General features: G+C 43.7%; 2 protein-coding genes across 5 annotated transcripts; both read left to right on the top strand.

Moving 5' to 3' along the window:
• The first annotated feature begins 15,741 nt into the window (after nucleotides 1-15,741).
• LOC129837920 (thrombospondin type-1 domain-containing protein 7A-like) lies at nucleotides 15,742-124,772 on the top strand. 4 transcript variants are annotated; one of them, XM_055904449.1, is made up of 28 exons: nucleotides 15,742-16,528; nucleotides 59,110-59,941; nucleotides 63,813-64,067; nucleotides 65,049-65,230; nucleotides 75,563-75,631; nucleotides 79,549-79,704; nucleotides 80,398-80,601; nucleotides 85,169-85,363; nucleotides 92,371-92,629; nucleotides 96,791-96,906; nucleotides 99,543-99,678; nucleotides 99,934-100,037; nucleotides 101,392-101,586; nucleotides 102,006-102,272; nucleotides 106,886-107,065; nucleotides 107,948-108,086; nucleotides 108,319-108,472; nucleotides 109,900-110,041; nucleotides 113,033-113,148; nucleotides 113,817-113,934; nucleotides 116,353-116,498; nucleotides 117,200-117,374; nucleotides 118,217-118,390; nucleotides 119,490-119,585; nucleotides 119,720-119,805; nucleotides 120,165-120,378; nucleotides 121,011-121,098; nucleotides 122,859-124,772. In XM_055904449.1, the coding sequence occupies exons 1-28, from the start codon at nucleotides 16,369-16,371 to the stop codon at nucleotides 122,947-122,949; spliced, it is 5,049 nt and encodes a 1,682-aa protein (XP_055760424.1). In that variant the 5' UTR covers nucleotides 15,742-16,368; the 3' UTR covers nucleotides 122,950-124,772. The 4 variants fall into 4 exon arrangements, with proteins under 4 accessions (XP_055760424.1, XP_055760423.1, XP_055760425.1 ...); XM_055904448.1 differs by having other exon boundaries at nucleotides 80,398-80,616; XM_055904450.1 differs by lacking the exon at nucleotides 75,563-75,631 and having other exon boundaries at nucleotides 15,743-16,528; nucleotides 80,398-80,616.
• Nucleotides 124,773-125,155: 383 nt separating this feature from the next.
• On the top strand, nucleotides 125,156-134,539 carry LOC129837921 (neurexophilin-1-like). Its single transcript, XM_055904453.1, has 2 exons — nucleotides 125,156-125,793; nucleotides 130,587-134,539. The coding sequence occupies exons 1-2, from the start codon at nucleotides 125,719-125,721 to the stop codon at nucleotides 131,346-131,348; spliced, it is 837 nt and encodes a 278-aa protein (XP_055760428.1). The 5' UTR covers nucleotides 125,156-125,718; the 3' UTR covers nucleotides 131,349-134,539.
• The last annotated feature ends 206 nt before the right edge of the window (nucleotides 134,540-134,745 follow it).

Genomic DNA, 134,745 nt, shown 5'->3' with positions numbered 1-134,745 from the left:
TGAGCTCTCTAGGAAAATAAGTATGGAAAGTGCTTTTTACTCTCAATAGAACCATTTGCTTTCATGTGCTCATCTTTTTTTGTACAGTTTGCAAGATCAGATATGTCAAACACAATTGTAATGTATGATCTGGTAGTTACAGTGCAACTAATTCCAATTAATTATCATTCTGTTATGCGGAGTGGAACAGGGTAACCGAAGAGCAGACTCAGACGAGGAGACTGGGATGAAGTAATCAAGGTATTTATTGAAACACAGGGGGAGATGGACTGCAGGTCAGGGGCAGCTTGGGCGGGTTGCTGGAAACCAGGTGAGGAGGCTGAGGCTTGAGCGAGAGGGGTTGAGACAGGGTAAGCAGGTCCGGAGGGGAATCCAAGGGAGTAGTAGAGTGGGGAATCAAGGACAGAGTAGCAGGATGACGAGATGTGGGACTGGAGAGAGTGATCAGTCAGAGCGGGCAGAACTGTAGCGGAGAGGACAACAGCGTCAGGCAAGGAAAACAGGATATGAATAGTAACAAACAGCTAGACCCATAGACTGACTGAGCAGAGATTACGAACTGGCAGCATGGAAGTGGCAGGGCTGAGTATTTGTAGAGGTCTTGATTATGGAACAAGTTGCAGCTGGTGGGGATCTGCTCTGACTCCAGCACACCTGTCTCCGCCCACACAATCACACACACAGAGGGAGAGGGAGAGGGAGAGGGAGAGGGAGAGGGAGAGGGAGAGGGAGAGGGAGAGGGAGAGGGAGAGGGAGAGGGAGAGGGAGAGAGTATTGGGGGAGTGGCAGCAGGTCAAGGAGACACAGGATGAGCAGTAGAGGGCATTGCAGGAGCAATGTGACACATTCATTGACAAAATACATATTTGTAACTTTGATTAATTAATAGATTCATTTTGATTAGTTAAAAAATGGATGTGACTCGACTGCCATTGATTAGTCGAGTAGTATATTATGTAATTGATTGTTTGACCCCAGCCTTTATTGAGGACATTGATGGAGTCACATCAAAGAGTTGAAAGTCTAGTCGAACAGTCCATTCATTAATGTGGAGCTATTTTGAAGTAGCAGCCGCAGCCTTTATGAAAAAATTCTGCCCAGCATACTGTGTGTGTGTTGTGACGCTAGCCTCTCATCAGACTAATTGGTTTGGCCCATGGTCAGTAGAGTAGGACAGCTGAGAGTGGTCGAGGCAGATGAGGTAAGCTCTTAATCTCCTGAAGTCCTTCCTTGCCTCACTGGGAGGACACGGCTGTGACTCTAGTGCACTCCAAGGTGCAGCATCTCACTCACACACATCGCACAGTCTGAAACAATTCTCTGCAGGAGGGGTGTGTATGTGTGTGTGAGGTTGTGTTTGAGTGTGAGGGAGATGTGAGACAGAGAGAGAGAGTGTGAGTGGGTGTGTATGTGCATAATGCATAGTGTGTTTGTGTGTTAGACTGTGTGCAAACAAATGAATACAGTATCTGTGTGCACACACGTGTGTATCTGCTTGTATGTTCAGTGCTCATGTATACTTTATATGTGTGGTTGCTTGTGTGCATACTTCATTTCTTTACCTTTTGGCATGCCAGGATCTCTGCTAGTGTGCCAGAGGACTTGTAAAGAAGAAGGACTGCCGTGACCTGACCCCAGAGTTCATCTCATTAAGCCATTAGGCCACCTGGACCATCGTGGCACGTTCATTTAAGCCAATGAGGACTGTTTAGGGTGGATTACGCCATACATTTATCAGAATAGGATCAACAACGCAGCTTTCCTTACATCCAAAGGAAAGTGACGTAGTGGCATTGTAATTGTCTCCAACCCTAATCAGGTTTCCGCTCATTGTAGCAACTGGTAAGCTAATGTCAGACCTCAGTTCAAATAGTATTTTAAGGAATTGAAAAGACACACCTGGCAGGCTAAAGCAAAAGGTAAAAGATTTCAAATAGTATTTCAACCCAGTTGGTCAGCTAGCATGGAGGATGAGAGGTGTATTTCCATCTCTCTCTCTCTGGCGGCATGGTGTTGATATGAATCATCTGGATCCATTGAAGGGATCTATGGTTTCTATTAACCTTGATGTGTAGACTTGGGTGTGAAATGGTCCCTGGCGAATGTAGTGGTGCGGTGGTTTATTTCACCACACAGTCTCTGACAGCTTGATCCAGCAGAGATGTATAGGGAATATTTCACAGCATTTAATCAATTCCCACAACATTGCAGACAAGAGATCAAAAATGTTTTTTGTTTGCAGCTGAGCAATATGGTATTTCTCCCATTTGAGGAGGAATTGTTGTGTAGCGTGGATCAGTTAGACTCAAAATGAATTTATTTTGGTTTTTGAACATGTCAAATAGACTCCTAGAGCTAGACTTAACCATTTCACCCACTTCAATTGTGTGTGTTTATTACGGTGTAGTGTTCTAGTAGTTCAATATGTACTCATATAGAGTACAACTGTACATTTTAAGCATGTGGCCACAAAGAACATATCTGAAATATAGACCAAGTAGTTCTAGAGATTGATTGGGGAGATTTTTACAGTATGTGCTGTACAAAGGCTGCTTGACAATACTTATGGAAATAAGTCATTTTCTCCCAAGAACTGTACAGTACATGTACTTAGGCCCAAATGGGAACATACTGTATTATAAAGGCAAAGATAATACTATCTTTGATCAGAGGGAAATAAAAAATGTCCCAGAGGAGTACTTGAACATGCATACTTTGTAATTCGCATGATTTGAGTTTGTTTGCATGTGTGTTTGTGTATTTTGACTCTTGACAATTCATGGCGTAGTCTTTTTCATAATCTCCCTTCTCCCTGCTGTGAGTCAGACACTTGAGCCCTGGTTGTGGGGCCTCGTAGGCTGGCAGCCCTGTTTGACTTTGGCACTGTTGTCATCGTCCTTTGCTTTATGACTCATAGTCATCCCACAGTGAATACGCCCCTACAGGAAGACTGAGGTTGCCATGTATGATACTGGGGGTTGCAATGTAGTACTGTATGTTAGGGTGAAGTATAGAATTTTAATGATGTTTGCTTTTCTTAGCAGGTGTGTTGGCTCGTATATGTATTTATGAATGTGAGTGTCACGTTCTGACCTTTATTTCCTTTGTTTTGTCTTTATTTAGTATGGTCAGGGTGTGAGTTTGGGTGGGCAGTCTATGTTTATATTTCTATGTTTTCCTATTTCTGTGTTTGGCCTGATATGGTTCTCAATCAGAGGCAGGTGTTTTGTGTTGTCTCTGATTGGGAACCATATTTAGGTAGCCTGTTTTGTGTTGGGTTTTGTGGGTGGTTGTCTTCAGTCTTCGTGTGTCTGCACCAGACAGAACTGTTTCGGTTTTCACATTTGTTGTTTTTTGTATTTTGAGTGTTCACTTTGATTAAACAAGATGAACAATTACCACGATGCACATTGGTCCTCCGATCCTTCTAATTTCTCCTCCTCAGACGAGGAGGAAGACGAAAGCCGTTACAGTGAGTGTATGGGTAGGCTATGTGGTTTTGAGCGGTGAGTTTATTTGAACGACCCAGCAGGGGGCCATTTCCTATACGGCATGCTGTATATAAATCCCAAATGTGTTTTTGATACAGTACCTCTGTCCTGATATTTAATGCAGAAACCCTGCCTCTCTATATGCTGTTTGGGAGACACTAGTCTTGCTGATGCACCCGGTGTCACTGATGAAATAAAAGTGCTATGAGATTACTGTGATGACCTTGCTCTCAATCCCTTTATGGAGCTCTAATCAATGAAGCAGAATACAGCAGGACTGGAGCACTGGGACAGGGACGGGGATTGGAGCTGGCTGCCTGTCTTTCTCAATGAAGCTGTTTTCACCCTGACGGGATGTGAGAGGTATGAACCATTTGGCAAAGCGTTTATGCACGGTTTTGTTGAAGGGTTAGCCATATTGGTTCTTCAGGTATACCTTATATTCCCTTCAAAATGTATTTCTCCAGACTGCAAACCAAACAAGGATTCAAACACGTGTTGTCCGTGTTCTATCAAAGATAATATGTTGTGGGTTTATGCAACAAGAAATCCTGTTCAAATGTGAAAACGAATGTTCAAAACCCTTTACATGCACATGTATGACTCTTGTAGTTTGGTATTTCTGCTTGTACAGTAGGAGTGTTGTTGTTCTTCGCCTCCTGATTAATTTGCAGCCGGAAGTGGTCATTTATTATTCATTAGGAGGCATGCACTAAGGATTTTCTTTGATTCTATGGATGCTGAGAGTTCGCTTAATCCATGTTAATAATCCTAATGAATTTCCGCTGGTGGTTGGTTTCCCTGTTGATATAATATTATAGGGGAGAATGATCCTCTGGTTTGTCGTAACATTATGTAACGGATGTGAAATGGCTAGCTAGTTAGCGGGTACGCGCTAGTAGCATTTCAATCAGTTACGTCACTTGCTCTGAGACTTTAAGTAGGGTTGCCCCTTGCTCTGCAAGGGCTGTGGCCTTTGTGGAGCGATGGGTAACGATACTTTGTGGGCGACAGTTGTTGATGTGTGCAGAGGGTCCCTGGTTCGCGCCCGTGTCGGGGCGAGGGGACGACGTAAAGTTATACTGTTACATTGGTGCCGTGACCCGGATCACTGGTTGCTGCGGAAAAGGAGGAGGTTGAAAGGGGGGTGAGTGTAACGGATGTGAAATGGCTAGCTAGTTAGCGGGTACGCGCTAGTAGCATTTCAATCAGTTACGTCACTTGCTCTGAGACGTTAAGTAGGGTTGCCCCTTGCTCTGCAAGGGCCGCGGCTTTTGTGGAGCGATGGGTAACGCTGCTTCGTGGGTGACTGTTGTTGATGTGTGCAGAGGGTCCCTGGTTCGCGCCCGTGTCGGGGCGAGGGGACGACGTAAAGTTATACTGTTACAATTATAGCAATCAATAAAGTGGTTGTAAAAGGTAAACAATGTAAAAGGTAAACAAAGTTTCTGCAGAAATAGAAATGTATACAGTATGTGTGTAGCTTGCTTGGCCTCGTTGGAGTTTTTCTGTTCTCTGTCCTGGGCCTTGCCTATGTGTTATGTCCAAGGTAGTACAAGATAATGACTATGATTATGATACACTTACTGTGATATGATATGTTTGGTTTGGTCTGTCAGTCACAGCTGATTGTGGCTGTTATTCTTAACTTGACTAGAGCTTCAAACCAATGTTGTTCAGAACATTTGTGCTGATCATCATTGGACAATCCCCTTGATTGGCTGCTGCATGTGACATAAAGTTGAATTCAATGCAACAAAGTTGCACGGACTTTGTTGCATTGAATTAAGTTGAGTGGAGGTTGCGACATGTATCACCAGTAGGGTTGAATCCCGGTTACCGAGATTTACAGAGATTTACCACCCAAATCCACTCCCTTATCCCAGGATAAATAACTGTGAGAAACCGGTAAATTATAATAAATTATTTATATGAACAGCATGACTGTCACGACTTCTGCCGAAGTCGTTGCCTCTCCTTGTCCGGGCGGTGTTCGGCGGTCGACTTCACCGGCCTTCTAGCCATCATCGATCCATTTTTCATTTTCCATTGGTTTTGTCTTGTCTTCCCACACACACCTGTTGTCAATCCCATTCATTACCTGTTGTGTATTTAACCCTCTGTTTCCCTTCATGTGTTTGTCAGAGATTGTTTTATGTCAAGTGTTGTTTATTGGTGTATAGGTGCGCGACGGGTCCTCGTACCCATTTTTATTTGATGTATGTATATTTCTCGTGTTTGGAGCATGTCATGTGGACATTTATTAAAAGTCTCCATTTACACTTCGTTTAACTCTCCTGCGCCTGACTTCCCTGCCACCTATACACACGACGTTGACAGAATCTCTGACCTTAAAAATGAAGTCAGCAGGAGGAGGCATTTCGCTAATGGAGGTAGAGGAACGCGTCATGGAACAAGCGGAGGAGATTGACAGTCTGAGCGCTGCCATGGATCGCATTGTCCAGAATATGGACCGCTGGGAGAGACAGGGAGCTTTTCCAGCACCTCCACCACCACCTGGAATTCCTTTGAACGCTTTTCCTCCTCCGGAACAGAACAGGATCCATTTATCCCTACCCACGGGATACAATGGAGATACTGCCAGCTGCCAGGGTTTTCTCCTAAAACTGAACTTGTATCTGGCCACGGTCTCTCCAGTACCATCAGACCGTGAGAAAAGCTCCGCCCTCGTCTCATGCCTCACCGGGAAAGCCCTGGAGTGGGCCAACGCTGTGTGTGGAGAGGATAAGGCGTTGGACCATTTTGAGGAGTTCATCTGCCATTTCCGGAAGGTATTCGACCACCCATCCGAAGGCAGAGCAGCAGGTGAGCTCCTCTATCATCTGAGGCAGGGGACGAGGAGTGCTCAGGAGTTCGCTTTAGAGTTTAGGACTTTGGCTGCCGGCGCTGGATGGAGCGACAGGGCCCTGATCGACCACTACCGTTGTAGTCTACGCGAGGACGTCCGTCGGGAGCTGGCCTGTAGAGACACCACCCTCAACTTCGACCAGCTGGTGGATATGTCCATCAGGCTGGACAACATGCTGGCTACTCGGGGTCGTCTAGATCGGGGTCTGGTTGTTCCATCCTCCCGCACTCTCTCTCCTGAACCTATGGAATTGGGAGGGATGGTGCGCAGGGAGACCGGAGGGGGTACCCGCTCGAGCACCATCTATGATCGCAGAGATCACACTGCTGATCGGTGCCGGGTTGGTTCCTCTGGGAATAGAGAAGGCAGGCAGGGCACTCTGGCATCACCCCAGGTGAGTAGGCACCATACTCATCCAGAGCCCTCTGCTGCACTTATGTTTGTCTCTGTTACTTTTCCGGATTTTTCCCTGCATTCCCAGTATAAGGCGCTAGTAGATTCAGGCGCGGCTGGGAATTTCATTAATAAAAATTTAGCTCATAGTTTAGGGATTCCTATTGTTTCTGTGGATATGCCTTTCCCTATTCATGCCTTAGATAGTCGACCAATAGGGTCAGGGTTTATCAGGGAGGTCACCGCACCTTTGTCTATGATAACGCAGGAGGGTCACAAGGAGAAGATTAGTCTTTTCCTTATTGATTCCCCTGCGTATTCTGTGGTGCTAGGCCTACCCTGGTTAACTACTCATAACCCCACTGTTTCTTGGCCACAGAGGGCTCTCACGGGGTGGTCGCGAGAGTGCTCAGGTAGGTGTGTAGGGGTTTCCGTTGGTGCGACTACGGTGGAAAGTCCAGACCAGGTTTCCACCGTGCGCATTCCCCCAGAATATGCCGATTTGGCACTCGCCTTCTGTAAAAAGAAGGTGACTCAATTACCACCCCATCGACAGGGGGATTGTGCGATAGATCTCCTGGTAGACGCTGCATATCCCAGGAGTCACGTGTATCCTCTGTCGCAAGCGGAGACAGTGGCTATGGATAATTATATATCTGAATCCCTGCGTCAGGGGTTCATTCAGCCATCCATTTCACCCGCCTCTTCGAGTTTCTTTTTTGTGAAGAAGAAGGATGGAGGTTTACACCCGTGCATTGATTATCGAGATCTCAATAAAATCACGGTAAAATATAGTTACCCGCTACCTTTGATCAATACAGTAATGGAGTCAATGCGCGGGGCCCGCTTCTTCACAAAATTGGATCTCAGGAGTGCGTACAATCTGGTGCGTATTAGGAGGGGTGATGAGTGGAAGACGGCATTTAGCACCACCTCAGGTCATTATGAGTACCTGGTCATGCCATATGGGTTGATGAATGCTCCATCAGTCTTCCAATCATTTGTAGATGAGATCTTCAGGGACCTGCACGGGCAGGGTGTAGTGGTGTATATCGATGATATTTTGATATACTCCGCTGCACGCGCCGAGCATGTGTCCCTGGTGCGCAGGGTGCTTGGTCGCCTGTTGGAGCATGATCTATATGTCAAGGCTGAGAAATGCTTGTTCTTCCAACAATCCATCTCCTTCCTAGGGCATCAGATTTCCACTTCAGGAGTGGAAATGGAGAGCGACCGCATTACAGTCGTGCGTAATTGGCCGACTCCAACCACGGTAAAGGAGGTGCAGCGTTTTTTACGGTTTGCCAATTACTACCGGAGATTTATCCGGAGTTTTGGTCAGGTTACAGCTCCCATTACCTCACTGCTAAAGGGGGGACCGGTGCGCTTGCAGTGGTCGGCCCAGGCGAATAGGGCTTTTGGACAAATGAAGGCTCTGTTTACCTCGGCGCCTGTGTTGGCTCATCCGGATCCCTCTTTGCCATTCATAGTAGAGGTGGACGCATCCGAAGCTGGGATAGGAGCAGTGCTCTCTCAGCGTTCGGGTGTGCCACTGAAGCTTCGCCCCTGTGCTTTCTTTTCGAAGAAGCTCAGCCCGGCGGAGCGAAACTATGATGTGGGGGACCGAGAGCTGTTAGCTGTCGTAAAAGCCTTGAAGGTGTGGAGGCATTGGCTTGAGGGGGCTAATCACCCTTTTCTCATCTGGACTGACCACCGCAATCTGGAGTACATCCGGCAGGCGAAGAGACTAAATCCTCGCCAGGCAAGGTGGGCCATGTTTTTCACTTGTTTTGTGTTTACGCTTACTTACAGACCAGGCTCCCAGAACGTCAAGGCAGACGCATTGTCTCGGCTGTATGACACAGAGGAGCGGCCCATGGATCCCACTCCCATACTCCCAGAGTCGTGTTTGGTGGCGCCAGTAGTGTGGGAGCTGGACGCGGACATTGAGCGGGCGTCACGTGCAGAGCCCTCTCCTCCTGAGTGTCCAGCTGGTCGTCTGTACGTTCCGTCTGCTGTCCGCGACCGATTGATTTATTGGGCTCACACATCAACCTCCTCTGGTCATCCTGGGATAGGTCGGACGATGCGCTGTCTTGATGGGAGGTACTGGTGGCCCACTTTAGCTAAGGACGTGAGGATTTATGTTTCCTCCTGTTCGGTGTGCGCCCAGTGCAAGGCTCCTAGACACCTGCCTAGAGGTAAGCTTCTACCTTTACCCGTTCCTCAACGGCCGTGGTCGCACCTGTCAGTGGATTTTTTGACTGATCTTCCACCTTCACAGGGTTACACCACGATCCTGGTCGTTGTGGATCGGTTCTCTAAGTCCTGTTGTCTTCTCCCTTTGCCCGGTCTCCCTACGGCCTTACAAACTGCGGAGGCCCTGTTTACACATGTTTTCCGGCACTATGGGGTGCCTGAGGATATAGTGTCTGATCGGGGTCCCCAGTTCACGTCAAGGGTCTGGAAGGCGTTTATGGAACGTCTGGGGATCTCGGTTAGTCTTACCTCAGGTTTTCACCCCGAGAGTAATGGGCAGGTGGAGAGAGTTAACCAGGATGTGGGCAGGTTTCTGCGGTCCTATTGCCAGTACCGGCCGGGGGAGTGGGCGAAGTTCGTGCCCTGGGCAGAGATGGCCCAGAACTCGCTACGTCACTCCTCCACTAACCTTACCCCTTTTCAATGTGTATTAGGGTATCAGCCGGTTCTGGCTCCTTGGCATCAGAGTCAGACCGAAGCTCCTGCGGTGGACAATTGGTTTCGGCACGCTGAGGAAACCTGGGAAGCAGCCCACGTCCACCTTCAGCGTGCCATAAGGCGCCAGAAAATTGGCGCAGACCGTCGCCGCAGTGAGGCCCCGGTGTTCGTACCAGGGGACAGGGTCTGGCTCTCGACCCGAAACCTGCCCCTCCGCCTGCTCTGCCGGAAGCTGTGTCCGCGGTTTGTGGGGCCGTGTAAAGTCCTGAGGAGAGTGAACGAGGTATGTTATAGGTTACAACTACCCACTAATTACCGTATTAACCCCTCGTTCCATGTGTCTCTCCTCAGGCCGGTGGTGGCTGGCCCGCTCCAGGAGGCTGAAGTGCGTGAAGTTCCTCCGCCTCCTCTAGACATCGAGGGGGTCCCGGCGTACTCTGTTCGATCCATTTTGGATTCGAGACGTCGGGCGAGGGGCCTTCAGTACCTCGTGGACTGGGAGGGGTACGGGCCGGAGGAGAGATGCTGGGTTCCGGTGGAGGACGTTTTAGATCCTTCCATGTTAAAAGCCTCCATCCGGATCGCCCTGCACCTCGCCCTCCGGGTCGTCCCCGAGGCCGGTGTCGACGCGCGGCTGGAGCCGCGCGTCAGGGGGGGGTAATGTCACGACTTCTGCCGAAGTCGTTGCCTCTCCTTGTCCGGGCGGTGTTCGGCGGTCGACTTCACCGGCCTTCTAGCCATCATCGATCCATTTTTCATTTTCCATTGGTTTTGTCTTGTCTTCCCACACACACCTGTTGTCAATCCCATTCATTACCTGTTGTGTATTTAACCCTCTGTTTCCCTTCATGTGTTTGTCAGAGATTGTTTTATGTCAAGTGTTGTTTATTGGTGTATAGGTGCGCGACGGGTCCTCGTACCCATTTTTATTTGATGTATGTATATTTCTCGTGTTTGGAGCATGTCATGTGGACATTTATTAAAAGTCTCCATTTACACTTTGTTTAACTCTCCTGCGCCTGACTTCCCTGCCCCCTATACACACGACGTTGACAATGACATGGAATGGAACTGTTCATTTATATGTGTCTAAATCTGGATTCTCTGCGGCCTTCTTGTCACGTTCGTTATAGCGATGAGACCAAAGCGCAGCGTGATTTGAATGCATCTTCTTTTAATAAAGAAAGAACACGGAATTAATGTCACGAATCCCGCTTCCTGAGTCTGTTTTTGCCTGTGTTCTGTCCTGGAGTGTTTTTTTCCAGTGTCCTGGAACGCACCCTGTCTGGTTGCCGGGCGACGTAGCTAGTTGGAGGATCTCTGAGTACCCGCACCTGTATCCCATCAGCTATCTGCACACCTGGTCCTGATCATCACCCCTCCACTTCATAAGCGCTGACCTGACATCCATTCCCTGCCGGATCGTTAGCCATGAACAGTATGTTGTGCCAGTGTATCAGCCTCCAGTTTGATAGAGTTTGTTTTGTTGTTTTGTACGTCTTGCTTGCCTTGAACTCAACTCCGTTTTTTCTGTCTACAGTCATTCACCCGGAACACTCATCCCATCCCTACCTGGGTGTCGGTGACTTCAGTTACTTCCTTGGATCTGCCTATTCAATCCCATCAACTCACCTCCGCTGCCCGCTCCGGCCCCCTTGCGTATTAAACTATGTTTAATATAAAGAATGTATAATAGTAATTCGTAGACAATAGACCTATAAATACATTTATCCAGCTTGTGTGTAATATTTAGTCAAAGGGTGGATTGATAGTCACTATCTTAAACATATAAATTCTTCTAAGAGCGGGAACCCTCACCACCGACCCGGGACTAGAGGACGCCACTGGACTGATGGTTGAGTCTGGAGTGAGTGGCGCCTCTGGACTGACGGGCGGCTTTGGCGCCTCTGGACTGGAGGGAGACTCTGGCAGATCCGGACTGGAGGGAGACTCTGGCAGATCCGGACTGGAGGGAGACTCTGGCAGATCTGGACTGGAGGGAGACTCTGGCAGATCCGGACGGCTCGGGCGGCTCCTGACTTCTGGTGCTGCCCGATATCACGCTGCTTGGTCCTTGGTTGGTGGGTGATTCTGTCACGTTCGTTATAGCGATGAGACCAAAGCGCAGCGTGATTTGAATGCATCTTCTTTTAATAAAGAAAGAACACGGAATGAACTATACAAAAACAACAAAACGAACATGAAGCTATATAATCATAGTGCTGACACAAGCAACTAAACATAGACATAGAGATAATCACCCACCAAATACTCAAGGAATATGGCTTCCTAAATATGGTTCCCAATCAGAGACAACAGCTGCCTCTAATTGAGAACCAATCTAGGCAACCATAGACATACAAAACCCCCTAGACTGGTGACAACCCCATAAACATACAAAAACCCTAGACAGGACAAAAACATATAATCACCCATGTCACACCCTGACCTAACCAAAATAATAAAGAAAACAAAAAATACTAAGGTCAGGGCGTGACATTTCTTTCTGTTCACTGCAGCATTAATCATCAATGTCCAGGGTGGGAACCGACAGCCCATCTCAGTATGTAGACCTGTCATCTCATCATGGTAACTTTGTTTATTGTGTTAGGTAGACCTACATTTGCTGCTGCATAGCCTATGCTACAGTAACATAAAGACCAAATGCGCATCTAATTCACACATCTCCATCTGGCTTTTGTGGGTCACCTTATTTGTTAATTGTAAAGATGACCAAGAACCATATGGTCACTCTGACAGAGCTCCAGAGTTCCTCTGTGGAGATGGGAGAACCTTTCAGAAGGACAACCATCTCTGCAGCACTCAGGCCTTTATGGTAGAGTGTCCAGACGGAAGCCACTCCTCAGTAAAAGGCACATGACAGCGCACTTGGAGTTAGCCAAAAGGTACCAAAAGGACTCTCAGACCATAAGAAACAAGATTCTCTGGTCTGATGAAACCAAGATTGAACTCTGTTGAACTTTGTTCTGAATGCCAAGCGTCACGTCTGGAGGAAACCTGGCACCGTCCCTATGGTGAAGCATGGGGGTGGCAGCATCATGCTGTGGGGATGTTTTTCAGCAGTAGGGACTGGGAGACTAGTCAGGATCAAGGGAAAGATGAACTGAGCTAAGTACAGAGAGTTCCTTAATGAAAACCTGCTTCAGAGCGCTCAGGACCTCAGACTGGGGTGAAGGTTCACCTTCCAACAGGACAAAGACCCTAAGCACACAGCCAAGACAATGCAGGAGAGGCTTCAAGACAAGTCTCTGAATGTCCTTGACTGGTCCAGCCAGAGCCCGAACTTGAACCCAATCATATATTTCTGGAGAGACCTGAAAATAGCTTTGCAGTGATGCTCCCCATCCAACCTGACAGAGCTTCAGAGGATCTACAAAGAAGAATGGGAGAAACTCCCCAAATACAGGTGTGACAAGCTTGTAGCATCATACCCAATAAGACTCTAGGGTGTAATCACTGCCTAAGGTGCTTCAACAAAGTACTGACTAAAGGGTCTGAATACTTATAAAAATGTAATATTTCAGTTTTTTATTTTTAACACATTTGCCAAATTTTCTAAAAACCTGTTTTTGAGCCGTCATTATGTGGTATTGTGTGTAGATTGATGGGGGGGCGACGACGACTAGTTAATCCATTTTAGAATAAGGCTGTAACAAAATGTGGAAAAAGTCAAGGGGTCTGAAGACTTTCCGAATGCACTGTATATTCAGACCCCTTGACTTTTTCCACATTTTGTTACGTTACAGCCTTATTCTAAAACTGATTTTTTTTAAATATTCTAATCAAAACAGGTTTTTCAAAATGTTTGTATTAGGGGAAATATTCTGACAAATTAAAATCTATTTAGCTAGTCTTTGTAGGCAGCATGTACTGCAACAGAATCACATGTTCTCTCCTTGCTTCATCATGCTTTGAACGAGGTGCGTATTTCCTGTCTATATAATACAATACAGTACAGTTCACACTCAAAAAGATTAGCCTACCTCTAGATTGTTTCATTTATTTACCCAAGACAGCATAGCTAGGCCTATATCTACGGGCTTTTGTGTGTTTCTGTCGTGCGTAATGCATATAGCTTATGTATTGGATAACAGAAAAATAATTTTGTATTTTTTGGGCTTGGGTTCATTAAATGTCTTTAATGTAGACATCATAAAATGTATTTAATCAGGCTCAGGTTGCATCAGGCTTGAATTTTTGATCAATGCTCGAATCAAATCCAGACATTGGCCTATTTATATGCTTTAAAATGCTTTTGAATGACTCTTGCGGGAAATATTGGGTTACCCGGGAGAAAAGTGATTTATTATGTAACATTTGTAAAATACCGGGAAAATATTCAACCCTGATCACCAGTCGAAGTGTGAACAAAGTGTAGATTCCATTACTCCATTATAAGAGTCCATTAGCTGATCCCTGAATCGATTTCTTTGCTGTAATGAACGCCCTCTTGGATATCTGGCCCAGTATAATGTTGGCATAAAGATGAAGGGATTGGTTGGATTTGTATTTCACACACACACACACACACACACACACACCCACACACACACACACACACACACACACACACACACACACACACACACACACACACACACACACACACACACACACACACACACACACACACACACACACACACACACACACACACACACACACACAGTCAGAGACAATGTGACTGCCATGAAAAAGTGCTACTAGGTGATTACCCTGTTCCCTCATTAATCATGCATTATCATTTGTCCAGGAACCAAAGGCATAGAAAAACATCTACTGAAAAATGTGAAAACAATAGCAGAATGGTGTATGGTGTATCCAATGGAAACTATCAAGTCAAGACAGGGTTAAATACAAATCTTTTGTTTTATGAATTCAGCAGCATTATGAATGTACCCACTGTGTCTCATCCGTTTTCGACACTTTGGTTTTTAGGTTTTTAGGTTGTGCTTGGTGAACTGAAAAGAAACTGTCCCCTTAGGACTCAGCCAAAACAATAAAAAAACACTAGATGTCATGGTTACAGGTAATGTTTCTGATAAATGGTCACGTGTCTACATTTCACCCAGAAAATATTGACATTTTGACATTTGCTTAAATTGGAATGGGCAGTGATAAGGACAAATTCGAACAAAATGCTGTTCTGTAAAACATTGAGGTTATACTTTATGTTCACTTTTTGTGCCCTTTGTGTGTCCTTAATGGCCTCTCTCGACTAATCCCAGATGAGTTGTAAATGCGTGTCTTTAGTGTTTCCTAAACTTTTTATGTTGTGACCCACCTGTTCTTACAACTTTTCTTGTGACAAAACCATGTTTACCAGGAACCAAGCTGGGCACGACCATTCTATTGACCCACCAATCGGTAAACGTTGGTCTACCAAGTGTTTTTTCCAGTATGGCAGCCTTCAATCTGTGAAAATGTAGCTTACGCTGGCATACCCTCTGAAGTGGTTTTCCTCACTAAGCTAACGCCTGTTCTAAAGCTAGCTAAAGAAAACTGGCTAAGCAAACCACGTGTCTGCAGGTCAGAAAGGAGTAGGGTCTTAGCCTGGGCTCCTGGCCAGGGAACATGCTACATGTTCTCTGACTACAGGGGAAGGAGAGGAGAGCTGAGGCAAGGGATATCTAGTTGCTTGCTTCTCCCCCCTACTTATATCCCTATCTCTCTCTCTCTCTCTCTCTCCGTCTGACATTCAGTCTGTATGACTACGTCATTGGAGCGTCACTAGAATATTTCGGCACTTAACGATTGTGAAGTTGCTTTGTCAAGTCTGTGTCACGCTTTTCAGTCTCAAAATAGAATGAAACGCCAACACACTAACCCAATAGATTATGTGCAAAGAGCCTGGAAATGATATTATGCACACCGTGGTATTATTCTGTTCTATTCTGTTTTGAAGCACTGCAGTGCTATCTATAAGGCTAATACTCTACAACAGAGAGTTACTCACCAATCTATATCTGCTTGATTTTGCTGATCGGTTTTACAAATCTCTCCTCTCTCTCACACACAGTCTACACCCCCGTGCGCGCGCACACACACACACACACACACACACACACACACACACACACACACACACACACACACACACACACACACACACACACACACACACACACACACACACACACACACACACACACACACACACACACACACACACACACACACACACACACACACATACACACTTTCCCTATTTCTCCCCATCTCCCCCATCTCTATCTCTTCCCGCCCTGCGCTGCACTGTCTCTGAACCTGGAAGCTGTGCTTGTAATAGCTCCTCTGCTCATTTTAAACGTTGGTCTCCAGCTGTCCTCCCAGTGCTGCTAGCGAGGAGTGGAACAGAAGACTCGTCGGTCCCTGTGCCCTCGGCAAGAGAGGGACAGTGTGTGTAAAAAAGAGAGGGAGCTGGAGCATGGAGAGACAGAAAGAGAGAGAGTGAGTGAAAGAGAGCGAGCAAGAAAGAGATAGAGAGAGCGTGTGAGAGATGGGAAAGGAGGGAGGGGAGGAGGTACCACTGCAGACGCACAGCCACTGTCACAGCTCCACAGCCAGAGGACAGAGGCAGAAACGGCAGCACCAGAGAGCATGGAGGAGCAAGACTCTATCATTCCTCTGGACCTCTACCCTCTCTCACTGACAACCTTCCTCTGGGAATACCCTGTAAAGAGTGGAGTAGAGAAGAGAAGAGGAGGGAGATAGAGGACAAGAGGAGTAATCTCTCGATCTACCCTTCAGGAGAGGAAGCACCAGTCCCTTACTCTAGTGGGACAAATCACACACTATTCTTTTTTTTTGCCTGTCAGACCTGTGTACGTCTTGGGCTATCTTCCCCTGCGGTGACCTTTTCGACTGTGTGGACTTACATTGACCCTGGAGAGGACCATGGGGCTGGGGTGGAGGTGGAAGGGTGCAGGAGGGTCCCCCAGTATAAGGACAGGGGGCAGCACATTCCTCTGGGTGACAGTACTACTGCTCTGTGGTACCTGGAGGGCTAACACACAGATGGTAGAGGACACCAAGTCTGTGTACTTCTGGGAAACAGGTACTGGACTCCTACTGTACTATGAGAGACTTAGAAACAGATTGGTTGTTTTGTACTGTTTGACTTTAATGGCAATCAGAATAGAACATCTGCAGTATTGAAGTCTAAGCAGAATATTGTGTTTCAAGGAGCATGTTTTCAATAGTCAATGGTGACTATGTATTCAGTATTGAAAAAGCTTGTGGACAAGACACTCAGCTTGGGCACGATATTTTCTGTTCGCATTTCCTCTGTGAACCTTTTGAAAATTAGAGCAGGTCTCAAGGTCCTTAAACCCCCCGTCATCGCATTACCTAATTTTCCCTGTCCCTTGCACTAGTCTCACAAGCTGATAGTTTGCACATTGTAACTGAAGTCTAGAAGTCTTGAATAGCAAGCTATCATGGGAGAATGAGGCAGAGAACGCTAACAGAGAAATCCACCAGAAGTCTATTAGTAAGTGCATTGAATTTGCCACCTAAAGCTGGCGTGATCCATTCTGACTGGATTACTTACATTTCTGTCTCTTAGATGAATTGGTAGTTGAGGTGTGTGGTTGCACCATATCTTGATGATTGTACATGTGTCGGAGCACAATAGTAGACAAAAAATGGGGATTTGATTGCAAACATGAGATGAAATGGGATGGGTGGTTGCAGAGTGTTTTCTGATCACCTCTGATATGAACAAGTGCAATGCATTAGTAATGTACAGCTCCTCTAACATAATTAGAAGACCTGAGCCAGGAATAATCATGCCCAGGGAGACTTGACGCACTTACGAGTGCTTTTAAAAAATATATGGGAAAATCTCCTTGGCCCTCAAGGTGAGGTTAACCCTTCGCTTGCTCACCTCCCCCACCACCTCCCTCCCCCTCATAGGACTAGATGAGGGCAAAATAACCCTCCCCTTCCCAACCCACTGGACAGCTCAGCGCCAGTCCTGAATCGAAGGAATGTCGTTGTGTCTCGCGCTTTCTGCATCTTTAAAGAGGATGTAGCTGAGTAAGGAGATTAAAAGACTAGGGATTTGCTCAAGAAAGACGTTCCAGGGAGCAGCCGTGCCCTAAGAAATGGAGCGTCAGGGGCTAGATCGCTCCCACTGTAGATCATTATGATTACACCACTTCTCCCACGCCACTACACCCCTCTCTCCCACGCTACACACACACACCTGCACAAACACAAGAAAGCAAACACACATATACACACACACACATTCCTCATACTGCCTATAGCTACATGGCTTTAGGTCTGTGCTATGATATGTAACCCTCTGTGAGGAGGTTTTCTGTTCTTTCTAACTAAAGGAAGACTATTGATTTTAGGATAGAAGTTTTTATTTGTTTTAGAATAAAAAAAACATGTATTTTTTATTTTTCTTCTTTGTTTTGGCGACGCCACAGAGCTTGGAGATAACCTACAGTAGAGACATTTATTTCTGTGCTTTCAAGTATTTTTATCAAAATGTGTCCTGTGTGGCTCAGTTGTTGGAGCATGGAGCTTGCAAGGCCAGGGTTGTGGGTTAAGTTCCCACGAGGGGACCAGTACGATGAAGTATGAAAAATGTATGCACTCTACTGTAAGTCGCTCTGAATAAGAGTGTTTTCTAAATGACTAAAATGTGGTATCATTGCATTTGCATACCACTTTTTGTGCATTTCAGCTCTTTTCATAGAATATGATTATGTTTGTGCACATTTCAGAGAGAGCAGTCAGTGGAGGGAATATTCTGGTGACAAATGCTGCTGTGATATTTTCATAATGATGAGTTTCTGAAATACAGCTCTGTCTTCAAACTATAGGGAATTGGCTCACGTTGCTTTTATTGGCTTCATGAAAATATGATCTATGTTTTGAGGTGCAGTGAATTCAGGGATATTTCCCTCTGGAGGGTTCTATTTAAATGACAAAAGCGAAAACAGGCCCTGGCTGCCACAGTCTTGATAATGATGTTCTTGAAGAAGATGAGGATGATGACGACAATGATGATGAGGTGAAGGAGGAGGAGAACCCTGTTGAGAATAAGGTTGATGAAGGCAGTTATGATGATGAAGATGATGATGATGATTATATTGATGATTATATTGATGTGGACGATACTGAGGAGATTGTGAAGGAGTAGGAGGATGATATGGTAAAGTATAGTAGTGTTATGAGCCTTGAAGAGATTCTTGGAGGGTTTAAGGCTCTCTATCACACAGTTATTTATATTCTCTATCTCTCACTTACACACACACACACACACACACACACACACACACACACACACACAGTCACACAGTCACACAGTCACACACACATACAGTTACACTGTGGGTGGAATTCCTCTTGCAGTTAGGTGCTGTGTGCGCTTCATTAGTTTCCCTTAGTGGAGTGGCAGTACTGCTGTAGTCTGTAGGGCGGAGCTGTCATGATTGCACCAGCATGCGTGCCCATCAGAGGCCAAGGCAATTATCAGTGTGTGTACAGTGTGACTGTGTGTCCCGTTCAAGGCCAGAGATCAACCTGGAGTACACAACAAATGAGGCTTTGGTACTACGCTACCCCACTCCTTGAACTCTCACTCTGACACCATGGGATTTAAATGAGGATACACCAACTGTCCTGACTTGTACTGGTATGACACCATCAAACCAACAGTGTTTGGTGGGACTCTTCCAATGTGAAGAGGTATCTTCATATGTGACATCTTATAAAATATTCACCAATATAATTTGAATACCACCAAGCAACTTGTAATGACGTAGAAATGCAGTTGGCAAATGTCCTGCTGTGTTGTAGGGAAGCATGAATACATTACAAAGGGCTCCTGAGTGGCTCAGCGGTATAAGGCACAGCATCTCAGTGCAAGAGGCATCACTACAGACCCTGGTTCAATTCTGGGCTGTATTACAAACAGCCGTGCGCCGCCCGTCCCATAGGGTGGCGCAGAATTGACCCAGCGTAGTCTGGGTTAGGGGAGGGTTTGGCCAGGGTAGGCTGTCATTGTAAATAAGAATTTGTTCTTAACTGACTTGCCTAGTTAAATAATGGTTGAAAAAAAGATTTAAAAAAAAACATTGACAGTGACAATGACAGTAGAGATGTTCGTGTGTGTGGTTCAGAACCATTCTCTGTGTTACAGCACAACCCAGCAGGAGAGCCTGATGCATCTCCAACGTTCCCCTTTGCAATTATCCAGGTCCTAATCTGCCATTGGGAAACAGATGATCCATTATTCAGATTACGTAGGCATCGTCCCTGACTTCTGATCTTCCCAATCCCCTTTTACCAGACTGGCTCTCTCTCTCTCTGGCCTACTCATGGTTTACATCACTTTTTCCTCCCCTAGATCTGTTAGCCACCTGAAACGTGCATTGTTATCGCTAATTCTGATAATTGCTCTTAACTGCTTTCAGCCAACACCTGTCAGGGCTCCAGTCAAGACTAACGTCCATTTGAGACATTATCTTATAAAGTCCTTATAGAGTCATTCACAATGCTTTAAACTTCTTCGGGATCGGTGTCCCTTCCACAGGATGGTTGAGCTAACGTAGGCTAATGCGATTAGCATGAGGTTGTAAGTAACAAGAACATTTCCCAGGACATAGACATATCTGATATTGGCAGAAAGCTTAAATTCTTGTTAATCTAACTGCACTGTCCAATTTACAGTAGCTATTACAGTGAAATAATACCATGCTATTGTTTAAGGAGAGTGCACAATTTTGAAAATGGAAAGTTATTAATTAACAAATTAGGCACATTTGGGCAGTCGTGATACAACATTTTGAACAGAAATACAATGGTTCATCGAATCAGTCTAAAACTTTGCACATACACTGCTGTCATCTAGTGGCCAAAATCTAAATTGCACCTGGGCTGGAATAATACATTATGGCCTTTCTGTTGCATTTCAAAGATGATGGTACAAAAAATATGCAAAAGAACGGTAGGTTTTTTCTTTGTATTATCTTTTACCACATCTATTGTGTTATATTCTCCTACACTCCTTTCACAATTCCACAAACCTCAAAGTGTTTCCTTTCAAATGGAACCATGAATATGCATATCCGTGCTTCAGGGCCTGAGCTACAGGCAGTTAGATTTGGGTATGTCATTTTAGGCGAAAATTGAAAAAAAAGGACGGATCATTTTAACAGGTATAATAGACTACTGAGATGGTATTCAATAAATACGTTGTTACATCTAACATGTCCAAGCAGAAATTCAATGTATTTGGATAATCCAGTGACTGACATGAATTTTGGGTTGACATTTAGGCTATTTTTGTTATATTTTACTGTCAAAATTGGGCTTGTTCAATAGAGATTAATTTGCCTTCCTCTGTACGTACACTAATATTATATACAGTTGAAGTTGGAAGTTTACATACACCTCATCCAAATACATTTAAACTCAGTTTTTCACAATTCCTGACATTTAATCTTAGTTAAAATTCCATGTCTTAGGTCAGTTAGGATCACCACTTTATTTTAAGAATGTGAAATGTCAGAATAATAGTAGAGAGAATGATATATTTCACCTTTTATTTCTTTCATCACATTCCCAGTGGGTCAGAAGTTTACATACACAAGATTAGTATTTGGTAACATTGCCTTTAAATTGTTTAACTTGGGTCAAACGTTTCGGGTAGCCTTCCACAAGCATCCCACAATAAGTTGGGTAAATTTTGGCCCATTCCTCCTGACAGAGCTGGTGTAACCGAGTCAGGTTTGTAGGCCTCCTTGCTCGCACACACTTTTTCAGTTCTGCCCACAAATGTTCTATTGGATTGAGGTCAGCGCTTTGTGATGGCCACTCCAATACCTTGACTTTGTTGTCCTTAAGCCATTTTGCCACAACTTTGGAAGTATGCTTGGGGTCATTGTCCGTTTGGAAGACCCATTTGTGACCAAGCTTTAACTTCCTGACTGATGTCTTGAGATGTTGCTTCAACATATCCACATAATTTTCCTGCCTCATGATGCCATCTATTTTGTGAAGTGCACCAGTCCCTCCTGCAGCAAAGCACACCCACAACATGATGCTGCCACCCTCGTGTTTCACGGTTAGGATGGTGTTCTTCGGCTTGCAAGCCTCCCCCTTTTTCCTCCAAACATAACGATGGTCATTATGGCCAAACAGTTCTATTTTTATTTCATCAGACCAGAGGACATTTCTCCCAAAAATATGATCTTTGTCCCCATGTGCAGTTGCAAACCGTAGTCTGGCTTTTTTATGGCGGTTTTGGAGCAGTGGCTTCTTCCTTGCTGAGCGGCATTTCAGGTTATGCCAATATAGGACTCGTTTTACTGTGGATATAGATACTTTTGTACCCGTTTCCTCTAGCATCTTCACAAGGTCCTTTGCTGTTGTTCTGACATCAGTCAGCAAGTTAACCAAGGGAATTCTCTTTGATTATAATCACAGCCGTATATATTCCCCCCCAAGCAGACACATCGATGGCCCTGAACAAACTTTATTTGACTCTATGTAAACTGGAAACCACATATCCTGAGGCTGCATTCATTGTAGCTGGGGATTTTAACAAGGCTAATCTGAAAACAAGACTCCCTAAATTCTATCAGCATATCGATTGTGCTACCAGGGCTGGTAAAACCCTGGATCATTGTTATTCTAACTTCCGCGACGCATATAAGGCCCTCCCCCACCCTCCTTTCGGAAAAGCTGACCACAACTCCATTTTGTTGTTCCCAGCCTACAGACAGAAACTAAAACAAGAAGCTCCCGCGCTCAGGTCTGTTCAACGCTGGTCCGACCAATCTGATTCCAAGCTTCAAGACTGCTTCAATCACGTGGATTGGGATATGTTCCGCATTGCATCCAACAACAACATAGACGAATACCCTGATTCGGTGAGCGAGTTCATTAGAAAGTGCATCGGCGACATAATACCCACAGCAATGATTAAAACATTCCCAAACAAGAAACCATGGATTGATGGCAGCATTCGCGCAAAACTGAAAGCGCGAACCACTGCTTTTAACCAGGGCAAGGTGACCGGAAACATTGCCGAATACAAACAGTGTAGCTATTCCCTCAGAAAGGCAATCGAACAAGCTAAATGTCAGTATAAAGAAAAAGTAGAGTCGCAATTCAATGGCTCAGACACAATAGGTATGTGGCAGGGTCTACAGTCAATCACGGATTACAAAAAGAAAACCAGCCCCGTCGCGTACCAGGATGTCTTGCTCCCAGACAGACTAAATATTTTTTTTGCTCGCTTTGAGGACAATACAGTGCCACTGACATGGCCTGCTACCAAAACCTGCGGGCTCTCCTTCACTGCAGCCGAGGTGAGTAAAACATTTAAACATGTTAACCCTCGCAAGGCTGCAGGCCCAGACAGCATTCCCAGCCGCGTCCTCAGAGCATGCGCAGACCAGCTGGCTGGTGTGTTTACGGACATATTCAATCAATCCTTATCCCAGTCTGCTGTTCCCACATGCTTCAAGAGGGCCACCATTGTTCCTGTTCCCAAGAAAGCTAAAGTAACTGAGCTAAACAACTACCACCCCGTAGCACTCACTTCCGTCATCATGAAGTGCTTTGAGAGACTAGTCAAGGACCATATCACCTCCACCCTACCTGACACCCTAGACCCACTCCAATTTGCTTACCACCCCAATAGGTCCACAGACTACGCAATCGCAACCACACTGCACACTGCCCTAACTCATCTGAACAAGAGAAATACCTATGTGAGAATGCTGTTCATCGACTACAGCTCAGCATTTAACACCATAGTACCCTCCAAACTCGTCATCAAGCTCGAGACCCTGGGTCTCGACCCCGCCATGTGCAACTGGGTACTGGACTTCCTGACGGGCCGCCCCCAAGTGGTGAGGGTAGGTAACAACGTCTCCTCCCCGCTGATCCTCAACACTGGGGCCCCACAAGGGTGCGTTCTGAGCCCTCTCCTGTACTCCCTGTTCACCATGACTGCGTGGCCATGAACGCCTCCAACTCAATCATCAAGTTTGCGGATGACACTACAGTGGTAGGCTTGATTACCAACAACGACGAGACGGCCTCAGGGAGGAGTTGAGGGCCCTCGGAGTGTGGTGTCAGGAAAATAACCTCACACTCAACGTCAATAAAACAAAGGAGATGATTGTGGACTTCAAGAAACAGCAGAGGGAGCACCCCCCTATACACATCGACGGGACAGTAGTGGAGAGGGTAGTAAGTTTTAAGTTCCTCGGCGTACACATCACGGACAAACTGAATTGGTCCACCCACACAGACAGCGTTGTGAAGAAGGCGCAGCAGCGCCTATTCAACCTCAGGAGGCTGAAGAAATTCGGCTTGTCAACAAAAGCACTCACAAACTTCTACAGATGCACAATCGAGAGCATCCTGTCGGGCTGTATCACCGCCTGGTACGGCAACTGCTCCGCCCACAACCGTAAGGCTCTCCAGAGGGTAGTGAGGTCTGCACAACGCATCACCGGGGGCAAACTACCTGCCCTCCAGGACACCTACACCACCCGATGTCACAGGAAGGCCATAAAGATCATCAAGGACAACAACCACCCGAGCCACTGCCTGTTCACCCCGCTATCATCCAGAAGGCGAGGTCAGTACAGGTGCATCAAAGCAGGGACCGAGAGACTGAAAAACAGCTTCTATCTCAAGGCCATCAGACTGTTAAACAGCCACCACTAATATTGAGTGGCTGCTGCCAACATACTGATTCAACTCCAGCCACTTTAATAATGGAAATTGATGGAAATTGATGTAAAAATGTATCACTAGCCTGTCACGATCGTGTGGCGGATTGACGGACCAAAACGCAGCATTTGGAAAATAAGCCATCTTCTTTTATTTTTAAAGATGACAAAAAATAAACACGAAACACTTAATACAAACTATACAAAACAACAAACGACCGTGAAGCTAAATAACGTTGTGCACATACACACACAGGCTACAAACGTTCTACATAGACAATTACCCACAACCAATGAGAGCCTATGGCTACCCTAAATAAGGCTCCCAATCAGAGACAACCGAAATCAGCTGTCTCTAATTGGGAACTCATTCAGGTAACCATAGACTCTCCTAGACAACTAAACATACATAGACAACACTAGACACATGTACTCCACACAAACCCATATACTATACCCAACAACCCCTTTACCATAAAAAACACCCAAACCCAACAAAACACAAAAATTCCCCATGTCACACCCTGACCTAACTAAAATAATAAAGAAAACAAAGAATACTAAGGCCAGGGCGTGACATAACCCCCCCCTTAAGGTGCGAACTCCGGGCGCACCATTACACAGTCTAGGGGAGGGTCTGGGTGGGCTTCCATCCATGGTGGCGGCTCCGGCTCTGGTCGTGGTCCCCACGTCACCACAGTCCCTAACCGCCTCCTTAGCTTCCTCCAGATGACCCCCCTCCACATTAACCACACTGCATTAAGGGGCAGTTCCGGACTAAGGGGCAGTACCAGGGTAAGGGGCAGTACCAGGGTAAGGGGCAGCACCAGGGTAAGGGGCAGTACCAGGGTAAGGGGCAGCACCAGGGTAAGGGGCAGCACCAGGGTAAGGGGCAGCACCAGGGTAAGGGGCAGCACCAGGGTAAGGGGCAGCACCAGGGTAAGGGGCAGCTCCGGACTGAGGAATGGCAGCTCCGGACTGAGGAATGGCAGCTCCGGACTGAGGGACTGCAGCTCCGGACTGAGGGACGGCCCATGGCTGGCTGACGGATCTGGCTGCTCATGGCTGGCTGACGGATCTGGCTGCTCATGGCTAGCTGACGGATCTGGCTGCTCATGGCTAGCTGACGGATCTGGCTGCTCATGGCTGGCTGACGGATCTGGCTGCTCATGGCTGGCTGACGGATCTGGCTGCTCATGGCTGGCTGACGGATCTGGCTGCTCATGGCTGGCTGACGGATCTGGCTGCTCATGGCTGGCTGACGGATCTGGCTGCTCATGGCTGGCTGACGGATCTGGCTGCTCATGGCTAGCTGACGGATCTGGCTGCTCATGGCTGGCTGACGGATCTGGCTGCTCATGGCTGGCTGACGGATCTGGCTGCTCATGGCTAGCTGACGGATCTGGCTGCTCATGGCTAGCTGACGGATCTGGCTGCTCATGGCTAGCTGACGGATCTGGCTGCTCATGGCTAGCTGACGGATCTGGCTGCTCATGGCTAGCTGACGGATCTGGCTGCTCATGGCTAGCTGACGGATCTGGCTGCTCATGGCTAGCTGACGGATCTGGCTGCTCATGGCTAGCTGACGGATCTGGCTGCTCATGGCTAGCTGACGGATCTGGCTGCTCATGGCTAGCTGACGGATCTGGCTGCTCATGGCTAGCTGACGGATCTGGCTGCTCATGGCTAGCTGACGGATCTGGCTGCTCATGGCTAGCTGACGGATCTGGCTGCTCATGGCTGGCTGACGGATCTGGCTGCTCATGGCTGGCTGACTGATCTGGCTGCTCCTGTCTGATTGGCGGCTCTGGCAGATCCTGTCTGGTTGGCGGCTCTGGCAGATCCTGTCTGGTTGGCGGCTCTGGCAGATCCTGTCTGGTTGGCGGCTCTGGCAGATCCTGTCTGGTTGGCGGCTCTGGCAGATCCTGTCTGGTTGGCGGCTCTGGCAGATCCTGTCTGGTTGGCGGCTCTGGCAGATCCTGTCTGACGGACGGCTCTAGCGGCTCCTGTCTGGCTGGCGGCTCTAGCGGCTCCTGTCTGGCGGACGGCTCTAGCGGCTCCTGTCTGGCGGACGGCTCAGTAGGCTCATGGCAGACGGGCGGCTTTGCAGGCTCATGGCAGACGGGCGGCTTTGCAGGCTCATTGCAGACGGATGGCTCAGATGGCGCTGGGAAGACGGATGGCTCAGATGGCGCTGGGGAGACGGATGGCTCAGATGGCGCTGGGGAGACGGATGGCTCAGATGGTGCTGGGGAGATGGATGGCTCAGATGGCGCTTGGCAGACGAGCAGTTCAGTCATCGCTGTGCAGACGGCAGACTCCTGCCGGCTGAGGCGCATTGTAGGCCTGGTGCGTGGTGCCGGGACTGGTGGCACCGGGCTGGGGACACGCATCTCAGGGCTAGTGCGGGGAGCAGCAACAGGACGCACAGGACTCTGGGGACACACAGGAGGCTTGGTGCGTGGTTTAGGCACTGGTGGTAAAGGGCTGGAGACACGCACCATATAGCTAGTGCGTGGAGGAGGCACTGGTGGTACTGGGTTGGGGCGGGGAGGTGGCGCCGGAAATACCGGACCGTGCAGGCGTACTGGCTCCCTTGAGCGCCAAGCCTGCCCAACCTTACCTGGTTGTATGCTCCCCGTCGCCTGACCAGTGCGGGGAGGTGGAATAACCCGCACCGGCCTATGTAGGCGAACCGGGGACACCATGCGTAAGGCTGGTGCCATGTACGCCGGTCCGAGGAGACGCACTGGTGACCAGATGCGTTGGGCCGGCTTCATGACATACGGCTCAACGCTCAGTCTAGCCCGGCCGATACGTGGAGCTGGAATGTACCGAACCGGGCTATGCACGTGTACAGGAGACACCGTGCGCTCTACTGCGTAACACGGTGTCTGCCCGTACTCTCGCTCTCCACGGTAAGTACAGAGAGTAGGCGCAGGTTTCCTACCTGACTTCGCCACACTCCCTTTAAGGCCCCCCCCAAGAAATTTTTGGGTTGTACTCACGGGCTTCCAGCCTTGTCTCCGTGCTGCCTCCTCATATCGCCTCCTCTCGGCTTTAGCTGCCTCCAGCTCTTCACGAGGAAGGCGATATTCTCCAGGTTGTGCCCACGGCCCCTTACCATCCAGTATCTCCTCCCATGTCCATGAATCCTGTGTAGGTAGGTCCTGTTGCCGCTTTCCATGCCGCTTGGTCCTATAATGGTGAGTAATTCTGTCACGATCGTGTGGCGGATTGACGGACCAAAACGCAGCATTTGGAAAATAAGCCACCTTCTTTTATTTTTAAAGATGACAAAAAATAAACACGAAACACTTAATACAAACTATACAAAACAACAAACGACCGTGAAGCTAAATAACGTTGTGCACATACACACACAGGCTACAAACGTTCTACATAGACAATTACCCACAACCAATGAGAGCCTATGGCTACCCTAAATAAGGCTCCCAATCAGAGACAACCGAAATCAGCTGTCTCTAATTGGGAACTCATTCAGGTAACCATAGACTCTCCTAGACAACTAAACATACATAGACAACACTAGACACATGTACTCCACACAAACCCATATACTATACCCAACAACCCCTTTACCATAAAAAACACCCAAACCCAACAAAACACAAAAATTCCCCATGTCACACCCTGACCTAACTAAAATAATAAAGAAAACAAAGAATACTAAGGCCAGGGCGTGACATAGCCACATTAAACAATGCCACTTAATATAATGTTTACATACCCTACATTACTCATCTCATATGTATATGTATATACTGTACTCTATACCATCTACTGCATCTTGCCTATGCCGCTCTTTACCATCACTCATTCATATCTCTTTATCTTTATCCCTTTACACTTGTGTGTATAAGGTAGTAGTTGTGGAATTGTTAGGTTAGATTACTCGTTGGTTATTACTGCATTGTCAGAACTAGAAGCACAAGCATTTCGCTACACTCGCATTAACATCTGCTAACCATGTGTATGTGACAATTTTTTTTTTGATTTGATTTGATTTGCACTTTTCACACCAAAGTGCGTTCATCGCTAGGAGACTGAACGCGTCTCCTTCCTGAGCGGTATGACGGCTTGTGTGGTCCCATGGTGTTTATACTTGTGTACCTTGTTTGTACAGATGAACGTGGTACCTTCAGGCGTTTAGAAATTGCTCCCAAGGATGAACCAAACCTGTGGAGGGCCACAATGTTTTTCCTGAGGTCTTGGCTGATTTCTTTTGATTTTCCCATGATGTCAAGCAGAGGCACTCAGTTTTTAGGTAGGCCTTGAAATACATCCACAGATACACCTCCAATTGACTCAAATGATGTCAATTAGCCTATCAGAAGCTTCTAAGCCATGACATAATTTTCTGGAATTTTCCAAGCTGTTTAAAGGCACAGTCAACTTAGTGTATGTAAACTTCTGACTCACTGGAATTGTGATACAGTTAATTATACGTGAAATAATCTGTCTGTAAACAATTGTTGGAAAAATGACTTGTGTCGTGCACAAAGTAGATGTCCTAACCGACTTGCCAAAACTATAGTTTGTTAGCCAAAGATTTGTGGAGTGGTTGAAAAACGAGTTTTAATGACTCCAACCTAAGTGTATGTAAACTTCCGACTTCAACTGTATAGGCCAAATTAAATTGGTGCTAATTCACCACCTGAAGAAGTGGAAACTCAAAACACATTAGCTACACTGAGTGTAGAAAACATTAGGAACACCTGCTCTTTCCATGACATAGACTGACCAGTGTGCTTTAAGCTCAGTAATGATCGTTGAGAAATAAAAAGCTGAGACCCTCTCTTTAATATGGAAAACAAATTGCTTGCAAAGTTTTTGTTTTTCCCCCGCAATTGCATTTTGAAATGTCATACAAGCACAAGGGGGAGAGAGAGTGTGAGAGGCTCGCTCATTACAGCAGTCGGCCCCAGCGAAACAGGCAGGCCCAGCTGCAGGGCAAACACGTTTATTACAGTAATTATGTAATTTAATGTTGAACAAATTCCTGGTTTTATCCACCTAACAAAATAGGATATTTTGATTGCGGTGACCAGCTAGAATGTGCATCTCGCACCAGGCCTACAGACGCCACACCGTTGGCCCGCCTCCCAACCACTTGTGCCAATATGGGTGTTTCTAGGAAGGAAATGTAGATGTAGATGACCCCTTGCAACTCAAAAGACAATTGAACCAAGTAGCCCACTACTCCACCTCTAGTGTTGTGGACATACTGTAGCTACTGTATGTGTAACCATGATGCTGGACTGATGTCATCCCTCAATGAGATGGGCCAGTGTGAAGAGCACTGACAGGCCATTGTTACTGAATACATTTCCACCTAACGATGGCTCCAGCAGTGAGGGATGTCACCCGACCTAGCTGTTAGTGGCTCTCCCTGTCCCAACCACCTGCTATGACAACATACACTATATATACAAAAGTATGTGGACACCCATTCAAATCAGTGGATTTGGCTATTTCAGCCACACCCGTTGCTGGCAGATATATAATATCGAGCACACCGCCATGCAATCTCCAAAGACCAACATTGGCAGTAGAATGGCCGTACTGAAGAGCTCAGTGACTTTCAACGTGGCATCATCATAGGATGTCACCTTTCCAACAAGACAGTTAGTCAAATATCTGCCCCGGTCAGCTGTAAGTGCTGTTATTGTGAAGTGAAAACATCTAGGAGCAACAACGGCTCAGCCGCGAAGTGGTTGGCCACACAAGCTCACAGATCTGGATCGCCGAGTGCTGAAGCGCATAGAGCGAAAAATCGTCTGTCCTCGGGTTGCAACACTCACTACTAAGATTCAAACTGTCTCTGGAAGCAACGTCAGCACAAGAACTGTTCATCGGGAGCTTCATGAAGTGGGTTTCCATTGCCGAGCAGCCGCACACAGGCCTAAGATCACCATGCGGAATGCCAAGCGTCGGCTGGAGTGCTGTAAAGCTCGCCGCCATTGGACTCCGGAGCAGTGGAACGCGTTCTCTGGAGTGATGAATCACACTTCACCATCTGGCAGTCCGAAAGACGAATCTGGGTTTGGCGGATGCCAGGAGAACGCTACATGCTTGAATGCATAGTGCCAACTGTAAAGTTTGGTGGAGGATGAGTAATGGTCTGAGGCTGTTTTTCATGGTTCGGGCTAGGCCCATTAGTTCCAGTGAAGATAAATCAACAGTACAGCATACAATGACATTCTAGACGATTCTGTGCTTCCAACTTTGTGGCAACAGTTTGGGGAAGGCACCCATGCACAAAGCGAGGTCCATACAGAAATATTTTGTCGAGATCGGTGTGGAAGAACTTGACTGGTCTGTACAGAGCCCTGAACACAATCCCATTGAACACCTTTGGGATGAATTGGAACACCAACTGCGAGCCAGGTCTAATCACCTAACATCAGTGCCCGACCTCACTAATGCTCTTGTGGCTGACTGGAAGCAAGTCCCCGCAGCAATGTTCCAACATGTAGTGGAAAGCCTTCCCAGAAGAGTGGAGGCTGTTTAGCAGCAAAGGGGGTATCAACTCCATAATAATGCCCATGATTTTGGAATGAGGTGTTCAATAAGCAGGTGTCCATATACTTTTGGTCATGTAGTGTTGTACGCACCAGAGTGAACAGCCTGTCTGGAAAGCATATGAGGGAAAAGGTCAGAAGCTCAATACCATAACCTAAGGTCATTATCATGGTCAAACAAGCACAGCATGTCCCACTCTCCCAGACTCCCACTAGACCAGGGTAATTCAAACCCGGGCCAAGATCCATAGAGCGACTGGTGTTCTTCCTTCCTCTCTATTCAGGATCTGACTCAGACCTTGGACTCCAGGAGAGTGGACTATCTGGCCAAATCAATTAAGAAAACAATCAATGAACTACCAGGAAAAAAACAGCAGTACTGAAAAAACATTAAGGCCTGGTTTTTAATAGCCTTGTGCTATCACCTGAATGTACAGTGTTAGAGATCGACAAGTCTAGTTGATAGGTAATCGACTAGCTGGACTGTTCCCCAGACTCCACACGTAGGGATTTGTACAATGCTTAACAAGGCTATTGAACTTGACATTGGTGTCTGTCTTTATTCCTTTATCCAACCTATCATACTGAAACATGGTATCAGAAGTGGCTCGGAAAACACACGTTTGTTAATTTTGTAGCTAAGTACAGTATAGGCGCAGTTACGTTCCATATGCGAACACACGCCGTTTCCTACTCACAACACTGATCAACTCGTTGTTAGCTGGCTAGCTAGCACCACTACCTACCTCCACGACTGAAGGCAAAGACATCTCCTATTCCATTGCTATGGCAGCGAACATTCCGCCACCAAATCACATGGTTCTCACAGGGGATTGGAATACTAATTGGGACAACTTCAGGGATGAATTCGAGGACTATGCGCTGGCGACCGGTCTACATGAGAAACCCAACGAGGTACAAGCGGCAACTCTGAGGAGTTTAATGGGCAGCGAATGCAGGCATATCTACCGGCACAATCTCACCCTCACGGCACGACAACAGTGTGATGCAAAGGCTATATTGGATGCATTGGAGAATTACTTCAAACCCGCCAGAAACGTCATTTACGAGCGGTTCGTTTTCGGAAGCTGCAAACAGGAAGAGGGTGAGTCAGTACACAACTTTGTAACCCGTTTGAGAGAGAAATCCGCCACTTGTGAATACGGGGGATTGAAAGATGAATCGATTCGTGACAAAATAGTACTGGGAATTGCAAATGAGAATACGCGCCGGCGTCTACTGAGAGAGAGAGGCTTAACATTAGTAACTGCCATCGAAATGTGCCGCACTGCTGAAGTCACTGACATGAGAATGAGAGCAATGGAAACGGAAACCAACGCTCCGACGTTGATACTGTTCACGCTGTTGCTAGGCAGACATTCAGACAAAACTAATCGAGGCAGAGTAATTCACCACGAACGGTGACCACAGAGAGCCCCGTAGCATGTAAATACTGTGGGAATACACACACACGTGGCAAAGAGCACTGCCCTGCCTACGGAAAACCATGCAGAGCTTGTGGAACTAATAATCACTTTGCAAAAGTGTGTCTCAAAAGCAAAAGAAGGGTGAGTGAGGGCAAGATTCACTGTGTTGATGATGTTACTCAATGTTCAGAGCTGAACAGTGAAAGTGACATTTACATGCATGAATCCATTGGGGCTGTACACTCAAGAGGGAAGAAATGGTTTGTGACACTACGATTACACAACAAGCAACAACAATGTCAACTGGATTCGGGTGCTACATGCAACGTAATGAGCTACAAAGACAAAATCAATCTGGCACCTGACACACATCTATTGCCCAGCGATACTAGACTAAAGCTGTACTCAGGAGAACTAATGAGCTCTATGGGCACCTTTGAGACCGAATGTGTTATTCGGGGACGTAAACACAAGCTGGAGTTTGAGGTTGTGAAAACCAGTCAAAATCCTCTCCTCTCAGGCTCTACATGCGAACGCCTGGGACTGATGCAATTCACTGTACCAAATGACCTGCACATTGTGGATCATGTCCAGCATGGACCCCTGTCCAAAGAACAACTACTCAGCAGATATGACGATGTATTCAACATGCCCGTTGAATCAGTGCCTGGGGAGGTACACTTTGAAGTGGATGAGAGCATCACTCCAGTCCAGTGTGCTCCTCGCAATGTGCCCATTGCAATGAAAGTGGCTGTGAAGGCCCAGCTGGACAAGTATGAGGCCGATGGCCACATGACATCTGTGACTGAACCAACTGACTGGATTAGCAATATGGTCATAGTGAAAAAAACAGAGAAGCTGAGGGTCTGCATCGACCCAAAGCATCTGAACCAAGCACTGAAACGATCCCACTACATCATGCCGACACTAGAGGATGTCCTCTATAAGCTTCCCAATGCCAGGATTTTCACCTTGGTGGATGCCCGAGATGCATTCCTTCAATGCAAGCTGGACAAAGAAAGCAGCTTCATGACTACCTTCTAGACCCCCTGGGGTCGGAATTGCTGGCTCAAGCTCCCGTTTGGTGGCGCCTGAGGTATACCAACGCAAGCAGCACGAGTTACTGGCTGGGCTCAAGGGCATTGAACCCATCGCCGATGATATCCTGATCGTAGGCTGTGGTGAAACAGACGAAGAAGCAGAACGCGACCACGATGTGAAGCTCCTGGCACTGATGGCGCGCTGCCGATCAGTTACGCTTCGTCTTGGCCTGAAGAAGCTGCAGTTCAAGGTGAAAGACGTCCACTTCCATGGCCACATTCTCTCGGCAAAAGGCCTGAAGCCGGACCCAGACAAGGTCCAAGCGATCCTCGACATGCCAAACCCGTCTGATGCAAAAGGAGTACAGCGTCTCATCGGCTTTGCAAACTATCTTGCAAAGTTCATGCCACACCTATCAGCAGTCTGTGAGCCTCTGCGCCGGTTGCTGGACAAAGACACACCATGGCACTGGCTACCCAAGCACGAGGCCGCAGTGCAGGAGATTAAATCTCTGGCTTCATACATGCCAGTGTTGCGCTACTACGACGTCACGAAGCCTGTCACAATCCAGAGCGACTCTAGCCAAAGGGGACTTGGATGCTGCCTTATGCAGGAAGGCCAGCCCGTTGCGTTTTCCTCGAGAGCGCTCACCCCCACCGAACAAAACTATGCACAAATTGAGAAAGAGTGCCTCAGCACAGCATCGTCTTCTCCTGCCAGCGATTCCATCACTCACTACATCACTACTCCATCACTACTATGGTCGAGAGCTGGTCACCGCTGAAACTGACCACAAACCACTCATTTCCATATTCAGTAAACCTCTCCTCAACGCACCCAAGAGGCTTCAAAGCATGCTCCTGACTCTGCAAAACTACAGCCTGAAGGTCATTTACAAGCCAGGACCAGAGATGTACATCAGCGACACACTGAGCAGGGCAACAGCACAATGTACAGGTAGAGGCACTGCCTATCAGCGGCAGGCCATCTGTTCGCTACAGCAGGAACAACAAGATGTTCAACAGATCAATCAGGCAGACTACTTAAACGTCACAGATCACCGCCTAGCCCAGATCAGGCAACATACTGACAAGGACGAACACCTACAGTCACTGAAGTCCATGGCTCTCGCAGGTTGGCCATATCTGAAAGAGGAGACACCTTTCACAGTGAGAGAATACTGGACCTTTCGAGATGAGATCAGTGTGCAAAATGGCGTCTTGTTCAGAGGTCAGAAGGTCATTATTCCCAAATCACTACGTCCAGAGATGCTTACCCGCATACACTCCAGTCACGTTGGAGGTGACGCATGCTACCGCCAGGCTCGTGAAACATTATACTGGCCAAACATCCATGCAGAAATTAAAGACTTTGTCAGCAAATGTACCACATGCAACGAGTACGCTCATGAACAGCAAAAGGAAACCATGATGTCACACGAACTGCCCACAAGGGCCTGGCAAATCATCTGCATGGACTTATTCAGCCGCAGACAAAAGGACTATCTTCTCATCGTTGATCATTACTCTGACTTTTGGGAAATTGAACTGCTCCCTGACTTGTCTGCAGAGACGGTCATAAAGCGCTGCAAGGCGCAGTTTGCAAGCCAAGGTCAGCCTGACAAGGTAATCACGGACAATGGCCCACAATTCACTGCACAGTTCAAGCGTTTCGCCTCAGAATGGGAGTTTGACCACGTGACCTCCTCTCCAAGACACCCAAAAGCAAATGGCAAGGCAGAATCAGCTGTCAAGATTGCAAAAAACCTATTAAGCAGGGCCTTGCGCGACAGCAACGACCCATGGAAAGCGATCTTACAGTGGAGGAACACACCCACCGAAAACATGGACAGGAGCCCAGCACAACGCCTTCTGTCCAGACGTCTGAAGACTACTATCCCCATAGCTAACAAGCTACTTGAGCCCTGCGTCATGGTTGGCGTCACGGACAAACTGCGTCACAGAAAGCAGCTCGCTAAGTGCTTCTACGACCGGACTGCTCGAGACCTACCAGAGCTGGAGGTGGGTGAAACGATAAGGATGAAACCGCTGCTGGGAGACCACACAGGACTTTGGAGGCTGGGCACATGCCTACAGAGAGTTGCACCACGTTCTTACCTGGTGGATGTTGGTGGCTCCCTCTATCGTCGCAATCGGGTGGATCTGCGCGTAGCAGAGCAGACAAACCAGAACATGCCATACACTCACCTAGATGAGCTGGATCACAGTCCAGGCCTAAGGGTAAGGGGGGCAGAATTGAGACATGAGCCAACTGAAGGTGAGGATTCTACCCCACCAAACTCTCCAGCTCGTGGCCCTAATCCTACACCTGTCAGAGCCAATACTTACTCACGGGTGGGTCGGCTGTGCAAGCCACCGGACAGGCTTACTCTGTAAGCAAGAGACTTAACTTGTTGTCTGTTAATTAAAAAAATAAAAATAAAAAAAAGGAAGATGACAACTAAAGTAAAAAGAAAATGTCATGCTTTTCAATTGTTATGACTTGACTGTTAAGAACTCAATGTTATGCCGTTATGTTTGCACTTTCTATTGAAAAGGATGATGTTACGGAGTCTAGTTGATAGGTAATCGACTAGCTGGACTGTTCCCCAGACTCCACGCGTAGGGATTTGTACAATGCTTAACAAGGCTATTGAACTTGACATTGGTGTCTGTCTTTATTCCTTTATCCAACCTATCATACTGAAACACACATCTAGCTGCCTCAGTAAGAGATGCTGTCTGGAGATATGGCCATGGGGGATATCTCTGGCAACATCCCAATTGAATGAATCCTTATGGAGCCCAGCTTCATTTTATTGAGTGCATTTTAATATGACCCAAGTTGACCCTCATTACCATAGTACCTGAGGGCATACCAGCTTCTGAAATATAATTGGCTGGCCTCTCTTTAAGACCCATAGCAACATGCTGCATATTTAGTCCATGAATAAATGAAGGTGATTTCTTTGGGAGTTGGAGATCATGGCATGCAAGTGTTTTCTTGTATATTCCATTTTTCAGTTTGGCTCTAATGGGCGATAACTGAAGCAGTAGCGTGTGACCGGTCTCATATCCAGATTGGAAACTGAGCAGTCAGCAGCACTGCAGCCCACGGTGTATTCATATTTCTGGAGAGCGGCAACAACAGCGATACAACTTACACACAGCGTCAGCAGATTTCTGCCTTGGAAAGGGAGGGTGAAACATTTCAAAGAAGATTTGCGTTTCGTATCAAGATGAACGGTTTGGGGTTGGTTTCAAGTTTTGCCCCTGTTGTAACATCTGTAACAGCACCTTTGAACTCTACAGATATTTCATCACATAGAAACTTGTTTGATGATAGAGATTCATAGAGAACTGCACTGACATCTCATGTTATCAAAATCTCTTCTTTTGACCCACATTGGGGTTGTAGTGGAGGGTGAAATGTTATTTTTCACGTATATGTTGCATAAGCAGATTAAGCTGTATCCTTGTCGCCCAAAAAGGGTACTTTGTGAAAACGGCCCATTCATCCTAAAGTTGTCCAGTCCCACGTAGACACAGCAGTGTGCAGGCCAGGAAGCACAAGAGTTTGTTTAAAGGTATGAAATGACGTTGCCACGAGCAGCACCACAGAGATTGAGATGAGCAAGATGCAAGACTTCGCTCTCACACGGTCACACACAGTATCTCTGCGCATGTGCACGGGTTTGCTTCAGTGGCCACGGACCCAAAACAACGGAGAAGTTGAGCCTCGCGCTTCAGCGCTCTTAGTTGTTGCGGAAATAGACCGACTATGTTATGTACTTTCTGCATCTACGTCATATCGCTGAGTCTACCTTTAATCTGAATGGCAGAGTTTACACTAAGAACTGAGCATTACTGATATAGCGATGCAGGCTGGATTACAGATTACACTTTATCCCCAAAACTTTATTTATAGCGATTAAAGAGGATTTGCACATTTACACCATATTCTGCAATATTCCAACAGCTCACAACATATGATATTTAGACGGCAGCTAGGTCATACATGTATTTAGCGTGTATTTACTGGTATTTATTACTTTGTATATACTAGTGTTTGTGTGGTGAGTGGTAATATTAGGGGATAAGTTGTGGGATATTATAGAATTCTGATGAAAGTTTATCCCTTGACTGCTGTTTAAACTCGATCGCTTTAAAGGGATGAGTATATGACTGAATAAACCGACCTACACTGTCCTATTAATCACCTCAAGTGCCCCATGAAAGACCAGGACAGGAGACAGATGACGAGGGGGACACATTGTGCGGGGACATAGGGTCGTGTCCTCCCAGTGCCTTGACTGACAACTACTTCAGCCATACTGGGTCAAAGCAGAAACATGGTGAACTCTTCTCATTCAGTCAGCGGATACGTTGGGGAAACATGCTATTTAGACTCTGAGAGTGGCATTCAAAACAGACTGTCATGTCCCGTGGGAAGCAATACGGCAGCTTCAGTGGGTTGAGAGGAAATGGGCTCTCTGAGAGGGAGCAGTGACATTTACTTTAGTGAGACGAGTCTCTAGTCCACACACCTCTGCTCTGCTGATGGTAATAAAGGCATACGATGGAGAAGTGGAGAAATATCCGTCCATCCACTCATCCATCCATCCTTCCATTCATCACTCCATCCACCCATCCCTCAGTCCTGCTCAGTTGTATTACTTCAGGATGAGCACGACTAGTGTGTTCATTGTATTGGAATGTGGTGGGAAATGTAGTTTTAGTTCTGTGGTGGGTTCATTGACTGCATCATACCGCATCATAGGCCCAACGATGTACCGTATTTGATTACGTTTTTACACATTTGTATGAGTTTCGGTTTTACTTATCTTATTTGTATCATATTACCAATGGCGTGATGGAAATGTAATTGAAATATATTCTCTGCTAGGCTGTAGCATGCAATGAATATACAAAGTAATGAAGGCCTACTATATTGCGCAAGATACATTTTGCTTTCATTATCTCAGTGATCCCAGGGTGAATTAATATACTGCTCCGTGTAATCATGTGTAAATACAGATTGATTTAATCTATGGTAGTGGAATCAAATGCTCAAGCCTCCTGGGTCAGACAGTGCATGAGAATGAAGGACAATCTCTGCTTCCACCTGACGGGCCAATATCTGAGAACGGAATCTGATGATGATATGGTTACCAGTGAGAACCACAGGCATGTATTACACATGTTTTATACAATAATTGTACAGTATCTAGTACTGAAGTGTTGCTTTGCATATTGATTATAAGTGTTGAGGTAGGATGCTGAACGGTCCATCAAGTGGTTAGCTGACAACAACTGTCAGTTCTCAAGTGCTACAGTAGCTCTAACCGGACCATAGCTAGCAGATCCCTGATGCTTGAAAACACTCTGCAATATACAGTTTAACCCGGTTGGGCCTGTGTTTAGCCACTCGTTAACCTTGTCTTGGTGATACTGGGACATGACTCCCTGGCCATCTAGCCCTTTTAAGATGGTGTTTGTACAGGAAGAGCTGTTGGTATCTGAGATCTGAGGCTTGTAGTGTCCTTCCCCACAGTACTACCATCTTTAATGTCAATTTCACACAGGCATGGGCTAATCACTTATGGAAATCCCCTGGATTAGAGCGAGGGCAGCAGATGGCCCCAGGCAGAGGAAAGCCATGGCGGGGCAGGGCAGGGCGCACGGGGCCTGGTCAACACACAGGGCTGTTCTGGCTCCCTTGCTAGCTACTGTAGATACCTCCTCTGGATTCTCCACTCGTTCACTCTAATTCTCTGGTATCCATTAATTTATAAATCTACAGTGTCTATTCCGAATGGCTGATTCCTTGCTCTTTCTTTATGTTCTTCTCCTCTGTAATCCCTCCATCCATCTATCCATCCATCCATCTATCCATCCATCTATCCATCCATCTATCCATCCATCCATCCATTCGTCCATCCATTCATTTATCTGTCAATGTGTTCAGGAGCTGGCAGCCTTGCCTCTCCACCTCCTCTTCCACCTCTTCCTCTCCTTTCCCTCTATTAATCCATCCATCCTTTCTCTCTGTTTCCTGGCTCACGTGGGTGTTTGGGTGTGGGGCCAGGACTCACGCATGGCACTTCACACCAGGTCTCTGGCATTCGCTCACAGACATGCTCTACCATCCTGTACGTGCACGTACACACACATTGACACACGTGCACTAGCAACTCCACATTCACACCTATAGAGAGATGCATTCACTGGCTTTTGCGCCTCTAACCCTTTGGTAATAGCTCATGCATGGGTTGCAGGAATGCAGGAAGAGTATTCCTGTAGATCACACCTCCACTTATAGCTCACTACAAACATGTAATAGATTCAGGGTTAGGGATCTGCTGTTTTCTGTTCTCTCCCTCTATTCTCTCCCTCTTTTCTCTCCCTCTGTTTTTCTCTGACATTTCAAGAACATTGTTACAGTAACTTGGTGCAACTAGATATTTATGGATTTCTTTAAATGTTTTACACTTAAAGTTGTGTGAATGATAAGAGTGTCATGAACAGAGGCTTAGGGCTTGACCATCATTTAAAACAATTATTCCAGTGTGTTGAAGGGGAACTATCTGTGGGATTAATATGAACTGCAATTATATATCAGATAATAATTTTCAATTATTTTGGTGTATTTCTTTGCTCTTATTTTTCATATTAGAGAAAGTATAATGTTGTGATTACACAGTTTAAGCAGCAACATAATTGTTTGCTTCTCTCAGTCCTCCAATCAAAACACTCACTGTGCTATCAGAAAATCTGCAAATTAAACTTTGTCATCTTTTGGCGGTTTGGATACTCAAAACCTGCTAGACTCAGAAATCCCAGATTTACACACATTACGCACAAAAACCAGTGAAACCACAAAAATGTGCTATTGTCACAATAGAAAACCTTTATTAGAAGGTATTTCTTGTTGATTCATCCTTTGTGTTGTCCCTACACATGCCTCTGTGAGAAGTCATGCAGCCAACCTGCAGCCAGGCATCACAGGCCAAAGTAATTCATCATGGCACATTTGACCTCTCTAGAATCTTTTAGGAAATCCTCTTGAATGTGCCACAGGATTTTCTCACTATACCCTCTTCTGTCATGTAAGCTGTTTGTCTCACTTGTCTATTGTAAATGACAAGTTGTTATTTTGGATATCTGATGTGATTGTTTTGTCCCTTCTACAATGATACAAGTGGCTATTACTGTCAATAATAACTTGGACAATGACTAATTTGTAAATAACATCGACTATGACTAATACCCAGGAGGAACACAGGATGATGATGTTCAGGAGAGACCAAGATAACGAGGGATGACATGAGTTGGTGCTGACCTCTGTGATGACATTTGCCTCGTTTATTTGAACTACAAATCTTGCGTCTTTCACCATGCCTCTGTCTATGCCTTCATCTGGGCTCGAAAGTAAGACAGCCCGAGCCCTCTGTACCTGAAACCTCCCTCCGGTTCTATATGTCATAATAATCGTAATCAAGAGCTGGCTCTATGAATCCACACTCAGTCCTCCCACTCCATTCCCATCTCTCCCTGTCTTCATCTCTCTGGTTGGTGGGTCTATGGAGGACGGCTAGGCTGAGCGGCTGGGCTTTAATGAAGATTGTGTTTTTTCCCAGAGAGGGGCCGGCGGGATTACACAGCTGTCACAGCTGTCAGTCATTCCTCCACTTCTTCTGGAGCTGCTAGAAAGCTGTAGCCATGGCAACAGTGATATGATGACTGCTTTATGTGAGGACGTAAACCCTTCGCACCTGTACTTGTTCAATTCTGGCTCCCTGTTGTAGAGTGGTAGTGCAGACCCAAAGTTTAGACTGCTTCATGGCAAGATAGAGAGTCGAGGGCTTGACTATAAGGTTCTATCTGTTAAAAGACGATTCTGAGATAATTGGCTTTAATGTTCCGAGCCCTCATTGACTTGAATGGTGTTTTCTACTTAACAACATGAATTGGAGTACTTATAATACACTATATAGGTAGAGAACATTGTCAATAAATACATTTTGACAAAAATGCTGATAGTCCCAAGCTCTTGTAGTTTAACTTTTTTCAAATCTGTTATTTAGCAGAAAGTAAGAGCTCAACCGCAGTAGAAGATTAAGTATCATGAGCAAGATTATTTCAAATAAGCTGTAGTAACAATAACAGTGCAAAACAATCAACACAGCAACAACAAAAAAATACTTAAAAGGGAAGGACTGTTTCTTCTCTGCCCTTCTTTAATTTAACAGAACACAGACAGGTTTGTATGTGTGCGCATGTGTGCCTGCGTGCGTGCATGAGTGTGTGCATGAATTTGTGTGTGTGCGAGTGTACGTGCGACCGCGTTGGATTATATATGTGTGTAAAATCTAGGTCAGTCCTGCTGCTGTTGTACCCCACTGGTGAACCCTCTGGTGAGACCATTGCAGATCTGAAGGGGCGGAGGGATGTGTGGATATGTGTGCTTATCTGTGTACAGTGTGTGGTTGTTGCATGTGGACACATCCTTTCATCTATCCCCCACCGCCGACACCATTAAAAATAGACGTTTTCCACTGATAACACATCTAAATCAGTGTAAGAAGGCACTGGATCAGCACTACACCGCTCTGGCACTCCATTAAAGAAAATCTGGTTCAGATGAAATCTAACCCTGGCCAATGGCAATTTTCAGAGGATTAATATCATTGAAATCCTCTCTTCCATGCTCAGGGCATCTCTGGTTGACTGCCCGGACCCTAGTGTGAAGCACTTTGGCCCAAGGACCCCACTACATCTGGTATTTACATGATCACAGACTGGAGAGTAGACACCATGTGGGGGAGAGAGAAGACGGGGTGGAGAGACAGGGTGGGAGTGGAGAGAGATGGAGGGAAGGAAACAAGAGAGAGGTGGAGGAAAAAGGAGAGATACAGTATGCAGAGAAACACTGTAAAAAATGGATCAACCTACAAAAAAGACTTCCTGGTTACAGGTAAATAACTTAGCTTTTCTCAACTGAAAATACTACATTTGTTGAAATCAAATACTGTATGTGATTCAATGGCAACTGTTTTATTTTATTATTACCAAAGTACATCTCAAGTTGCACCCTATTTCTTTCAACACTCTATCCAATTGGATTACAAGCAATTAAATAAATTCACTTTAAAACAAGAAAATAAGTTTGTTAAAAAATATAAATAAAGTTTACATCTTCTCCACACAAGACTGCCACATTTAGGTGCAATAAGATCATAAACAAACATCTTCGTTATCTTTTGTATCACATGCACTTACACAATTCTCATTACAGATGCTGACAAGGTACATGGTATGTTTGAATGAACAATACAATATACTAGATTAACTGGAATTACCTTTACTCTCACGGTGGGGCAAAAAGAACAAACTGAAAGCCACGCCCCCAATATGCCACGCCTCAAACTGATTCTGTTAGACTGCCGTCGCTACATTGTCCCACTGCTGTTAGAACCTTTAATCAATTTTAAAAATCACATTAATCTGTCGAATTAGTTATTTGATTTCAGGCAAATTGAATAGAATGGGTTGAACGAACTAAAGCATAATTTTCAAATCATTCCAATCAACTTCATATGAACAGCAGCGTTGTGACATTTTTCACAGTGAAGAAAGATGGACAAAGCTGTTGCTAAAGAGGAAAGCCGGGAGAGAGCTAGGATTTTTTTTAAATATATATATATATTTTTTTTTATTTTATAAAATTTTTTAAAAATGTTTTCTTTTTTTTAGGTATTTTCTTAAAACTGCATTGTTGGTTAAGGGCTTGTAAGTAAGCATTTCACTGTGAGGTCTACTACACCTGTTGTATTCGGTGCATGTGACAAATAAAATGTGATTTGAGTTGAAGGAGAGAGACAGAAAGAGAATAAGTAGTGGAGAGAGAAGAGAGAAAGGCTATCCCCAGTGGCATCAATTCCCTTCAACTGAGCCACTATCTCTGTGAAGTGAATTGGTTATCATCAAAGGCTTAAGTCTATTACATGGGAACAGCCTGTATTAACCTTTAAGGGTGCATGACATTATAATACTCAGTTGTCTGAGTGGATTTCACATGCCCCTCATGTACGATCTCTCTCGTCTGGGGTACCTTTGTTTTTAGAGGAAAAACGAGAAAAGAGAGAAAAAGTTGCAGACAGAGGGAGAGAGAACGATAGAAGGAGAGAGAAGGAGAGAGTCAAGGAGAAAGATGGAGAGACTTCAGAGAGATAGAGAAATGAGAGTGACAGACATTGAGATAGAGAGAGAAGATAGTAAGAGAACGAGGGAGAAAGAAGAACAGAGAAGTAGCTACAGAAGACCGTTGTGAAAATAGATGCAGACCTTCAGGATGGAATAATGTGGCGAGGGGAATAATATGACTTCTTAAGTCCAGGCTGCTGCCAAATCCGAAGATTGATTAAGTCAGAGATTCTCTTTTTATTACCTCAGTGGCTGGGTATTGCTACACGACTTTGGCAATCAAAAGTGATGTGCGCTGTTCAACTTCAGACGGCATTTATTTCCATCCATCAAAATAAATGTATTCTCAAATGTAGCTTATATCCCAATGTGTTTCGGCCTTGTTGTGAAAACCAGGTGACTTACTTTACCAGTCCATCTTATTTTCCTATTTCTTTTGTATTTGTATTTTAAAATGTACATAAAACAAATCTCTAAACTCAAACTACTTTTCCATATTATAGCAAAATACACTTGTAGCAACTTCAACATCCAGCCCACTATCTCTCTTATCGTTTCTAGAAAATTGCATGACTTTACGTTCCTCAAATCCTATATCAAAGTGCTACCACGGGAGAATCATTCTCCTCTCATCCTTCCATTTCCCCAAACTTCTCCCATCTCTCTTTGAGACGTGGGGGGTATGGTAGTATGGCAGAGTAGTGTTGGATTCACAGGAAATGCAGTGTTAAAGAACATGGACCTTGGCTGGTACTGGGTTTCTTTGATCTGTCCACCTACTGGGGTCTCTTTGAACACTTCTCTTTGGATTAAAGTCATCTGACCCTGGAAAGGCGAAGCTAAGGATCACGGCTACAAAGTAAGAGACTGTCTTTACCAGATGACTCCCTCAGACTCTCTTTTACAGAGCTCGACTTCGGCCCATCAGAAAATGCCTTGACTTTAGTTGTATCCACTCAGTCGCTCAAATTTCAATCCGATCTATTGGATTGTCTTGTAGTTGTTACATTTCTGAGCTCCAAAACGATCTTATGTCCTTCATTCGTATACTCGCACAAATAAATCATGAAGTAGGGCAGGGATCATCAACTAATGTAGATTAAAAAAATGATTGAGTGGATGGTCAGGGGGCCGGAACATATTTACAAATGATTTGTAGACTGCAAGCCCAAACAGATATAATATTTGACTAAAACATAATAATTTCAAACCTTGCTTACATTTGCATACGATCACATATCTCATTATTATGCGTAAAATATTTTGGAACAGATTTAGAAAATGTAAATCACTTGGAGCTGTTTTGGTGTTGTTTTTACAGTCTTTTATGTCCAACAATAAAAAAAAGATTTACGTTTCATTAATTGTTTTGCTCAGAAAACGTAATAAAATAAAAATACAATAATTTGGTCCGTGGGCCGCCAGTTGTGGAACCCTGGACTAGGCTAGTACAACATGTTTTGGGAGGAAATAAATCCCATGTAGCCTTAAACATCTGGCTTGCAACAAATTTACCCTACAATATTCCCAAATCACACTCACAGTTGTCACACTGAATGTCTTCAGTGTCACTCAGAAACACACACACAAACACACATACACACAATCCCCCCCAAACACACACACACACTTACTGGAGGCAGAAATGCTTCCGTCGTCATATTTGCTCTCCCCCTCTTCTCCACCCATGCCCCCTAACACTAACAGATGGAACCATGAGGCAGCATGTAGAGGGGGATCTGTGTCTGTATGTCTGTCAGTCTGTCTGGGTACAGTACCACCATGCCCATGCTGTTGTTGCTCCCTACTATGTGTGCCACCAGCCTGCCTACCTGGCAGCGCTCCATCCCCTCTGCCCTCCTGTCCCATTCTCTGTTGATTACCACTGTAATGGATTCGCCACTCTCTCACCACCCATCCTAAAGCCCTGCCGCCGCGACGTGATTAAACCTTCAACTGTGGACAGTTCCAGATGTTGTGACAGGGAAAGGTGTCTACTGTATGTTTGACGAGATGAGTCCCGGGGTTCCTGGCTGCGTTTGGAAAATGTATTGCCCTTGGGGTTCGTGTTCTATCCCAGATACAGGAAAGCTATTTGTTTATGTGTGTATAGTCTGATTGTGTTAACTCGCATGGAATCTAAATAGGTTGTTTGCGGGTTGTCACTGCGCTGAGAAATACTGTGAGTGGATGGAGGAAGAGGGATTTGTATGTAAGTAGGATGATGATGACGTTTCAAGCTGCAGATGCAAAGCAGACGTTCGCTTCTCCCTTGATTGTTTCCGTTGATAAGCAACTATGGACATGTGGGCACATGTCTGAATGGGTGTGTTTCTGTGTGTGTGTGTGTGTGTGTGTGTGTGTGTGTGTGTGTGTGTGTGTGTGTGTGTGTGTGTGTGTGTGTGTGTGTGTGTGTGTGTGTGTGTGTGTGTGTGTGTGTGTTCAGAGTGTATGTGTGTTCTAAGACAGAAGCCCTCCCCTCTCTCCCCTCTCCTCTCATGTTTACCTCGCTCAGCACAGCGGTGGAATCAAAGAGCAGAAACACAGAGGTTTGCTCATTCATCTCCTGGCCTGCAGATTGAGGGTGGCAGCCTTTATTGCACCCGACCCCTGGTGTGATCACAGCGAAGAGTATGTGTCCCCTCCGACGAGTGTGGCCTCAGGCCTCCCGCTCCACAATGAAACACCAGCAAAAGCTGCAGTCTCTACCTGCAAAGACATCACCAAAGAGAGAGCCGAGAATGGAGCATCTTGTTCTACTGTGACTCATTGAAGGTGGTGTGTTCTAATGTGTGGAGCTGGAACAGATGTGAGGAACTGTGGGTGGTTTATTTGTGGCTAATGAGTTTCTCTCTCATGTAGCTTTCCGTTGCTTCATAGAGGATTCAGTGCTCGGATAAATATCAGGAATGCATGGAATATGGAAGATGCTCATGGTCTATAAATACAACCCAACATATGTTTCTTTTATATCTAATCTGGATCTCATTCAAAAGGTTAGCTGTAAAGACGTTCTCAAATCATTTTCAAAGTAACGTTAATTCAGATGTGTTTTTCATGTTGTAAGTTTGTGGTCCAGGTGCTGGACACTAGAGGTTTAGCCATGTGGATTTACTGGCAAGCAGGCACATTCCTCATACAGTTTCATCACTCCTATGGATCACTAAACATCCTTCTAGTAGATTGGCTCATGTGTTGGTGTATGCTGATTTATGCTACTGTTCTGGTGTACAAACAGACCCCCCCCCCCCCCCCCCCCCCCCCCCGCCGCAATTTGGTACATTTTCCTGGAACTAATGAATTCTTTGGGGATCTCTTATAGCACCTCCTTCTCTCTCAAGCTATATGATTGTGCAATATTTACTGGCCACAGGCCAATCTTTCAGGGGGCCCTTGATTTGTACAGTTTAGCATCAATTATTGATATTGATTCCTTACATTGGCTCTTTGAAAATACAGGGTAGAGAGCTGCACAGCTGGCAGGGGCAAACAGAGTGTATGAACTCCAAATGGTATTGCATGCATACACCAATGCAGTGTATGTAAAATATGTGTGGCTTTTGTCAAGCTTGTATCTTTCGAAACTGACACATTGATATCAATCTGACACATTTATTCAATCTGTTCACACTGCTACCATCTAGAAGGCGACGACAGTACAGGTGCATCTATGCTGGTATGGAGAGACTGAAAAACAGCTTCTATCTCCAGGCCATCAGACTGTTAAATTGTCACCATTAGCCAGCCTTTGACCAGTACCCTGTTCTGAACTTTAGTCACTGTCACTAACCAGCTACCATTCAATACTCAACCCTGTGCCTTAGAGACTGCTGCCCTATGTACATAGTCATTGAACACTGGTCACTTGAATAATATTTAAATACTGTTTTAACACACTTCGTATGTACAATGAGTGTACAAAACATTAAGAATACCTGCTTTTTCCATGACATTGACTGACCAGGTGAATCCAGGTGGAAGCTATGGATTATTGATGTCATTTGTTAAAACAACTTCAATCAGTGTAGATGAAGGGGAGGAGTCAGGTTAAAGAAGGATTTTTAAGTCTTGAGACAATTGAGACATGGATTGAGTATGATTACAGATTATTTTGAGCCCAATAAAAATGAATGGTAAATACTGTATTGTGTCATTTTGGAGACACCTTTATTGTAAACACTTCTACATTAATGTAGATGCTACCATGATTTTGGATAATGCTGAATTAATTAAATGAATCATGAATAATGATATGAGAAAGTTACAGACGCACAAATATCATACCCCCCCAAAATGCAAACCTCCCTGCTATTGTAATGGTGAGAGGTTACCATGTCTTGACGGATATGATATTTGTGCATCTGTAACTTTCTCACTCATCATTATTCACGATTCATTCAGGACTATCCGTAATCATGGTAGCATCCACATAGATATATTTTGAAACATTCTATTCTTATTTACAATAAAAGTGACTCCAAAATGACACAATACATTATTTACCATTAATTTCTATTGGGCACAAAATAATCTGAAACACAACCAATACAAACAGCAAATCCAACAAGTTTGTAGAGTCACAAGCTTGATGTAATCATTATGTGCTAGGAATATGGGACCAAATACTAAACGTTTGACCACTTTAATACACGTACAGTATAAGTGAATTTGTCCCCATACTTTTGGTCCCCTAAAATTGGGGGACTACAGTATGTACAAAAAGTGCTGTAATTTCTAAACCGCTCAGCCTGTATGGATCAAATACCCTCAAATTCAAGCTGACAGTCTGCACTTTAACCTCATAGTCATTGTATAATTTCAAATCCAAAGTGCTGGAGTACAGAGCCAAAACACAAAAACACTGTCACTGCCCCAATACTTTTGGAGCTCACTGTATATTTATATTTATATATTTATTAATTCCTTTATTTTTATTTTTTGTTGTACCTTGTATTGTTTTGTATTGTTAGGTATTACTGCACTGTGGAGCTAGGAACATAAGCATTTCGCTGCACCAGCAATAATATCTGCAAAATTTGTGTACCCGACCAATAAAATTGTATTCTATTTAATATGGGACATACAGTACGGCTATACTGGTAAATAAGCATATGGACAAAATCAGCCATTGGTGTGCAATGTTTGAAAACCAAAACCTTTGAGAACATCTAATTTGAGACCTTTACACCAAAGAGAAGCGAGAAATGACGAGATCCGTGTCTGTTCCGTGACCACCATTAATATCCTAGCAACCGTGTCCCAGAGGTGCCATAATCTCCCCATCTGGCCAATTAACAGAGGGAGGAACTGTCAGGTGAACATGGAGGGGGAAATGAGGGGGATTGGAGCATTAGCACTGTGGATGGAAATACTTGAGATTGGTATCACAGTTCTCTCCCCGCCAGTTGACACGGGGGCTATTTCTGTGGCTCCAGGTTAACACTTTTCTCCCTGCTCTTTTCTGCCTCATGATTTCATTAGGTGCAACGCCACTCGTCACTTCGGTGTAGCGCGGATACCAACTGGGCTCGTGTTCCTGTAATAGCAAGATGAGGATGGAAAAGACTATAAAATTGCATTTAGTGAGCTTAACCCTGGTGTGTAATTAAACCAAGAGATGAAGCAGAAACTTTACGTGATGAATACATTATTTTCGTGAGAACAGAGTACAGTTCTTTCTGACGAAGTTGATGTTTCTTGTAGAGAATGATGTTCTCTTTCGTCTTCCACTCATGGCAGGATGATTAGGCAATGTGCTGCTGGATCAAGTTCACTGTCGTGAAAAACACCTTAATCTCTTTTAAATCATTTGACAGTTTCCAGCAGTTCTTTGGAGAGTATGCTATAATGTCAATGCAGTACACCCAATACATATTTTCTCTCTATTTTATCCTTAAAGATGCCATAGCCTTCAACAGCATTCATGTTCACTGGCATAGCATGCAGTAGAGTCCCTGATTCATAATTCAAAGCATTTGTTCTTAGTTACAGAGTTGACATTGAGATGATTACCTCATCCTCCGCTCGCTGTATTTGTTCTTTCCTCCGCATCTATGCAGGAAATATCACTTCATGCAGAAAATATTATCTAAAGCAACATGTACATACACAGTATGCTCATGCAACACGTAGGCACATGAGCACTGTGAAGAAGATATTCTGGTTTTATCATACTATTTGTATGTATTATAAGTATTTGTTCAAATCAAGTTATATATTTAAGAGCATGTTGTGTTTTGTGTATGTATTTAGTCATTCACAAACCTTCAACAGTTCCAAGTTAACTTATCCACCATCTGAACCTCTACAGCAAATTGACACAGTTGATTTGACCCTGGTAATAAGTTCACCTGCCATTTTACCTGTGCCCAAATGTTGGTCAGGGGATGTCTTTTAAAAACCATTTCAATCACAGTGTTTTCGGGATTGGAGGATAAGTGTTCATTTGGAAAGAATTGGACTCAACAAGTGATTGACCAATCCAGGCAAGCAACACATTGAAACCTTTTGAGTCAAATGCCCAGCCAGATCAATACCTACAGAATGAACAGAACATTTAATACAAGCATGCAGAAATATTGACAAAGAAATCAGAGGACGATAAACCTATCATCACTGCTTTGCCCTTTCACTATATGCTTCTCTTGTAAACATAATATAACATTATTTCCCAACATCCTAACAAGACCTCACAGTGGACTTGCAGTCAGTGTCGCTGTCAATTTGAGAACTGAGATCTCAGTAAATGTCTCAACACTTTGCTGAGAGACTGCAGCGAAACCTCCCCCAACCTCACTGTCATGCGCTCTGAAACCGTTCCCTCAACCTCACCGTCATGCACTCTGAAACCGTTTCCCTCAACCTCACCGTCATGCTCTCTGAAACCGTTCCCTCAACCTCACCGTCATGCGCTCTGAAACCGTTCCCTCAACTTCACCGTCATGCGCTCTGAAACCGTTCCCCCAACCTCACCGTCATGCGCTCTGAAACCGTTCCCCCAACCTCACCATCATGCTCTCTGAAACCGTTCCCCCAACCTCACCATCATGCTCTCTGAAACCGTTCACCCAACCTCACCGTCATGCGCTCTGAAATTGTTCCCTCAACCTCACCGTCATGCGCTCTGAAACCGTTCCCCCAACCTCACCGTCATGCTCTCTGAAACCGTTCCCTCAACCTCACCGTCATGCGCTCTGAAACCGTTCCCCCAACCTCACCGTCATGCGCTCTGAAACCGTTCCCCCAACCTCACCGTCATGCTCTCTGAAACCGTTCCCTCAACCTCACCGTCATGAGCTCTGAAACCGTTCCCTCAACCTTACCGTCATGCTCTCTGAAACCGTTCCCCCAACCTCACCGTCATGTGCTCTGAAACCGTTCCCTCAACCTCACCGTCATGCTCTCTGAAACCGTTCCCCCAACCTCACCATCATGCTCTCTGAAACCGTTCACCCAACCTCACCGTCATGCGCTCTGAAACCGTTCCCTCAACCTCACCGTCATGCGCTCTGAAACCGTTCCCCCAACCTCACCGTCATGAGCTCTGAAACCGTTCCCTCAACCTCACCGTCATGCGCTCTGAAACCGTTCCCCCAACCTCACCGTCATGCGCTCTGAAACCGTTCCCTCAACCTCACCGTCATGCGCTCTGAAACCGTTCACCCAACCTCACCGTCATGCTCTCTGAAACCGTTCCCTCAACCTCACCGTCATGCGCTCTGAAACCGTTCCCCCAACCTCACCGTCATGCGCTCTGAAACCGTTCCCCCAACCTCACAGTCATGCGCTCTGAAACCGTTCCCTCAACCTCACCGTCATGAGCTCTGAAACCGTTCCCTCAACCTCACCGTCATGCGCTCTGAAACCGTTCCCCCAACCTCACCGTCATGTGCTCTGAAACCGTTCCCTCAACCTCACCGTCATGCGCTCTGAAACCGTTCCCCCAACCTCACCGTCATGCGCTCTGAAACCGTTCCCCCAACCACACCGTCATGCGCTCTGAAATCGTTCCCTCAACCTCACCGTCATGAGCTCTGGAAACCGTTCCCTTAACCTCACCGTCATGCGCTCTGAAACCGTTCCCCCAACCTCACCGTCGTGTGCTCTGAAACCGTTCCCTCAACCTCACCGTCATGCTCTCTGAAACCGTTCCCCCAACCTCACCGTCATGCTCTCTGAAACCGTTCACCCAACCTCACCGTCATGCGCTCTGAAACCGTTCCCTCAACCTCACCGTCATGCGCTCTGAAACCGTTCCCCCAACCTCACCGTCATGCTCTCTGAAACCGTTCCCTCAACCTCACCGTCATGCGCTCTGAAACCGTTCCCCCAACCTCACCGTCATGCGCTCTGAAACCGTTCCCCCAACCTCACCGTCATGCGCTCTGAAACCGTTCCCTCAACCTCACCGTCATGAGCTCTGAAACCGTTCCCTCAACCTCACGTCATGCGCTCTGAAACCGTTCCCCCAACCTCACCGTCATGTGCTCTGAAACCGTTCCCTCAACCTCACCGTCATGCGCTCTGAAACCGTTCCCCCAACCTCACCGTCATGCGCTCTGAAACCGTTCCCCCAACCACACCGTCATGCGCTCTGAAACCGTTCCCCCAACCTCACCGTCATGTACTCTGAAACCGTTCCCCCAAAAAGCAATAGAACTGGATCACCCAAGGGACCACTAGCTACGTCTACCCGACCCTTGCTGTTAGAATCAAGAAATGAAAAAGGTAGAATTAGTTTGCCTGGAGAAAGAACAGGTGTGGGGGTAAACTACTCTCTTTGGCACACACTTCCTGCACTCAAAGGCCTTTGCATCTGTTGTCTGGCATGTTGTCTCTGTATTGTAAATGATAGGTCCTCTGGCTTTAGATGGTTCAAGTGAATGATGGTGAATTATAGCATGACACGTTTCTATTCTTGATGTCAGGGCTTACATGCCATGTAAATACAGTATGTACAGTGCTACATAATCTGACATTCAGATTTGGTATTCACACAGACACATTCTAATGAGGGCTTAGTATTGCATTTAAGTGGAATCAATGTTAATTTGTTTTGATTTGGAGACATGATACAAAAGAAAGTTAATGTCTTTCACCCCGAAGGTGTATTTATATTGCTGTTTACATCGTACATCTCACAGCTGATATGAAACTAAAGAAAACATGAAAAGAGTTGACAGAAAGCTGTGTGTCGACCTAAGTGTGAGTGCAGTCTGTCTGTTTTGGCCCAACGTGTGTGTGTGTGTGTGTGTGTGTGTGTGTGTGTGTGTGTGTGTGTGTGTGTGTGTGTGTGTGTGTGTGTGTGTGTGTGTGTGTGTGTGTGTGTGTGTGTGTGTGTGTGTGTGTGTGTGTGCACTGTGCTAGGCTTGGCTGGGGTATCCACTCTCTACCAACACCTCCCACACTCCTACTCAGTCCAAAAGAATAGTGCTGCTGAATCACAATCCAAGAGGGATCCCCATAGGCCCAGGAAAGAGAGTCCACACCTCGTGTTCCAAGTTTAGGCACTAGTGTCCTAGAAGTGTTATTTTCCCATCCTGCACTAATTAGAAGTACAATCATCCCAGCTGTGGAGTTTAATTATCAGCCCAACACGACAATTTCTCAACATTTCTGTTATATTATATAGCCATTAATTGATTAGAAACATGTTCCATCTACTAACATCAATCTTAGATCCTTCTCAATCGTAACAGGTCACATGATGATTTTGTGGATCACATGACATTGTCGTGAATTGAGGACCGCTCAGCCTATTCCTGTCCTTGTCTTTTCTCCTGTCCTGATCCAAACAAAGATCTTGTTTACACTAACATGTCAACATCTCTCTCTGATCAGGATCCATGTTAGCAACTCTAAGCTTTGTCTAATCTATGATTAGTGCCCAGGGTGAAAAAGGCACGCTGGCCATTGACTGGTCAAAACGACCTTTGAAGAGCAGTGTTTAGTCTGGAGTATAGTACTGTAAACGTTCCCACCACCTTTACAGATGGTTTGTCCCCTTTGAAGTTACCTGTCATATGATCAACAAATGTAACTTAGTTGATATGAACTACCAACCTTTGCTGGGATCATAGAGAATTACCTCTAAGTGTTATTGAGAATTACTAGTATTTTGTCTTCAGAGCTTTGTAATGGGAGAATTATAAGATTATAGGATTAATGTCATTTCTAAACGGTGACTTCCTAATTGTATTGTTCTCTACACGTACGCTGTGTTGTAGCAGACAAAGCATACGTCACACACGCTTAGTAATAGTTTCCGGCCCACCCAAAAAAATGATTTGTCTTTTCACTTTCTATTTCTACTTTCATCCATGACCTGCTGTGGACTGTCAGCTATAACATGACCATTTTAAACCTTCATGTTGCTCTTAATTGGGCTGCATTTGGCTGCCTTTTAGAACATGTGTGTTAGTTTGGCAGACACCTCCCCAGTGCCAGTTGCAAATCCTTATTCTATGGAGTTTCCCAGTGTTGTGTTACTTTACTATTGAATTGAGATGTAGAGAATGATGCATCGTAGGCAGCAGTAATCTAATCTTAAACAGAGGCGCTCCAGAGGGTGGGAGATCTCACCGTGTGATTGGACCATTTATCTCAATAAAGTGGCAGGTACATTATCAGATCTCTGGCCCTGGAGCAACAGTCACACACACGTGCAGGCAATCACACGGCACATGCAGACTCGCCCGCTTGTGCATGCACCCACACGTCCGCACACATGCACACACGTGCACACATACAACACAAACACACTGTACTGGCACACACATTCATGCCAAGAGCACTTTTAACCCCAAAATTGATACGAAATTGACTAACAACAATAGCAGACACAAACAGCGAAGAGTTGGTCACATAAAGCATTAGCGTAACATTAGACAGGTGTTATTCTGTATATGCCTGTATGGACTGTATATGCCCCCAGGTTTTATAGCAATAACAGCGACAGTATGATTTTCCCTGCTAAAGGAGAAATGGAAACAAGATGCCCCTTTTCATGGTATCCGTGCAGGCTTCCTAGCAACACATGCAACTGTTTTCACAACCCAGCTCACTTCATGTAAAGTGCAACTCTTCCTCGCAGACTAATGGCTGGCTTTTTTTAAAGGCAGATTGTAGAATGAAACCCCTCTCTCACCCCTCATCCTCTACCACACCAAGGAAGTCTTCCATGGAAGTGCCTCTTTAGATTGGAGTCAACAATGTGCTCCTAACTGGCATCATATTAATATTTAACTGCAGTGCCAAGCACCAAGGGGCACATTCTCTCTCTGTGGTTTGTCTTATCCTTACTCAAAACTCTCAGTTTTGCTGGCATCATTTCGGGGGCTTTGTTTTTGTATTGCAGTGGCTTTCAAATGTTTTACATGGATTAGGATATCTAACTAAAACCTGCAACGATGCTATTTCATTATTTTCTGGATTATATTTCATATTTCAGTGGTTTACATTTTGTGTTTTGGTATAAATAAAGATGACTTTTCTACATACCTTCTTTTTTTTTACAACTCGTTTAATCTCGTAAAGTGATCACCATATAGGCTACATTGCAGCACATGTGATTATTTGTATCCCAGTTCAATAAGCGCTTGTGTTGATGGAAGTCCAAAATATACATCAAAATCCATTCCATTCTATTCCTTTGCATAATGGAAGTCTATTCCGCTGTGAAATGTGTTCATTATGTCCTCCCGCCATTGATCCTTTCTATAATTATTGTTTAAGAAAAACACTGCAATCTGTTCCCAGATGAAGAGACAGAATCAGTTAGAATTTGTGGAAGTAATCAATCAAAATGTCCAACCTCTGAACTTCAAATGTCAACATGACAATTTTATGAATGGTAGATTGTTGATTTGGTCCAATTACTGTGTCAGACCACATTACAATAGATCATAAGCGTGTTATCTGAAAACAGCTCTCTCCCTTTCATTGAAATATGATTCAGTGGCTTGTGACTAATTGCGGTAGGATTTACTGTTGGTTATCTGGTTTACCTTTCCTGTGTTCTCATAAAGCATGCCTGTCAGAGCTGCATGATGGGCATGTTGAATATCACTGCAAAGCAGGAGGGACACTCCCATCCCTATCCCATTATTTAAAGGCCACTGACTGCCTTTCCCACCACATTCTGCCTCAAACTGGGGCAAGAGAACATTTGGGCAACAACATAAACTCCCACAACACACATAAGAGATCCATGTGAAATGATGAGGTGTATTGATCGTGTTCTTACTGTTACTGACAGCTTGAACATATTTCCTGACAGATTTCTAAGTGGAGCATGGCCCATTGCGTTTGACCTTTTGAAATTTGTCTGCTGTTGAATGCATTGACAATTGGATTTTGACAGACACACATGAATGGGTGGTTTGTGCAGAATGCCAAAAATATCTTGTCACTGCAGGAGTGACAAATGAGTCTGTCTCCTACAAGCTGCAGTGCAGTATTCCACCTTCGGTTTGGTATTGATCACTGAAATTAATGATTTAATTAGCTGAATCCAAAGAGATGACTAGCAGATGGTAACCATGACACGTGTTCATGAAGATGGCATGGCATCAATAATGACACGGAGTCTGCACAATGTTTCCTATTTGTGAAAAATATAATTAAATGGAAGAAACTGTTTAACATTGTGTGGGTTAAATCGAAGGTCTGCCTCAGAGTTACGTGCGGTGCTGTATGTTGTGCTTGATGAATCAAAATCATCAAAGCCCTTTAAACCATGGAAGCGTCATTGTGGTATTCCAGCTAATGACATTCAGGTCAATTGTGAGAGGAAGAGCTTTAGTCAATGGATTGTAGCTTAGAGAAACATGGCCAAGGGCACAGATCACACTGAACATAGGGTTGGTAATTATCCATGAATGTTAAGCAGCTCAAAGTTTTTCAGCAGACATTAAGTGGTAGCCTCTGGTCTCTTCCTTCTCCTCAGACATATTTTTCTCTTTTTCATTATAACCCAATTTGGTGTTGTTTATTTGTTTTTAAAGGTCAATGTTCATTTGAAAGTGAAATGAAATGTCTGACCATACTTTAGTAACTTAAGAACTTATGATGCATTCTCTTCAAATGCAGACTTCTGTACTACCCCTTAGGACTATGTGGAGATTGTCTCTTCATCCTTTGTCTTTCCATGGTCTCTCTGAAGGGATACATAGTTTGGCCTTGTGTAATGCTCATCCGATTGTTTGCAAGCTTTTTGGCTAGATTGTTTGTAGGCCTTTTAGCTAACTAATTTCTCTACTGGGTTTAACAGGGGCTCAACTTGGCATGTTTAATATGTTGACGTTCATCTCTGCCAAGGGTTACGTGCAATTGTATTTAAGAAGGCTTTTTGTATTCCATTTCACTCTGTGCTGCAACTGAACTTTACTCGGAGTTGGGTATGGTAGTTTGGGGATACAAGGCCCTTGGCTCTTTCATTTTACAGTTATTTTTTATAGCTTTGGCCATCTGAGATGTGATAGCACTTTATTTTAAGTGGTTTTCCTAAAGCAACCTAATCTGCTCATAATAACACCTGTCCAACCTGGTCCTGACATTCTGTAGAATGACAGACATTTTGAGTGCTCTATGAGACACCTAAACCAGAAGTAACGACAGGAATTTCTTGGCAATAGGACCACCACTATAGTATCTGTCACAGCAAGGACAGCTCAAAATAATCCCTGACCTTGGCAGTAAGTAGTTCCTGTCTTAGAAGGATAAATAACAAGCAAACACAACCAAGTGAACAGCTCTGTGTGACTCCATCCTTAGTGAGGATGACCCTGTGGGAGCCAAAACATGTCTGTTCATTAATGATCACATGGGGACAGAGAGATCCGACTGACTCTCCACAGTGGGGATGTTACACTTCTTACTCCAGCATAATCTGCTGCTTAGAGTTGGGAGTATGTGCACTTGAGCCTATGGGAGACCTGTTAAGGCCCTTGGACATGATTTAAAAATGTTAACTAGGATCACAAAAGAAAGAAAAATCTCCCCTGAGTTATATATTCAAGCAATAAGGCCCGAGAGGGTGTGGTATGTGGCCAATGTATCACGGCTAAGGGCTGTTCTTAAACACGACGCAAAGCGGAGTGCCTGGATACAGCCCTTAGCTATGGTACATTGGCCATATACCACAAAGCCCCAGAGGTGCCTTATTGCTATTACAAACTGGTTACTAATGCAATTAGAGCAGTAAAAATAGATGTTTAGTCATACCTGTGGTAATAGGTCTGATATACCGCGGCAAATCATTTTGCTAGGGTTTCATTTACTCAGGAAAACAGAACATGGGGATAAGCCTTGGGAATGCTTCAGATAGTTCAGCCCCTGCCTCTTTTGTGCCGAATACCCCAGACACCCCATTTCATAAGGCTACTAAATGAACCCCAATCTGATCGGTGGCTAACGGATGCCCAGACATCCCCTGAATCACAACTATATATGATACATGTGTAGTCTGACAGCAGGGCATTGATCTTGTGTTGATATAGGGGGAAATAAAACAGCCATGTGTGATGTGCCTTGAGGCCTCTGTCGACATGCTGATACGCTGTTTCAAGCCAGTTCCTGCCTGCGAGATCAGCAGCTGAGCGAGGAGATGAGTCCACTAATAGACTGTCATCTGAGGCATTTGGGTCTGATAATTGCAGGAAATGTTTCAGCCTGTTTCAGGCAGACTAGGGTTCTTCGTCCTCCACAGGGGGGGAATCAGTTTAGGGGTGCAATGTGGGTAAACACAAGGCACCCTCACCCGGATACCACTCAGCTCGAGACCATCATCTAACACAATCAATTCAAATCAAGTCAAATGACATTTTATTTGACACATACACATGGTTAGCAGATGTTAATGTGAGTGTAACAAAATGCTTGTGCTTCTAGTTCTGACGGTGCAGTAATATCTAACAAGTAATCGAACAATTCCCCAACAACTACCTAATACACACAAATCTAAAGAGGTGAATGAGAATATGTACATGTAAGTATTGCAATAGATGGTATAAAATACAGTATATACATGTGATATGAGTAATGTAAGATATGTTAACATTATTAAAGTGGCATTATTTAGAGTGCATTGTATAAAGTGACTAGTGATCCATTTATTAAAGTGACCAGTGATTGGGGTTGGTCTGAGATGAAGCTGTACATTAGTCTCCTCTTCTTTCTCGGTTGTCCTGTGCTATCACTAGCATGTGGATAACAGCGTCAGAGCACAACATTGTCAGGATTAGGTTGAGCTGAATGACTCAATGAACAGCACGACTATTACGCCGCAGCTTTTTTACTGTGATGAGGTTTGGCGTGGGGGGAAAAGTTAGAGAAAGCTCTTGTGTAACGGCTGCAATGGAGACTTCATTCAGAGTAATAATGTGGAGCGGAAAGGGGAGCTATAGTAGAATAGATGATGTACACATTTTTTTGTGCATGAATTGTCAATGTGCTATGTACCTCTGTCGGCGAGTATGAAGGCGTGGTCCGGGTTCTCTATGACATTACTGGTCTCCATCGATCCGTCCACTGCGCCTGTGGATGATATTTGTATGGTTTGCTTTTTCTAAATGATTCATAAACTACCGCCCCTAAAATAATCAATTTCCCATCAATTGATATACTGTATAGTGTAAACTGTATCCACTTTACCATTTGATGCAAAAAAAGAAGGTGATTTTAACCCTGTCTGTGTTTTGTTCCCAAGGGCCATGGGGCAGATGTATGGGCAGTGACTGTGGCCCAGGTGGCAGCCAGAGTCGGGCTGTGTGGTGTGCCCACGTGGATGGCTGGACCACCCTCCACACCAACTGTGACCAGTCCCAGCGGCCTACCAACCAGCAGAACTGCTTCCGTGTATGCGACTGGCACAAGGACCTTTACGACTGGAAACTGGGTGCCTGGAACCAGTGTGTGTCCGTGTCAGCAAGGACCTTTGGGGGCATGCGGCCATACGTATGCAATGGGGGTGAGGAGGGCATTCAGACTCGGGAGGTGGGCTGCATACTAAGGTCAGACGAGTCTCCCGGAGACGACAACATCTGTGAGTACTTTGAGCCCAAGCCTCGACTAGAGCAGGCCTGCCTCATCCCCTGCCCTCATGACTGTGTAGTGTCTGAGTTCACCCGCTGGACATCCTGCTCAAAAACCTGTGGAACCGGCCTAAAGAACCGGGTGCGCAGTGTCCTGGTGCCTCCGCTCTTCGGGGGTTTCGCCTGCCCCAACCTGACTGAGTTCCAGACCTGTAAGCCAGGGCCTTGTAAGGGGCCTGAGGGGGTGTACAGCCTCAGGGTGGGGCCCTGGATGCCCTGTTCTCTCCCCATTTCCCGGCCGGTGCGGCAGGCCAAGCGTAGGAAGGGTAAAGGGGGGGCCAGGGAGAGGCCTGGGGTCAAAGACCCTGATACTAGGGAGCTGATCCAGAAGAAACGGACCAGGAACCGGCTCAACAGGCAGGAGAGCCCCTTCTGGGACATCCAGGTGGGATACCAGAGTCGCACGGTGTCCTGTGCACACAGGAACGGGAGCACGGTGGGACTCAGGTAAGTGGCTCAGCATCAGTATTTCAGGATCTGGGTTAATACTTATGCCTTAGTTTGTGTCTGTGTGCTGGTTGTCATTTAAAATTGTACTTTTAGTCTAAATGGGCAAACCATGATATTTCATTGGTCAAAGGAAACCATGTGTTTTTGTCCTTTCAGAACTGTAATTCTGTGAGTCATCATATTGAGTTATCTCTTGGCTTGTCCTTAAATAACACGCAATCTTAAAATAGGCACAAACCAGCCACATGTCTAAACAGGCCTTTGCAAGGGGTTGTTTTTATCTTCTGCAGAACTGTAAGTACAGTATTACGTTGTGAGGTGATGTACTGTACTGATGTACAGTGGATGACAGGTAGGGGAATGGTTATTTGTCTCTGCTTTGCTGTCAAAGCAATGGAGCACTCCCACCTTCTGATGTCTACTTTATTCACTGGTGCTCATTCCGTGACAGGGATTAAATCTTAGCCAGCACTTTGTAAAGCACTTTGAAAAGTCTTCTGTGATCTTTGACTGTAAAAGAGCAGGATGAGTTGCACAATGCAATTTCAAATCAAAAAGCTTGATTATTAAGAGCAATTTCAGTTCAACTTAAAAAAGAACAGTCATTTGTTTTTAAATGCTACTGACCAAATACTTTTTATAAAAATCTTTCACATTAGGAATATGGTTCAGGTTATCAATGATTCAGGTTCTTCACATACTATATAATTTTTACGCTATACAGTAGACAAGACTGCACGTGTGCCTTTCAAGTAAAATGACATTTCCTTGGGCCCTGTCTTGGCTTGAAGCTCTTTCTTTCACGTTGAATGATGTCTTTGTTTTATGCTGAGTGACAATAACTTCAAATGTCAGCACGGTACAGTCCCTCTCATCTTAGAATCCATGAGGTCTTTCATCTCTAGCAAGGAGAGCTACAGTCTCCGTTATATAGCCTTACATCCACATTATGTATGTGTCACATGCTACAGATTTGATCAATTATGTACTAAATATATTCATTAATGCGCTGTTGGTGCCAATTTCTCAGCAGTGGCTGGGATCAAATATTTCAAAAGAACCGTGAAAACAAATCTTACGCCCTTAGGAAGGTAAATATTAATCTTTGACTTGTTTATTTCTGGTCCTGAAATATTCATTGTTGTTTTTGTCACTTCAGAAAAGTGGAACAAACTTCCCAGCAAACCAACATTGTTTCTGTGAAAGTTCCCAGAACATTCGTTAGGTTGTGGCAATGTGTTCATAACACAAAAACTGTCCAGTTGCGATGATGATAAAACATTTGCCTGATGTTGCAATAACTTTCCCAGAACGTTGCCCTTATATTTTGTTGCAGCAGTTTGTTATAAAAACTTTACTGGTACATTGTGTTATTACATTACCTGGAAACCTAATGAGAACATTTGGGGGAATGTTCTGTGATGGTTGTTACAGATGTTGTGCACAACATTTTCGTGAATGTTAAGAGAACATTCCAAGGATATTTCCTTTAAAACATTTTTTGAATAAAGTAAAAACGTTCTTATCAAAAAAAATTTGGGGGTGTTTTTGGGATGTTATCATCCTAAATTTAGATAAAACCCTAACTAGAACTTAATGAGAATCTTAGCTAATGTTCTGGGAATGTTCCCGGTTTGCTGGGTTCTCTCTGAAGCGATATCCAATGATCTAGGCAGTCGTCCTCCGAACATCATGCTGACTTCATTTCCCATTTTGTTTGATGTACATCTGTCATCGTTGGGCCACAGCTTTCTCTTGACTCATTAGACTTTGTTTTAGCCTGGTTGTAGAAATAGTGGCTGTCGTTACATGTAATCATATGAAAACAGCATGCATGTGTTGGCTATTTACTGTAGGTTCCAGCTTACATGTTGGCCTCTGAAGTTTCCATTTACCATCAGAAGCACTTCTAGAAAGTATCACTTTACATCTTTAAGTTCATATTTGAGTCTCCCATATTTGAGTCTCCCATATTTGAGTCTCCCATATTTGAGTCTTCCATATTTGAGTCTTCCATATTTGAGTCTCCCATATTTGAGTCTCTCATATATTACCATGCTTATGTTTCTCTTCACTGGCCTCACTGGCCTTCCAACCATTCCACTCTGTTTTCTAAACTGTGTTTTCATCAAGGTGCTAAAAAAGATGGTTAAAGGTTTTCTCCCAGGGTTTCACATTCCCTGACCTACAGCTGGTTTTGTAGGCTTCAATTGTACATGTTTCTTAGCCAAAGCCTTGTGTAATGAGCACGTTTGGGTTCAATGTGGATATTCTTCAGAAACCAAACTCTGCTTTGTGGAATTTCATGGCATTTCTTGTTGTTTGTCGTATAACCTTTATTGGTTTTAAAACGAGAGTTTGAGTGTTTTTGAAATATTATTACTCTCTTATTTCAAGTGAAATTGTTTGTCTGTCCCTGTTCTGTCTGACTGACAGAGATTTTTTAAAAGTATGAATACTTTTAAGACTTCAAAACCCCTACAACAATGCAGAATATAATAAAAAGTTGACACAACAAAAACATCAAATACTGAAAGAGATTGAGATGCCGTGAAAAGGGTCAATGGACGCTTTAAGGCTGTGTGAAGTTGTGTGAAGTTTCATCGGAGTCAGGACGCAAGCCATTATCCTCACTGTGTCACAAAACCTTTGTTTTAATTCCTGAATGTTGTTCACTGAGAAAGAAACTCTACCAGCGTGCCTTGCTGGCAGCACAGCGGATCTTCGTCTGACGTCACACCTGCAGGCCCACCACATCAAAGAATTCAAAGGTATCTTAATCTGTGGAGACAGAGTGGTTAAACACACAACTCAGGCTCTTTTTCAAGCGTTTGTCAAACCAGTTTCACTCGTTTCTAGCAGAAATGTGAGAAGCTAGAGGTGAGGTGTGGCATCGGCGTCGTCTAAATGAGAGGTTTCTAAATGAAGCAGAGCTGTAATTAGCAGTAAAAGCTCGTCAGCCGCAGCGCCTCAGGGAAAGGCAATGCACGCAACAGAGCAAGGAACAGAAAATGGTCGGCATTCATTCCTAATCATTTAAAGGAGCTTAAAGAGGCAGCGTTTATTCATTAGCTCTAATTGCAAGTTGAATGATTAACTGAGTGATTGCTTTTGGTGATTGATCAGTTGTGGTTACTACTCTGACGCTTTTGAGGCACTACCCTTCAGAATTGATGTAGATATGAACCTAGTATAAGTAACTTTATGTATTGTATTGTATTACATGTACAAAACCCCTCTTCTCATGGTCCTTTGAGCCGGATTTGAACCAGCAACCATTTCACATCCTAAATGTGGGGGCTGTTGTACAAACCCTTTCCATCTCTTTTTTCTGCATTGTTTATTAAGTTGTGATGATTCTGAGTGAAGGGTTGAGTACTAGGGTTCAATGCCAGTCAGTTCCTTAAGGACTCTTAAATACAGCTTATTACAACATTCTTAGTATAATGTACATTCTACTATAGTACAAGTATTAGTACGTTATAGTATATGATAGTATTAGTATCATGTACTTACATCCAGCTCATTGATGAATGACCCCTGGCTTCCCATTGTCTTCCGACAGGTGGTGGCGTCACCCAACACAACAGTCTATCTGACGTAAAACAATGCTTCCTTGATGAATGACACACTGCAATAGACAGGACGAAAACTAACATTCCACCAACATACGCCAAATTCTACCTCAAAATGTCCCTCAACTGTCTTTGAAACCCACTGACCACTTGTTCTAGGACCACCAACACACACAGGGCTCCCTCAGGACCAGCTTTCACATCAACTGTCGCAAACTGCAGGCAGCTCCCAGACTGATCTCAGATTACTGACCTTGCCACTCCTCTGCTCTCGCCTCACCTCTGTGTTCCAGTCGGTGTCTGCCCAGGGACCTCCCTCTGACGATCCAGTCCTGCATCCTCGCTAAGGACTGTAAGCTGAGCGAGTGGGCAGACTGGGGCCCCTGCTCCAAGGCCTGTCTAGACCCAGACCCTGAGTCCCCCCGGGGCCAACGCTCCAGGACCAGACGCGTGCACCAGTTCTCCGTGGGGGAGGGGGAGGACTGTCCGCCGCTGGAGGAGACGGAGCCATGTGACCCCCAGGGGGATGGAGTACTGCCCTGCGCCACGTGAGTGTCACTTAGTGTCATGAGGATGTGTGGCTGTATGTGTGGAAGTTATAGTTTTACACTAAATATATGGTAAGAAAGATACGGAACATTTATGGTAGGCCTAGAGCTTGAACGTGGGTTGTCAATGTTGTATTAGTGGAATTAAAAATTATGAAATGTCGTGTCCAAATGTAATGTATTACACAGTAGTACCAGTGTGTCGAAAGATACTACCGTACATAGTTCAGGAACCTGATAGGCCTCCAGGAAGTTTTCAACAAATTGGAACCACTTAGTGCACTAACATCCCAAAGTCTACTGGATTCTCACTGACAGAGGTGATACATTCATCCTGTTGATTTCCCATTAGCTACTTCATCTAGCTAATGCGCTCTCCTGGGTGGCCCTTATGAGTTTGTTTGTGTGGGCCTGTGTCTGTGGTGGAGGAGAGAGCATATGGAGAAAGATTGGTGCAAGTGTTTGAGCTTTTGCCAGACACAGACTCCAGTCAAGTGGAGTCTATGACAATATTGTCTATCCTGTAACCTGCCACGCAAACACACACACACACACAGATCATATCCCGTCTTTACACAACCATTCACACAACACTTGAGCTTTCCTGTTCCGATTCTGCGAAATACTTCAAAACCACACCATCTATAAAACTATCAGTCGTGACATAGCCTTTAAAATGTATTATTTTTATGACTAAAATGTATCTTTTCATATTACTCATGTGTTACATGGATTGGAAGCAATTAGCCAAACATGGAGCTGATAGCTATTGAAGTTGTAGTGGAACGATAAGGATTAGTATAATTCAAGTTTGGCAGCTGCAGCCTCAGATGCAGGTAGAACAGATCAACACACAAGTCACAAATGTGTTTTTATAGCACAGACATGTCAGGGATTTGATTAGCTAAAGAAACATCAGTCAGATTTTAAATGTGTTTCGACAGCAAAACACCCACACACCCATCTCTGTCACCGTCACAGTTACACCTGGAGGACTACAGAGTGGAGGGACTGTAGGGTGGATTCATTGCTAAGCCAACAGGACCGTCGGCGTAGCAACCAGACTGGCCTGTGTGGGGGAGGCCTCCAGAATCGAGAGGTGTACTGTGTCCAGGCCAACGCCGAACTACTGACCTACCTCAACAACCTCAACGACAAAGATGGTAATGAGGCTTTTCTATATATAACACTTTTCCATAACAAAGTCTTTCCTATATATAAGGGACTGGTCAAAGGTGTCCTAAAAAAATATGCACCCCCCCTCCCCAACGTAAAAATATTTTCACATGACCCTCCCCTTGTACATTAAAATAAATGGAACACCCTTCCCCCTCATAGAATTAACTCTAAATCACGTTTACGACCCTGTGTTTATAAACGTGGATATCGACTTCAGCATACTTTTGTTTCACAGTCGAGGGGCCAAAAAGTCAGGGGTTCGCCGACTACCCCAGACGAGCCATAATTATAATTATATAAAAAGAGTTTACCACCAACAGGTTTCTGTGCCAATGCACCACACAATCAATAAACAAAGCATACCGACTTCTGGCACTTCCATATCATGGTTTGTGTTTTTAACACCACAATAAATAGACTATATGTCAATCTTGACAAACAGAAAATACTTCCCTCCCTACCTTGTAGGCCTACCCAGTATAGAAGGCTTGACAATCTCTGAATGACATTAAACTTTTTAGTCTTTTGTAACAGATGACTCTTTCAGTTTGGATTGATTGGTTGATTTTATTTGTCAGTAAAAAATATATACATATATACACAAAGATTTTTTAAATAAGTCTGGGACTTATTTCCATTGTGGTCCCTATTTTCTACATAAATATATATACTTACATTACAGAGATAGAGACAAATTACAGAGATACAGACACATTACAGAGATAGTGTCACGTTCCTGACCTGTTTTCTGTTGTTTGGTATGTGTTTAATTGGTCAGGGCGTGAGTTTGGGTGGGTAGTCTATGTTATGTGTTTTCTATGTTGGTTTAATGGGTTGCCTGGTATGGATCTCAATTAGAGGCAGGTGTTTGGCGTTTCCTCTGATTGAGAGCCATATTAAGGTAGGTTGTTCTCACTGTTTGTTTGTGGGTGATTGTTCCTGTGTCTGTGTAATCCACATGGGACTGTTTCGTTTGTTCGTTCGTTTTAGGTAGTCTGTTCCTGTTCTTGCGTCCTTCGTCTATATGTAAGTTTGTTTGTTTCCGGTCTGTTGCCTTCGTTTATTGTTTTGTAGTTTGTTCTAGTGTTTTGTCAGTGTTTCGTCTGTTTTAAATAAATCGTTATGTATTCATCACCCGCTGCGCCTTGGTCCGTTCATACACCACCAGACGAACGTTACAGATAGAGACAAATTACAGAGATACAGACACATTACAGAGATAGAGACAAATTACAGAGATACAGACACATTACAGAGATAGAGACAAATTACAGAGATACAGACACATTACAGAGATAGAGACAAAAAAATGCTCAACTTCCAGATGAGTATGAGGGAGGAGTTTAAGTACAATTCGTACCAGCTTGTTTGGCTGGTAGAGTATTCTTAAGATGTTTAGGGCTGCTGGTGAACCGTGAGGTGCAGGCATAATCAAAGCCACACGGGACTAGCGCACTAGCTAGGTTTCCATCCAATTGGCGACAGATCTTGTAAAGGCTGTCTCTCTCCTCATCCTCGGACGAGGAGAGAAGGATCATCAGACCAAAATGCAGCAGTAGGGAAATAAGCCATCTTTTTATTTACAACGACGATGATGGCAACACGAAAAACAAAACACTTACAAATTTACAAAACAAGAAAACGACGTCAACGAAACCTGAACATAAACTTACATAACTACACGTAAACTCACGGACAGGAAACAGACGACATCGAAACGAAAACGAACAGCCAAACAGTCCCGTATGGTACATACATTCGACGACACAGGAGACAATCACCCACAAACAAACAGTGAGAACGCCCTACCTAAATATGACTCTTAATTAGAGGAAAACGCAAACCACCTGCCTCTAATCAAGAGCCATACCAGGCAACCCAAAACCAACATAGAAACAGATAACATAGACTGCCCACCCAAAACACATGCCCTGACCATAAACACATAAAAAACAACATAAAACAGGTCAGGACCGTTACAGAACCCCCCCCTCAAGGTGCGAACGCCGGGCGCACCAGCACAAAGTCCAGGGGAGGGTCTGGGTGGGCAGTTGACCACGGTGGTGGCTCCGGCTCAGGACGCTGTCCCCACACCACCATAGTCACTCCCCGCTTCTGTCTTCCCCTCCCAATGACCACCCTAAAACTCACATCCCCTAAATAAACGGCCAGCACCAGGAGACGGGGCAGCACCGGGACAAGGGGCAGCACCGGGACAAGGGGCAGCACCGGGACAAGGGGCAGCACCGGGACAAGGGGCAGCACCGGGATAAGGGGCAGCACCAGGATAAAGACCAGCACCGGGAAAAGGGGCAGCACCGAGACAAGGGGCAGCACCGGGATAAGGGGCAGCACCGGGACAAGGGGCAGCACCGGGACAAGGGGCAACACCGGGACAAGGGGCAGGTCCCGGCTGATATACTCTGGCAGATCCTGGCTGAGGGACTCTGGCAGGTCTATGCAGGCTGACGGCTCTCGACGCTCATGGCAGGCTGACGGCTCTCGACGCTCATGGCAGGCTGACGGCTCTCGACGCTCATGGCAGGCTGACGGCTCTCGACGCTCATGGCTCTCTGACGGCTCTGGCTGCTCATGGCTCTCTGACGGCTCTGGCTGCTCATGGCTCTCTGACGGCTCTGGCTGCTCATGGCTCTCTGACGGCTCTGGCTGCTCATGGCTCTCTGACGGCTCTGGCTGCTCATGGCTCTCTGACGGCTCTGGCTGCTCATGGCTCGCTGGCGGCTCTGGCAGATCCTGTCTGGTTGGCGGCTCTGGCAGATCCTGTCTGGCGGGCGGCTCTGGCAGATCCTGTCTGGCGGGCGGCTCTGGCAGATCCTGTCTGGCGGGCGGCTCTGGCAGATCCTGTCTGGCGGGCGGCTCTAGCGGCTCCTGTCTGGCTGACGGCTCTAGCGGCTCCTGTCTGGCGGATGGCTCTGTAGGCTCATGGCAGACGGGCGGCTTTGCAGGCTCATGGCAGACGGGCGGCTTTGCAGGCTCCTGGCAGACGGATGACTCAGACGGCGCTGGGGAGACGGATGGCTCAGATGGCGCTGGGGAGACGGATGGCTCAGATGGCGCTGGGGAGACGGATGGCTCAGATGGCGCTGGTGAGACAGATGGCTCTGGCCGGATACGGCGCACTGTAGACCTGGTGCGTGGTGCCGGAACTGGAGGCACCGGGCTAAGGATAAGCACCTTCCTACTAGTGCGGGAAGCAGGGACAGGGCACACTGTACTCTCAAAGCCCACTCTGTAACTGATGCGAGGCACCGGCACTGGTGACACCGGGCTGAGGACAAGCACATCAGGATTAGTAGGGGGAGAAGATACAGTGTGTACAGGGCTCTGGAGACGCACAGGTGGCTTAGTGCGTGGTGCCGGAACTGGAGGCACCGGGCTAGATACACGCACTACAGAGAGAGTGCGTGGAGGAGGAACTGGGCTCAGGAGACGCACTGGTAGCCTAGTGCGTAGTGTAGGCACTGTAGGTACTAGGCTGGGGCGGGGAGGTGGCGCCGGAAATACCGGACTGTGGAGGCGTACTGGCACTCTTGAGCATTGAGCCTGCCCAACCTTACCTGGTTGAATGCTCCCGGTTGCCCAACCAGTGCGGGGAGGTGGAATAACCCGCACCGGCCTATGTAGGCGAACCGGGGAAACCATGCGTAAGGCAGGTGCCATGTATGCCGGCCCGAGGAGACGCACTGGAGACCAGACGCGTTGAGCCGGCCTCATGACACCTGGCTCAATACCCAATCTAGCCCTGCCAGTGCGGGGAGGTGGAATAACCCGCACTGGGCTATGCACTCGTACAGGAGACACCGTGCGCTCTACTGCGTAACACGGCGCCTGCCCGTACTCCCGCTCTCCACGGTAAGCCTGAGAAGTGGGCGCAGGTCTCCTACCTGCCCTTGGCCCACTACCTCTTAGCCCCCCCCCAAGAAATTTTTGGGAGTTACTTACGGGCTTTTTGGGCTTCCGTGCCAGACGCGTTCCCTCATAGCTCCGGTTCCTCTCTCCGGTAGCCTCTGCTCTCCTCAGTGCCTCCAGCTGCTGGGCTTTAGCTGCCTCCCTCTCTTCCTGAGAGCGACGATTCTCTCCTGCCTTAGCCCAGGGACCTTCTCCATTCAATATCTGCTCCCAAGTCCAGAAGTCCTTGTTGCCCTGTCCCTTACTCCGTTTAGTTTTCCCTTGCCGCTTGGTCTTAGCGTGGTGGGTGATTCTGTAAAGGCTGTCTCTCTCCTCATCCTCGGACGAGGAGAGGAGAGAAGGATCATCAGACCAAAATGCAGCAGTAGGGAAATAAGCCATCTTTTTATTTACAACGACGATGATGGCAACACGAAAAACAAAACACTTACAAATTTACAAAACAAGAAAACGACGTCAACGAAACCTGAACATAAACTTACATAACTACACGTAAACTCACGGACAGGAAACAGACGACATCGAAACGAAAACGAACAGCCAAACAGTCCCGTATGGTACATACATTCGACGACACAGGAGACAATCACCCACAAACAAACAGTGAGAACGCCCTACCTAAATATGACTCTTAATTAGAGGAAAACGCAAACCACCTGCCTCTAATCAAGAGCCATACCAGGCAACCCAAAACCAACATAGAAACAGATAACATAGACTGCCCACCCAAAACACATGCCCTGACCATAAACACATAAAAAACAACATAAAACAGGTCAGGACCGTTACAGATCTTCTAAAATCTTCAGAAAAACAATATGCCATTTGAGAGTTTTCTTTAGGAAACAACATGACAGGGAAGATGTTAATTTACCAGACATCCATATGCATTCAGATCCGACCTGGCGTGTCTAGCTCCATCAATAGACGAGGAATATTGGCCAAATGAGCCACATTTACCTGTCCTTAAACAACCTATAGCAAATTACAAAAACACTATTCCTTGTGTTTCGATGTGTAGCATATGCAAAACTTTATAGCCTATTTTTTATTGGTTTATAGGCTACTTTCCTAAAACAATAATTGTCCACCTCACAGTTCAGCTATCAGAAATTTGAGCACTACATGTATCAGGGCTTAGATGTCCACTGTATGATATTAACATTTTAATAAATATATATAGCCTATATAAAGGAAGAGAAGCTTAGACCTAACCCTAGAGCGATAGAGAGAGATATGCCGGTGACATGCTATGACACCGACAAGCATTTCTTTATGTGAGATGGCTACTGCGTCTGCTATACAGATATAGAATGTAGAAGTAGAATTAGTTCATTTTCAATCAGAATATTTTGTATAAAGATAAGCATTATATTGTTAGATTATAGAAGTAACTCTGGTAGGCCTGAAACAAGTCTTCCTCACCTCAAGTTCAACTGTCAAGAGTCCAATTGGAGCGCCGGGGCGCGCTGCCTTCATATCATAGGCCTGCAGTAGCTAAAGCTTAATAATAGCCACGCCATAACAAATGTTTCTAAATTGTATTAGGGTAATATCAAAAGTAAGTCAAGTCATTGTTTATAGGGAAAATACAAGCAGAAGAGAAAATGTAAATCATGGAAAAAACGCAGTGCCCTTCCCTGTGCCCAATAAAAAAACACACAACCCTCCCCTATTTCGGACCACACCTTCCCCAAGTAAATTTCGATCTTTCCCTACCACTTTCCTATAACAAAGTCTTTCCTATGTAAAACTGTCTCAACACCAAAATACTGATGCATATCTGATGGCGTTATGTTCATTAACCATCCAACCATCTCATGTGTAATGATCAACATCAAAGAAGACTATGCTATAACGTGACAAATTTTGCCCCACCTCTGATATTGTTGCATGTCTCAAGTCTGTAAAGGTTGTACGAAACAGTCCCAAACATTTCACAACAAAGAAAAAAATGGTTACATGTTGGCACACCAAACTATTTCAGCATCATTGTCTCGTGTCTAACAAATTCAGTAACACATATTGTCATGTACAGTATTCACAGTTCCATACCTTGTGTCCATTCTGACATTTCCTAACAACAGCAGTATCTGAATAACACCATTAAAATCCCGCTTTGTGGTCTACAATTAGTGTAGCCATTACAGAATTACCGTAGCAACTCTTGAACACTGCATACTACAGCGAGAGGCAACAAGGGAAGTGGAGCTCCTTTCATAACATAACCTGATTTGTGCATCGTCAACTGTCCTGGTGTGACTCTTAAGCCTTAGAGAAGTGAGAACACTCCGGCTTCGACACTCAGACCTGTCAAGCCCAGTTTAAGTAAATGCTGCGCTGGTAATTATATTAGCAAGGATTCTAAAACTAAGCACCACCAGTGGAGATGGTGTGAGAAAAACACAAAGCATTTCCATTACGCAAGAAGCACAATTAGCTAGTATATCAAATAAAATAAAATGTTATTGGTCACATACACATGGTTAGCAGATGTTAATGTGAGTGTAGCGAAAGGCTTGTGCTTCTAGTTCCGACCATGCAGTAATATCTAACAAGTAATCTAACAATTTCACAACAACTACCTTATACACACAAGTGTAAAGGAATGAATAAGAATATGTACATATAAATATATGGATGAGCGATGGCCGAACGGCATAGGCAAGATGCAGTGGATGGTATAGAGATGGTACAGTATATACATATGAGATGAGTAATGTAGGGTATGTAAACATAACGTGGCATAGTTTAAAGTGGCTAGTGATACATGTATTACATAAAGATGGCAAGATGCAGTAGATGGTATAGAGAACAGTATATTCATATGAGATGAGTAATGTAGGGTATGTAAACATTATATAAAGTGGCATAGTTTAAAGTGGCTAGTGATACATGTATTACATAAAGATGGCAAGATGCAGTAGATGGTATAGAGAACAGTATATACATATGAGATGCGTAATGTAGGGTATGTAAACATTATATAAAGTGGCATTGTTTAAAGTGACTCGTGATACATTTAGTACATCACATTTTTAATTATTAAGTGGCTAGAGATTTGAGTCAGTATGTTGGCAGCAGCCACTCAATATATATCAGGAGATGTTCCTGTCGTTGGAACGGTAATTGTTGGTGAAGTGATAATTATATTCTGACAATATTTTTTGTGCACAGGAGAAAGTGCTAATTTGAGCTTGAAGGGGGCAATCTGCAGTTCAAACAACAACAAAGTGTTAACCCCGCCACTGATTTGGTAAACAGCTGAGGGATGGGGCTGGAGAAATGTAATCATTTTCAAATTCGATGCAAGGACTACTATAGCTTTAGTTTCAACCATGTTTTGAGGCTATACAGTGTATTTTTACAATTACAGTGTTTACAAACATTGGAGTAAAACAGGTTTATATTTTCGGTTCGGATGGGGTAAACAGTTCGAGGCATTTTTAAGTTCTATTCTTCAAGGATCAATGTGTTTATATCATTCATTTAAAAGTTTTTAAAAACTGTGTAGAAATCACATATTGCCCCTTTAAGTATGATGAAGATAGACGTATCTCTCCTGTTGTGACCGATACACCACAAGACACAAGTATACACACAAACTCTGTGTGTCATGTCATACACAGTACACACAGCTGTAACGGCAGCCTTCCTCCTCTTCGTCTGAAGAGGAGGTGTAGCAGGGATCGGACCAAGACGCAGCGTATTCCGTGTTCAACATGATTTAATCAACAAGACGAAAACTGTGAACACTTACAACAATATAAATGTGGCAAACCGATACAGCCCTATCTGGTGCAGAGAAAACACAGAGACAGGAAACAACCACCCACAAACCCCAACACAAAACAAGCCACCTATATATGATTCCCAATCAGAGACAACACAAAACATCTGCCTCTGATTGAGAACCATATTAGGCCAAACATAGAAACAGACAAACTAGACACACAACATAGAATGCCCACCCAGCTCACGTCCTGACCAACACTAAAACAAGCAAAACACACAAGAACTATGGTCAGAACGTGACAACAGCAGTGTTATCTACAGTGCCTTCAGAAGTATATTTACACCTCTTGGCTTTTTTCACATTTTGTTGGGTTACAATGTGGAATTAAAATGTATTTAATTGTCATTTTTTGTCATCTATCTCCATGAAATACTCTAATGTCAAAGTGGAAGAAGAATTATATATATATTTTTAAATGTAATGGAAAATAAAGCACTAATATGTCTTAATTAGATAAGTATTCAACCCACTGAGTCAATACATGATAGAATCACCTTTGGCAGCAATTACAGCTGTGAGTCTTTCTGAGCAAGTAGCTAAGAGCTTTGCACACCTGGATTGTACAATATTTGCCCGTTAGTCTTTGAAAAATTATTCAAGCTCTGTCAAGTTGGTTGTTGATCATTGCTAAACAGCCATTGTTAAGTGTTGCCATAGATTTTCGAGCGGATTTAAGTCAAAACTGTAACTGTAGGTCACTCAAGAACATTCAATGTTGTCTTGGTAAGCAACTCCAGTGTATATTTGGCCTTGTGTTTTAAGTAGTTGTCCAGCTGATAGATGACTTTGTCTCCCAGTGTCTGTTGGACAGCAGACTGAACTGAACTGACCGTTTTCCTGTAGGATTTTTTGTTTATTTTTAGCCCCAAAAAAACTCCCTAGTCTTTGCCTATGCCAAGTATACCCAGAACATGATACACCCATCACCATACTTGAAAATATGAAGAGTGGTACTCAGTGATTTGTTGTGTTGGATTTGACCCAAACATAACGCTTTGTATTCAGGACAAAAAGTTATTACTTTAGTGTCTTATTGGAAACCGGATGCATGTTTATTGGAAAATGTTTATTCTGTACAGGCTTCCTTATTTTCACTCTCATTTATGTTAGTAGTTTGGAATAACTACAATGTTGTTGATACCTCCTCAGTTATTTCCTATCACAGCTATTAAACTCTTTAACTGTTTTAAAATCCCCATTGGCCTCATGGTGAAATCCCAACAGACTCCCTAAGAAATCCCTAAGCGGTTTCCTTCCTCGCCGGCAACCGAGTTTGGAAAGGTGCCTGTATCTTTGTAGAGACTGGGTGTATTGATTTATCATCCAAAGTGTAATTAACTGCACCATGCTCATACTCAATGTCTACTTTCTTTTACCCATCTACCAATAGGTGCCCTTCTTTGTGAAATATTGGACAACCTCCCTTGTCTTTGTGGTTGAAATTCACTGCTCAACTGAGGGACCTTACAGATAATTGTATGTATGGAGAACAGAAATGAGACAGTCATTCAAAAATCATGTTAAGCACTATTATTGCAGTCCATGCATTTTATTATGTGACTTGTTAAGTAAACTTTTACTCCTGAACTTATTTAGGCTTTCCGTAACAAAAGGGTTGGAGACTTATTGCCTCAAGACATTTCAGCTTTTTATTTTTAACGAATATATTAACATTTCTAATAAACATAATTCCACTTTGACATTATGGGGTATGTGTGTGGAGCAGTGACACAAATTCTCAAATGAATCAATATTAAATTCAGGCTGTCACACAACAACATCTGGAAAAAGTCAAGGGGTGTGAATAGTTTCTGAGTAAATGCTTGCCTCTACTACTGTCGTATGTCTTTACGTCACTACCGCAATTTGGGCTTCTTTGCATTGACAACAGTCTCTCTCTCTCTTTCTATCTCTCTTCTAACCATAGATACTGAAACCACATCTTTTCCTCCTGCATGTTGAAACACACGTTGCTTTGGTATGCAGTTAAAGACTGCCTGACTTTAAAGGAGAATGTACTAATGATTTTGATTAAATGTATGTGTATGTTTGTGTTCCCACATGTGTCTGTGTGTGTGTGGGGGAGTTAGAAGGGAGAGTGTTCTTATCTTCCTGGCGCAGGATTCCTCTTCCTCCCCATCAGGGGGGTAATCTCCCCAGCTGGCACATAGATAGAGGCAGACACAGGCAGACAGTGCCTCAGTGAAGTCTGCAGCAACCACCACTGCATGCATAAACTAAATCACCACGCTCCTAGAAGAACACATCCTTAAACACAGGTCCAGGATCACCTTACCCTCCCTAAATCCAAACCTTAACCATTCTAGAGGGGAAAATCCAAAACTGACTGTTGATCAGTTTCTAGGGGTAACTAGACTGATCTTATTAGAGCACCTTCAATCTACATTTTTTAAGATCGACAAGTGTATCCCTGCAGCGCTTCCCATCCTTATTCTTTCTACAAGCCTCATACTCATATTGGAAAACCGCTAGACTCCTGTAACAGCACTTAACGTATGCCTCAACTTCCAAAACCCTCTCCCTTTCCAGTGACAGTGTTGCTTATAGTTGTATCTCCCTGTGCCTGCAGAGGGTCAGACCTCAAACCAGCAGAAGCCTAGTGTTCCCCCTCTTCTATCCATCAGCTTTGAAGTTACAGGTAGGTGCTTTAGACCAATCCGAACCTCCCCTCTCTGCCTTGTAGGTGCTTTAGACCAATCCGAACCTCCTCTCTCTGCCTTGTAGGTGCTTTAGACCAATCCGAACCTCCTCTCTCTGCCTTGTAGGTGCTTTAGACCAATCCGAACCTCCCCTCTCTGCCTTGTAGGTGCTTTAGACCAATCCGAACCTCCTCTCTCTGCCTTGTAGGTGCTTTAGACCAATCCGAACCTCTCCTCTGCCTTGTAGGTGCTTTAGACCAATCCGAACCTCGCCTCTCTGCCTTGTAGGTGCTTTATACCAATCCGAACCTCCTCTCTCTGCCTTGTAGGTGCTTTAGACCAATCCGAACCTCGCCTCTCTGCCTTGTAGGTGCTTTATACCAATCCGAACCTCCTCTCTCTGCCTTGTAGGTGCTTTAGACCAATCCGAACCTCCTCTCTCTGTATTCTTCTCCTCCTTGCTGTTTCTCTGTTCTACTTTTTTCCTTTCCATTCCTAATAATGTTTCTCAATTGAAGTATGTACTGTTAGCATGCATTTCTGTTTTGATGGATGATACTATGACAGTGTTTTGATAGGTTGGTCTCTCCGCAGATTTTGCGTCTCAAGTAGTGTCGTTTTCTGAAACACCAAGTTTGAGCATAAACGGTTTCAAGAAGTGGTACGGAAAAAGGACAACAAAGTATTTGCCTGGCACATCGGGACAAGTTTTTAAGCTTTTGTGGGAATGGTGAAATAACTCAGTGTTGTTTTTCCAAATGGAATATGCAAAGCATCTGTAAGATGTTTTCCCCCTGTTTTTCTGCTCTGGCACACAATAAGCAGCACTCACATTAGTTGCGGTAGGGACATTTGTTATTGTAGCTTCAATACAATGCAGGAAATACAAGCACATTGTATAAGTCGTGTAATGAAGATACTGGGTTTTTCTTTATCACAAACACCACTAATCTATTGGTCGACAATTTCTATTCAGAATGGATTGATGTACTTAGATTTAAGTCTGTTCTGCACACTAATAATACAAGGATTATCAGGCTTACCAAATGCAGTATTTGACCATTTGTAAGGGAATAATTCCTTTTGCCTATCAATTTCAAAGCTGTGCTTTATACGCTCGGTATAATTATTTTTCAGCTCTCTTGACTTGATAAGACTCGAAGCACTGAATGTATTGTTGGAGCTGTCAGACTTAGGGAGAGAGACGTGTGAGGACATCTTGATCTTCACATCCGGCTTAGTGAGAAAGTGTGTTTGTGTACGAGTGTAATTGATTGAAAGTGTTGCAACCGTTGATGCAATGTTTGGATCATAGATTGAGTGTCTGTACGTCTGTTTGGATCATAGATTGAGTGTCTGTACGTCTGTTTGGATCATAGATCGAGTGTCTGTACGTGTGTTTGGATCATAGATTGAGTGTCTGTACGTGTTTGGATCATAGATTGAGTGTCTGTACGTGTGTTTGGATCATAGATTGAGTGTCTGTACGTGTGTTTGGATCATAGATTGAGTGTCTGTACGTCTGTTTGGATCATAGATTGAGTGTCTGTACGTGTGTTTGGATCAAAGATTGAGTGTCTGTACGTGTGTTTGGATCATAGATTGAGTGTCTGTACGTCTGTTTGGATCATAGATTGAGTGTCTGTACGTGTGTTTGGATCAAAGATTGAGTGTCTGTACGTGTGTTTGGATCATAGATTGAGTGTCTGTACGTGTGTTTGGATCATAGATTGAGTGTCTGTACGTGTGTGTGCACATATACAGGTGTGTGCAAGTGTGTGCGTACGTGCATTTGTGCATGTGTGTGTGTGTGTGTACGTCTGTTCGTGTCCACATGTGTGCCCACGCGCCTCTGAACATTGGATCTGTGCGTGTGTGTGTTCATATGCTGTGGCTGAGGGGTGTAAATTTGACAGTGTAGCCAACGGTAGTGGATTTTGCTTTGGACAATCTGTTAGGAGATCAAGAGCCTTTGTTGCATCAACCAGAACAACCAGCACTGTGCTTTGTTCCAAAACAGCTTTGATGTGACAGACACACAAAACCACTCACCAACTTTCCACTCCAACTTCTCAAACAAACCCATTTATTCAAGTGCATTTAAGAAACATCCAGAAAATGGCGTCTCACAGTCGGCTTCACTTATCCTCCTGCCGAGAAAAACAATCTCTCTTTTGTTCCTTTGCGTGAAGAGAAGTTCCTCTGCGGGAATATATGCATCGTGTACACAGCTTCTAAATCTGAAGCGCGACAACAGGGGAATCATAGCACCGGATTATTCTTCATAGAATATGTATGAGAGGAGACACTGCAGCTCTTTCACACCTTCGGTACAGCCTTCATGTGTCTTCAGTGAGAGCGGTGGGCCTGTTTCAAGTGTTAGATTGTGCTGAAAGGTTCATCAGAGTTCATTTATCACCCTGAAATGCTAACAGTATGCTAACAGTGGGGCGAAAAACAAAGGGAAATGACAGCACTTCACAGACTGTAGACCTTTACTGTGGGTTTCATGTGCTCTCTTCTAGGACCTTGTTTTTTATTTTACCTTTATTTTACTTGGCAAGTTAGTTAAGAATTTTATTTTATTTTCAATGACAGCCTAGGAACAGTGGGTTAACTGCTTTGTTCAGGGGCAGAACAACAGATTTTTACCTCATCAACTCAGGGATTTGATCTTGCAACCTTTTGATTACTAGTTCAACGCTCTAACCACTAGGCTACAGGCGTGCATTGAAGTAAAAACCAACGTTTTTTTCCATTTTGCATTTTCCTCTGCATTATCATAACCAAGAACACTAGTAAACATTCTGCATAAAGACAAGTACGGGATGAGATCAAATGGAAAATATACTCAGTCGATTCCAAGAAAATACTTAAATACCACTGCTGTATCTAATCTAACAGTTCATCTGTTTCTCAGTATATTTGTTCATCTATTTCTCTGTATTTGTCTGGGTATATCGTAATATTTCAGAATATATCAGTATATGTATGACTATGTTAGTATGACTATGTTAGTATGTACAATCCCCTAAGTATTTGTTTGGACAGTGAAGCTAAAACGTTTAGTTTGGCTCTATACTCCAGTATTTTGTATTTGAGATCAAATGTTTCATACAGAATGTCACCTTTTGTTTGAGGGTTTTTTCATACATATCTGTTTTACTGTTAAGAAATAAAAAATACTTTATGTATCTAGTCTCCCCATTTGAAGGTGTCAAGTAGTCGGACAAATTCACTTATACAGTATGTGTATTAAAGTTGATAAATGAAAGCAATATTTCTAGCATACAATGATTACATCAAGCTTTTGCAGTTTGTTTTGGTTGTGTTTCAAATTCTGTTGTGCCCAATAGAAATGAATGGTAAATAATGGTAAATAATGTATCTTTATTTTTAACTCTGCATTGTTGGAAAAGGCCCCGTTATTCTATTGTTAGTCTACACCTGTTGTTTATGAAGCATTTGACAATTTTGATTTGATTTGATTTAATGTGTACCATGATTACAGATAATCATGAACGAATCATGAACAATGATGAGTGAGAAAGTTAGAGGCATAAATAACACCCCCCCCCCCCCAAATGCTAATGGTGAGAGGTTAGCATGTCTTGGGGGTATGATATTTGTGCCTTCTGTAACTTTGTCACTCAAATGGGGAGACTACATACATCAAGTGCTTTAATTTCTAAACAGACTTGTATGAAATACCCTTAAATTAAAGGTAACACTCTGTTCTGTCTCCTCATGAAACATTTGATCTTTTTAATGAAATTGAAAAAGTAATGTTTGAGCTTTACTGTCAAAATAAATACATAAGGGAATGTACATATACAGTATTTTGGAATATATCAGTATATTTCTGACCATACTGTAAGTATATTTGTATGCCTGTCCCTTATATCCATGTCCCTAGCATCCCGTCCTGTGGACAGCAAGCTGTGTGGGGGTCCCATCCCCAACACGTCACAGCTGTGTCACATCCCCTGTCCCATCGAGTGTGAAGTGTCCCCATGGGGGGCCTGGGGACCCTGCACCTATGAGAACTGTGACGTCCAAGAAGGGAAGAAAGGTGTGTGGATAAGGCTTGGAGTGGGACTACTGTATGCCGATCACACTTTATTTGGATAGTCCCATATAGATGATCAACAGATGGTCACACTATCAACAAACAATCAAATGCTTGCTAAGGTTAGGGTTAGGTTTAGAATAAAGGTTACGTAAGAGTTAAGTTTAGGGTTGGGATAATGGTTAAGGTTAGGGCTAGGGTTAGGCTTAGTGGATAGTTCATTGAAATGCTGTTGACAGTTATTGAACATCTACTGAACACCTATAAACCATTTATAAACATGGCACTGTTTCAGAAGGTTATACAGTAATTAACAGTGAATATATAGTAGTTGGTGTTATTGTAGCCATTGTAAAGTCCTCTTAAACAAACATATTCTGGCATAAATGTAGTATCTAACATCTGTGAGTGGTTCAACACCCACATGATAATTACACGCTGGCTCTTCGCAATGAAATCCTCTCGATTGTATCATTGTATGGTCAATTTGATCACAGTATGTGTTAAAGTGCAAACAATTAACTAGGCAATTACTTGCTTGCACTTGTACACTAATCCCAGTCTTATCATAGTAACATATCTTATTATTCCATTTCGAGAGAGCTGTTGAAGAGATCAATTCCAAAGGAGAATTTTTTTTTTTCATTCTACATTTTTCATATTAAATTGAATTATATGTCTTTTTCCATTCGGCAGGTTTTAAACTGAGGAAACGGGAGATGAGCAATGAGCCAACAGGTGGACCAGGGAACTGCCCTCACCTGGTGGAGGCTGTCCCATGTGACGAACCCAGATGCTGGGACTGGCGCCTGGTCAGACTGGATGAGTGTATCCCCGACGGGGAGCTGCCGTGTGGCTCCGGGACACAGATACCTCAGGTCCAGTGTGTCAACAGCACCGGTGAGGAAAATCATGGTAATAACTAATTATCGGCTAAAGATTATTTCAATTGGATTTTTCCTTCGTTAATTCCGTTAAACTCAGTCTCCATAATCGTTGCTGTGTGATTGTAGATTAAGCTCTGTGATTGCAGTCTATAGGTTTATTGATTTGGTTACCGCACATTACAGTCCTTTATTTTCAGTGGAGGTTTGCTTGACTAATTCATGTATAACACAGCCAACAGGCAAAACTGACTGAAATGACGTCGTTACAACCAGAAAATGGTTGAAATGTTGTCATTAAGACGTTATTTCAACCAGTTATGCCTGCTAAGCTAGCATAGTACAATAAAACTCTACTATAGTATTCTGACTTATTATTATGCTCAGAATCCACCACATTGTTAGCTCAGCTCCCTGATCCCCCCCCAAGAGTAGCTCACCACTTCCAGATTAACTATTTACATCTGTGATGAATAAAGGTGTCCGCATGCTTCCCAGCCGAAACAGTTCGGAAAAGTTTGTGCATACAGTGCGTTCGGAGAGTATTCAGACCCCTTGACTTTTTCCACATTTTGTTACGTTACAACCTTATTATCAAATTGATCAAATAAAAAGGTGTCCTCATTGATCTACAACAATACCCCATAATGACAAAGCGAAGTTTGCAAATTTCTTAAAAATAAAAAACAGAAATAACTTATTTACATAAGTATTCAGACCCTTTGCTATGAGACTCGAATTCGAACTCAATTGCATCCTGTTTCCATTGATCATCCATGAGATGTTTTTACAACTTGATTGGAGTCCACTTGTGGAAAATTCAATTGATTGGACATGATTTGGAAAGGCACACACCTGTCTATATAAAGGTCCCACAGTTGACAGTGCATGTCAGACCAAAAACCAAGCCATGAGGTTGAAGGAATTGTCCGCAGAGCTCCGAGACAGGATTGTGTCGGGGCACAGATCTGGATCTGGGGAAGGGTACCAAAAGATTTCTGCAGCGTTGAAGGTCCCCAAGAACACAGTTGCACACAGAACACAGTTGCCTCCTTCAATCATTCTTAAATGGAAGAAGTTTGGAACCACCAAGACTCTTCCTAGAGCTGGCCACCCAGCCAAACTGAGCAATCGAGGGAGAAAGGCCTTTGTGAGGGAGGTGACCAAGAGCTTTAGAGTTCCTCTGTGGAGATGGGAGAAACTTCCAGAAGGACAACCATCTCTGCAGCACCCCACCAATCAGGCCTTTAAGGTAGAGTGGCCAAATGGAAGCTACTCCTCAGTAAAAGGCACATAACACCCCGCTTGGAGTTTGCCAAAAGGCTCCTAAAGACACGCAAACCATGAGAAACAAGATTCTCTGCATGATGAAACCAAGATTCAACTCTTTGGTCTGAATGCCATGTCTGGAGGGACCTGAAAATAGCTGTGCAGCAACGCTCCCCATCCACCAGACAGAGCTCGAGATCTGCAGAGAAGAATGCGAGAAACTCCCCAAATACAGGTGTGCCAAGCTTGTAGCGTCATACCCAAGAAGACTCGAGGGCTGTAATCGCAGCCAAAGGGGCTTCAAAAAGTAAATACTTATGTAAATGTGACATTTAATTTGAAAAATTATGTACTTTTGCAAAAATTCTAAAAACCTGTTTTTGCTTTGCAATTATGGGTTATTGTGTGTAGATTGATGAGTGAAAAAAAATATGGAATACATTTTCGAATAAGGCTGTAACGTAACAAAATGTGGGAAAAAGGAAAAAGTCGAGGGGTCTGAATACTTTCCGAATGCACCGTATATTATGACAACATTTTTTGAGATTTTTGTTTATTTTGAACTTCGGTGAGGGTTTTTTCGGCTGTTCGGGCACACACAATTTTTTATGGAGGCAAGTTCGGAGCCGAAGTCTACGCCCCCTTCGTCGGTGATTGGTCAACAGAAGAGAGTCTTCAATAAAGGCGACTAATTTTCAAGCACATTTTTTGATTGAGAAATACTGCACCAAACATCTTAGTTAGATGTAAAATTGAGTGGCTAAGATTTATGTTAGATTAATTCTGATTATTTTAAGTAAATGTATACTGGCTACGGCATTTCAAAATGGACTATTGTCACTTTTTCTTGTTTTTCAAGCGAAGGTCTTTTAAGGGAGTAAGCGAGCACACTCATTTAGTTTGGCTAACCGAGTTCAGCTAGGCACCAGCCGAACTGAAGCATGCTGATGCCTTAAATCAGGGTCTCACCCTCTGGATAAAAAATCAGATGTTGCTCAAGGTGACCTCTCTACCAACCCTCTAACATATGGCTATACTCTAACTGAGTGAAGAGCTGGGTATGACTAGAGAGAGAATGGTGGTTAGCCTCCCTGCCGTTTATCATGGCTGCCATTTATCATGGAGTTCTCTCCAGACGCCCTCCCCCTCCTCACATCCCTCTCCCCGTCTCTTTTAACATTTCCCTAGCTCAGCATAGCCACATATTGCCCTCCCCCTTTTCACTCTCTCAGCCAGAGCAATTAAACCCTGCTCGCACTAAATCAAATCAATTCTCTCTGGCCCTGAGTCTCGGGGACTCCCTTAACTTTGCAGCTTCGTGGTTTTACTGCTCCACTTTACTACTGAAGAATGTTTGACTGAAGACAATGGCAGCCGCTGCAGAGAGATGCTGTCTGGGTTTTTCAGCAGATTTCAGAATGTGTGTGTGATTGACAAAGATGCTATGTTATCAATCCCAGGTATAGTCGCAATTCCTAGTTTGAGCGTTATGAACGAGATATAGAGAGATATCGAAGAGATACACAGAGAAAGATACAGGCACTGTAATGGATTGAGTCCAAATCATACTCCTACGATACTCCTTTGACAACGACCTCTTATCATCCTCCAAATTCGGAAAAACTGAAACATCCTACATTACATTGTCATCTCACCTCACACAGGACACACGCTGTACATGTACATCCACTAGTGGAATTCAGGGTTATTGCCAGGTCAGGTGATGTCTTCCTAGAAGCTCTGTGAGAGGCACAACCTCTTTGTGTTTTTCTACCTATCTTGACTGGCGTTGACCGATTCCCCCCTGTCTCCACTGATGTTTGTTGTGTTATGATTTTGTGCTACTTTTTGCCCTAGAGACTTTGGACTCAATGTCTGTCTGCCGTACTGAGGCTGAATTTTATGAAACTGCCACACCAACAACAAACAGCCACACCGCAGACAAAAGTCTATACAAATGTCATTGAAACTCCCCTGTCGATACTGAGCGTTTCTGATATATACTGATATTCACTGTTCTGACTAATTTAAAAGGAACTGTTTTTCTCAGTTCACTAAGCCTGGAGTTTTTCTAATAAAGGGTGTTCTGTTCGTTCATGTTTTTGCCACCGTGAGAGCCACTGAGTTTCCTTGTCACTTCACATTTCCACACTGTCTCGGTTCAGTCACGATTGGTTCCCTGAATGCTCCTCAAAGTGACATCTTAATGTAAAGGCGGGCCGATCGGAGGGTTTGAAGCTCAACTCATCCTCAGCCTGAAATTGCAAAAACCAACCGTCGAAAGATCCATATTTACTCTGCCGAGCCATTGTGTTGCTCGTTTTGTTTTTTGAAGTGTCTTGAATTCAGATCATTGCAACATGGTAGCCCTTTCCTAATATTTTTCCTAATTTCATAATGAATACACTTTTCTTTTTTTTTTACAACAGAAAATCCGGTGTATCTATGTCAAACGGTTTGGTTATATTTCAGTCTTCTGTGATGTATATGAAGTGTAATATTGGGATGCAAACTCAAAGTGTTATACATTTCAACTCTATATCTGACATGGTACAGGTGACTGTAAGCTCATAACCATCTGTGTGAGGAATATACTTTTGTTTCAAGTAGATTTGTTTGTGTGACCCTGATTTAGCCCACTACAGTATAATGTTAACCTGTTAAAAGCACATACAGAATATGTGGCTTAATAGTATAACCCACTTAAGTGATCATGAATCATAAATATGTAAGTGAAAAATGTTTAAGTCCCGTGTGAGTTTGTACTTACTATGTCCAAAGCTAATTCAGTATTCAGATCGAGTTGCGTTGAGAATAGAGACGTCATTATTAATATGTTGTACAGATTATCCTCGATAACTTTAACCCAGCACGCTATTAAACAGTTACCAAACATTTGATCTAGCTGTGATGTCAGAAGGAAGACAACAGATCAAGTTGAACATCTGTGTTAATGAATTGTATGGGTTGAAATTGATTAGCATTCAATGACACTAAGGAAACAATATACAAACAACCCCACCAATGGACCAGAAAATTGTAGTATGGTTTATCATATTGTAGACAATATAATGGAGGGTGGCAGTCAGCCTCATGGTTTGAATCCCGAGCCGACCAGGCGAAAAAATCTGCCGATGTGCCTTGAGTAAGGCACTTAACCCTAATTGCTCCTGGAAATTGCTCTGGATAAGAATCTGCTAAGTTATATAAAGTGTACTACAATTACAGATTCTGTTTATGTTTGAGATTTTTTTTCTGTATTGAAAAAGTATATAACAGTTCAATCAATTATTGTTTTCTATTGTGCCACCCAGGTGACATGGTGGACAAGGAGCTGTGTGGGGGAGCCCCTGCCCCTGAGCCCATCGCCTGTGATGTACCTTGCCCTAAGGACTGTGTCCTCAGCGACTGGACCTCCTGGTCCTCCTGCTCCCAAACCTGTTCCAGTAAAACCATCGAGGGCAAGCAGCTGAGGACCCGCTCCGTACTGGCCTACAACGCTGGCGAAGGTGACTATGAAACTATATACTGTAGATGGTGTACCGTTCTGTACGGTCTTTATTGTATATCTACTGTAGTGTTCATTTACCATATTAAGTGGGTCTTTCTCTTTGTATAGCTTTCAAGTCACACTGTCCTTTAAAGTGTCTGTTCCTCTGTCTGCTACTGTCTTTGACTGTCCCTCTGTATGTTACTGTCTGTTACTGCCTGTCTGTCTGTCCCTCTGTCTGTTACTGTATGTTACTGTCTGTTACTGCCTGTCTGTCTGTCCCTCTGTCTGTTACTGTATGTTACTGTCTGTTACTGTCTTTTACTGTCCCTCTGTCTGTTACTGTATGTTACTGTCTGTTACTGCCTGTCTGTCTGTCCCTCTGTCTGTTACTGTATGTTACTGCCTGTCTTTTACTGTCCCTCTGTCTGTTACTGTCTTTTACTGTCCATCTGTCTGTTACTGCCTGTCTTTTACTGTCCCTCTGTATGTTACTGTCTGTTACTGCCTGTCTGTCTGTCCCTCTGTCTGTTGCTGTATGTTACTGTCTGTTACTGTATGTCTGTCCCGCTGTCTGTTACTGTTTGTTCATGTCTGTCTATCACTCTGTCTGTCTGTGTCTGTCTGTCTGTCTGTCTGTCTGTCTGTCTGTCTGTCTGTCTGTCTGCCTGCCACGTTGTCTGTTACTGTCTGTTTGTTTGTCTGTCTGTCTGTACCTCTGTCTGTCACTATGATTTTTTGTTTTCATTGAAACCTTTGGCTAAAAGTTGATCTGCATGTTGTTTACCTCCCCGCAGTAACTGCAATGGTCGTGGCATGGATCACAGTGATGGAGGGTAACCCTTGTGATTGAAATTAGCTGTTAGCAACATTTAACCTTAGCGATATGTTGGCAAATGACAAAATAATTGGATTTCTGTCAATGTTTATATACGTTACTGTAGTTATACCTCGACAACCTTTGGGCACTGTAGGTTTGATTTAAAATCCTAGTAACAATAGATGTAGTGAAAGAAGTAGTTGCTTTTGGTTTTGTTTTTGTACAGTAAGTAAGTATAACTCATTGTTCAAATGTATTTACACGTTCTCATATCTTGATGTGAGAATTTTGACATTCTATATCAATGTTTTCCAAAGGTCTTTCAAGGGTGCCAAAGTTTCCAAAGATTTTAGGTACATTCTATTTTTATCTTTAAAATTTGTAATAGTACTAGTAGTAGTAGCAGTAGTAGTAGTAGTAGTACTAGTAGTAGCAGTAGTAGGTGATGAGTAGTGGATATTGTTAGCGTAGAGTGTTAGGTAGATGATTTAAAGAGGCAAATCATTGTTGAAACAATTAAAAAAAGTACTCCCGTCACTGTTTCAGTAAAATGCTGAGGGATGGGGCTGGAGAAATGTAACTACTCTAAAATGTATAGACAGAGATATGGATGCAAGGATTGATTATCCATTATATCAAAAGTATGGTTTTAAACCTGTTTTGAGGCTGTACAGTGTTTGTCTACATTTACTTTGTTTACAAACATTAGAGTTAAACAAGCTTATATTTTAGCTTCTGATGGGGTACGACAGTTAAAACTCTTAAGGACCCGCTCCTTTAAAAAAAATGTTTTGCCTAAAATGACATACCCAAATCTAACTGCCTGTAGCTCAGGACCTGAAGCAAGGATATGCATATTCTTGATACCATTTGAAAGGAAACACTTTGAAGTTTGTGAAAATGTGAAATTAATGTAGGAGAATATAACACATTATATCTGGAAAAGGTAATACAAAGAAAAAAACGTGCGTTTAAAAAACAAATTGTACCATCATCTTTGAAATGCAAGAGAAAGGCCATAATATATTATTCCAGCCCAGGCACAATTTAGATTTTGGCCACTAGTAGACAGCAGTGTATGTGCAAAGTTTGAGACTGATCCAATGACTGCCCAAATGTGCCTAATTGGTTTATTAATAAATGAAATGAAATCAAACTTTATTTGTCACATGCGCCGAATACAACAAGTGTAGACTTTACCGTGAAAAATTTGATTATTATTATTTGACCATGCTGGTCATTTATGAACATTTGAACATCTTGGCCATGTTCTGTTATAATCTCCACCCGGCACCCCTCATAGCCTGGTTCCTCTCTAGGTTTCTTCCTAGGTTTTGGCCTTTCTTGGGAGTTTTTCCTAGCCACCATGCTTCTACACCTGCATTGCTTGCAGTTTGGGGTTTTTGGCTGGGTTTCTGTACAGCTCTTTGATATATCAGCTGATGTAAGAAGGGCTATATAAATACATTTGATTTGAAATGCTTACTTACAAGCCCTTAAAACCTCCCATTACCGGGATCAAAATCGACAACATCCGGGGAAGATAGAGCGAGCCAAATTTATATGACAAAATCCTAATAATAAACATTCATTAACATACAAGTGTCCTACATCATTTAAAAACGTAACTTCTTGTTAATCCAGCTGCTGTGTCAGATTTCAAAAAGGCTTTACGGCAAAAGCATACCATGCGATTATCTGAGGACAGCGCCCCACACACAAAACCATAAAAAACATTTTCCAAACCAGCAGAGGCGTCACAAAAGTCAGAAATAGCGATAAAATAAATCACTTACCTTTGAAGATCTTCCTCTGTTTGCAATCCCAAGCGTCCCAGCTACACAAAAAAAATCTGTTTAGTTGGTGTGTTTGATTCAGTAATCCACCCGTTCCACTAGTTCAACATGCATACAAAGGAATCCCAGAAGTTACCAATAAACTTTGTCCAATCAAGTCAAAAAACTTTCTAATCAATCTTCAGGTACCCTAATATGTAAATAAATTATAACATTTAAGACAGAGAATAGTGTGTTCAATACCGGAGATAAATAACGAAGTGCGCACCCTCATCCACACACGCCACAAGACTCCAGTCCAAATGAGAGCCACATTGAAAAACTACAAATTCTAGCAAATTTGTCAAAAAACAAGCCTGAAACACTTTCTAAAGACTGTTGACATCTAGTGGAAGCAAAATAGATTTTCCTCGGGTTTTCGCTTGCAATATCAGTTCTGTTATACTCACAGACATTATTGTAACAGATTTAGAAACTTCAGAGTGTTTTCTATCCGATGCTACCAATTATATGCATATCCTAGCTTCTGGGCCTGAGTAACAGTCATTTATCCGAACTTCCGAACACTGCCCCCTAGCCCTAAGGACCTTAACCAACAGTGCAGTTCAAGAAGAAGAAAATATTTACCAAGTAGACTAAATAAAAAGTAATAATAAAAAGTAACACAATAAGAATAACATAACAAGGCTATATACAGGGGGCACCGGTACTGAGTCACTGTGTGGGGTACAGGCTAGTTGAGGTAATGTGTACATGCAGGTGGGAGCGAAGTGACTATGCATAGGTAACAAACAAACAGCGAGTAGCAGCAGTGTACAAAAGGGAGGGGGTGGGGGGGTCAATGTAAATTATCCGTTGACTATTTTATGAATTGTTCAGCAGTCTTATGCTTTGGGGGTAGAAGCTGTTCAGGAGCCTTTTGGTCCTAGACTTGGCGCTCCGGTACCGCTTGTCATGCGGTAGCAGAGAAAACAGTCTATAACTTTGGTGACTGGAGTCTCTGACAATTTTATGGGCTTTCCTCTGACACCACCTATTATATAGGTCCTGGATTGCAGGAAGCTTGGCCCCATTGGCAGGAAGCTTGGGCCATTCACACTACCCTCTGTAGCACCTTATGGTCAGATGCCGAGCAGTTGCCACACCAGGCGGTGATGCAACTGGTTCAGGATGCTCTCGATGATGCAGCTGTAGAACCTTTTGAGGATCTGGGGACCCATGCCAAATCTTTTCAATCTTCTGAAGGGGAAATAGGTTTTGTCGTGCCCTCTTCACAACTGCCTTGGTGTGTTTGGACCATGATAGTTCGTTGGTGATGTGGACACCAAGGAACTTGAAACTCTCGAGTCCACGATCAGCTCCTTTGTCTTGCGCACATTAAGGGAGAGGTTGTTGTCCTGGCACCACACTACCAGTTCTCTGACCTCCTCCCTATAGGCCGTCTCATCAGTGTTGGTGATCAGGTCTACCACTGCTGTGTCGTCAGCAAACTTAACGATGGTGTTGGAGTCGTGTTTGGCCACTCAGTCGTGGGTGAACAGGGAATACAGGAGGGGACTAAGTACACACCCCTGAAGGGCCCCAGTGTTAAGGATCAGCATGGCAGACGTGTTGTTGCCTACTCTTAACACCTGGGGCGGCCCGTCAGAAGTCCAGGATCCAGTTGCAGAGGGAGGTGTTTAGTCCCAGAGTCCTTAGCTTAGTGATGAGCATCGTGGGCACTATGGTGTTGAACGCTGAGCTGTAGTCAATGAACAGCATTCTCACATGTTCCTTTTGTGCAGGTGAGAAAGGGCAGTGTGGAGTGTGATTGAGATTGCGTCACCTGTGGATATGTTGGGGCGGTATGCGAATTGGAGTGGGTCTAGGCTGTCCAGGAGGATGCTGTTGATGTGAGCCATGACCAGCCTTTCAAAGCACTTCATGGCTACCGATGTAGGTGCCACGGGACGGTAATAATTTAGGCAGGTTACCTTCGCTTCCTTGGGCACAGGGACTATGGTGGTCTGCTTGAAACATCTAGGTATTACAGACTCGGTCAGGGAGAGGTTGAAAAAGACAGTGAAGACACTTGACAGTTGGTCCGTGCATGCTTTGAGTACACGTCCTGGTAATCTATCTGTCCCAGCGGCTTTGTGAATGTTGACCTGTTTAAAGGTTTTGTTCACATCGGCTACCGAGAGCGTTATCACACATTAATCCAGAACAGCTGGTGCTCTTGTGCATGCTTCAGTGTTGCTTGCCTCGAAGGGAGCATAAAAAGCCTTTAGCTCGTCTGGTAGGCTTGCGTCACTGGGCAGCTCGCGTCTGGGTTTCCCTTTGTAGTCCGTAATTGTTTTCAAGCCCTGCCACATCCTACGAGTGTCAGAGCCGGTGTAGTAGGATTCAATCTTAATCCTGTATTGTTTTGCTCTTTTGATGGTTTGTCTAAGAGCATAGCGGGATTTCTTATAAACATTCAGAATAGTCTCCCGCTCCTTGAAAGCGGCAGCTCTAGCCTTTAGCTCGATGCGGATGTTGCCTGTAATCCATGGTTTCTGGTTGGGATATGTACGTACAGTCACTGTGGGGACGACGTCATCGATGCACTTATTGATGAAGCCGATGACTGAAGTGATATATTCCTCAATGCCATTGGATGAATTCCGGAACGTATACTAGTCTGTGCTGTTCAAGTTCATAACTGTGCATTCTCCTCAAACAATAGCATGGTATTCTTTCACTGTAATAGCTACTGTAAATTGGACAGTTAGATTAACAAGAATTTAAGCTTTCTGCCAATATCAGATATGTCCTGGGAAATGTTCTTGTTACTTACAACCTCATGCTAATAACAATAGCCTACGTTAGCTCAATCGTCCCGTGGGGGACCCACTGATCCTGTAGAGGATTAACTAAGTTTATTAGGCATTTTTTAAGCTATATTCTATATATCATTCATTTATGATTTGTCCAAAAATGGATACAGAAACTGCATATTGGGCCTTTAAAGTTTTTCTGGTTGGTGTTCTTCCCCACCAATGTGGAAAGTCTTCACATCATCATGTATGCTGCTTGAATATTTTTTTAACATTTTCCTGTTTGAAGAATACCTCTCAAAATATAGATATTTTAGCAGTCAAGTGTGCCGTCTGTTAGGTGATCCCAAGCTCCAGTGTCATAAGCCGCATACTAAATGTAACCGCGCTAGCTCAGACACCCAATACATTATGGATGTCTTTCCGAGTACATTTTGTGAATAAGTCAGAAAAGTGATGAAATTCATACCGCAAACATGAATGAACCCATATTCCATGAGCCACATCCTTTGAGTAGCATTAAAGCAGTTCAACTTGTCACATTAAGACTGGACTGATTTTGCTTCACCATTCATAAATCATCCACTAAAACTCCCTGTAGAATCAACATAGACTTTACCTCTGCCCAACCAAACCACTTTTCTAGGTCAGTCTGGGCACCATCTGTGGCTTACTTGTCCGGTTAGTTTACGCTATTGGCAGAACCAGCAAAGCGACATGGTTAGTCAGCGATGTAAGCAGGTAGCAGTCAGCAGAAAGGAAGGAGGAGGAGGTCTGTTAATTTGCCATCAGGTTTAGATTTGTCTGAGTTGGCATTCCACATTGACTGGCCTGTGAACAACATCACTGCTGCTCATTATGGAACAGGTTGGCTTTCATCTCAGGATGTTGCAGGTGTGGAGGACTTACAGTCCCACAATGCCCCTTCATCAATGCCCAAACCTGTAAGTGTCTGCAATTACTCTGAAGCACTAAGGGCTCTGAATCTCACTCTATCGACCCACCTGCCTCCACTGAGCAGAGATGAGAGAGACAGAGAGAGAGACCGACAGACAGAAGAGAGAGAGAGAGAGAGAGAGAGAGAGAGAGAGAGAGAGAGAGTGAGAGAGAGCGAGAGAGAGACAGAGAGAGAGAGAGAGGTGAGGAAGGGACAGAGTGATGTTGGATGTGTTGGATGTTGTAAATCCAACAGAGGTGGAGAAGTGGGTTGGTAATCAGACTTGCAACTAGCAGTAGGAGGAGATGAATCGCCTGAGCCTCAAAGTGGGCTGGAGGATTAAAATGCATTGTCAATCACCGGGGGAGGTCTTTCAACACAATCATGGACTGTCACTATCAATAATTGGCTGAATCTTTCAGACTTTGTTATGACAGAATCTGTCATTATTTAAGGGCTTCATGTATAAGCCAGAACCTCCCTGACTGATGACGTTGGAACTACCCTGTATATGTGTGTGGTGTGGTAGAGAATTTGAACTAATTGCTTATCATATGTTGCACTGTCATTGTGCACGATGCCGAACCGCTATAAAATAACTCATCAGCTGGCCCTTTCTGTGTGCGTGCATTTGTTTGTGCGTGCGCGTGTGCATGTGTGCGTGAGTGTTCCTAGGTGGTGGCATGTGCCCCAACAGCAGTTCTCTACAGGAGGTGCGTAACTGCAACGAGCATGCATGTACAGTGTATCACTGGCAGACTGGCCCCTGGGGCCCCTGTACTGAAGATCCCTCAGCCTCAGCCCTCAACACCACCACTGGCCCCAGGTCTGCTGCTGGCCCAAACACCAATGGGCAGGGCCCCTGCTCCCAGGGCATGCAGACACGCAAGGTCATCTGTGTCCGGGTCAACGTGGGACAGGTGCCGCCCAAGAAGTAAGAACATTTAGGCCCTGGGTGTGTATGCGTGCGTGAGTTTGTGTGTCTGTGTGTGTGAGAGAGAGAGAGAGAGAGAGAGAGTTAGAAAGTTATTTAGAAAGGTATGACAAGCAGTCATACGGTATGAAGAGTCGCTTTCAAGCCCTATCTCTACTCCACAGGCAAACCCAGATAAATAAATATATATGCCGTCCCAAACAGGCTAATTAACCCTGTTCATTTAGGCCTGTGTAATTTCCCACTGATGATAATGACAGTAATTAAGTGGCTTTGATACTTTAAGGCAATTAAATCACCACAAGATGAGAGCTGCAGGATGTCTATGGTTTGCAATGCAGAACATACACCGCAGCCTCAAAATGCATCAATAAGTTTACTTTACAGTTAGCCTAAAGTTGTGCTCTTGCATGGTTGCTGATTTGCTTTGCTAGGCGTATCTAGTTGGGATTTGATGTTCATTTAACTAATTAACCTGCTGTATGTAAGATCCAGAAATCTTAACCTTGAGTCTACAGTTTACGGATCTTGTTGCTATCCAAGGTCCTGAAGTAAAACCTCCCAGTGGTATCTGTCCAAGGTGCTGGGCCATCATAGGCTTTGCTATAGAGTCCATATCCTTTTAAGGCCACTGTATTTTGCCTTTGTTATGAAATAACTTTCCTGCATGTTTTGCATTCTTTCAAGCCACTGTTGCTCTTAAAGAGGCTTTCCCCTGTCATGGCGGATTAGGTTAAGACCGCTGAAGCTGGCAAAGCTCCAAAAGTGCTTTCTCTCAGTGCTTTGTCTATAAGTCCTTTGTTGTAAAGGGATAGTTCATTCTAAAATCAATATTTGTCAGTCATTGTAAGACTTTAAAAGTGGTCTAATGTCAGGGTGAGTCCATGTCCAATTGGTGCCAATCTTTTCCATTCCTTGGAGAGATGGTGTGGACTCATCTCCAAACGAAACCACTAAGCCCAGTAACTATCTAGCTTAAGTGTAGAGGTGGTTTCACCCTGCCTGCACTCAGTGCGCTTTATTGTGACTTGACATGGTCTCTAGTTGTTATTTTTCCACCTGTGTCTTCTCGTCCCACAATCCTACTTGGCAGGTAGGTTTGATTAGCCCTCCCCCAGGAACCTGGCAGAGCAAATAAACACACGCCTGCCTCGCTGGTGTGTATGCAGATGTGCCTCAGCTCACTCACAGAGGGGGCAGAGCTGTCTTCAAACACCCCAAGGCAGTGAACCTCACACAGTGTCACCACACACACTGTCAAAGCCCAATAGAGAAGAGAGTCTCTCAGAGACAAATATGTCACTCCCTCAGGCATGCGCTTCTATCAGTCTATATACAGAGTACTGCAGGGGGATTTGGAACTAAAACATCTTGGTTTATTGATTGTGACAATTTGCATGGGGATTGACGTCCGACGCGTTTGTGTGATCGCACTGATGCTTACTTGGACTGTCGGAAAAGGAGTTGGGATGAATAATTGTGATAGTGTTTGACAGTCATAGTCAATCACGTGGATGTGTCGTCCTAATGACGACTGTGTTTAGTCACTGTGGATGACAGATGGTTGAAAGCTGTCGAGACAGTGGCCAAAGAAACGTACGCAAAGCCGGACCTGTTTTCCCCCCGAATATTAAACAAATTATGTTATTTGCTGTTGTACTTTTTAATAATGCATTTAATTAGTGCTTATCGTTTTGTGCCAGGCTTTGTGTGCTTTTGTGGTCTCTTAAAACGATGTGGGTTGCAATGTTTCCTCACTCTCTGTTCAACCACACAGTATGCTCATTTTGAAGAATCTCTTGCCGAACAGATTATTGAAGCGATAATAGAAAATAGCAGAACAAAACATTACAGTAGCAGACTCTTCTTAATGATGTGCTGTGGGACAGACTCAGAGTAAATGTTGTGTTTCTTGCCTCACTACAAATCATTACATTTAAAGATCATTAAGATATGATAACACTAGCAGGGAAAACAAGTCGGCCAAAACCAGAGGATGCTTTAATTGGATAATCTAATGACCAGTCAAAAAGTCTGCATACTTCAATAGCCGCGAAGACTGAGTTTTCTGCGGCGGCGGTATTGTGCTCTGACAATGAACGTGGCCTGTTTTTTTCATGAGAATGTCATTTTTATCATGCAAAATTTGCGTCTATCATTACACTTGGCCTTAAAATACAATTAAAGTAACAGGGAACAGTAGGAATGTTTCTGTCTGCTGGAGCATTAGTTTCAGCATTAGTTTCAGCATTAGTTATGTGAGGTAGTTAAGTGCTCGGGACAACAACTCAACCTGGGTCCTGTTGTTGTGTCTCATATTTGACTATGTTTTGTCTGGAACGTCGTTAAAACTGAAAGGGAACATTAGGGATGTTTCTGTCTGCTGGAGGGCACTCAGCATTAGTTCTGGGAGGTGTAGTGAAGTAGTTAAATGCTCAGCTCAAAAGCTCAATCTGGATCATGTTGTTATGTCTCATCTTCTATTGTTTTGCCTAGAAGATTGGTCCCGGTAGGCTTCTCTTTTGAAGTCTTTTGAAGTAGCTTGTCCTTCAACAGGTTCCCATTACCTTTGCGCCTGTTGTTGATACAGTTAATACGTGTAAACTCTTTAAAGCTAAAGAGGAAATAAGAAACTGATTTGATCCAAGCCTGACCCATATTTATCATCATCAGCAGCTCTCTATTCTCCATCCTCGAGCACTGCTTTGGAGTGTAGAAACAGTGTACGGACATGCCAGAGGATTTGTCTCACTAAAAAGGGATTTATCTCTCTCTCTATTGGTATTAAACGTAAATCTCTCCTCTCTTCGCATAGCTGCCTGCTGCATTATTACATTGTGTGTGAGGCACCCTATTTCTCCCCTGACGACACAGTGCTAACGAGTGGAGCAACCCCAGAAGAAGACAGTGCTCCTGCTCCCAGTGTGTAAATCTGAGACAGATAATCAGCACTAGCTAGGCTATCTATGCTATCTCAGCAATAGGATGAGGAAATAGAGCCGCAACATCACTTAAAATGCCCCAGGAGAGCCCATGTTCCGAAAAATCAAATGACTTGATGTCTTTTAGACGGACAATTTTCCCCCGTCTATCTTCATCCAGTGGCCTTTCACTGGGGATCAGAGGTACTTATAACTACAGGCTGAAGATTACATATAACCCGTTGTCCGTTAAATATGAAGACCGAATCCAACCACAATCCCAGCGATCTAACGGATTATCGTCCAGTAATAGAATCAATTTAAAACGGGAAGGATTCCCATCGAGGGTCTTATCTATAGTGAACTGAATCTAGCCTGGAGGAATTAAATGCAGATTCTCCATTTAAGAGGAATGAATATTAACAAAGGCGCTGCTGAGCTGCTAAAGCCATATACTGTAGGTCATGTTTAAATTGCCCTACATAAGACATAAGATGATATCTTTTACCCCTTTTTCTCACCAATTTCGTGGTATCCAATTGGTAGTTACAGTCTTGTCCCATCGCTGCAACTCCTGTACAGACTTGGGAGAGGCGAAGGTCGAGAGCCATGCGTCCTCCGAAACACAACCCAGCCAAGCCGCACTGCTTCGTAACCCAACGCCCGCTTAACCCGGAAGCCAGCCGCACCAATGTGTCAGAGGAAACACCATACACCTGGCGTCTTTGTCAGTGTGGATTGCGCTCGGCCTGCAACAGAAGTCGCTAGAGCGCGATGGGACAAAAACATCCCTGCCGGGCAAACCCTCTCCTAACCCGGACGACGCTGGGCCAATTGTGGGTGTCCCGGTCACGGCCGACTGCGACAGAGCCTGGAATCAAACCAGGATCTCTAGTGGCACAGCTAGTACCATGGATTGACATGGACATAAGATAAAGGACTTCTTATCAGACAGTTGCTTCTTGTTGTCCTAGTTTGTGCTTCAGATAACACTGGATAAAAGCCAAGTGGTTTTACATAGAGCAACGACATAGTACAAAGTCAAGCAGATTACAGTACTTTCTGAGAGGAGTATCTTCTAAGCCAAAAATCTATCATTGTTCCTCGTTAGCTCCGTGGCTCTTGGCCAATCCGATGAGTCATTTGAATTCCTGCAGCCAAAGTGAGAAGCCTGTGTCTGTGTGTTACCAGCTATGTGTTTGCGTGTGTTACCAGTTGTGTGTGTATGCTTATCATGTAGATGTCCTGAGAGTCCTCGTCCAGGTACAGTGCGGCCCTGTCGAATGCCCTGTAAGAAGGACTGCATCGTAACCCCCTTCAGCGTCTGGTCCCAGTGCTCTCCCACCTGTGATGCAGGTATGAAAGAAGAATTCAAGCTACGGTGCAAAGACAGATGTAGGATCTTAATTTGATCACCCTGTTGCAGGACAACTTACCTGCTATGCAGTGTATTTGAGTCTTAAAAAGGCTTCTATAGTTTGAAATGTCCACTTAGAAATTTCTGACTTTTTCCCTTAAATGTATCAACCCCTACAAAAAATGTCTGTTATTTATAATTCACATAATAATAATTCACATTTCCTGTTGCTGCAGGATTATTTTCCTGCTTTAGCATACTGGCTCAAATTAATATCATACATCTGTACTTCATTGTTCATTGTAAGTCTCTTGGGAGCAAAAATGCTCTCCTAAATGGAATTACTTGCTTATCCAACCGCTCAGAGGAATATTATGCATGTCAGCTTTTATCATGAAGCATAGAAATCATTGATATTATAAACCAATTGGAAAACTGGGACGAATAAGGAAACTGGCACCAATTGGGTGATGCATGCAATGTAAACAACTCATTACAGTTTCCTTAAGTTGTATTACTCTCGTTTCTTTACGGATATTTCATTTGACAGATTGACATGTAGGATGACCCCAAGATGACCTAATTTAGTGCAACCCAGTAAACATACTAGCCTGTGGCTACAAGTGACAGGGTGCCATGTTGTTGTTGTTATTACTGTTTTCATGCTCTGATAAAAACACCTTCAGACCAGGTCACCTTTGTCAGACAGCCTTGGCCACAGCTGGAGAACATTGTTGAATACATTACATTGATTTATGGGATGAAATCATCATCGTTCAGATTTTGATGACCTCTTTATTTGGCATGAGAGCATGAATCTTTGGCCCTCGCCACACACACTCTGTCGTGTATTTTGATTGTAGTGCTGATGTTCTCTTGCTGTATAGGATGACCTGCCTCCTACCCACACTGGTTGAAACGAAAGGTCAGGGATACACAGAGCCTGTAATACATTCATATAAAATGATCCATCACTCCTGGGCCAGTCCTGGACCATAAAACTACATCTTAATCAGTATAGATCACTGGTTCTCAATCCTGGTCCTGGGGACCCAAAGGAGTGCACATTTTTGTTTTTGCCCGAGCACAACACACCTGATTCAAATCATCAAAGCCTGATGAAGAGTTGATGATTTGAATCAGGTGTGTAGTGCTAGGGCAAAAACAAAATAACTTTATAGTTCTTAATTGTGTTTATTCAACGGGTGTGTCTATTGGGAATACCGCTGATCGTGGGGAAACCATCCATCTTGTTCATGTTACTTCATCATTAGATTTGAACTTGACGACTATGTTGATTTTACTGCAACTATTAAGCAGTCAACATTTGCCCACTCTGCCCTGAATATGTCAGTTTGACATGGAATGTCTCGACATCATTTAAAGGGGAACAGCGGCAAATTTCAGAGTGGAGAGTGAAGTAGAGCTAGAGCTAGGTCACAAGGTTCTGTGACCCTCCCCCTCACTGCAGTGCTAGATAGAACTTTGTGGAATTAAGCAGATCTACAAAAATAATCTATGTTCTATAATGACAGCGAAATGACATATTTTGTTTGCACGCCAGGGCCAAATTGCCTTCCTTGAGCGAACAAGAGAAATGTGATGTAATTTAATGAAATGGAAAAGTATTCTTATGTGTTTGCATCAAATACCATACTCCTTGTAAGTTGTGTGTTGATTATATATAGCAAAGGCTACGTGATGAAGGATGATCACTGGCAATCAACAGCTGCTGTGTTGCTCTTTGGATTATTCCATATCATGGAATAGGCCAAGTGTGTGAACGTTAATAAAGACAAAGACGAACACATGGAATTATTTGATTTGGATGGATGGTTGACATGACAGAATGGTAGGCGGATATTTTCTTATCTAAAAGGTGGGGGGAAGTTTGCTACATTTCTCGAGCTCATGAAAGCAACCAGCTCTCACAGTCTTACGTCAGAATTAGACGTTCCATGTTTCTCAAACGCCAAATTTCAACGTTTTCTGCTTGTTTTCCAGAGAAATGCATTGAAAGAGAGATATGAAATAGGCTACTACCAAGGTCTGATGATGCTTCTGACAATTTAGTAAAAGGATGTCCTAATGTATTTAGAAAACTGCCGGTGACAGTGTAGTGTTTATGAGGAGTTCCATTGTGCATGTATTGTTGCATGTGCAGTAAGTCCTGGGTAGATTTTTCCCTCCCTGCTTGGCAGAGATCTTATAAAAGGTAAGAATTGTGAACCCACAACCCAAATGTTTCACATAAAATGTATATGCCATATCTCCCAATCAAATGGGCTTCCCGAATAAAGCGTGTTCGCTGTGACAGAACATCGTTTTTTCCCCCATAGATCTGCGTTATTCCACAAAGTTCTATCTAGCGCTGCAATGAGGGAGAGGGTCGCTCAACCTTGTGACCTAGCTCTAGCTCTACTCCACTCTCCATGAGTGAGAGAGCTGCACACTGTGACAGACAGTCCAACACTGTGACAGACAGTTCAACACTGTGACCGACAGTCCAACACTGTGACAGACAGTCCAACACTGAGCCAGACAGGTTTAGGTACTGTGACACATTTCCGGTGTTTGAAAATCTAATAATAAGATATAATTAAAGTAATACTCAATGTACTGTTTGCTTTGTCAGCTGGTAACATTCAGAAGAAGAAGCAGTCGAGAAAACGCGTCATCCTCCAGCTGCCAGCCAACGGGGGCCAAGACTGTCCTGAGGTGCTGGAGGAGGAGAAGGACTGTGAGGCTCCTAAAGTCTGCCCTGGTTACAGGTACAGCACAGTACTTTCTGAAGACACTGTACATGGAGATGATTACACCAATGATGATACTATTGCTACTATCGTTAGCAACTCTTACTCATAAAGTGTATCGTTATTATACACTAGTTACCTCTACTGTCTGCTGATAATGTTCATGTTGAATATGATGATTTTAATGATTATGATGACATTGACTTGATGATCATCATCACGTTCAACATCGTTATCACAATCATCATCATCACAATACTTCCTCTAATGCAGGTGGAAGTCACACAAATGGAGAAGGTGTCAATTGGTACCATGGTACATCAGGGAGGACAGCCCAGGGGCTCAGGAGACATGTGGACCAGGTCTTCAAACAAGAGGTGAAATCACATCCTTTAACCGTCTCTTTTTTCCTTCACAAATCCCCTTCTTTTACTTCCTCTTCTATCCAATCTAAACATCCACAATGAAATTGACATTATTTTGGCAAGGTTAGGAGAGGCAAATTGTGCTTCTTAAACCCCTTGTCAAATTCCTCTCCTTAGGCGAAGACGTGAACTGGGGTTGACACTCCCCACAGCACTGAGGACACCATTTGTCATCCCTCAGTGAATTCAGGATGTCAATGTCTTCATGACTAGGCATCCACCTTGTTTGTTTGAGACAGTTTCTAAGTACCAGGTACCTTAGGCTCTTTTCATGCAGCTTCAATCACAGCTCCAGTTGGGAGAGCTGCTACATTCCTCCTTTGGCTAACTACAACCTGTAAATATGTTTCAATTGTAAGCAAATACCATATGATAGCATTTTGAAGCATACGTTTTACTTGCGTTCAGGATTGGCTCACCTACTGTAGATAAAAGGAGCTTTACAACAAAGTAGTGTAAATGTGTTTTTTCAGGTCACAGAAAAATTACATTGTTGTATAGCTTCAAATGAGAACTATAATGTTGTAAATTGCCACTTGTGAAGTGCTAATATACATAAATGGAAAGAGACACGTTACATATAATTTTTCTTCATACAAACGATCTGACATCCACAATCCTCCTGTAGTGTTGGGCTGACTCTCATAGCCTGTGATAGTAGACGTTAACATCCCTGGGTTCTAAAGAATCCAGGTCACTGTTTGTCATTCTCTGAGACATACCGAGACATAGTGCCTCTTTACCCCTGGGGCGTCTCACAGCTTCTCACAGCGTCTCACTGCTGTGTACCTGGAGGGACCTGGAACACTCCTGACCGCCAGTCACACTCACTGTCAACACACATGCCACCACAAACAACCCCACACATATCAACAGACTACAGCAATCCAAACGTATAGAGTCAACAGAGGCCCAAGGGAGTTTGAGCAGAACTCTGCTTGTAGGTTACTTTGGTGTAGAAAAATAATCGTATCTTGAGTGTCTGCAGCATAACGAAAGCACATATTGCAATATCTTCAGTAATGTCCTTTTAATCAAAACTCAACACATTTCACATATTAACATTGAACCTGTATTGATTGTTATTTATAATTTACCCTAACTCTTCTTTCTGAGTTGTTACTGGCCGTATAAAAAGTCTGCCTGAGGCTGTGTTCAATTGATAACCACCCTGTATTATATAGTACACAATTTCTGCAACCCTACCGAACCAATCAATGTCTCCATTCCTGCTAAATCTCTGTGACCCAGACAAAATGGCCACCAACCCTGTAAGGGACACTGTGCCTTTGATTTCCCCCCACAGCCGTGTCCTGTCGCCAGCTGGACGGAGCGCAGGCAGACATTGGAGAGTGTCTGAAGTTTGCCAACACCATGCCCCCCATCACTCAGCGGTGCCAGCTCCCATGCCAGGATGATTGCCAGCTCACCAACTGGTCCAAGTTCTCGTCCTGCACAGCTGACTGTGTGGGGGTCCGTACCAGGAAGAGGTTACTTGTAGGTGAGGAATAGTAACAAAACGTGTGGACTTTTGGTAGTATGGCACCTTTGCACAGTGGCAGTCCATTAAGGAAGTTCTACAGCTTATAAGCAACACATGACTGATTCAGTTTACTCTATGACCTTGCGAGAAGGGGAGGTAGCATGTAGCCTGCTAGAGTGCAGCATAGATGCTATTAGCAACTATTAGATAAAGTCTCTTGTTTTGGGGAGCAGCCTAAGAATTTTAATGAGGTCTGGTCCAATTAATCTGGATGTGGAATATTTACATGTACTCAATGAGAACATAATGATGCATATTAATGCCTAGTGACAGGATGGAGTTTAGCTTTTAAATTGCACATGACAGACAGACAGGAAGGCAGACACACGCAAACACAAACGTCATACCTACTAACCCCTATCCTCTCTCCACCCCAGGGAGAAGCAAGAAGAAGGACAAGTGTAAAAACACCCAGATGTACCCTCTGAGCGAGACCCAGTACTGCCCGTGTGACAAGTACAACGCCCAGCCCGTGGGCAACTGGTCCGACTGCATCCTGGCCGGGGGAGACCGGGTGGAGAGCCTCCTGGGCATGAAGGTCCAGGGGAACGTCAAGGAGTGTGGCCAGGGCTACCGTTACCAGGCCATGGTGTGTTATGACCAGGACAACAGACTGGTGGAGACCTCACGATGCAACAGCCACGGTGGGGTGGAGTTGTTGGGGGAGTGGTGTGTGTGTGTGTGTGTGTGTGTGTGTGTGTGTGTGTGTGTGTGTGTGTGTGTGTGTGTGTGTGTGTGTGTGTGTGTGTGTGTGTGTGTGTGTGTGTGTGTGTGTGTACACCCCCCAGGGGGACGTTGACTAGCCGTAATCCCCCCCTGAGCCCCTCACACACTAATATACACAAACACTAATACACACACACACACTAATACACACACACACTAACTAATACACACAGAGAGAGTGTGCTCCTAATGGCATCATGCATTGCTCTGTTAACTATGACCCCTGATCTCTGATGATGACCTGCCAGCACCAAATCTGCCCCAAATCACAGCTACAGTGCTTGGTTTGATGCCAAGGGCGGGGATGTGGGTCGACTGGGTGGTTAGGTTTCTCTCCAATGATGATTTCAGTGAAAAAATAAGCACTGCGTGTACAAAACATTGCAATATCTGTATTAGAATGTAAGATGTTTTACAACTTTCACAGTTCTCTGGCTCTCATGAATATTAATATTACTGGGTTTTTTTTAAACTGGATTTTAAAAAAAACAAATAGAATTTGACATGATTTCTTTTCTCAAACATTCTCGTCTGAACTTTTCTTATCTGAATCGCTCCTGTCACGATCGTGTGGAGGATTTACGGACCAAAATGCAGCAGTTGGAAAATAAGCCATCTTCTTTTATTAAACAACACGAAGATGAACACGACACAAAACACTTTAACAAAACAACAAAACGACCGTGAAGCTACAAACGTTGTGCACATACATAAAGGCTACAAACGTTCTACATAGACAATTACCCACAACCAATGAGAGCCTATGGCTACCCTAAATAAGGCTCCCAATCAGAGACAACCGAAATCAGCTGTCTCTAATTGGGAACTCATTCAGGTAACCATAGACTCTCCTAGATAACTAACCAACATAGACAACTCTAGACATATACACTCAACACAAAACCATCTACTACACCCCATAACCCCTTTACCAAATAAACACCCAAAACCAACAAAACATAAACATTACCCATGTCACACCCTGACCTAACTAAAATAATAAAGAAAACAAAGAATAATAAGGCCAGGGCGTGACAGCTCCTATCTCCTTGGTCTTAAAACATGAAGCGCAAAGGAACACTCGATGCCCTCTCTAATTTGACACATGCAGACAAATTGCTTTTAGAATAGTTGAGTTTTGAAGACATGCACTGATATAAGCAGCAGCACTGAGCGAGATGTAGAAATGAACACGTCTGTGTCATGCATTTCTGAACAGAGCCCAAGCTATGACTCAGAGATTCAGTTGCACATTGGTAAGCCTGGGAGTGGGTATGACTGGAGCCCGACACTGGGACGTATTAGGAAAGAAAATATGTGTGTGTTTATGGGACAAGGTATACTGTATATTATTATGGAAGGAATTATTGATAGTGCTCTAGAATAATGTTTTTTTTTCTCTTCTTGCTCTCTCTCTCTCACTCTCTCCCTCTCTCTTCTCTCTTGCTCTCTCCCTCTCTCTCCCTCTCTCTTTCTCTCTCCCTCTCTCTCTCTCTCTTCCTCCCATCATCAGGGTTAATATGAATAGAAGAGGAAACACTGTGTGTATGGCGACATATTTCCCCAGGCTGTGATAGAGATCATCGAATGTAGTTATCTCTATTCGCCCCAGATATCAATAGAGGCGGAGATTAACGCTGAAAGGCTGTGTTGCTCACAGCAACGACATGCACAGTCCTTTTACTGTTAACCTTTTTTAAAGTCTTGGACTCAAGCAGTGATGATTTGACATAAGTTCCTCTACTACTGATTTGTTGGAGTCTATGGAGTTTTCGCCATTCTTTTGGGGTTAACGTTTCACATGTGAGTTGTTCAAGTCTCCATGGTGGGTTAAAAGGTGTTGGTTGGGATACTGACTAGTGATCTTGTGTACAGAATCCATATTAGGAACCTTGCCATACCTCCTCCTTAGACCTTCACGCCTCACCTTGACAATGTCCCTAATATGGATTCCGTACTTTGTAGCTCAGCCATGACCTTTTCTATGATTATATACTATGGGATGGCTCTGAGAGGCTTGGCCTTGGCTTGACATGAATTGGGTGGTTAAGAAGGAATGAGGTCACTGTGGGAATCTGCGCTGTAGGTGATGGCTTGTAGTAAGGCGGACATGTTGGTAAGGACCAGTAACCTCTAGCAGTGTGTGAGGTTGTGGTGGGGTTGTGGTTAAGTTGGAGGCGATTGGGAGCCGACATATTAATAAGGGCTAGTGAACTACTCTGCATGGGCAGGAGAGTGCTGTTGAGGATTAGGGTTAGCTAATGTAGTGGGAGGAGGAGGGGCTGCCATGGTATTAAGAGATGATTGGGGCACTTCCAAACTGCTGAAATGATGCAGCAAAAAAAATCCGGTGAACGCAATGGGTTAAATCTAAGCTGTGCTGTGCAACAGAAAAGTTCTGATTAAATAGCAACACATCCTTTCTATGGATCCCTCGAGAAATGTGATACAATATGCAGTGTTTCTCCCACTTCGTATCCTCTCAGTCCACCACACCCCTGCAGACACACAGCGGATAACTATACATCAAAATGTGTTTTGGTTTGAAACTGTCTTTACACTGTAGCTGCAGTACTAATCAGACAGATATAGCCATTCTCTGTATGTTTAACTCTGGTCTAATTCCACTGATTGGAATTGGCAGTGTAGGAACAGAACTGTAGCAAGGGGTTAGTGTAGATGTATAGGGGATTAACACATTTGTGAGGGTCCATGAACTAGTTGGCATAAGGGATGATTTCAGATCATTGGGCTGGCGTGAAGAGAAATTGAAGGCAATAAACAACTTCTCTGGTTGAAAAGGGCCTATGTGGCACCGATATTAGTCAGAAGCATTTGTTCTACTGTCACAAAGTGTAAATAGGATCATTTTGTTCATGAAGTCAGTCACATCCAAACTGAGATTTGAGAGATAATTCGGAAAACAATGGTACGTCACGGAATGAATGGTAGCGTGTAAGTTTTCCTTGGGTTGGGTTGATTTCAATCCATCCCACAGCTGGCAGCACCCAAGTAATCATCAATTCAGGAACGCGCAGCTGCACGCGAACGATCATCATGCCCATGGTCAATTTGGTTTGGCATTCATTATCCTTAAGGGATATGGGACAATATTTTAAAATGTCAATAGCTCCAAATTTATAAAACTTAAAAATCTCTAAGCAACTATAAATTATACAAATTCATTTAGAAATATTGAAAGCATTTAATGAGACAACTAAAATATTAAAATATTGTCCCATTTACATTGTGAAATTGAATAAATGGAACTGAGTCAAACATGTGGTTTCCATGTGTTTGATGTATTTGACACCGTTCCATTCATCCATTCCAGCCATTACAATGAGTCTGTCCTCCTATAGCTCCTCCCACCAGCCTCCACTTGTGTATGTGATGTCACATGACAGTAAGACGTGTCACTGTGCCACTAGGGTCACCCCTGTTGGGATCGGAGAGGCTTCTTTCCCTGCCACCCCATCTTCCTGCCATGTGGTCTGTCCCATCACTCAGGGAGCTCCTATGTTTGAAGAGGATTCCAGGGTCAAATACTGCTGACAATGGTAGCAGTTTAATAGCCAGGGCTTCCAATCAATCACACACCCAGCACCTAGAGAGTCTTCAGGAAGACAGAATGTTGTCAAAAAGTGCATTTTATGCACAAGCACCTCATTTTGTCTCCTTGCGTGTTCACTTCATTGATTTAGATGTTTTCCAATTCAATCTGGATGGGACCCACAGGGAAACGCTGTTACACAATAACACAGCCTCAGGCCTTCAACCCTGAAGCTTGAGTCCAGACCCAGCCCTCAAACGTATACTATACACCGTACATTTCAGTTCATTAACAACCATCTCGTGAAAGCATAGAGAAGAAGCGTGTTGTTCTCCACTGAAATGTAGCCAGTGGTTCACATGGATAACCTCTTCCAGTGAATTAGCCTGCGACCTCTGTGTGTTTGTCGAGACAGACACAGGATATCAGGCTTGGGGATGTAGGGATGCATATAAACAGGAGTAATAAGCAGAGTGAGATGCTTAAGCCAGCCAGACCCAGTTGCCATGTCATGACCCTGTCGGCCACTTGAGGAAACATAGATTACATGAAAAAGCTTACAGTCGACCCAAACCACTGCTCAAGTGTATTTTTTTACTTTATATAACAGCTCCATATGAGACCCTGGAGTGTTGCTCTATTGTTATAGCGCAACATCAGCAGTCTCTGTAAATCAACAGCCAAAACAACGAGTCATTATTTGCACATACAATATTTTCACAAGAGTTTATTATGATATTATTGTTTATTACAGAAAACAAAAATATAATGGGTAACATTATGCTTTAACTCCTTCGTGAAAATGTCATGAACATGCCATTACGTTTCATAACATGTCATAACCTTATCGCAATCAGACCAGAATAGATGCTATACCATGGGAAGGAAGGGCTATGCATCATAGGGCTCCTGGGGGCCTCTATGGGCCCCTGTCTTTTCCTGGCCCTTCTCACACCACTCTCTCTCTCCTCCATGCAGGCTACATTGAGGAGGCGTGCATCATCCCCTGTCCGTCAGACTGTAAGCTCAGCGAGTGGTCCAACTGGTCCCGGTGCAGCAAGTCATGTGGTAGCGGGGTCAAAGTGCGTTCCAAGTGGCTCCGGGAGAAACCGTACAACGGAGGGCGACCTTGCCCCAAACTGGACCACATCAACCAGGTACAGCATGAGAAACACTCACAAGACTGTCTAATGTAGAAATTAGTTCATGTTACCTTGTAAGAATTTTGTCTGACAGCTGAGGGACTTCCTAATATGGATGCCAGTTTTTCCTAATATAAATTACTTTTTCAGGCACTGTTTGTGATAAATAACACCGTTTTGTGTTAGAAGCACATTATTACAAACACATAGGAGAGAGAAACAAATTAAATATTCATGAAAATATTCTGTTTGAATTACCTTCCGTTACTTTCTCTCATGATTGCCAAATTGCTTTTGCTGGGTAGAATAGAGAGCCAGGGGAATGGATACTATAAATGGATCCATCCACAGAAATGCCCCTGATATGAGAAATGACATGTTTTACCTTCAATATGAATAGAAACAGATTCAGAGAAGTGGATTAATTTCATGGCATGTGATCTGTTTCTCAGTGTTTGAATTCTCTAAAGTGGTCTTCACAGAGGCAGCCTTTATTTACAACATCACATTAATCAAATGTTTGATCTAAGCAATTCAATATTTGCATTTGTCAATTATACCAAGTCTTTGTCACTTTCATTCCACAATGCACACTGGATACGGATGAACACAATAGGCCCAGGTAAGACCCTTTTCAGTATTATGAATTCATATTGTCAACAATGTCCCAAATACAGAATATCTCTTGTTGTGCATAGTACTGTACAGAACATTCACAGATGTAGCGGGGTAAGATTAAAAAGGACAGACATAAGCACTAACAAAACACCTCTGGTAATGTCTTAATCATCTCAACACAGTAATATCATTTGACGCTGTCCTTGTCACCCAAACTCAATGATAACGGAGGTAATAACCATATACATATTCATGTCAAATCCCTTGCCTGGTGCCTTCCCCCAGGTGTATGAGGTTGTGCCATGTATTAGTGACTGCAGTCAGTATGTGTGGGTGGCTGAACCCTGGAGTGTGTGGAAGGTCAGTAACTTGGACCTGAAGGAGAACTGTGGAGAGGGCGTCCAGACACGCAAAGTCAGGTACTATACCCTTTCACTACATCACACTACTGTAGACTAAATAAAACCATCCCAAGCAATGTTCTACTCCCTCATACGAAGACGATTGTGTCATACACAGTATAAATCCATAGTCCTCAACATATGCATGTAAATATGTTGTATATATTGCATTTGATTGACAGCTGATTTTAATGAAAATGTTTTCGACTATGTAAGGTCATATGAACACATCTCTGGGCCAATCCCGTAGGTGTATGCTGAACACTATTGACGGTCCATCTGAGTCTGTGGAGGACTACCTGTGTGACCCGGAGGACATGCCCTTGGGGACGCGGGGAAGCCGGCTGCCGTGCCCCGAGGACTGTGTCCTCTCTGACTGGAGCAGCTGGAACCGCTGCAGCCTGGTAAGAATAACTGGTCAGAGACCAATCATCTCTATTCATGTATGATGTGTATGTGATGGCTGTGGTAAGAGGTATCCTGGATCTGTACAAAAGTTTTGGCCTCTCTGGAGTTGCTGCAGACTGCTAAGAACCACTGGTACATGTCTGTGGTAAGAACTGACCCTGGATCGGTAGGATCGTTTTTAAAAATTCACCCACTGATTCTGTGATATGAAGTCCTGTGATTGAAACTGTGATACCCATTTCTCACTTTTTGAAAGAGACTGGAACCTAACATAAAGAGTTTGTTTTTCTTAGGATAAATGGATTGTGAATCTTTCACAGTATGATATTTCTTCCTCCACGGAAGCAGAAAAATAATAAAAAAGAAATATGTGCTGCAGAGCGGTAACAAATGCCTGTGAATCACATTATCCAATTCTCACCCATTAAAATACACAGGGAAGAAACCGATGTAACTACTTCCTGATCGAGACTTCAGTGGAGGTGAATGTATTTCTGGATGTAAAAATCCCCTTGTGAAACAGATGCACCTGCTCTGATCGGATCATGAACCACTCTCATTCTCCAGCCTGACACTGCTAGGAAGCCTTTGTAACATGGTAAAGGCAGCCCGACCATGGTTGTCTCACAGCTGTAAAATAGACACATGTATAAAATATAACTGAATATAATCAAAGTCCAGTAGTTAACCGCAGTAAGAGGTCCAGTCCTCCCCCTCTGACACATTTCATTGGTTGTAAAAGAGCGATTGAACTGTTTCAACGTCACCTGCTGTTTTCCTGAAAAGGCACCAGCCATTGTTAATCACACCCCGTTCTCTTAAAGTGCTTGACATGCTGACTTCCCACAATTTCAATCTCAACATGGAGTCTTGCCGGTACCAGCGGGGCTTGTCCCATGTTTTATTAATGGCGAATAAAACATTCCAGCGATGTTATTCCAGAGGCAGTGTTTTTCCCACTCTCACACTGTGTAAAGGGAATGTAAGGAATGTTAGGATGGAATATCTATTCGAGAAGCATCCTCAACGTTTTTCTGCGAAATTACTAGGAATTCCATATCCCAGGAATGCCAGTAGAGAGGATATGGGAAAGTTGGCAGCCCTGGGAATTGGGAATGGCATGACATCAAAACATGGAATGTTAATCCGCTTTTATTTAAGACAATTAAACATGGAGAAAGAGAAGCCTTCAAATTCACACAGTTGAATCGACCTTTATGTTCAATAAACATGGACATCATGGCGACAAGGCCTCTCCATTGAAAAAGGGCTTAGTTCCAGTTCAGTGATCTGTCTACGTAGACTTCTTATGACTTGCTGCAATATGGATTTGTAAATCATTTACGCTATAAGAAAAATACACAACCCTCCCCCTTTTTGCTCAACCCCTCCATGTTGATGTGAAATTGTGCCTACCTTTCAGCCATGCAGTTACAACAATAGCAGGAAACGGACAGCCTACACCATCCGGTCACCTGGAGCAGGGAGACAATGTCCGGACACCACAGAGAAGGAGCCATGTAGTCTCAACCTGAACTGCTTTCACTATTTCTACAACATCACAGGTAGAAGAAAAAAAATGAATCGCAGAACATCTCACTTTGACATCTTCCATTTAGTTTGTCTATAAGTAGCTACTTTCCCTCATCAGTGGCTATCTACTTACACTGTTACTTAAAGGCCCAATGCAGCTGTTTTTACGTCAATATCAAAAAGTTTCTGGGTAACAATTAAGTACCTTACTGTGACTGTTTTCAATCAAAATGGTCAAAAATAAACAAAAATTGCTTCTTAGCGTGAGCAATTTCTTGATATATTAACTTATTCTCCGCCTGGTGACTGCATCCTACCCTTTTTTAACAGCTCTTACACTAAACGGGCATTATCATCATTTTCACTATTTCCTAGTATTATTCCAAGTTCATAGTGTGGAAATATATACAAAACCCTGGGAAATCATGTTATTGACTGCACTGGGCCTTTTAAGTGTTCTAATTTTACTCGTACTGAAATAACTTTACCCAACCAATGCAGTTAAAAAAAAATCGATATACACACTATAAGGCCGTGTATTCATTTTGTACACTCTTGGTGCAGCATACTCTTATCTAGTGCTACTCCAAAACGACTTGGTCCAATTAAACTGCAGTCTTTTTTGGTGGCTCCTCTGTGATTCCAGAGATGTGTAGTGTTATCTTCAATATCGTAGCTCTCTCTCTCTCTCTCTCCTCTCTCTCTGTCTGTTGCTCACTTCACTGCTAATCTGTAGCGCTCTGCTCCCAGCAGCACCCAGGCCTTTCAGGGCCACACAGTAACTATGTAAATAAAATACCAGGAGAGATCATTACTGGAAATGTTATATTTGATGTTGCCAGGATCCATCTTGCCTTTGCTTGTCTGAATCGTTCTCTCTCTCTCTCCACAATCTCCCTCTTCCACTCCCCCGAGTGCCACAAAGCTTTGCAGCAGGAGTTGAGCACTTAAAACAGCCGCTAAAAAGAGCCACTCATCTTTGTCAGAGTGTTGCAGGCGTTTGAGTGATCACCGGGCCCCTCAGTGGTAGACATGATTCATGGCTTAACTAGAGCCACATGGTTATTTGACTGGGGTTCTGGGATTCCAACTTCTCTGGATTCAACGATATGCTTCACTTCAGAGCATTGTTTATGTAAATACTTTACTATTTATATTTTTGATAACTTTTACTTCACTACATTCCTAAAGAAAATGATATACTTTTTACTCCATACATTTTCCCTGACACCCAAAAGTACTCCTTACATTTTGAATGCTTAGCAGGACAGGAAAATGGTCCAATTCACACACTCATCAAGAGAACATCGCTGGTCATCTCTACTGCCTCTGATCTTGCGGACTCACTAAACACAAATGCTTTATTTGTAAATGGCGTCTGAGTGTTGGAGTGTGCCCCTGGCTATCCATAAATAAAAAATAAAAAATTGTGCCATTTGGTTTGCTTAATATAATATACATTTACTTTTACTTTTGATACTTAAGTATATTTAAAACCAAATACTTTTAGACTTTCACTCAAGTAGTATTTAACTGTGTGACTTTTTACTTGAGTCATATTCTATTAAGGTATCTTTACTTTTACGCAAGTCTGACAATTCCACCACTTCTCTTGAAATAGGCGTGGGCGTTTCTCTTGATCTTTTTACGTGCTCCTCCGTCATGTGCCCTAGTTTAGCTGTCAAAAGCATGGCAGAGCAGGTGTTACAAGCGGTCATGACTGTTCAGTTAATGAGTTCAAGTGTTAGAGGTGTTCCCAATGCGTCTGTTGCCAAACTAATCAACTGCCATCAAACTCAACTGAGTACATATCCTATCTTTAGAAAATGGCTTGGGGTTGGAACTGCCTAAAACAGGCTTTGACATCAAATGTACCCTTTGTCTAATGATTGAAGCTTTGCACGTGTATCTCCTGTCCAGTTTGGGGCAATGATGTATATAAACACTAGATTGCAAATGCTGTGTATTGGCCAATGAGAGGCTTTGAAGCCACCGGTCGGACATATTGGTACTCCCCAGAAGAACCAGTCTTCCATAGGAATAAATGGAACTCTTTACAGTATTTCAATTAAATGTTTCAAGGACAAAATGACATGTATTTAAGAATTTTAATATTGTAGTGGGGACAGCAACATTATTACTCTCTAAAAGTTATACGTTAAGGAAAATGTTATTTTATATATACTTATAATTATTTCTATGTTTAGCTTACATCATATAAGTTCAAAGTATGCATTAAGGTGTCTGTAATAGAATAAACTTGGTAAAAACAAATGTATGCATTAATAAAAGGAATTTCTATAGCTTATTTTTTACAACAGTGGGGGAGTAGTAAAATGGAGGAGCGGTGGCTTCAAATCAGTGCCCCCCTGTTAGCCATCTAATGTATATATAAATCATCTCGGGCCATACTGTACACTGAGAATAGAAAACATTTTAGAACACCTGGTCTATCCATGACATAGACTGACCAGGTGAATCCAGGTGAAAGCTATGATCCCTTATTGATTCCACTTGTTCAATCCACTTCAAGCAATGTAGATGAAGGGGAGGAGACAGGTTAAAGAAGGATTATCAAGCCTTGAGACAATTGAGAAATGGATTGTTTTATTTGTGCCATTCAGAGGGTGAATGGGCAAGACCAAAAAAATGTGTGCCTTTGAATGGGGTACGGTAGTAGGTGCAAGACACACCGGTTTGTGTCAAGAACTGCAACGCTGCTGGGATTTTCATGCTCAACAGTTTCCTGTGTGTTTCAAGAATGGTCAACCACCCAAAGGACATCCAGCCACCTTGGCACAACTGTAGGAAGCATTGCAGTCAACATGGGCCAGCATCCCTGCGGAACGTTTCGACACCTTGTAGAGTCCATGCCCCGACGAATTGAGGCAGTTCTGAGGGCAAAAGGGAGTGCAACTCAATATTAGGAACGTGTTCCTAATGTTTAGTATACTCAGTGTATGTTTGTGAGTTTGTCTTGAATTTGAGTGTGATTTTCATACTGGTCTGCCTTTTCCCCTCAGACTGGAGCACATGTCAGCTAAGTGCCAATGCTGTGTGTGGGAATGGCATCAAGACGCGGATGCTGGATTGTGTACGCAGCGACGGCAAGTCTGTGGACCTCAAGTTCTGTAAGGAGGTGGGATCCTCTTAAATGCTCTATCCCCAACTCCTGATTACAATCCTAACTCTCATTCAGGTCCACTATGATGAAAGTCAATACTGAGTCAATACTAGTGATACTGAAATTGGACCGTTTCCAGAGTAACTGAACCATCTGTACTGTCAATAGTTTGAAGTTGTGTGTCCTTGGAGTATTACTCATTTAGCTCAGCAGAGCAGCAGTAACATAATATATTCTCTCTTTGGATCAGTATCAGCCACAAGTGATTCTAGGCAAATAAAATGACAGGCATGTACAGTATCTTCATAAAACATTTAGAAGTGTTTACACATGAGGATTGCTGTAGCCCCATCAGATTCAACTCAGTTTATTCATAATCCATTCAGACTCTCTCAAATTGTTCCCTGCAGGCTGCAGTGGAAAAACTAACCTCACTGCTATTGAACCCATGGCCCAGTTTCAGTCCGGCTCAATCAGGGATAATAGGGTTTAAACAAGCCGGGTGCCCATCTTGTGCCAGAACAGAACCAGCGGCTCCTGAGAATTATAGGCTATTTACCTAGGGGTCAGACAGAAGTAAGAAGCAATGGGTCTGGGCTGGCTGTACCAGTCTGTTGCGAAACGCCACTATGATAGGTGTTGTGACTGATACTGTGAGTGATAATGATCCTGCTCTTTCATAGCTGAGCCTGGAGAGGAAGTGGCAGATGAACATTTCCTGTGTGGTGGAGTGTCCCGTCAACTGCCAGCTCTCTGATTGGTCGACCTGGTCGGAATGCTCGCACACGTGTGGATTGGATGGTAAGACAGGTAGCCTAGTGGTTAGAGCATTGAGCCAGCAACCAAAGGTTTCCTGGATCGAATCCCCGAGCTGACAAGGTCAAATTCTGTCATTCTGCCCCTGAACAAGGCAGTTAACCCACTGTTCCCCGGTAGGCCGTCATTGTAAATGAGAATTTGTTCTTAACTGACTTGCCTAGTTAAATAAAGGTTCAATTAAAAAAATGTATATATACTCCTATATCCTTTTACTGTCAATGGCTCCTAGGTAAACGTCTGAGATGATCAAGAAGAATTGAAGGACACTTAATGGGTTAACTTCTCCTGAGGGTCATCAAACCAGACTCATCTTGGTGGTTGTATGAATATTGCTTCCATATGAGATACAGTGCATTGATTTGTTTCGTACAAATATTATATTCAAGCTAATATCACAAAATATCTTAGGCAGCCAGGGTTTGGAAAAACACAAAGATTACAAACGAGACAAACGGCATTAAACACGGTCATACAGTATCTTCAAAGCTCACTCTGTTTCGTTCGATGGCCTCACGTAATAGAATGCACACCTTCCTACGTTCGCTGTGCTATCAACCCATGTTAATTCAACAGCTCCTCTACACAGTCAGATGACCGAACAGTCACGGGGATCTCCGTCTGCGCAAAAACAATCACACATCACACTCTTAATGGCTTGGGAGAACTCCCCCCCCAAAAATTGCAAGACTGCTCATTGAACTGAGAGAGATTGCATCCTACATCGCCCTGTAAAGTGACTGCTCTGTCCTTTGTTGTTTGTTGTTGTACAGCATCAGACAATTGATTCTGTCCTATTATGCCTGTCTGCTAGCGGCCCTGTGGGAAGCCCTTTGAAGTAACAGCCAGCCTGTAGCCTCTAGCACCTGCAGCTGAATCACAGGCAAGAGATAAGTGTTTTAAGAGTGGATAAAGATGCAATGGGGATCCTCACCTGATCTATAGAGGATGTTCTGTTGGCTAGAACAGGATGTGAGGTAGTATTATGTCTGATGGAAAATGTTGTATTTTACTGTCTGATAAGTGTAGCAGGTGTTCTTTGTTGTTTGGTTGAGAGAGAGGATTGCTGGCTCTGTGTTGGAAAATGAGCTGTTATATGTGACCAATTGCAAAACAGAGACGGAGAAAGGGGTTTGAAAGAGTATGTGGCGTGGAAGCAGTGAGATGGATTTATACGAGAGGGGTGGAAAGAGAGGAATGAATGCGAGGGAGAGGTGGACATTGAGTCTGCAGTACTTGAAGTACCAGTGTGTTACAGCAAATCACAATCTGTCTGTGTGTGTGTGTGTGTGTGTGTGTGTGGTGTGTGTGTGTGTGTGTGTGTGTGTGTTAGCTCACTTAATACCTATACTTCATCTGAGATGATACACTCTTAGTATAACTACTGTATACATCACATTGCAAAGCCTTTAGAATCTAGAAAGCTTTGCAAAATGCTCAAACTGCAGCACACCACATCCATTACACATAAGAGACTTCACCACCTCATATGGTCCTGTACTGGTGTTATATAAAAGGAAGGCAGTAGTTGGCAGAACAGAAAGGAAAAGTCATTTTGCTCAAGTGGAGGAGTGGAAGTAGAGAGGTAATCAATATGGCTGGAGGACAGAACGGTGTAGCAGGCTTTTTCAAGAGCTGCCTTTGTCAAGCAGTTAGGGACGACTAATACAGTAACCTATAAATAATACAGTAACACACACGCAAAGACGCACAGGAGTACACACAAATACACATGTACATAAATACACACAATAACTGTTTGTAGGCCTATACTGTAATTACATGTCTTTGCCAATTGAATTGAATGCACTGAATGGTGAATGAACTGACATTAAAACAAAGGATGAACTTTAGCAGACTGTTCCATTCAAAAGGAAGGAAAAGAGCGAACAACACATCATTGACTTGCGTTTGTCTAGACGGAGATCCCTGCTGTGTTTGGTTTGTAGCCCGAGCTCATGCATCTCCCTATTCAGACATCAGTCATATGTTGATGTGAATTACAGTCAAAGCACTCTTTCTGAATCAAATAGTCCCAACGTCTGCAGACTTTCTACATGTCTTTAGGTAGATGTGATACTGTAACTACTACAGATGTAGAATCTTCATTTGAGTAAGTTTAGCAACAGCAGGAAATTAATCCTCACCAACAGGAAGTGTGAATTATTATCTGGATTATAATTCATGGACATTTTTGAAGGTGTTTCATAAAGGGAAAAATCAAGTCTGAATTTTCAAAGTGAAAATTACTTCAGGAGCCTTTTAAACCTCAAATACACTACACTGCATTGCAGGGAAGTTATCCTGCAACAGGGTGATCAAATGAAGATCCTACATCTGTACAAGACTAATTGTCCAGTGAGTGTCTCACATGAATGATGTCACTGCATTTTTGTGTTCCAGGGCGGATGTGGCGTAGCAGGGTGGTGGTGCAGTGGTCCCAGGGAGACGGGCGTCCCTGTCCCTCTCAGCTGGAGCAGTGGAAACCTTGTCCTGTCAGACCCTGTTACAGGTGGCAGTACAGCCCCTGGTCTGAGTGCAGAGTGGAGGTAGGCTACACCACACACTGTCTTATTCTCCCTGGTCTGAGTGCAGAGTGGAGGTAGGCTACACCACACACTGTCTTATTCTCCCTGGTCTGAGTGCAGAGTGGAGGTAGGCTACACCACACACTGTCTTATTCTCCCTGGTCTGAGTGCAGAGTGGAGGTAGGCTACACCACACACTGTCTTATTCTCCCTGGTCTGAGTGCAGAGTGGAGGTAGGCTACACCACACACTGTCTTATTCTCCCTGGTCTGAGTGCAGAGTGGAGGTAGGCTACACCACACACTGTCTTATTCTCCCTGGTCTGAGTGCAGAGTGGAGGTAGGCTACACCACACACTGTCTTATTCTCCCTGGTCTGAGTGCAGAGTGGAGGTAGGCTACACCACACACTGTCTTATTCTCCCTGGTCTGAGTGCAGAGTGGAGGTAGGCTACACCACACACTGTCTTATTCTCTCTGGTCTGAGTGCAGAGTGGAGGTAGGCTACACCACACACTGTCTTATTCTCTCTGGTCTGAGTGCAGAGTGGAGGTAGGCTACACCACACACTGTCTTATTCTCTCTTTGACCCTTTTACTCAGTTAACACACACAGAGGACATGATCTGACTTATCCATGTGTGTGTGTCTGTTTGTGTGTCTGTGTGTGTGTCTGTGTGTGCTTCTGTGTGTGCTTCTGTGTGTGTGTGTCTGTCTCCCCCAGGAGGTGGTATGCGGAGCGGGACTTCACTACCGGAACCTGTCGTGCTTCGTGTCGGACGGCTCCAGAGAGGGAGAGGGCAGCATGGTGGAGGAGGAGCTGTGTGGGGGTCTGGAGCTGGCTGTCAACAGAGACAAAGTGATCATACTGAAGGAGACCTGTGTTCTGCCCTGTCCAGGTAACCAACCAGCTAACAGTATGCAGCGCTCCCGTCTTATGGAGGTGTGCTGTTATTTATATTGTGCATCGTGGTACAGTGTGGGTGGTAGCATAGATCTAGATCTAAGCCTATGCCTGTGTAAAAACAGCACAGAGAAAAAACACACTGTGAATTCATAACATCTCCTTTTTATGCAGATGTACACATACATTACATCAACAACAATCTGCTTTGAACTTTAATAGACGTTCTTCAACCCCAAGAGTTTAATAAACTTGACTTGGTTAGCTTTAGTTGTGTTTTTTGCTCTGTTGTCTTTTCTTCAGGCATATCACTCCAAATGGAACAAAGAGGCTAACAACTGTGTGGTTCCCTATCTCCTCTCTCTCTCTCTCTCTCTCTCTTTCTCTCTACCTCTCTACCTCTCTACCTCTCTACCTCTCTACCTCTCCCTCTCTCTCTCTCTCTCTCTCTCTCTCTCTCTCTCTCTCTCTCTCTCTCTACCTCTCTACCTCTACCTCTCTACCTCTCTACCTCTCTACCTCTCTACCTCTCTACCTCTCTCTCTCTCTACCTCTCTACCTCTCTCTCTCTCTCTCTCTCTCTCTCTCTCTCTCTCTCTCTCTCTCTCTCTCGATCTCTCTCTCTCTCTCTCTATCTCTCTCTCTCTCTCTCTATCTCTCTCGATCTCTCTCTCTCTCTCGATCTCTCTCGATCTCTCTCTCTCTCTCTCTCTCGATCTCTCGATCTCTCTCTCTCTCTCTCTCTCTCTCTCTCTCTCTCTCTCTCTCTCTCTCTCTCTCTCTCTCTCTCTCTCTCTCTCTCTCTCTCTCTCTCTCTCTCTGTGTTTGTGTCTGTAGGTGAATGCTACCTGATGGAGTGGTCTGACTGGAGCCCGTGTCTGAGTGTGTGTGCCAAAGGGGCCGGCGTGGACTTTGGCTCGGTCCAGGTGCGCTCGCGAGCCGTCATGGCCCAGGAGCCTGAGAATGTCCAGCTGTGTCCTGACCAGGACTGGGAGTCCCGACCCTGCATTGGTGAGACTGGGAAAACAAGTTTGTATTCATTAGGGCACACAAGCGAAATGTTTTGCAATGGAAGATGAAAATGAATGTTTTTTTATTGGACTATTAAGGTAGTCCCGTCCCACTTCAGTCTGTTTTCTTCCATTTGGTGCCTAATCAATACAACCCAGGTTTTATGTTTTCATCGAAGTCAAATAACATTCCCATCAATCAAGTTTATTTTATATAGCCCTTCGTACATCAGCTAATATCTCGAAATATTCCATGAGGAATTTATTTTACCAGGTTAAAATATGGCAAAACAAATTCCTCAGGTTTATATACAGTACTAGCATGGTCCCTCATGTACTCATGTTAGACTAGACTAGAGCATACAGTGTTATGTGAATCCCCAACCCCCCACTACGTTCCCCTGGGCTCTGGCTGGGGAGTCCCTCGTTTTCTCACCCACTACTGCGGCCGCCCCACAGCAGCCATCGCTGGGATGACCTGGTTTATAAGCATCACTGTGGGCCCGTGTGGGAGAGGGGATGGGGTGGCCCGGCGCTCTTTAAGAAGAAGAGGAAGGGGAGACGGGGAGATAGAGTGGGAAGGAGCGAGACATGGGATGGAGAGGAAAAACAGGAGAGAGAGGGGAGAGGAAGCAATATAGGGAATAGAGAGAGAGAGGGAGAGGAAGAAAGAGAGAGAAACACACCAGATCATTATACCCTGACCGATGACACTATAAAAAATCTATTGTATTGATTGTAGCGATGATACTGTAGCCAGCGAGCACTGAGAGAAAAATGTAAATTTTTGAGATGAGATTGAGATTGCTCATTTACGATAGAGTTGAACTGGTTTTGCAGGTGATTAGTTACAGAGGGCTCCCCAAAGAATAAGGGTCACTTGGAGCACTGATGGAGATATTGATGAAACATTAACAGCGTTCATGCTAAGCCATCTAGCAAAAGACTGAGCCTTTCATCCAGAATGTAAAAATCGAACCACACCCCTCTGTTCAATTAAGTTCCGTTTAATTCAGTAGAACTGATCTGAATTCAATTTGGCTCTGTTCTGTACCTGACTTGATGGCTCATCGATATCATTATGTCTTGTGCTCTTACAGATGGGGAGTGTTTTGAGTACAATTGGATGAGCAGCACGTGGTCAGGCTCCTCTCGTGTCACCTGGTGTCAGCGCTCTGATGGACTCAACGTCACTGGTAGGCACTACTAAACCTTCAATGGTGCCTTAATGCACTTCTTTCCATTTGCCTTATTAGAGTTGACATCAAAGCCTAAAGATCTGACCAATCACATGCCATCTGAACCTTCTTTGGTGACCTTTGACCTACAGGAGGATGCCCCCCTATCAATCCTCCAGGAGACGACAACAACTCCTGTGACCCGCCGTGTCAAATGCCAATGTCCTTCTGCACTGAGGTGAGCTGTTCACGGGTAGTTATCTATGTTGAGTGAGAGTGGTTCAGATTAGGTTTGTGCTCTGAACGCGTTGCACTTCAGTCCATTCTAGCATGGCCAGATAGTGACAAGCTGACAACCGTGGTTGTGTCTGAAAGCATTAATACCTGTCAAATCCTTGCTTCCTCCATCCTTGTCTCCTCAATTCCTTTCAAAGTGCATCAAAGGAGAGAATCCAAGGTCCCTCCCTCTGACCTCCTCCTCCAATTAGCTTTGAAAGGATTTGAGGAAACAAGGGCAGAGGAAGCAAGGATTCGAATAGATAGTAACATATTCAGACACAGCAGTGAACAGTATGTGTGTAACACTGCCCTCTTCAGGCCAGCATGTGTATGTGCGAGGAGGGTTACACCGAGGTGATGTCCTCCAGTGGCCAGCTGAACCAGTGCTCCCCCATACCCATCCTGGAAATCCCCACCGCCGGGGACAAGAAGACTGACGTGAAGACCAGCCGTGCCATCAACCCCACCCTGCCTGCCACCATACAGCCTGGACGCACCGGACGCACCTGGTACCTGCAGCCCTTTGGACCAGGTGAACCAGCTACGTCACTAGCGTAGAAGTAGTGAACACACATTCAGTAGCTTGCAGGTGCAGAGTACAAAAGGTAAAACCCATGAAAGTTTGATATATGCTGCGGGGGGCATTATTTCTTACAGATGCAGCTACGTCAACCACAGTAAATAGCTTTTATAGCTTTTGGTTTATGAGAGTTACATTTCTGCACACACTTCTGACAATAGCAAATATAGCAAGAATGTAAAGTGATGGGAGGACCAGTTTGGACCAGAGGAATGTTTCTCTGCTACTCCGTCATCATGGCTAAATAAGTGCATGAAATGAAAAGGAAGCATGTGGCTGATGGTTTGTTAGATGCTGCAACAGGATTGCAGCCAATACAAGAGATACTATGTATTATGCTAATGTCCTGTACGCTCTTAGCGAATTTGCTTGGTTAACACCATAGTGCTTTCTGGTTAGAGTGCTGCATGTCACTGAGTCAGTAAGTGGCACTTGGGCTCTTACCATTTTCAACAGGTTGAGACTGTCTAGACATGTCCTCCAAAGCACAATTCAGATCAACATTTTCAAAGCCAGAAACGAATGGAAACTAGACCCAGTCAGTCGTGTGGCCAGCTGAACTGACAGCTCTCCCTCCTCCACAGATGGCAAGCTGAAGACGTGGGTATATGGTGTAGCAGCGGGAGCCCTGGTACTGCTCATGTTCATAGTGTCTATGATATACCTAGCTTGGTGAGTCCGCTCTGATCTTGTCCTTTTTTACTCATCCATCCCTTCATCATTCATTAAAAAATCCCTGTAGTGATTTGTTTTGGTCCGATTTGATTTCAGATGTTGAACCCTTTCATTTAGTCATTAGTTGGTTCATCCCCCCCTCATCTTTTTGGTGTATTTATTGTTTTGTTGTTATTTGTTTTGTTTTCTTCATGCCATCTGTCGCCAGCAGCAGTTACAGCGTCCTGAGCCGCCATCTTCAGGCCACCGAGTCCAACGCCAATGGGACGGTGGTCTGGATGGGCCAAAATGTACATGAGTTGACTTACATGTGCCCCGATTGCCAAGAGTTGGGTCAAAGCAGTAGCCAAAGCAGTGGCCAAAGCAGTGGCCAAAGCAGCAGCCAGGGCAGCAGCTAAAGAGTAGCTGCAGTGCCAACCGTTGACCCCTAACCTGTGACCCCTCCACCAGTGTCACATGACATGTCCCGCTTGACCAGCTGTGTGAAGTTGCTGGTGCAGGTGAGGTCCCAGGAAATCACCTTCTCGGGGTCCCTCATACTGTAGGTGGTAGGCTCCAGATAGAACCTGTTTGTAGGAAGTCTTCCGACTTAAGGATGACCTTACCTTTACCAAATCATTAACCGAAACCATTAGGGAAGTGGTTTCCAGACCCTAACACACCCAATTACTAATCAACGACTCAAGATGAAGATTAGTTAACTCAGAAGTGTTAGTGTTGGCCTGGAACAAAATATGTGACCAGGGTTAAGTGACTACTAATGTGACTACCATTGACTGATTTGGGCTCCCGAGTGACGTAGCAGTCTAAGGCACTGCATCTCAGTGCAAGAGGCGTCACTATAGTACCTGGTTCGCATCCAGACTGTATCACATCCGGCCATGATTGGGAGTTCCATAGGGCGGCGCACAATTGGCCCAGCGTCGTCTGGATTTGGCCGGTGTAGGCCGTCATTGTAAATAAGAATTTGTTCTTAACTGACTTGCCTAGTTAAATAAAGGTTCAATAAAAAAAAATAAAAAAATACAAATTCAACCCCATTAAGACTCATTCAGGCCTTTTCCTGTGGACTAATTTGTTTTCTTAAATGAAAAATGGCACAATGATGGTGCCATACTGTCCTCTGGTGGCCATGATACATAGCTACTATATTTTAAAGCAGTAGCAACATTCCCCTGCTTTTATCAAATCCCCTCTGCCATCTCATCCCTGTTTATCCTCTATTTACCATACATTGTCACATACATTTATTATGTTGCTTACGTTTATAATGCACGGAACACCAATTGTTGAGGATAATCAAGTTCACACTACCATCAAGAAATATGCACACATGCAGTAGAAGTAAGCATTTATGCATGCATCTTTATTAGGCATTAATGATTCCAGGACAACAATCGTACTTCTCTTTTCCTAGGATGGTGACATTTGCTAAATAGCTCTAATATTCTTGCACTGTCATAACCTATAGAAAATGTACTTTATAACTCCGAGCCATAGAAGTCAAGTGAAGCACGGCCACAGACATTAATGCAAATGGACATACTAATACCTTTAACTTGCTTTTTATCTTTTTAATATGCCCATGTCTTCCCGAAATGTCAGTTTTATAGAGATATCGTTCATTTAGAACAAACGCAGCAATATGTTATAACTGACATAATAGTATGCCACTTTCTAGTGCTGCTGGTGTTTTACTTGCACTGTAGTGTACAGATTGTAAGGCAGGGTAACGTGTTGTCTACTCTTCCTCTTAGCAAAAAGCCAAGGAAACCAAAGAGACAGAGGCAGATGAACAACCGACTGAAACCTCTCACCCTAGCCTATGATGGGGACGCTGACATGTAGGACTCTGGGATAGCCTAGTCCTCCAGAGACCTGCCACACCTGCCGTAAAAACAAAGAGACATATCCCATCATCGGAAGGACAGGGATGTTTTCATCTGCAGATCAGAAGAAGAAGACCAACGGCCATCTTGAATCCATTTTGGGTCCTCATGAGTTAAATGGAGATTGGAATTGAGGAAACATTTCTCCACTTAGAGATATTTGGGTTTAGTCCATTTCAAGGAGCAGTTCTCCTTTTTCGCCCATTTTCTTTTGTGATATTTCCTAAAGCAAAAGCCTTCAAGGCCTCCACTCACTATGAGGAAAATGCCTTTTTTTGTTTGCCCTTTTTGCTTTCAAATGGAAGGGCTGCTGCAAAGAGACAAACTTTTTTCTCCTTGAACACAAACAGCACAAGCTCATTTCTTTGCTGTGTTTTCTGCTTGTCACTGAAACGTTGAGTAGCTGGAGGCTTAGGATGCACTGACGGTTCGCACGTTGCCAAAAGTCACCGCAGGGAAGGGGAGAAAATCTCCATGAAAAGGCTTGGATTCCTTTCCTTTCTGAATTTTGACTGAAATCTCCTTCTTCGGTCGCAAACAAAGAAATACTTTTGGTTTCCGGTTGATTCCTAGGCAGTGGACTATCTTGAAGGATAAACATATACAGACAGAGAACACAAGATGAGAAAAAAATCCCTGGTTACTGGATCTATTGCCTGTCTCCCTTTTGCTTTGTTTCAGGCACTATTATTGCACTACATTAGTGCAGCATGATATGCACATGATGACTTATACGTTGTATTGCCATAGAACATTGCCTCTCTTAAGACACAACCATATGCAGTTGGAAACAAAATGTGAAAATAATAGGCATTTTCAAGACCATGGATACATGATAACTGCAGATGATGTCCACATTCTATAACACAGGGGGTGTGAATCAATAGTAAATATGTATAGATTTTATTTTGTCACAACTCGTTTTGTTTTTGGTCCAGTATCTTTTGTGGTCTATATACTGTAGTTTGCTTGGTATTGTCCCTCTCTCTGCCCGAATGAAATCGAATAGACAACTTAAATGAGGACCATTGATTCTGTTCTTGCTTACAATGAAATATTTCCAATGGTTTAAATGTTGTAAATATGAAACATAGCCCATATGTACATGGAAGATAAATGGGCAAATGGATTTTCTTATTTTTTCGATAACTTGTTTCGCAAAAAACAAAACCCTTCTGAAGCTAAAACGATGTGTGTGACTACTATTGTATTTTTGTCTAACTTCTAATGTCACGCAAACCTAACTTCTGCCTTATTGTCAATGATCAACTATCTACAGTACCATATACATTCATATATATATATATATATATATATATATACAAACCAACATATTTAATAATGGGTGCAGCACAGGTTTATACTGTATGTCATTGATTCATGTGATGAATGATTGATGAATTTGGTGATTGATGAATTTAGACGGAAGTTGAACAGTACCATTTTCTTGGACAAAGGCTCTAGGAACACTACAGTTGTTTTCGGTTCTGACTTCTTAAGACTATCGAAATGTCCTTTTTCACAATGACCCATATCATAGTGCCCTTAGACATATGATAATGATGCAGTTTGTTCTCTCGGCGTACAATATTACATCATATATTCTGTATATATTGAGGTCCATCAGCAGCCTACATTACAGTATATGAATACAGAGGCAATATGATGCCGCTGTTCTACAGTGGCAGAATTCGACCACTGCCTGATCGCTAGAAGAACAGCTGATGAGGAGAATGTTTACTTTTTGTCAGTTTTCCTTGTAAAAAATAACATTTTTTATTTTTTTTGAAAAAAAGGTCAACATATGTGAACATTTATTTTGTATTGCACAGAAATGTTTAGTTTGAATATTGCAGTGGGTGTATGATATTACACATGGGGGTTCTCTTGAAGCAAGTTGTGTGTTGTAAAAAAAAAGATAAGACTCCATCGTTTTGTAAAGATTGTTTATATATGTATCGGAAGTATTACTAAAAATAAATGAAGAAAATGTTCTAAACATACTAAGTTACAGTGAAAATGTTGATTGATGCCTTTCTAGAGTGTGCTGTCATTATGTTGGATGTACCACTAGATGTCTCTCTAGACACAAATGAAAAGTTATATTGCAAGGCACTCTTGCAGTCTCCTTTCCAACTCTCTCTTTCTACCTCCTCTCTCTCTCCCTCTTCCTGCCTCTCTCTATCCCTTCCTCGCTCTCCTCTCTCTCTCTTTCTCTCTCTCGGTTTCTCCCTCTTCCTCCCTCTCTCTCCCCTCTTACTCGCCTCTCTGTCTCTCCCTCTTCCTGCCTCTCTCTCTCTCTCTCCCTCCCTCTCTCTCTCTCTCTCTCTCTCTCTCTCTCTCTCTCTCTCTCTCTCTCTCTATCCCTCCCTCTCCCTCTCCCTCTTCCTACCTCTCTCTATCCCTCTCTCTCTCTTTGCCTCTTTCTCTCTTCTCTTTCTCTCGCTCTATAAAACATCACATCACACTGACAATCAGACCTACAAGCACTACCATTCACGCAACACCGCCAATAATCCTGCCACAAAGAACGTATCATTCATATCTTCCAATAGACAAAACATAGACAGAGCATTTGATTTTCAACCCTCAGTCAATCTGAAGATTGATCCCTGCTATTTACTCCAGGGTCTTTTTCAGGTTTCCTTTTGTCATTTATCTCTAGTTGTGGCATTTTTACCTAGTCAATTCGATTTTTTTCAAGAAAGGGTTTTGCGTACAGGTTGGCATGAAAAGTGAAGGACTACCAAGAGGAATGAAGTCCACATGTTGGTGCCTTGTTCTCCTGTCACTCATTTCTATGGTAAGTTGAGTTTTTGTTGTAAATTCTCTAGTATTTTTTCTGTCTTTTGAAATCTTGAGTTCAAAGCTACCAGCTAAATGTACAGATGTTGTCTGTGCCATAGCATTTTTCCAAAGATCTTTTTACTCACAAGTGTTTGGTAAATGTATATGCTGCATACATATTTTGAGTATACTTTTCAGCACCTTGGAGAGCACCAGTCTTTGATTTTACTCTTAAAGGGAAATGTCACCATATTTCAACTTCATATTCATCATCTCCAGCACCAACCCAATATCAACATATGTGAAAATGGAGCATTTCTATGTTTTGTAAAAGATACTGGACCAAAAACAAAACGAGTTGTGACAAAATAAAATCTATACATATTTACTATTTATTTACATATTTACTGTCATTGGAAACACTTATCTTCCTTTATGTTTTTTTACTACGAAACATAGAAACATGCCATTTTCCCATATATTGATGTTGGGTTGGTGCTGGAGATGATGAATATGAAGTTGAACCACTATGAAATTTCCCTTTACATCTTTGACTCATCTATTGTTTTAATAGATGTACTATTGTGTTGTGGGCAGAGGGAAACATTTTGTCATTCCCATTCCGATGGTTGTAGATCTAATTTGAATCAATCAACTCAGATTACTCTCCCCTTTGAGTCACTCAATTCCGTTGAAAAGTACTAGTGCTTGACATTTCACCTTTTGAGAAGCTTGACATAATATATTTATTGTTATGCCATCCCAGTTTCTGACATCCCAATTGTGTTAATCTTCTGGTACGTAGTAACCCTGCATGAGGTAAATCTGTCAACAGACAAGCAAGAGAAACAGGCCCAAATTGTCTCTTACACATTATTTGAACTTAATCCCACAAAGTTGACTAATCTTCAGTAGTTACCTTGGGTTATCAGCACTTCATTTGCATAGTGATTGAAATAAGTCAATTAATAATAATTGTTTCTACGACTTAACTCCCATTATCGAATTTAATTCGCAGTCTTGAAAATGATGAACTCAATTTCACACTTGACTAGGCTCACTAATCATTTTCTCCCCTGAACTAATGAAGCCTTCTCTTTTTTAAGGAACACTTTTATTCAGTGGATTATGATGCAATTATATTAAACTAATACTAAATTACTGTAAAATGTCATTGCAGTACTGTAAACATGAAGTGTTGGAGGTATAGAAAGTGTTTACTCTCAATTGTACCACTTGATGTGAATGTTTTTCCAGGCTTCGCCTCCAAATTGCTTCGCCATGCTTTAATGGGGTGCTCATAATTGTTTCGTGCTCGGCGCATCCTAAACTCTAGCCTCGAGCTCCTTCGACAGATTGACAGACCCATGGGAACCTCGCAAACTTATTTTGGACGCCTTTGAACCAACTCGTGTGTGAAATAATATGATTATGTATTTATCCTCTGGGTGAGTTGGAGAAACTAGTGGCTTTTTTTTGTTGCCACGATAATACCCTCAGTCCAACTACTGACCGTTTTGATCCTCTACAGACCTCACGGCGATAATACCGCCCTAAGTTTGCTATGTTTGATAGTCTATCATTCTATTTCACACCTATTTGAGATGTCTTGAGATGCCTCACTCTAAAGCCCATAATATTTGACCCCTCAGGTAACAGTGGGGGTAACATGGAGGCCAAGCTTTCTGGTGATTTCACGTTGATCGCTGTTCATCTCGGAGAATGCTATAGCTGATCCATGAAAACATCAGAGAAAGACAATCCTACATTTTCCAACATCAATTTGGATATCAGTACAACCAAACGATCCCCTAAAAAAGTGATGGCCAGCTCCCGCAGGAGAGCTACTGATTAGTAGAATCAAGTGTTAGATTAGGGCTAGAACAAAACCCTGCTGGGAGTAGCTCTCCAGGAGAAGAGTAGGCCACATCTGCCCTAAAACATATCCCTGGAGATGTATACAGTCTTACTGCGCTTAGATCCAATTCCATTCTGCTCACTGAACGATGGAATCATGTCCCTGCGGACTCACAGATTCTGAATGGTTCTGATTGACCAGGGCTGTAAGGTGCTCTCTGAGATTCATTTAGGCACATATTGTAGCTGAGAGTTGAAAGGGACCTCAAGTATGTCATGTCAGTGAAGATCCTTTATATGCTAAATAGAAGGTGTGAAATAGAAGGCCATGATTCTTGGATGTATATTGATTAATCAACATGGTGCAATTTTGTTTCACTAGAACATAAAATCCTGAGCCAAGTTATGGTAAACAAACCACTCCAACTACCTAAACAAGATGGACGACATTGTTGCTTTGAATAAGAATAGAGATAGCCGGTTCCAACCATTCCAGCTCTAATGACTGTTTAACCGGAAGTGTCAGCTAGTCACAGCACCCAGAATTAACTTAATTTAGTTGCTAAAATGGTAACAGTCTGTCAGAAGAGACAAGTCTGCCCCAGAAACCCCCCTAAGAGTTCCAGCTGCAGTACCATTTCAGTGAATGAAAGCTCAAACATTTTTAATAGTCTCTCCTAGGTGTTTTTTAGCTACCAAGGTTGTCTTATCAGAACAAGACATTGTTGTTATATTGGGATTTTAACCTATAGCATATCCTCCTTATCTTAAGGGAAGCTACTGTACAGTACCATACTTTATCTCCCTCTATCTAGGGAAAGGATGGCTTAACAGGAAGAGATAACATTCAGGTTCATCCATCTACTGTGTTTACCACATTATGTCCATGGGTATTTTCAATAGGACTCGCTAGGGTATTTCCAATAAGGTTTTAACAGGGTATGTCCTCCATGATAATATCATCCCAGCATTTGTGTAATCATGTGCAGGAAGTCTGGTTTGTTTGAGGCCACAGGTAAGATTGACAAAAAGTGAGATTTAGAACTGGCTGATGAGCAATGCCTCACATTTTTCAAATTCACCACAGTACAGCTGTTGGTGACAACCTGTTTCTCCACCTCCATTTAACACCAGCGAAACATTTGTAATTTTCTGTCTTCTCCGTCTCACATGCTCTCAAACAGAGCGAGGTAATCTTGGCCTTTTCCCCTGTTTCCACAGACAAGGCTGCCTTGATGTGAATGTTGGTTTAGTCAGGAGAGTCTTGATTTGCCTAATCTCTGTCGTGTGGATTACAGGTTGGTTATAATCTGTGAATTGGGGTCTCTGCGAATGTGACATGGAGCCCTCTAATCCCGACCATGACAGTTTGCACAGGCTGTCAGGTGCTTCAGATGAAAACTAATTGGATGTCAGTGTTGAACCCAGTGTAATAACCCTCATGACAAGACAGTAAGGACCAAGCTAGCTCTCAAGAAAATTTGGGGAATTTAAGATGTACCCTATACAGTGTAATTGTGCATATGATTGCTTAGGAGAATCATGTCTGAATCAAGTAAATGGGATATATGTTGTGAGATCCTTAAAGAAAAACTGAATATTTTATTTTCCAGGTCACCCTCGCAAAATAAGCTTTTAACCTTGAGTCTTTCTCCTGGTTAAATAAAGGTTAAATGAGAGAGAGACAAAAATGGTTGGCTGTCCTTCCAAGTAGGGGAATCCATTGAGATTGAGCTTCAGTCATTTAGCAGCACAGGTAATTACAGCTCCATGAAAGCTATTTTTCATTTGGTCATTGGAGACCCCACTGCTAATGAATCAGGAAAGAGAAAGCCTTGGGAAATAAATGGGGCTTATTTGAATTATGGGTCATACTTCCTATTCAATGAAACTGAAGCACTCAACCTTTCCTATTTCTTTTCAGATGGAGAACGCAAATGTATAAGTTAAAAAACATTGCAGCGACATTTCCTTAGTGCAAAATAATTGTGTGAAGTGCAATTATTTAACCAGAGTTTAGTAAACTGTCCCCTTTATAACTCACATTGCTGAAGAAAAATGTGAAATTAAATCAAGATGGCAGATTATAATTTCTTCCCCCATAGTTTTCATGTTCAATGTATGAAGTCATATTTGGTCCAAAACAAAGATGAGATTGAAATTAGGCTTGAGCACCACAAATGACCTTTTTCAAATGAAGCATTCTATGTCCAAATCCAACATGCATTCGCTCTATAACTGTTGCAATATACAGACTACCCTACCGCAATATCATCCAGTGAACTTTGTGAAAGAAAGAAGACCTTATTCTCCTAGTATTGATCTGAGGTAAGGTACAAGATGTAAGACTTTGCCCAGATAGATCTGCTGTCACGTTCCACAGATGGGGTTAGGCCATCACTGTCACCATTCTTCGTGAAGTGCAGTGGGAATCTTAGCCCTGTCATCTGTATTATTATGAGGGCCGGAGTAAAGGAATCATCAATCAACCGTTCAGGGTACATTCAGCAGGTAATAGTCTGGTGTTGCATCACGTCTGTAGGCCACTGAATAAACGCTTCAGTCATCTATATGCATGGCAGGATTGGAATATCCTTACTCTTGATAAAGGACACTGTGTTCATATGAGGCAATTGTGTCATGCACTGAATTTGTCACATATTCTTTCTATATCCATTAGTCACGACCTTCAGAATCACTGAATTTCAAATGGGAATTGACTTTATTGCCATTTCAGACCTACAGTTCATGTATGATCTATTGGTATAAAACAAAACAATGGCAAGTTCATGTATGATCTATTGGTATAAAACAAAACAATGGCATATCAAGGACATATCACTTTTTATCCTACACAGCAGGCTTATTTTATTAATGGTTTAAGCCATTCACGGCATGCCTGTTGTGTTTCATCATTGATATAGGATTGTAATGTCTCTTTGTTTTCCACAGGTTACAAGTGCCCATTCATCTGCTTCTGGAAGTTCAGACGTTCTGAAGTCAGAGAGACCAAAGTCAAGAGCTAAGGACCTCTGGACAACAGACACCAGCAAGGACTTATCCATCAGTCGTCTGCTCTCCCAGAGCTTTTATGACAAGAACCTGTCTGGCCTGGATCTGAACTATGACAAGTTGGAACCGTACTCTAAACAGGAGCTCTGGGACTGGCTCCACAACACCTCTAGCCTTCATGACCCCCGCTCCCGATCCAAGAGGAGACCCATCGTCAAGACAGGAAAGTTCAAGAAGATGTTCGGCTGGGGCGACTTCCACTCCAACATCAAGACAGTGAAGCTCAACCTGCTGATCACCGGGAAGATCGTAGACCACGGCAACGGCACGTTCAGCGTCTACTTCCGCCACAACGCTACGGGCCAGGGCAACGTGTCGGTGGGGCTGGTGCCGCCCACCAAGGCCGTGGAGTTCCAGCTGCAGCAGTCGACGGTCCTCAAGCCCAAAGACACCAAGCTGTTCAACTGCAGGGTGGAGTACGAGAAGGTGGAGAAGGGCACCAGGAAGTCGCTGTGTTCCCACGACCCCTCGCAGAGCTGCCCTCAGGAGCAGACCCAGAGCCATGTGTCCTGGCTGTGCTCCAAGCCCTTCAAAGTCATCTGCATCTACATCTCCTTCTACAGCACCGACTACAAGCTGGTGCAGAAAGTGTGTCCGGATTACAACTACCACAGCGATACTCCCTACCTCCCCACCGGGTGATTGGCTGAGCGGCTAAGGGAAAGGAACAGAGACAGACAGGGCATTCGCTCATGAGAGGTGTCAGTTGATTTGAGCTAGGCTGGCACGGCCCTCAATAGAACAGGGGAGGATGCTTTACTGTCGGAACAGAACTGTTAAAAGGTATTATTAAAGCCAATGCATCCCTGCTGCTTGTGAGATCGCTACACTGAGCAGACCTTCCCTATGGCCATTGTAAGAGCATTTAGGACGCAAAATTTCCTGGCTTGGCATACTTTTTACTCGTGTATTTTGACCCCCTACAGTAGCTATAAGAAAGTGCTCAGCCGGAGCCTTCTCTGAAGATTTGGCATTATGTAAATAATAACTGATAAAGCCCACTTTATTCTATTAGAAATGGTTTCGGTCTTCTAATTGTGTGTTGATGGAATAGCATTTTTCATTTTCCTTCTCTCTCATTGTCCAGTTCTGTTTGTCACTGGTGATTACAAAGCGGAAATGAAATAGGTAGATGCCGACTTACTGTGAAGGAAAGTGTCAGAACGCATTAAGACGTGCCATCTATTTCGTTGCATGTTTGTATCTGTATGACAGCCAGAAATACAGATCCTTCCAAAATTGTTTATTTTTCAGTCTCAGTGAATTATTAAAACATCAACATGGGGAAAATACACACTAAATAGCAGGCATCTCGGATCTAGGCTACATTTAATAAGAACAATTATATTAAAAAAACATTTCCTACAGATAAACACTGAGTACACCTAACATTAGGAACACCTTCATAATGTTGATTTGCACCCCCTTTTGCCCTCAGAACAGCCTCAATTTTTCAGGGCATGGACTCCACAAGGTGTCAACCCGTTCCACAGGTATGCTTGCCCATGTTGACTCCAATGCTTCCCACAATTGTGTCAAGTTGGCTGGGTGTCCTTTGGATGGTGGACCATTGTTGATACACACAGGACACTGTTGAGCATGAAAAAGCTAGCAGTGTTGCAGTTCCTGACACAAACAAGTGTGCCTGCCACCTACCATTCCCCGTTCAAAGGCACTTAAATATTTTGTCTTGCCCATTCACCCTCTGAATGGCACACATACACAATCCATGTCTCAATTGTTTCAAGGCTTAAAAATCCTCCTTTAACCGGTCTCCTCCCTTTCATCTACACTGATTGAAGTGGATTTAACCTATTCCATCAATAAGGGATCATAGCGTTCACCTGGATTCACCTGGTTAGTCTATATCATAGAAAGAGCAGGTGTTCTTAATGTGTTGTATACTCAGTGTACATTGTTTTTGATAGATAACAAAGAAAAAAATGTTAGCAATGGTTTTCAGCTCTGACATTGATGCCATGTTGATAGCAATCTCTTGCCCTCAGTTATATCCTATCCGACACAAGTTAATGCAGAGTAAATCAGATCAATGGAGGACTTTCATTTATTATGGATCTAAGTGTATTTCAATATTTAAAAAAGAACCATTTATGTTTGCCCCATGAGGAAAAAACACAGTAAAGAGTCCCCACTCTGTTCGCTATAAAACATTAAACCAATGAAATCAAAGGAAGTTACAGCATAAAATGTGCTGCTTGCCAGAGGACATGTATTAAACTGCAGGGACATCTCTCCACACATTATAACAACCAATGCTGACATCAATAACGCAAATTCTGGATGATGATGATGATGTAATAACACTATACGATAATGATACTGGATATTCGATTTGGCCATTGAGCTTTCATTATGCAAATGTGATGCTTGTAGCTGATTGTGAAACATCTCTGAGAACCATCACTGTGATTGTCATCCCTGTGTGAGAGAATAATGTCTGGGAATTACACTGACACACAATGTGAATCGAAATCCTTTATGAGGTTGATAGGCACCTTGAGGTTTAGTTCTTTGTGCGGTTTGCATTGTACATCTAACTAGTCAACTACTACAGGGTATTTCAGTACTGTACACTTGCACACAGACTCGTTTGTTGTTGACACAACTGAAAAATGAAATGGAAGATTTGACAAGGTACTTTATAAGAAATAGGTTTTGTTTCCTGTGAAGAGAGGGGCCTATGTGATAAGAGAGTGTGAACAGGGATTTATGATGTGAATGAACAAAGCTGACAGAAATAAACGTTAACATTTGACTCATAAATTGAGAGCAGTTATCTGTCATCATGGCTACTGGATGACAAATGTTTCAGATTATATTATTCGAGTGGGTCTTCCATTTTTATAAAGAGTCATTTTCTGTATAAGATCAGTTAAATATGTTGCCAAACTGGACACTCGTCTTCATTTTGTGTAATACATTATACTTGATTTATGGCTAATTATTATTTCTTTGAAATATATATATGAATTCAACTGCACTCTTTTGTGATGGGCCATGTCCGATAGTTGCACTTGGTTCTGAGTCTAAGCTCTATCTGGTACCATTTCTATGAATGAAACTCTCCATCTGTAATATACTACTGCATGATTAACACAAGGCTTTTAATGAGTGAATTATCCCCCATCCCAGATCCAGTCCGTTGGTGCAGTTGTCCTGGGCCATAGCCGTACACCAAGCCTCTGGTCTCCTCCTGCTCTCAGATACCTTCCTGATTAATGTGGTCTGGGGAACTGTTACAAATGGCAGATAGAATCAGGGGATTTCTCCTTCAGACTCCCAATGACACCCAGCAGCTGCAGGAGTAAACAGATGACTAACCACTGGCCTTTTGGCAGCCATTGGAGACTGGGAGGAGGAGGAGGAGGAGACCTGTAAACATTGCCTTGACATTTAGGTGGATTAAAAAGTTATTGGGATCCTGCTCTCCTGGTGTCGGAGGTAGTTGGCTCCGTAATTAATTGTGTCTTGGTTTTTTTCAAGAAGCTAAGCTAAAAGCATGCTAAGTATCATGCTTGTTGCAGTCCTTCAATTACTATATGTAGGGCTAGGTACACTTGTTTAGCCTAGCTCTTTATCTGATATGACGTCTATATTAGTGAACAAATAGCACATCACTCATAAACAGATAATCAGATGGGATGTCAAATGACTTATTTGAGTATGTGCAATTGGCATCTAATTCCAGAGTAATTCATTATTGTCATTTCATATATTGTTATGTTATTGCAGAATTCATGTTGTGTTTTGCTTTGAATCTGTGGTGTTAATTTCTGTGTGAAATACTGACGTATTAAAGCTCTAGCAGACAATGGCTTGTGGTTTTTGAATTACAAATGAATTGCTCTCGTCCAAACGCTATTACTATCCTGGAAATGAAAGCTCACTCATTGTGAACGTCTCATATCAGGTAAAACTAGAGAGAATTAATTAAACTTTGTCATTTTAATTGCTTTAGTGACAGCTGTCCTTTGGTGATGGAGCTATCCTAATGCACATACTGTGGCTTGTCAATTAC

Source organism: Salvelinus fontinalis, chromosome 38 (genome assembly GCF_029448725.1).
Source record: "Salvelinus fontinalis isolate EN_2023a chromosome 38, ASM2944872v1, whole genome shotgun sequence".
In the NCBI taxonomy this organism is placed as follows: domain Eukaryota; kingdom Metazoa; phylum Chordata; class Actinopteri; order Salmoniformes; family Salmonidae; genus Salvelinus; species Salvelinus fontinalis.
The sequence above is the reverse complement of the archived record's forward strand: the minus strand, read 5'-3'. Positions and strand labels throughout refer to the sequence as shown.

Excerpts from the sequence above, each read along its gene's own strand:
- LOC129837921 (XM_055904453.1), top strand. The coding sequence starts at position 125,719 with ATGAAAAGTGAAGGACTACCAAGAGGAATGAAGTCCACATGTTGGTGC. Across the intron at positions 125,794-130,586 it reads TCCTGTCACTCATTTCTATG|GTTACAAGTGCCCATTCATC; the intron begins GTAAGTTGAGTT and ends TGTTTTCCACAG.
- LOC129837920 (XM_055904448.1), top strand. The coding sequence starts at position 16,369 with ATGGGGCTGGGGTGGAGGTGGAAGGGTGCAGGAGGGTCCCCCAGTATA. Across the intron at positions 16,529-59,109 it reads TGTGTACTTCTGGGAAACAG|GGCCATGGGGCAGATGTATG; the intron begins GTACTGGACTCC and ends TTTGTTCCCAAG. Across the intron at positions 96,907-99,542 it reads CTCTCCCACCTGTGATGCAG|CTGGTAACATTCAGAAGAAG; the intron begins GTATGAAAGAAG and ends TTGCTTTGTCAG.